Source organism: Zootoca vivipara, chromosome 1 (genome assembly GCF_965207765.1).
Source record: "Zootoca vivipara chromosome 1, rZooViv2.hap1.1, whole genome shotgun sequence".
In the NCBI taxonomy this organism is placed as follows: Eukaryota; Metazoa; Chordata; class Lepidosauria; order Squamata; family Lacertidae; genus Zootoca; species Zootoca vivipara.
Genome location: NC_142582.1, coordinates 100,617,256 through 100,761,434, shown reverse-complemented (window position 1 = coordinate 100,761,434; position 144,179 = coordinate 100,617,256). Strand labels below are relative to the sequence as shown.

Genomic DNA, 144,179 nt, shown 5'->3' with positions numbered 1-144,179 from the left:
TAACCAGCCAATGGGATCAGGGTAGAAAGAAAGCGTATGTCTCATACTTGACGTCTACAGGAGCTGGCAGTTCCATAAAGGCACAAACTCATATCACAACAGCAAATCTGACAGGAAAGCTATTTGTAGATCCAGTTGTGACACCCTGGAAAGAATTTAGTAGTGCCAAAGTAGCTAAAGCTGCTAAAGCAGAAATTGTGTGCACGTTTAACCTGGGAGTAAGCCCCACTGAGCTGAATAGGATTTACTTCTGAGCATGCATGCATGCCTAGGATTGCACCATAAAGTTACAAGGAGTAGAGAGCAAGTCCCAGGGAACTAAGGAAGATGTAAAGGTAACGGTTAAGGTAAAGGGACCCCTGACCATTTGGCCCAGTCGTGACCGACTCTGGGGTTGTGGCGCTCATCTCGCATTATTGGCTGAGGGAGCCAGCGTACAGCTTCCAGGTCATGTGGCCAGCATGACAAAGCCGCTTCTGGCGAACAAGAGCAGCGCATGGAAATGCTGTTTACCTTCCCGCTTGGAGCGATACCTATTTATCTACTTGCACTTTGACGTGCTTTCGAACTGCTACCGTAGGTTGGCAGGAGCTGGGACCAAGCAACAGGAGCTCACCCCGTCACAGGGATTCGAACCGCCGACCATCTGATCAGCAAGCCCTAGGGCTCTGTGGTTTAACCCACAGCGCCACCTGCATCCCATTAAGTGCTTATGAGCAAATATGCTCAAGATTGCACTGCATGTAGATGCAGTAATAAATATTGATATTGAAATGATGCTTTCCCCAAATATCATATTTTAAATATACACATAATACAAACCTTCCATTTGACATTTTAATGATGATCATTTAATCATTACCTATATTGATGAAGATTTCTATGTCCATTTGCTTATTATTCAGGATGTGTAGAAAACTTGCCCAGGATAATTCCAATATTGAATGCACATGGTTGATTGTACACAGCAGTTCTTTGCTATGCAATCATCTGGATTGTTTTAGAAGAACTTTTGATGCATATGTTAAAGAATGTAAATGGTACATATCTCAATTTCAGCCATGTTGAAGTTTGCTATAGACTAGATTCTGCTTAAGAGTGCTCTCCCGTTTCCTGGAGCCTCAAACAGACACAATGCCACCTTATGGGTGTCTGTCATAGCAAATTATTGTCTCCACTGGAGGTGCCCACAGCCAACCAGTCAGTAAAAATAGACCCTGCTGCTTCCAAAATGCAAATTCAGAGTGGCAGGATTGGATTTGTCCTTAAGGCACATCCTTTGTAGATCTATGCAACCTGACAGAAAATGAACATCATAGAAAATATATGTAATGCTGGAGAATAAAAATATGAAAAGGGAAGGGAAGAGGGGAGAAAATTAAATATTCCAGAATAAAGGATCTATTATTTTAAGAAAGGCCTCTTAACAATTAGAGAACTGTGACTTTTAAGTAGGTTGGCGCTGAAAGAGCTCTATCCCATGCTGAGCAATGAATCTATCCTTTAAAAATGGGTTGCTAAATGTGACTGCCCAGGGAGCACTGACTTCGATATTTTCAACAAAAAAGAGAGAACAGCATTGCACATGACTAAATTGCTGGATATTCTCATAGAACATTTTCATTGCATTGAAGGCGGCAAATGATAGAATGAAAAATGTCCATTTGACCTAGAAATAAACAGCAGATTCCGTCACTAACCAAGCTGTTTCTCGTGTCCTGCTGTTAACGTCAAAAAAACGCCTCTCTGATATATGTACTGTATGCTCTGGCGTCTACACTCAACTGTAAACCTACAGCCATCTTCCATGTGATTGCTGACAAAGAATGGCTGGCACAAGCCAGATGCAATTCCATTTCTGGATGAGGAAACAGCATGCAATGCTTCTCAACTTTGTGGATTCATTTCACAATGCCTCACAATGCAATAACTAGTTGCTGAGGATGTCGGCAGTGAAAGACTACAATTCTGCCTCAGGCGTGAAAGAAGTTGTATTCCGTATACTACATAGCAGCATATAGTGACTACTTATCTAGAATTCATTTGCACTGCAGAAAGCTCTAATCTTACACCTGGCTATCCTCTTCCTCTTTCTGCATATGCCTCTCTCCCCGCCCATCCTGGTTTCTTCTCTCAAGAGTAAAAACACACAGCAGAAATGTCCTCCTCATGCAACCCAGCTTATGTCAGAGGGGCTCTGCCTCTGACTCCTGGCTCAGGCTGTGTACACAACAATATCTTTACAGCACATTCAGAGCACATGCTTTCCCTCTAAGAATTCTGGGCGCAGCTCACAGAGTTACAATTTGCAGCAACCCTTAACAAACTACAAGGTACCAGTAATTATATCTAAATTTGTATTTATATGCCTCAATTAGCATATGCAAAAGTTTAAGCAAATTGTGTTCGCTTTTTTTTTTGACAGGACATGGTAAGTGGCCTCTCCAGAGTTGATGCAACAAATAAAAGTGGAAATGAGGTGAAGTAGAACGAGGTGCATGGCAGCAGGGAAGGAGCATTGCGTGGGGTCAACAAACTCCTACAGATCCTGAGGTGCATCTACTAGGCAGAAGACAACAACATGTGGGCAGGAGACTGGATCTCTGGTTGGTTTTCTTAAGAGTTCATAATACCAAAGCAAACCCCCTCTCTAATTTGGATGGGGGCTGCAGCTTGCAATGTTGGGTGACGGAATTAACCTTTACTCTGTTCTGGCTTCTTGGTGCTGCTATTTGCCCTGTGGGGAAAGATATACTGTACAGGGTACCTATAGCACAACACAACAGCTTTTCTGCGCGCTGCTGTGGTTCACCAGAAGCAGCTTAGTCATGCTGGCCACATGACCCAGAAGCTGTCTGCGGACAAAACACCAGCTCCCTCGGCTAGTAAAGCGAGATGAGCGCCGCAACCCCAGTCGTCCGCAACTGGACCCAACTGTCAGGGGTACCTTTACATTTACAACACAAACTGAAAATCTTAATCCACACCCCTCCCCCAAGAAGATATTAGGTGTGAAGATATCCCACTGTCAGGGCCAGCCTAAGCTATTTTGTTGCCCAAGGCAAAGGTCAACATGGTGCCTTCCCCCATTTCATTTTCCAAAGCTGAATGGACCATTGGCAATGGAGCATTCTGCACCACACCTGAAGGCTAGCTTGGGGAGCACTGGATAAGGTGAATGGTTTACAAAGCTCCAGCAACTGGCTACCATTGTTCGTTGCCCTCCAGCACTTGCTGCCTGAGGTGGCCACCTCTCTCTGCCTAATAGGAGGGCCGGTCTTCACCACTATCTCATCTAGCAGCCCCCAACCCTGGCAGCACACAGATAAATATTTCGGCAACTTGACTGCTTCATCAGCCATCAGTTCTGTCCCTTGTGCATGAGGCAAATCATCCACCTTTTCTTTAAAGTGACTCATTAACTTAATTCGACCCATAACATGCTTTAAGAATTAAAAGAAGATGTTATGTGAAGCAAAGACAAATACAAATACAGTACAGTCATACCTTGGTTTTTGAACAGCTTAGTTCTCGAACATTTTGGCTCCCGAACGCTGAAAACCTGGAAGTGACTGTTCAGGTTTGCGAACTATTTTTGGAAGCCGAACGTTCGACGGGGCTTCCAGTTGGCTGCAGCCAATCAGAAGCCGCGCTTTGGTTTCCGAATGTTTTGGAAGTCGGACGGACTTCCAGAATGGATTCTGTTCGACTTCCAAGGTATGACTGTAGTTGATATGTTTAAGGAGCAGAGTGTAAATATTCAGAAAAGTGTGTATTCCAGCCATCAGAAAATAAACATTTACCCTAGCTTTCATAGCATTCAATGAAACCGAGAGTCAGACAGCCTGAAACACCAAGTGATACCGAAAACAGATTTCAAATGCTGTGGTCAGTTTTAATTTTGTCTTCACCATGGAGACTGAAAGTATTTGTCACAATGCCTTGTTGCACGTAATGCAGCCACCATCTACAGAAACAGACAAAACTATACAAGTAAATTGGTATTACAGCAATAGTCTTTTAACACCCAGGCAGACGAAAAGACCAGGAACAATTTCTGCTAGCAGTGAAGTGGAAAAAGCTAAAAAGCATTTCGATGACAGAAGCTAAAATGGTTTGATTTAATAGCAAGTAACATAAAGATGTGACAGAAACATTCGATCAGCAGTTGGCATTATAGGTGCATGACAGCCTCGAGTGGTGGGAGAAATAATCAAGGGGGCAAATGGAAGTGCTTTAAAAAATGAGAAATCTCAGAATTCCACTTAGCAGGTAACTTGAGTGAAGTTTAGTTTGTCATGTCTTACTCCTGGCCAAAAGCAAGGCAAGATCTGTTCTAGTAGAAACAGTAATGCTTCGAAACAAGACACAGGCATGCAGATAAGACTTTCAAGTGTTCACAGCACTTAGTGCAAGGAATGTGACCCTCCAGATATTTTTGGACTACAAAGCTTCACATTTTTATGAAGCCACTGGGAGTGGTCATTTGAGAATTTGGAGCACAGCATTATTATTATTATTATTATTATTATTATTATTATTATTATTTATTACCCCTCCCATCTGGCTGGGTTTCCCCAGTCACTCTGGGCGGCTCCCACCAGAATAATAATAATAATAATAATATAAAACATCAAACATTTAAAACTTCCCTAAATGGGGCTGCCTTCAGGTGTCTTCTAAAAGTCAGATAGTTGTTTATTTCCTTGACAGCTGGTGGGAGGGCATTCCACAGGGCGGGCGCCACTACCGAGAAGGCCCTCTGCCTGGTTCCCTGTAGCTTTGTTTCTCGCAGTGAGGGAACCGCCAGAAAGCCCTCGGCGCTGGACCACAGTGGAGCTGAACAATGGGGGTGGAGATGCTCCTTCAGGGCCGATGCCATTTAGAGCTCTAAAGGTCAGCACCAACACTTTGAATTGTGCTCGGAAATGTACCAGGAGCCAAGGTAGGTCTTTCAGGACCGGTGTTATATGGTCTCAGTGGCCGCCCCCAGTCACAAGTCCAGCTGTCACATTCTGGATTAGTTGCAGTTTCCAGGTCACCATCAAAGGTAGCCCCACATAGAGCGTGTTGCAGTAGTCCAAGCAGGAGATAACTAGAGCATGCACCACTCTGGTGAGACAGTCTGCAGGCCGATAGGCTCTCAGCCTGCGTACCAGATGGAGCTGGTAGACAGCTGCCCTGGACACAGAATTGGCCTGTGCCTCCATGGACAGCTGTGAGTCCAGGATGCACACCTGGTCCTTTAGGGGCACAGTTACCCCATTCAGGACCATCAATATGCCAATTACATACAGCTCTATTTCTCCACAGCATCTGAATCAGAAGTGGCTGTACAGGCTCTAGAACAGTGTTCTGGCAGCTGTGGTGGCCTAGATAAGGATCAGGGATGACAGGAGTTGTATCCCAGCAGCATCCTGAGGACCACACATTCCTCCATCACTGATTTGGTAGGTTTAAAGGTAAGGTTCATCACAGAAGATACAGGCAAAAGAGATGTACCTTTCCAGAAGATATCAAATGCAGACTTGGGGCTGGGCCCATAAACCTCCATCATTCTGCCCGGACACTGAGATCCAGCACCGAGGGCCTTCTGGCGGTTCCCTCATTGCGAGAAGCCAAGTTGCAGGGAACTAGGCAGAGGGCCTTCTTGGTGGTGCCTGCCCTGTGGAACGCCCTCCCAACACATGTCAAAGAGGAAAACAACTACCAGACTTTTAGAAGACATCTGAAGGCAGCCCTATTCAGGGAGGCTTTTAATGTTTAATAGATTACTGTGTTTTATTTTTCTGTTGGAGGCCGCCCAGAGTGGCTGGGGAGGCCCAGCCAGATGGGCGGGGTATAAATAAATAATAATAATTATTATTCTAAAAGCTACTAAACCAGCAGCATTTAATGGTGCTTAAGTAGCATTACTTACTGCTTAGTGATGTCAGACTCTTTTGGATAACTTCTTGAGACCCCACTTGCTAGACACAAATTAGTAATGGTCAAAATGGAACCAAGAGCATGGCTATTCTTCCAAAATAAATTCATAATCAACTAAAAAAAAGTGGTGGGTCATTTAAAAAATTGCAATTTAAGATAACCTGACAAGTAATTTTTAAATGTTGGCGTCTCCAAGAAACATTTCAGAAATTTATATTTAAACCGGAGGATCATGTTGCCATGTTAGCCGTGAACAGTAGATGCAATGCTTCACAATGTAACAGCCTAAGCCTGGTAGTCTTACGTGGACGAGAAATGATTGATATACCGTACAATGAAATAATGAGAATAACTATAATTTAGACCACAATAAATATTGCCATATTTTTGTGACATTTTGTTCATTGTGTGATAAAAGTATTGCTTAACAGTGGATTTGGGAGTTTTCTTCTTATGAAAAAAACATTGCTATCTTTGCCTTTTATGTAATAAATTAAAACCAGTAAATAATTTAGTTTCCCACATAGAATACGTTTTAATCCTTTGCCCTGCTCTTCCTACAATGTTTTCTACAGTGTCTACTCCATCACAATTTTTTGTGCAACAAACAATGCCTCAGAAGGAATGCAGAACTCAGTCAACTCACTCCTGCCTTCGAAGGCAGCTTCTCCCCCCCACCCCTCGCCGCAATGTTGGAGACCCTATCTGGATAGCATGCAGTTGCAGGGGGCAAAGCACTTTAGAAACAGATTAGGAGGGGTCCACACCTGCAGTTTGCAGTTCAAAAAAAGAAGTCCCATTGAAATATGATTTTTGATACAATTACCCAAATTAAATGTGTCTCCTCTGTATATCTGATACAGTCAACATGAACCTAAGGATGATTCTATGATTCTGTTCTAGCCAAGACAGAACAAACTCTAGGGCAGGCATCCCCAAACTGCGGCCCTCCAGATGTTTTGGGCTACAACTCCCATGATCCCTAGCTAACAGGACCAGTGGTCAGGGATGATGGGAATTGTAGTCCAAAACATCTGGAGGGCCGACGTTTGGGGATGCCTGCTCTAGGGAATGAGAAGTAGGACCAGAATAAAAGCTAGTTGGTTCAATTCTACCCGTGCCTCCCACTACCAACAGCGCCCTTCTCAGGCACAGTACCCTGGCTGTGGAATGACCTCCCCAGTGTCGCTAAAATTCAGTGTCCACCCACCTCTCGTGCTCCATTCTACAAAACTGCTTTGGCACCCCCTGCAGTGTGGCGCCCAGGGCGACTGCAGAGGTCACACTAACCTAAAACCGCCTCTGCTTTCTCCTTGCGACTCACTGCATCATCTGGTTCCACCAACGTACATTTCTAACTGAGCACTAAAATGCAGGCTTTCAAGTAGCTCAGTTCCATATCGTTACTAGTAGATGGTCTTTATTTGTGCTCCACTTGGCACAAATTACCAGCCGCATAATGTATCATGCATTTAACTACACATTGGTTTGACCTACCTGACACTGATTTCAAGCCTCTGAAAACAATCATTTGCTAAGAGAATGCAAAAAAACCCACTTTATATTGCAAAAAATGTGAGTTAACTATAGCATTTGAACTAAAAACAAATTAAAGCAGAAAAGTCTTCATGCTAAGAAGGAACATTTTGGTTCAGTAAAAATCAGCTAAAAAGAAACTCAGTATGGGACTCTTATCTGACACCACTGAACTCACCTAAGAATTATTATTTATTGAATTTATATACTGCCCTATACCTGTCTCAGGGCAGTTCACAGAATAAAATCAAGATATAAAAGCAAAAATACATAATAAAAATAAAAACAACAACCCAATGCCCCCCCCAAAAAAAACACATTTTAAAAGAGCATAGGATGTAAACCAGATCAAACAAAGGCCTGGTTAAAAAGGAATGGTTTTTTCTGGTGCCTAAAGGTGTATAATGAAGGCGTCAGGTGAACCTCCCTGGGGAGAGCATTCCACAAGTGGGGAGCCACTGCAGAGAAGGCCCGTTCTCGTGTTACCACCGGACCTCTTGCGGAGGAGGCACACGAAGGAGGACCTCAGAAGATGATTTCAGGGTCCAGGTAGGTTCATATGGAAAGAGGCGGTCCTTGAGGTATTGCAGTCCTATTGCGTCGTGGGCTCCTGCAGTGAATTGGTAAATAATGTGAAAGCCCAATTCAAATCAGAGCTCAGCCATGAAGTTGGTTGCTTTAGGCAAGCCGCACACTCAGTATTCTGCAGTATGGGAATAATACTACTGTTCTAACTTACAGGGTTTTTTTTAGGACCCTATTATAATGATGGTAAATATCATTGTCATTAGCTGATAGATATTACAAAGGACATTTGAGAATACTTCACCTTCACAAAAAATAGTTCTGAGCTCACCACAGAACAGTATTACGCAAATAGCTTTTGAGGGTATGCTATGTCATTTAAGTTTCATAAACCTATTAGAAGCCATCTTGGCATTATGCTGTACATATAAATTGAACATCAACAATAATGGCACTTAAAATGAGGCAGGCATATATTCAGCGCTGGTACAGTTAATGCAGGCATGGCTAAGGCACTTGCCAGTCGTAGATAATAATGCTGCAACAGAACTGGGCATTATTAAAGGAACAGAGCATTTAGGCTACATTCTGCTTTCTGTACCTATCTGTATTTGTAATGTGTCATCTGGTGAATACATTGTACGCAGCCCTCTACATTGTGCACAGTCAGCATGAGCTGCACACAAATATTGGTGAAATACAGAGACAGACATGGGGGGGATCTAACTTTAAAGGTGGCACAAAAAGCTCTAGATGCGGCTGTCTTAAATTTGTTGGGGTTAATTCCTTCCTGGGGGCAATCTTGTCTCCAAATTATATGCAATTATGCAAGTGGATCCAGGTCCAAATCACATTGGGTCCAAACTGATCCAAACCAAATCAGAGCTGGATCTATATTGCGGAGTCGGTCCCCAAATCAGATCTGGGAAGGGCCTTACACAGGCCAAATCTGAATTGTTCCATGCCTATTGTTCTACTGACTCTTTGCCTTTGTTTTAACAGTTACACTTGCTTGCACATGAGACCATATTTTGCTTTTTCTACATCCTTTATCCTAGAAGACTGACAGGACACCAAAACGGCATTTGAAAAATACAGTACTTCAAAGATGCTGGTGCTGCTCTGTGGAATAAGATTAGGGGAATCCCTGGCTTTGAGCCTGACTGTAATTGTTCGTAGCAAGGATTAAGCCAGACCTCTTGCCTTTTGACTGTTTCCCTGTTAGAATGAACATATGGTGTGTGAGATTTTCTTGTCTGTGACCCATCTGCCACTGACTTGCCTAATTGCAGGGCTTGCCTTTATCACCTACAGAAACTCCCCAGGGTTCTGGAGCATACACAGGCAGAAATATTTGCTTTTCAAACAGAGGTCGTTCACTGGGGCTAATTTAACGCTCTTGAAATTAGTGCTATGCTGAAAATGTATTCTCTATTTTTTTTAATCCCCCAGTCTTCATCAGTTAAGATAGAAAAGAAATTGGATCTTAAAATTATTAAATGGGAGAGAGAGACTGTTCTCATTGGTGAGGTGCAGGGTTTCTGATGTGTTTACTTTACTTTTGAGCTGGTTGATGGTGCTGACCTTTTTTTCGTTGTACAATGATCTCACCAGTGGTCAAATTTTTTTTAAAAAAATCCTTCCTGTCATAGGTATGAGCTTTCGTGTGCATGCACACTTCTTTGTTCATACACACGAAAGCTCATACCTATGACAAACTTAGTTGGTCTCTAAGGTGCTACTGGAAGGATTTTTTTATTTTGTTTTCACTGCGTCAGACCAACACAGCTACCTACCTGTAACTCACCAGTGGTGACACTCTGCAGCTTCCCTAGGTGCCCACATGTCAATCAAAGCCCAGAGAAAGACATCATGAGATAACTCCTCCCACTGGGCTTTCTTCAGATCAGGAAGTGCAGTCAGCTGTGGAGGCTGCAGAGTGCTAGATAATTGTTTACTGGAAGGAAAACCACATACAGTGATACCTCGGGTTACAAGCACCTCAGGTTACAAACACTTTGGGTTACAGACTCCACTAACCCGGAAGTAGTACCTCGGGTTAAGAACTTCGCCCCAGGATGAGAACAGAAATCGTGTGCCAGTGGCCCGGCAGCAGCGGGAGGCCCCATTAGCTAAAGTGGTACCTCAGGTTAAGAATGGTTTTAGGTTAAGAACGGACCTCTAGAAGAATTAAGTTTGTATCCCGAGATACCACTGTACAGCATGCTTGGCCACCTCGGAGCAAGAAGGTAAACTTGAAAATGTGTCTAACGTTCTAAAGAAAATTCTGAGGTACCCTGAGAGTAAGGCAGCAAAATGGGAGCCTCTTTTACAAAGAAATGGATGAGATAGCTTCAAAATAACCTGATTTACACCTTTTGGACACAAAAGAATGATTCTCTGAGTGTTTTCTTTCATTCTTTTTTTGATTCATCAGGTTTGTCCATATTGATAATTTAAAGATGAAACATTTTCCATTTTCTCCCTTTGTGTGCTGAAAGGTCTTCCACAATTTTTAATAAGATTAAATACAGCCCATAAATCTGAACCCTGTTTTACATGTTTGAATCCTGTGATTCTGTTTTATTGTTTTGTACATACTTTAATGCATTTACGTATTGCTGTTTTATCAACTCCCATGATCCCTAGCTAACAGGACCAGTGGCCGGGGAACATGGGAATTGTAGTCCAAAACATCTGGAGGGCCGAAGTTTGGGGATGCCTGTTTTAGACTGTGCGTTCTTGTTTTAATGTTTTATATATATATATATATATATATATATATATATATATATATATATATTCTTGGACTATACACTGCTTAGAGATTTATAAAATATTAAGTGGTTTATGAATGCTGTTAATTAATTGAGAAGAAAGGACAAATTTGGCTTACAGTAAGTAATCAGTTGTAATTCATTTCTGTGACAACCATGAATTTATAATTTCTATAGAGTTTCATAAGACAATACTGTATGTTTTCACTTCTAAATATATGCCCTATAAACATGCATGTACTGTAATGTAATGCATGTATGTAAACAAGTTATGTACAGGCAATGATCGATTTACACATGTCCGATTGAAACACGACCGTGCGCATCACAGCCACCTGGAAGTACTGTGGGGGCGCAATGGGGCGAAGTGGGCTTATGTGCACTCCACCAACATATGCAGGGGTCAGGAACATACAGGCATTGTCTGTACATCTGTGGGTTTTTAAAAATTGTTTGATGATAATTGTTTTAAATCGTTACAATGTATGTGTATCGCTTAGGGATTCTTTGTTAAGCAGCCTATCCATTCTTATTAATTACAGAAACCAAAGCATCTCCTTACAAATAAAAGCCTGTTTATTGGCTGTTCCTATATGCAGCTTGTCCCATTATCATCCCTCCAAAAACGTTTTAGCAGAGGGGTGAAATTCATTTCTAAAGACAGGTGGTCAAGTAGGTGGTAAAGGTACCCCTGACCATTAGGTCCAGTCGCGGACGACTCTGGGGTTGCGCACTCATCTCGTTCTATAGGCCAAGGGAGCCGGCGTTTGTCTGCAGGCAGCTTCCGGGTCATGTGGCCAGCATGACTAAGCTGCTTCTGGCAAACAATAGCAGTGCAAGGAAACGCCGTTTACCTTCCCACTGGAGCAGTACCTGTTTATTTACTTGCACTTTGACGTGCATTCGAACTGCTAGGTGGGCAGGAGCAGGGACCGAACAACGGGAGCTCACCCTGTCACGGGGATTCGAACTGCCGACCATACCAAAGAACTTTGCGTATGGCTTAACTGAACATGAATGATGTTTGCATCAACAATGGCACTTGGTTGACTGCTCCTGCTTAATCAGTGTCATTGCTCGGGTGGGGTGGTTCATTTATTTCCACTTGTACAAATTGTAAGCCAGACAGCAAATAGTATACAGATGAAAGCAACAAACTATATATAAAATTCATTCTTTGGCCTCTGAAGAACATGCTGTACTATTTCCTGGAGGCAAGTGAATTTTATATCACACATTAAATTGCCCTTTTTGTATACTAGCATTTCATTATCACAAAGCAGGTATACACATTGGGCATTATCTCCCAAGCATTGCTGCTTTGCTATTTCCATTCTTTTCAATGGGATTGAAAGCAGGTCATTTGGAAGCAGAACTTGATGGATTGCCTCCATTATGCTTAACCCCCCCCCCACAAATAATAATAAAAATACTAAAATCATGAACCCTTTTACTGCTTTTTCATTCTCTTTCACTGCAGTCAAATGTCCTCACACAAGAGCCCTCAGGGTAAGGAAGAGAACCATAACAATATATTTTATCTCCAACATGTGTAAGTGGCACAATGACCTGCAGTAAGCTGTGCTTGCAAAGGGACAATAATCTTTTATTTCATATTCTCTGAATAGGACTGGATTCCAAGGATATATTTTGCAAATGACTGACACCAGAGGATTCAAAATGTACTATGATTATTATGCATTGCAAGAACAAAGACTATGCAGGGGTACCATTGCAAATTGCAAGCGTCCTAGCAAGGTTTAAAGGTCTGTGTTTTGGATGTAATTAAAATTATAGTGCAATATAGATAAGCATTGCTTATTTCAGTGTGTGTGTGTGTGACACACATATCATAATAATATAGCCATATTACCAACCCGCTTCAAAAGTCATTTACCCCTTTTTAAGTAAATGGTTCTGTTCCTTTTGTATGCGTACCCAGTACCTAAGCCTAGTTTATTGTTTATAACAACCGGCACTCAATTTGCCCAGACATTTTGTACACCACATAGATATATATTTTTATATGAGTTTATGGTATAAAAAATGAATCAAATTAAAATAAAATAATGGCATTCCTAAGCACTAGTAACTTTGCTTCAAAAATATTTCGTTCAAAACCACAACTCTGGAATTATCTTACTCATTTTACCCTTAAGCAACCAGGTTGCAATGAAATGGAAAGCTTTCTGTGCATTCTTTAATTTACTGAATGGAGTACAGAAAGGAGTATGAAAGAAAGGACCTATTCTTAGTTTAAGTTGTCTCTATACTAATGCACAGAGTGTGGGAAACAAGCAGGATGAATTTGAGCTCTTAATACAGGGTGGCAAATATGATCTAACATGTATTACTTATCCTGAATGGAATGTAGAATCTGAGGGTTATAATATATTCAAAAGGAATAGATCAAACAGGAGAGGAGGAGTAGCAGTATAATATGTAAAGGATATGCACACTTGTGAATAGATCCATGACTTGCAGCATGGCACATTGAGTGTATATGGGTAAAAATTGTAGGAGAGGGAAACAACAGTGACCCTTACTTTAGGTGTCTGCTGTAGACCTCCAAGCCAGACTAAACACTTGAATGATGCCTTCCTAGAGCAGATTACCAAACATTCAAAAAGGAGAAATATAGTAATCATGAGAGACTTCAGCTACCCCAATACATGTTGGAACTCCAGTTCTGACAAGAATGTAAGGTCCAACAAATTCCTCAATTACCTGATTGACAATTTCATTTCCCATAAGATGAAATAAGTAACAAGGGGACCATTTATCCTGGACCTGGTCCTCACCAATAGGCAGGAACTGATTGATGAAGTGGAAGTACTAGCAATAATGATAATGTCATCTCGGTTTTTATTATACAGAGGGAAAGCTGAGTGTAGTTGGTTCTTATTTCAAAGAGCCTAAGGACCTACTGAGTGAGATCCTATGGTCAGAAAAGGGAGTCCAAAATGGATGGGGGTTTCTTATAGCAGAAATATTGAAGGCCCAGATGCAGACAATTTCAACAACAGAAAATGGGAGGCATCTAAAGAAACCGGTATAGCTGCATAAGGAGATTACATATGAGCTGACATTTAAGAAGGGCTTGTACAAGAAATTGAAGAAATGGAAAATAGTGAAATAATTGTATACAGGAGTGCCCAGCAATTGCAGGGAGAAGGTCAGGCATATCAAAGCTCAGAATGATTTCAGGCTTACAAGATAGATTAAAAATTATTTTTGTTTCTTTGGCTATGTTTGAAGCAAGAGAAAGAACAAGCAAGAAGTTGATCCACTGCATGAAGATGAAGAAATGCTAAACCAATAACCCTTCCCTCCCACAAACCCTATTCCGCATTGGCTCAGTTGCTAGAGCATGAGACTCTTAATCTCAGGGTTGAGGGTTCAATCCCTACATTGGACAAAAAGATTTGACTAGATATGCCAAAAATTTGGCAAATAAAATTAATTGAATTCATGAATTTGGAAAGAATGACGGCTGCAATCAGGAATACTTCTAAACAAAAATCTAAATTGGAATGGGGGGTAGTGGAGGAGTATTTTAAGAAAAAGGATATAAAAACAGAGTTGATGATCTGTCTAAATTAAGCTGTAATGGGAAAATTTGTAAAAAGGATGGGAAAATGGAAAGTAAAAATAAAATAATAAGGGATTGGAAAAATTCAATCAGAGATGTAACGTAATGGTTAGGAACGCAAACTAAAGAGAATTAAGAAGTCAAGTGATGTGTGGTGATTGGGAAGTTAATCTTTTATTTTTCTTTTAACAAATATTTGTTTAAATGATGTACTTTTTTTCCTTTGTATTGTATTTTAATGACTTAAATGAAGGTTATTTTTAAAACAAAAAGAGAGAGATTTGACTAGATGACCCTTGTGGTCCCTTCCAACTCTACGATTCAATGATAAACCTCTTGTTTTTATGTTATTAGCAGCAGCTAAAATCTCCATTGCTAATCAATGGAAATCCAGCTTCCCCCCACCCCTGGATTATTGGTTTGGGCCACCAACCAAAGCTGATGGAAGGTACTCCAGGCCACTTGAGCCTCAAATGACAGCAAAAGATCGAGAAGTCCCCCCAAGTACACCTTCTTCTTTGGAGGGCGTGTAACCCCATCAAGAGGTGGCAACCTCCCTTCCATCCAATCTAAGGATCCACCCACCAACAATGCCTCAGTCTTATCTGGATTGATTCAAACCTCTCTCTAATGTAACAGAGAAGGCTTACTGAAGGGCGGGGGGGGGAGAAACAGATAATTTTTTATTCAATTTGGTTGCTTTCTCTATCATTTGTTAATGCTGAATCAAATAGACACCAACCCCCCGTAGTCCAAATAAACAAGTGCAGAGGTTATGTCATTCAAAGCTGGTACTACCGGTATATGGTAAACTACTGTACATTGCATCTACCTTTCAAGTAGCATTGCATGAACAGTTCCTTTTTCCTCTTTATTTGTGGCTGTTGTTTAGTGTCAATGTAGCTTCGTGGGTGTATGATACATGTACCATCCATTTATTAAGAAACAATAGTCTTTTAAAGAAAGCAAACTGCTAATGTAGCAGGTTTTCAGGAGTTGCTGTGTGTGTTTGTTTATTTTACAATGCCATAATTTAAACTTTTTTGCACTTTTCAAAGGGTGAAACTTGCTGTATATATTTTTGCGTTTTATTTTTAAGTCATTTGCTTTCCTGTTCTCTCTGTCACATATGCATTAAAATTGGCACTTAATAGCACTTTACATCTGTTCCTATGCTGATGTTGATACTGATGATTCTCGGACTCTCATTTTATAGCCATCTGGCACAAATGAGACCCACTCAGTCAAATCTTCTGACTATTGATGTAATAGCACTAGAAATTGAGAGCCTCTTGAGAACAAGACTAGTATAGGGCATGGACAGGCAGACTTGAGTCTTTTGGGATCTACTTTGTCTTGTTTATCAGAATACTGAGACTCGCCAAAGAGCGTCTGTAGCAAAAGACATACATTTAGAATAATCTGGAGCCCATGAATTTGATTATCTGCCCACATAAACACACACACCCCTCCACACACACTTCATTTTAGAAGTATAATTAAGGAAGATGTTTTGTTGTTGTCATTGTTAAACAACTAGAGAATCAGAAATCCTTGCTGATCTACTTCAAATCAACCAGTGATCTGACAGTAGATCTGGATCTCACTCCAGTCTAGGGTGCCTGTCTAGACATGATGCTAAACTTGAATCCAATTGTTAGGATGGACAAGGTGTACATTTACATCCTCACCACTAGAACTAGTTTAGAAGACAGGAACATGTGAGGTATTCAATAGTGTATGTGTTCATTTGCATCTTTGCAAATAAGCAGCATTTGCAGCTTCAACTCCTGGACTGGAGAAGTTCCCAGAATAAAACTTGGACCACGCTCTGTTTCAGCTTTCAGACAATGTATGCAATCTCATCCCATTCAAAGCTTTACAAGGTAATGGACCAGACAAAAGTAGGAACAAAGTAGATGTTAAGGATCCAAGTGTGACCACTGAATGTTTCAGGAGTAGAGATAGTCACCCAAGGGTTTTCTAGAGAATTCTATAGATCAGATGAGCAAAACAGAAATACAGAACAACTCAAGGAAAGGGAAGAAGTTTAAGTGATGAAATTTAATGTACAATTAATGCGCTTAAATCCTTCTAGAATTAATGGGAGTACATAGGAGCCAACTCCTAGGGGCCAAGGTCCCTTCAGGCCCCCCAATAAAATATTAGACGGGGCCGCCCGCCCCCACCCAAAGTTGATGGGCATCACCATTCAAATGGGGTATGTGTGTCATGGCATGTGATCAATTGTCCGGGGCCCACCCCACTTATTTAACCCTCCCCCACCAATATTTTATTCAAGTTGGCACCCCTGTGGGAGTATGTTACCTGTGTGGTTTCTAGACTGTGCCCAGATGCACTTGCGAAATGCAGTTACAAGCAATGGTCTTTGCAATGTCCATTTGTATTGCTAATGCTTCACTTTGGGATGGGCAAATTTGTCAATTTCAGTTCTCCAAGTTTCATATTTTTCAAACCTTAAATTCATTTCTCCACATTTCTGCAACAATTCTATGATTGCGCCTTTTAAATATCCTCATGAAAAGCATTTTCCTTTAACTTCTCCCAATGAACATTTTTGTATACAGCTTTTTACTAATGTGCATATTTTTGCAAGCAATTCTCTGGAATTTCCTCCCCACAATGGTGCACCTGGCATCTTCACTATATAGCTTTTGGCAAATGCTGAAGATGCATCTCTTTACCCTGGGCTTTGACACCTGAGATGTGCATCTTCAGGGCCCAGCCTATTCCTGTGCTTGTAATTTCTTTTAATTGTATTAAATTGTGAATTTTAAATTGTTGTGACCTGCTGGTGAAGGACAAGTAATAAATTTAATACTAATAAAAATAGTAATAGTAATAATAATAATAATAATAATAATAATAATAATAATAGCTCACTGAGCTCCAAATTAATAACCAAGGAGGGAAAATTTCAAGATGTTCAGATTGTGATATTTTTTAATTTGCAGTGTAAAACAAGCTACTATGGATGAAGAGTAAATGTAAGAAATTAGCATGAATCACTTCCAGGTAAAGAGTCGAGAATCAGGTTACAGGAAGTCTGGGCTAGTGCTCTAGGCTAAAAGCTCCTTCAGGCAAATGTTAACATTGTCATTAGAATTAGATACTACAGAATCCCTCTTTTTAAAGACTGTGAACTCCCACTAAGCTCCTGGGAGGTGAGAAAACTACTCAGCAGCTGTTTCTAAAATGAGGACAATGGTTTTATGGGTGAAGCATTATACTGTTCTCCAAGAAGCATAGAATCATAGAGTTGGAAGAGACCACAAGGGCCATCCAGTCCAACCCGCTGCCAAGCAGGAAACACCATCAAAGCATTCTTGACATATGCCTGTCAAGCCTCTGCTTAAAGACCTCCAAAGAAGGAGACTCCACCACACTCCTTGGTAGCAAATTCCACTGTCAAACAGCTCTTACTGTCAGGAAGTTCTTCCTAATGTTTAGGTGGAATCTTCTTTCTTGAAGTTTGAATCCATTGCTCCGTGTCCGCTTCTCTGGAGCAGCAGAAAACAACCTTTCTCCCTCCTCTATACGGTATGACATCCTTTTATATATTTGAACATGGCTATCATATCACCCCTTAACCTTCTCTTCTCCAGGCTAAACATACCCAGCTCTCTAAGCCATTCCTCATAAGGCATCATTTCCAAGCCTTTGACCATATAGCCTTTCTGTCCTTTTGAACACAGGCCAAGTAGAATGGGTGGAGGCCTATTGAAGCAAGAGCTTGAAATGAAACCATTGCAACTGCAGACGGATCAAAAGAAATATGCTGCAAGTTGAAGGAGCAACTTCCACACAGGCTCTGCACTAATGCTGCTGTTCCAGCTGTGCTGCATTCTTTTGAGCCCAGCCCAGCGCCTTCAGCTACCAAAGACAGAGAGTTGAAGAAATTTCTAGTGGATTGACTACATAGCTGAGGCATCTGCTTCTGCATGTTTTAAATGTCTCAACTGCAGCCCAGCCAAAGGAGGAAACTACTAGGTGCACTAGTCAGATACGAGATATGCATGATCAGGGCAGCGGATGTATGAGGTCCGCTCCACCTTTTCTTCAGCAACCTAAGCCATATGACCCTACTTCAACTGCATATCTACCTAGTGTTTCTTTTAAGGCAAAATGCTATGGGTATCTTTATGGGAAAGGACTGTAGCTCAGTGGCAGAGCATTTGCTCTGCATAAAGAAAGCCCCAGGTTTAATCCTTGGCATCTCCAGGCAAGAATGGGAAAGAAGCCTGCTGAAACCCTGCCGAGCCTGTTACAGTCACTGTAGACAGTATTAAGCTGGATGGACCCAGAGTCCGACTTTGTATAAGGCAGCTTCCTGTGTTCCTAATTTGAGCCAAACATTGGGCCAGGGGTCAAAATGAACAATATAAATTCTCAATTTTCCCAAAGGTGTGCAATTGTGAGTGTGGAGGAATAGTTATGTTTTGTCTGGATTTTTCTAGAATAAGAGGTATTGTAACTCACCATGAACACCTCCCTTGTTCTCTTATAATGCCAATGGCGCCCACCTGAGGGGTGCCGGAACTGAGTTCCAGTGAGTTCTAGCTGGAAAAAAGCCCCATTTATCCTCAAACGTTCAGTGTGTGTAACAACATGTATGTTTCCCATTATCCTGCTGGGGGAGGATTTACAAGGAGGCCACGCCACACCCACTCTCATGTCAAAGAAATGCTTACATATTTTGCACAATAACTTTCTGTGCAGGGGAGCTATAGACTTGCTTAAGGAAGGAAGGAAGGAAGGAAGGAAGGAAGGAAGGAAGGAAGGAAAGAGGAAGCAAGCTCAGTGTCTTAGGCACCTGTCCAGGGAAATCAGGAAAACCCTTCATAGGCATCGTGGCACCCATGGGTGCCAGGTTGGCAACCCCTGGGTCTACAGGGATTCCAAAACTTTAATTTTCAGTTTTCTGAAAGCATGAGAAAACACTGCAATACTATATGAAAAATCACCATGATAGCCATGATGGAGAAACACAGTGTGATATTAGCAAGATTTGGGGCGTGTACATTTTACTTTTATTAAACATGTAATTACCATATTGCTGTTTTGTTCTCTCCCCCAGTCCTGTATTTAGAATTAAAGCACATCACAATTGGGAAAATAGGGAAGGGAGAAAGAGGAAGAGTTTTGTCTGAAAAACATACCATATCTATGCAAAACAGACAGTGTTTGTAACCATCTTGTCTAAGAGACAAGATCCAGACATTGTCTGCCGGGTAGCTTGTTCTAACTTACGAGCTCATTCTTGGACCTTTGAATGATAAAGGGCTGAGTCAGCTTTGCTAAGATTGAAACTGTCCAGGAAAGAGAAGTATTTCATCATTACATGAAAGAGGAACAAGGAAAGTACTTTGGGATTCTCTCCCAGAAGTTGATTAGCCAGACTAAGCCACAGCTGCTGCTAATGTGTCTCTGTGTGTGCATATGCACATGTATGAATGAGAACAGAGGAAAACACAGTAGGTGACAACTTTTGGAACAGAGAAAAGGCTGGAATCAGCTGGCACTGAGGCTGTAACCTTAGGAGGAGCGCATAAATTTTTAGATGATCTGCTGCCTGGTGAAGAAGTACCCGTTTGCTCCCATTATGGTCTAGAGTGGTACCTCGGTTTACGAACTTAATCCGTTCCGGAAGTCCATTTTTAAACTGAAACCGTTCTTGAACAGAGGCGTGCTATCCCTAATGAGGCCTCCCGCCGTCGGTGCCCTTTCACTGTTCTGATTCCATTCTTAGACTGAGGTAAAGTTTGCAAACTGCGACACTATTTCTGGTTTTGCGGAGTTCGTAAACCGAATCATTCGTAAACAGGACTGTTTGTAGACCAAGGTACCACTGCACTTGTAAATTTGTAAAGAACACAAACATTACAAAGCATCACCTGCCATCCAGAGAAAACTGAATACCAGAACTACCACTGCTCAGAGGCTGTGTGGGTGTGGCCCTGTAACTATGACAGACCCTCTAAGTGTCCCTATTTTCCAGTTTAGAGAAGCCACCAGTTTCTGATTTGATCCCAAAATGTCCCCCTTTCCCTTAAAATGTCCCTGTTTTCATTGGATAAATTTTGGAGGGTATGGAGTTATCCGACCCCTGAGCTGTCTTAATTCAATCCTGTATAGGGAAGTTTTTAAAAAATGCTTTATGTATTATTATGTTTTTATATATGCTGGAGGCTGCCCAGAGTGGCTGGGGCAACCCAGTAAGATGTGTGGGGTATAAATAGTAAAATTATCCTTGTGCAATAGGACGTCTTTATTTTCATCAGAGAAATGTTGGAGGGTATGCTATGATTTTGGAATCGGCATATTGTTTCTTTGAAGAACCAAGATGGAGAAGATACTCCTGCTGAAATCACAGCATTACAGAAGACCTTTGGAGGAGATCTACAAGCAAGCCACAAAAGTCTATTGATGACTTGAGACTATTCAGGGAAGTTTGGAGGTGAAAACAAGGAAGAGGTGAAAACATCATATGGTTGGAAGTTACAAGGATTGGAAGCTAGAATGCAGGTTGACTTCCAGCCACTGGAAGTGGTTTCCACATGATGGAAGCCCGAAAGCCCTGGGAGCAAAACTGACAGTGGAGTTACGAGGGCTTACAAGCATGTACTTCCAATCTCCTTTCATGCATTCTCACTTTTATTGCTTATTTGCTTTTGTTTTGATTTTATTGATTGTTGGGATCCTGAGTTTGCTGCTGTTGGCAAGGCCGTCTTCTGAGTAGAATTCTGCTCCTGTGATGCTGCTGGTGGTGGAAGAAAATAGGTAACTTTCATCCAAATCTGTTTTGGAGATTGACCCTCCGAAGCAGCAGGAGAGGTGCAGGGGGAGGGGGAGAATTATCTGCCTCTTCTGCCAGGAGCAGCCTGTCCATAAATGGGACTGCAAAATGTTTTAAGTATATTAATCTCATCTGGCAGATTATAGTCCCATATAATGAACTGTAGTAGGCCTTAAATTAGCAGTTTGGATCCAAACACAAGTCAGCATAGGCCAGGCATCGCCAAACTTCGGCCCTCCAGATGTTTTGGACTACAATTCCCATCTTCCCTGACCACTGGTCCTGTTAGCTAGGGATCATGGGAGTTGTAGGCCAAAACATCTGGAGGGCCGCAGTTTGGGGGTGCCTGGCATAGGCCATAAATCAATGCAGGAGTGGGGGGAAAGGAAGAGGCTTTCCACAACTTTCAGCAGATTGAAAGTAGTTAGGGGGTCATACAATGCAAGCCAGGAGATCCTATGAAAGACACACTTCACCATGAGTTGACTGCCCAGTTCAGATGCCCTCTCAATGCTTGGAAGGGAGTACAGGATTGTATGCTGTGTTCCCACCACTGACATCAACATGCCCATCTAGCCCTGGCCTCCTCTGCATGCTGGCTGGGGTTGATGACGTTAAACAGCATCTACAGCAGCCATAGGCAACCTTGGCTCTCCAGATGTTTTGGAACTACAACTCCCATGATCCCTGACCACTGGCCCTGTTAGCTAGGGATCGTGGAAGTTGTAGTTCCAAAACATCTGGAGAGCCAAGGTTGCCTAAGCCTGATCTACAGGGTAGCACAGGCATCCCCAAACTTCGGCACTCCAGATGTTTTGGACTACAATTCCCATCTTCCCCGACCAGTGGTCCTGTTAGTTAGGGATCATGGGAGTTGTAGGCCAAAATCTCTGAAGGGCCGCAGTTTGGGGATGCCTGGGGTAGCAGGTTCCACCTTTAGTTTGGAGCAAACCAAACTTTGAAAACTACAAACCACAGTTTGCTACAAACTAAAAGCAGAAGCTTACGATTTCCTCCATGTACATGAAAGAAAAAGAAGTTGAAGAGCAACATGTGAACTGAACTGTTGCTAGTTCTCATAACTGTATTTATTTAAACCTGACTTGGATGATACAGAGGAATATAGTATGCTTTGCTGTTATGGCTAAACTAAGATACTGTAAAGGCATCGGACATCCCTAAGGAACAATGTATCTTTAAGGGAAACAGTAAATAGATGTTATGTAAAGAATGCTAATGGAATGAGCTAGAAAATTCCAGTTCTGCTATATATCCTTGCATCTTTTTTTGTAATTGTAATTTTCATTACTGAAGGCCTACAAAACTTGACTAGCTAAATGACGCCCATCAAAATATATGGCTGCTTACGTAAAACACCTGCTTTTTGCCAACACTCTGGAAATGCAAAAAACTGGGAGGATAGTCATGTCCCAGGCAGGACAAAATGCATGGTCAATAGGCTGTGTTTGTTCTGGTGAGTCATATGCTTGCAGATTTCCATTTAATAGAAAATAGTTTCTAGCTGGACATGCCCAGTCTAGAGAAGATGATAGTTCTCTGGACCGGTAATCCAAGAAATAAATTCCTAGTAAACAAGTTTTTTTAAAGTTAACAGAGGAAGCTGCAAGTTGGCCTCTTACAGGTATTTCAGAGCATCACTGTGTTGCTTTCATGCTGATAGCTGCCAGATGAAGAGATTAAAGCATTTAGGCAATTTTCTCCTTTCCTTTTAATTAATTGGTTAAAAAAATGATTAAAATAAAACAGTGCTATATCTTAATACAGGTGATATGATGATGATTTTTAAAGAAGATAATTCTCTTATAATTCTTTTTTTGGGCAGAGAAGACACATACAATCTTCTATATATTTAGTCAACAGATGTGCATCACATAGTTCCATCAGGATAGAATAGCTTCTCCCAGCTCAGAGGAAATTCCAATTAAAACCCACACTTTTAGCTTGTGATTAATACTAATTGTGATGATTAGTCCTTTTGGATCTGCTAACATATGTTAACTAAATACCTACAAAGACAGGCTCCCATTTCTAGAAATTAGCACATCTTTCATCTTGAGCTTATCTGAATTCTTCTTATTTGGCCATAGGACTCATAACATTTATTTTAATTAAAATTACTGATAACGTTCTTTGCAAAGCAAAGTTTGAATAGCCACAAAAGCAACTCATTCTATAATATTTTTATGCTACACCTCAAGCTTTACTACTGACCACCTGAGTCTTTCCATGTGTAAAAGAAATTGCGTAAGATCAAATACAGCTGTATGAAGAAGAAAAGTGCTACCGTCAGGACCAGTAAATGATAGGAAAGGACAGGATATCATTGAGATCATTGTGTAAGACTGCTTGATGGATGCCAGGCTAATTGCTCCAAATAAGAGCCAGTTATTGTTCAGACCCTGTCATTATGCCCCACCCCAACAGCAGGCAGTATCATGTTATTTCTAGAAACTTTCTGCAGAAAGTGGTCAGCAATCAGTTTAAATAAAAACAAATGTTTGTTTTAAAATAGACAGGGAAATTAAAATACCTGGCTCAATACTGGGTATGATGTCTTGAAGTTATTTTAACGGTGGGTATTGTCAATGGGAAGCAACGCCAAGAGAAAGATAATGCTTGGAAAATGTGTAGTGAAGACGGTTGGCCATTTTATCACAGTCTTCTATAAAGTTTCTAGTGAATTGAGTCAAATAACTAAGTGTAGTGGCATTAGGTAGCAATAAGGTCCTTCATGCAAACATGCAACTCTACTTTGAGTCTATCAAAGTAGGGATACAGGAAGCTAGGTCCAACTAGTTCAGTATTCTCTACACTGACTTGTGTGCTCCTTGTTTACAGAAACCCTTTCCTGCCTTGCCTAGAGATGCCAGAGATTGCATCTGGGATCTTCTGAATGCAAAGTGCATGCCCTACCACTGACCTATGACCCCTGTCCATTTGGCTACAAGGTACAGTACTTCACAATGGATGCACTCTGGTACTCTCACACTCTATCTCTGCTATGGGGACCAAATTTATATTTCTGGAAAATGCAGCTTGCGGGGATTTTGTGGGGATGTTCTGTTTCTGACCATCCCCATCTAGTCTTACTTTGCTTAGTAGAATTCCAGTACTAAGTACCGGTAGCATGCACTGGGCATCCTAGTTAATCGTTCCATCTTGCCTGAAATGATTCTCAGTCTTTTAACCAAAAAGCTTCATAAAACTGGATGTACCCAGGCTTGCTTTTCTCTAGACAATGTCTGCTACTTGCATGTGTCATGTTTTTCCTCTGTCCCAGAGATGCACATCCACTGCTGCCAAATGCTGTGGGACCCAGACAACAAGAGTGCTTCTTCTGAGCAGGTGCATCTGTTCTAGGAGCCAAATCTCAAATAATAACTTATTTGCCTGGGGTACATAACCCAGTCAGTAGCCAGACATTCACTGTCTTGCTAACTCATGCCTTTTTTGCATAGCTGGTGATCACCCGGTAGACTCCAGAGACTTCCTTTCTTAGGACAGTACAATGTCCCTTTTAAACTGTCACAGTAAATAAAGCACTCCCTGATGTCGTTTTCCTGGTTTAAAAGGACAGATGTATACTTAGACCATGCCATAAAATGCTTGGAGGTTACAGTGCAGGCTACCCAATTAAGATCAAAAAGCTCCATTACAGATAATGCCAGATGAGGCCTTTGTGCTTATGACGATTATGAAAAACAATTAGCTCTTTCCTGCGTTTTCTCGCTTAAGCTTTATATTAGTGTCCTCTTGCACTTTCGGCTGTTTGATCAAACAACAAAACTACCAGCAATGTCTATTCTTTAAAAAAATAAATAAGAACTATAATAAGCAAAGCAGAAATGGAGACCACTCCCTAATTCATAGTGGACATATTGGTCAGCTAAACCAACACGTGTCTGGTATTTTCTTTACTTTTAACAGCAATAGATAAAACAATGACTCATCTAAACATTGGGAGACAATGAATTGCTGTATCTCACCCACCCAGGTCCTATTGAAAGCTAAATGAAGCCCATGTTTTGGCTACCAGGAAGGGGGGGGATGATTACGAAGCAAAAACATTTAGACGCCATCAATAAGGACTCGAAACCACCCTGATACCACCCTGATGTTAAACACACAACTGACATTCAAAGAGATTTTTTTTAACCCTTGGTTAAGAGCCAATTAATACAACCATAGTGTATACTTACTGTATTTAGGTAAGACCAGCAGTACCAAGTGGGGACCTGGCTTTGCTGGCTACTCCTTTACTGCAATTGCAGTGGAAGACTTGCTTTCTTTCCTCTAAGGAGTATACCCAAGATTCACTAAATATTCCCTTCTACAGGTTCACAACAACATTCTTAGATGGGGGGAGGGACCCCCCCCCCATTCTCCTCCACGGATGGGGAGTTTTCATGCCTTATAGTTTATAAGCCATTAAAAAATAGCAGCAGAAAATCCCATTTAAAGCCAGCGCAGTGCCAAGTGCTTATTCAGCACTGGTTAGCATTTTTTTTAACCTCCTCTCCTCCTATCAAAGCCCACCGGAGGTAAATAATGATTCTGCAAAATGCCAAAAGATTTCCAAAGATTAAGAATATACCGGTAGATGCTCATTTCTCATTTACAGGCATTTTCTCATTTTTGAATCCACAATATAGGAATAAGCTATCGCTTCCTTATACAAAACCTATTGGAAAAGGTGCACCACAAATTTAGGTGTGCAATTTACATATATTGTGGGCCACTTCCGGAAAGCAGCAAGGCCAGTTACTAATATTTTGGGCTCCGTGAGGCTCTTGTAGGCCTTTGTCTAAGCCTTTCTGCCTGAAAAATTATATTTAGACATGCAGCATCTTTCTTCCAAACCCATCCTCAGGAGGCAAAACTGAGACACTCTAAAAATAGGAGAGCCTCACACAGATATGGCAAGCGGCAGACACAAATAAGAATAGGCGGATGTTTAACACTCACCATCTCCTGCTCACACCATCCTCTTTTGATGTTTACAGCACAATCTGTAGGATGCAATACTAGGAGGTGCCTTGTTTGACCTGCTGCATGATGCTGTGACATCAGTTCAGATGATGCAGCTCATTATGGGAAAGGCTGCTGTTGCCATGGCAACCGAGATGTGATAGGAATCCTTACTGCATTTCCAGGGGAGCCCAAGACAATACTGAAGGTTTTTAAAGAGACAGTAATAAGAAAAAGGAAATGCAAGGGAGTATTGGGAAAGTGCAGTGTCACTATTATTATTTTTAACCTAAGTATCGTAACAATATATTTTTTATTCGGGGAAAATATTGCCTGAGCATTTCTCTCTCTGTGACAGTCGCAAGCTATGTACATGCATACATATTCAACAGATTTTTTTATATATAAAAATGTTTTCAATTGCATTAATTGCATTTATGATCTATACAAACTAATCCACCACATTATTTTTTTATGGAGGAAAACATAAAATCCACATATTAATTCAGCATGGCTTATGAAAATCATCTTCTAAACATCACACCGTGCATAAGTTGTGGAAGCCAATTTGTGGAACACTTTTTACAGTGTTGAAGGCCCTTAACATGAACCAAGGTCTTTTAAATCCTGCCCTACCAAAATTAGTTCCTAAACTTTGATGCTTCTTAGAAATTCTATTTGCCAGTGTCTGCTTGGCAGAGTGTGTTTGTGTGGAAACTGCAACATACATTTGCCAGCTATTCTGTGCCAGCAATTTTGTGAAGCTCTTTTAAAAATGGGGGCAGGGGGAGGGAGAAGAAAGCTGCCCCCCCCCTACAAGATGAGAGCTTTCTAGCCAGTCAAGGGATAAAAACAAAAAAAAATGCCCCATCATTTCTCAGCTGTGAGCTAACCTGCAATATCATCTGCATGCTGAGTAGCCTGCCTTTCATCTGTCTACCAGACAGACACATAAATGAAGATTCAAGGGAGGCTGCAAGCAATCTGTGTGCCTTCTGGGCCACAGTGCCACAGGCCAAGCAGGAGTACAGTAAACAGACCTTCCTTTTTAATTGTTGTGGTTCGTGATTGGTGGGGGGGTCGAGAGAGACCCATTACTTTCAGCACCTGGAGTCTATCTTCCATCTGAACATAGAGGGGAATGCAACTCATGCTGGCTGTGTTAGGCACAATTAAAATACAGCAGTGTGACAATTCACACTTAAACAAAGATGACACATTTCTGGCTTTTTGCCAGCGCTACTTAGATTAGAGAGGTTTTTGGCAAAAGTGCTTTTCCCATGCATGAAAACCCCCTTTCAACACAACAGAAAAGCTCTGGATTTTGTAGGCTTCATAGGCATATGCCCAAGAGAAAACAAAAGGTCTAGAGAGCCTCTGAGACTGAAGGATGCCACATAAGTTAATGCACCAATGTCTACAACCCTTGAGCACTTGTACTCCTGCATACTAAATTTGTGTGTGTGTCTGTGTGTCCTCAATTTGCAACTAAAATGCAAATTTTCCAGCATAAGCTTGAAAGAGTAACTTCACTGGGATTTTCATTACTTGTGAAGTAATGGGGGTATAAGATTAGGATACATTTAGTAGTCAGGACACATTTAAGAGCACTATCAAGGTTTAAGAGAAACTGTTGGGAGCAGATAAGATCTTGACAGAATCAGGCTGGACACCTCTGGTGCTGTTTTATGGCCAAAAGCAATGTTGTAGCCAAACTCCTTACAGATTGACGGTGTGGGTGTTGGTTTGTGGCTATATCTTCCTTTAAAGGTTATAGCCAAAGAACTCAAACAACGTAAGAACAATTTTCATTTACACAGAAGGATTCTTCTCTACTTTAAATGAACTATGAACTATATTTTGTGTATAAAATATTGCGTAAAAGTCAGGAACAAAAGAAAATTATTTATGTATTTTCATTTATATCCCACCTTTCCTCCACAGAGCTCAAGGTAGTGTACATCATTCTCATTTAATGCTCAAAACAACCCCAGGAGGTAGGTTAAGCCGAGAGTGCCCTGAATCCCTGGTCTACCTGGCAGCAAGTCGGTATGCCAAGCCCCCAGTCCAGGATCAATCCATGTATCCAATTCAAAAGTCCAAAATTCAAAGTTCAGGGTCCAAAATTCAAAGTGAAGCACAGTCCCACAGATATCTTGGAACATCCAAACAGAGGTCTTTCAACATGGGCAGTTGACCATATCAGTACATCAGCCCTGCTGCCCTTTTGCCTGCTGATTGCAGCATCTGGCCTTAATGAGGCAAGTGACCCTCACCTGATCCAAGCCTACTGCAACTGAGGAATCACATACCCCCCCCCTCAGAACTAGCGAGCCCCACCTGGCCAACCAATGAACTGGGCTGTGAGCCCTTGCCTGCCTCAGCCTCCTGGAGTGCCCTGCCCACTGCTCCCTATGCCTCAGAGCCTGCCATGTTTGTGGCTCTGCTGATAGATCCTGCTGCTCCAGTTCCTGTGCACTGACACACACACACACCCCATCTCCTTGCCATCCTCCTTCACCCCTCGAGTACTTCCAACACCAACCTCTCTTTCCTTGCCCCGGTATGTTCCATTCCTGGCTATACCCCTTGTGGGGATCTCTTCCTCCTCTTTCCCCTCCCGAAAGTCCTGCCAGTTCATGAGAGTTAACAATAGTACAGTCATACCTTGGTTTAAATACGCTTCGGATTGAGTACTTTCAGTTTAAGTACTCCATGGACCCGTCTGGAACGGATTAATCCACTTTCCATTACAGTGGTACCTCGGTTTATGAACACAATTGGTTCCGGAAGTCCATTCATAAACTGAAGCGTTCATAAACTGAAGCAAACTTTCCCATTGAAAGTAATGGAAAGTGGATTAATCCGTTCCAGACGGTCCACGGAGTAACCGTTCATAAACTGAAGCGAACTTTCCCATTGAAAGTAATGGAAAGTGGATTAATCCGTTCCAGACGGGTCCGCGAAGTACTTAAACTGAAGCGTTCATAAACTGAAACATGGGTGTAATTGGTTCCGGAAGTCTGTTCATAAACTGAAGCGTTCATAAACTGAAGCGAACTTTCCCATTAAAAGTAATGGAAAGTGAATTAATCCGTTCCAGATGGGTCCGCGGTGTTCATAAACCGAAAATTCATAAACCGAGGTGTTCATAAACCGAGGTTCCACTGTACTTTCAATGGGGAAGTTCGCTTCAGGTTAAGTACAGACTTCCGGAACCAATTGTGTACTTAAACCGAGGTACCACTGTAGTAAGAACCATCAACAAGTACAGTTTCATTGTACTCTGCCATGAACTAATATCAAAGTGTAGAACCACCTGTTTCTAATGTAGCAGACTTGCCATCAGGACATACCCTGGTGATGTATGTTTAATGACTGCCTTAATCCCAACAATAGCATTGTGATGTGTATCATATGCAGGGTGTCCCTACAGTGAAGGGATTATCCCACATCACCACTTCATGCTAGCTTTCCTGAACAGTGGGACATTGACAAAGACCTTCTCTGAATGCAACACTAAGCTATGGTTTAGCGCACACACTATGAATGCTACTATGGTTTATGTCATGATCTGTATCAAATGCTTTGGCAGAGTTTAGTTTCACCTTTAAAGGATCCTCACTTAGCACTTAGCACAATCAGACCAGAGATCATGGCTGCAAACTATGGTTAGTTTCATAACAAGCCAATTTCTAACCATGGGTTATGAAGCTGGCTTGTTAAACTAGCCATTGAGTGTTGCAAACTAGGATCCCTGGTTTTAATGCAACACTAGGCTGGGATACTTTGAAAATGAAACTAAACTTGAGCTTCCGGTTTCGCTCGTGGGGGAAGATGGCTGACCCTGTTCCACCTCTCCGACCTTCATGGGGAATTTGGCGGCTCCCCACCCACCCCGGGTTTTGACGGGGGGGCCGCTGGCCCGCGGATGCCCCCCAATCCACCCCGACTCTTTGAGGGGTGGGGGGGGCCTGGGCCGAGCACCCATGGGGGCTGGAACTCCCGGAGGCCACCCTGTGTGAGCGAGATCTCCATGATTAAAGAGGATAATTGGAATTAAATTCATGGAAATGCTTCAAAAGAAGGGGGAGAAGATACTGCCAAGGAATTTTCAGCTGCTGAGCGAGAGGAGTTGAGGGAGTATTTCATCAAGAAGAAAGATTGATTGGGACGGAACGAAAAGGGAAGTGAATTTTTATATATATACTTTAAGAGGTACTTACCACCTTCCCGGACGGACTGCCCTGGTATTTGGAACAAATGAGAAATGGAAACGACCTGTGTGATTATCGGACTTTATATAATTAGAGGATTGCTATTTAGTATGTTTTTAGAAGCTGTTTGCGTAAAGCTGTTGGAGGAAAAAACCTCCCCAATCGGGTATGTTGTTGGAGTGTGCCTGGAGCTGTCGGGTGGATTTACGAGGTGTGATGCACATTGAATTTGAACAGCGGTCTGAAGCAAAGTGCAGCTAAAGGGCAAGGAGAGCCATAAATCTATTAAGAGACTGTGCATAATTTGAACCGGCTGTGCCTTGCCTGATAAAGCTGTAATTTTGCGATAGATGGACAGTTTAAGAAGTTTGAGAAGAAGGTGGAAAACGATCTGAGTCATGCAAGATGGCGCTTTTCTGCGCTGGACGGCCGACGCAGCAGGAGAGGCACTCCAGATAAAGAGAGATTTATGGGGAGGTCGGACTGGATAAAATTCACACAGGAGAATGAATATGTGTTAAATCTCATTTTATGCTTATCTCACCAGCTGTGGCAAAATTGAAAGAAAGAAAACATCTAGAGGGGTTGTTGGAAAAGATCGGGATTATTGTGGACTTTGAGTGACTGTTGGAAAAGATCGGGACTATTATGGACTGCAAGTTTGAAGATTTGGACATCAGAATAAAGACGGCAGTGCAGACGTTTATCTAGAATCCCCAGATTTTGAAGCATGGGAAGCCAAAAAAAATTATGATTCGGCATAACATTTGGTTCAATTGATATGTATTTGTATAATTTGAAATAATGGAAATAATTGATGTGATATAATTGTGTTTTAATTGGAAAAATTAATAAATAGATTTGCCTGTTGTCTTTGTCCATGGAGTTTTCTTGGCAGGGATACTGGAGTGGCTTGCCAGTTCCTTCTCCAGGTGGATCACGTTTAGTCAAAACTCTCCACTATGACCTGTCCATCTTGGGTGGCCCTGCATGGCATAGCTCATAGCTTCTCTGAGTTATTCAAGCCCCTTCGCCACGACAAGGCATTGATCCATGAAGGGGCACTAGGAGAAGGGGACGACAGAGGACGAGATGGTTGGACAGTGTTCTTGAAGCTACGAACATGAGTTTGACCAAGCTGCAGGAGGCAGTGCAAGACAGGAGTGCCTGGCGTGCTATGGTCCATGGGGTCACGAAGAGTCGGACATGACTAAATGACTAAACAACAACAACAACAATAAATAGATTTTTAAAAAGAAAAAAAGAAAAAGAAAATGAAACTAAACTTATCCCAGCAATGCATGAGAAGAGGGGGGAAGGAGAGGTGTGAAAGCTCAACACCTTGCTCAGACTCATTCTAGCTCATCTGTATAGCACTAAATCACAATTTAGTGTTACATGGGAGTGTTACCATTGTTTGGCCTTTCCTCATGTCCAAACTCAACAAGTCGATGGAAGATTGTTTCTAAATAGCTAAATGCCACCACTGAGGGGGGTCTTAACTCAGATTGGGGCCCTAGTGCTGGAGTAAGGTCCAATTCCTTTCCCCAATGCCATGTCCCCAATATGTGGGCACATTTGGAATTTAGGTAAAATGCTATGGATGCCTGTCACAAAATGGCTGCCATGGGGCTATGGTATAACACAAAATGGCTGCTGTGAGGGTGTGACACGACACAACATGGCTGCTTTGGGGGATCTTGCATAAGACACCACAGATGGCACTCTTTCCATCAGTGGGGAAAAGAACAGCTACATTATCCCCTGTTGCAGTTGTTAATAATAATAATAATAAATCATTCCCTGCCCATCAGGCTGGGTCTCCCCAGCCATTGTGGGCAGCTCCAAACAGAATATTAAAAACACGACAAAACATCAAACATTAAAAACTTCCCTTAACAGGGCTGCCTTCAGATGTTCCCTAAAAGTCAGATAGTTGTTTATTTCTTTGACGTCCCAGTCACCAGCCTAGCTGCCGCATTCTGGATTAGTTGTAGTTTCTGGGTCATCTTCAAAGGTGGCCCCACGTAGAGCGTATTGCAGTAGTCCAAGCTACTGTTCAGAACAGAAGCAAGGCTTGGTATCTAATCCTGGCATCCACTGAAATGTGAACATGTTTGAGGAGATCTGTTCAAAGTGGAGCATGCTGAGCCAGTGCAAACTTGAATTGAACAGAAACAGCAAACACTCTCTTACCAACTGTGGATTTTTGAGGGGATATTACTTTTGCAGGTACTGTACCATAGTAGGTACAATACTGGCAAGCAGTACTTTTGCAGACACCAGTGGCAGAACAAAGACTTGGTCTTGGCTGGCTGCAACCTCCATCCCAAAAATTGGAGATCTAGATAACACAAACTGAATGCCTTTTGACACAAGGCAACACTGATCCCTGTAAAATTCTGAAAAACATCTGAAACAGAGAAAGATAGCCTCACTGACAAAATGATATTTGACCTACTGTTTTGTAATGTATCTGCTTATCCTTTTTTGTATAATGTTCCTTGCATAAATAAGGGTGTGTGTTCTGCAAAAACGAAAATAAGAAGAAGGGCATTCTGCTCCTCACTCCTGCTTACATTATGCAGACACAGGTTGGATGTAAAATAAAGAGACATGGAAGCAAGGGAAGTTGGAGCGGGCAGAGAATGCTAGCCCAATAACTTGCTGAAAGCTCACAATATTTATCAAGGGAAAGGAACTTGGAGCCTTCCAGATGTGGGATTCCCACTCCCATCAGCCCCAGCCAACAAGGCCAGTGGGTGGAGAGGATGGAAGTTTTAATCCATCAACATCTGGAGGGTGTCAGGTTCCCCATTCCTGCTCTATATGCACAGCATTGCAATAGCAGCAGCACATGCACACAGAGAGAGTATCAAATGTCCAGTAGCTTATCCATTATACGAAGCAGGACTCTGCTGACAATGTCTTCCTTGAGGCCCAGTTATTGGGAGAGAACTGAGGATGTATCCCAACCCAGAGTGCGTGCTTTTAGCAGCTCCACTGTGTAGTCAATTTCTGTCCAAAGTGCCTGCACATCCAGACGGAACGATGCACAGTTGCTGGTGCTGTGGAATTCATTCAAGATGCTCAATAAGCAGCTGAATCAGCATCAGCATCCACAGCCGCAGACAATGGCAAGAAGGGTGAGAGGAATAAGTCACAACTCAAGAATCCTTCAGGGATTGCCGTTGAGCAAACAGTGTTGATCCTTCTTACAGATCAGCCACTTGTCTCAAAGATTAATTGACTCAGCAGACCATGCAAACTGTTTATTAAACTATTCAAATGAGGCCCTTCGAGTAACACTGGCAACTGTGCCATATGCTTAAACACAAAAGAGAAAAAGACATGAACATTGAATTACTACGCAGCACCTAACTGTTGGGGTGCAGTTTATATTTTGGAAAGCTGTTTGCCTGCTTGCTATGCATTTGAACACCTATTAAGATATGATAACCAAATTTGTCATGATGCTTCCTGAGATCAAGGAGCAGGTTTTCATCTATGTTTGGATACAATTGAGTGGCATCTTTAATTAAGATGGCAGACTGAACCTTTGAAATCGGTACTGATTTTAACCCTTGATCTCAGAACTGCACTGATTTTTTGTGTGTTTTTAGAGTCCCCAAGCAATGCTGGATACAAGGCTGTGGTTAATAGCAAGTATTAAAACTACTTCTTAGTTAAAATGTAGAGATCACCTTTTTAAAAAAAAATCTGCAAAGTGATTTATCATACAACAAAGTGTACACAATGTGATGTACAGTACAATTTTAAAAACCCATTAAAAATCAACAAGTTAACAATATTTCAGATTTCAAAACAAAATCATATACAATCTCCACTAACGGGGAGCAACACAGAGAAGTTGAAAAAGACACAGCCAGGCTGAACCGATAGAAAAAATATCAAAAGCTTCATGGGACATAAATATTTTGATAGGTCACCTAGAACTACCGTATACAGTGAAGCAGCTGCATGTGACTCCTGGAGGGAATTTCCAAAATCAGGGGCCACTACTGAGAAGGACGAGTTTTGAGAACTCAGAAACTGGACCTCCTGAAAAAAAGTAACCAACAACAAAAAGTATGCAAGGCAAATCCAGTCCTTATGGGGCCTTTAATGCATTATTCACATTGGCTTTTAAAGTATTCAAGCATTTTATCAGAAAGCTTTCGAAAGCATATTCAATGCCCCCTGCTAGACTGCCATAAAAAATTACTAGGCAAGATGATATATTTCGTTACATACATTCACCATTATAACAACGATAATGATTAGAAGTAGAGGCACTTTACATATCTGTCCGATAAAATTATTTATACGTTTCGACTTTTCTCTCTCTTTCTCTCTACAAATGCCAGCTGGCCAATAGCATCCTTGGTTCTTGCAAGCAGCAACAGCCAACTGCACACTCAGCCCTTTCTAAGGGTGAAGATTTGCTGACATTTGCATGTACAATCAATGTGTTCCTTCTCGGTGACAGTACAATTCCGTGGCTTTAACAGCTGCCACCAACATGGGGCAGCTGAGTATTTGGAAGTCACCCTCAACTGGTCCCCCAAATCACCAAAATAAATAATGGTTAGAATAAGGAGGTGGTATTTTACATATATGGCAAATTAAATCTTGAAGAATGTGGCAAAAGGAGAACAGGGTGAAATATGTCTCACATGCAGCAGCAGCCAAATGAGAGACACCTCAATAAATCCATTATCCATATAAATCTAATGCCATCAGAGAAAACCAGGAGTGTAAAAGTAACAAAACATTATCTGATGATAATAGGTGGTTTCCTAGACCAGAGGGATGTGGTTCAACCTGTTCTGAAAAGGGTCACACTCCCCATAAATGGAAAGGTGCCTGTCTTGGGGGTACTTCTGCATCTGTTGCTATTGTTCAAACCACAAGTGGCCTTGGTAGCATAGAGTGCCTTCCAGAAGCTTTGGTTGGTAGCATAGTTGCAATTCAATCTGGACAGAGATCACCTAATTTCTGTTGCCTGTGCTCTGGTTACCTCTAAGTCAGTTTACTGCAATGTGTCATCCATGGGGTTGCCTTTGAAGATGGTTCAGATTCTTCACCTAGTGCAGGTAGTCAAGAATTTAGTGACCAGATAAGGTAATCTGAGCATATAACACCAATTTTGGCACATATATCCTGCCTACAAATTAGTTTTTAAACTCAATTCATAGTGCTGGTCTTGACCATTAAAGCCTTATGCTAAGGTTGTCATATTTCAAAAAGTGAAAATCCGGACACACGAAAGTTGTTGCTGTTTGCTGCTCTTGAGCTATTTTGAGCTATTTTTAAAGGAAAATTGGCAAAAATGACAACATGGCTTGCCATATATCCGCATTTTCCCAGACAATGTCTGCCTAGACACTGCTTCCAACTATAGTATTCCGGGTATGTCCGGGAAATTTTGGACATATGGCAACCCTACTTCTGCAGCTGCAAACTCTAGTAGCTTATGGACCACCTCTCACCATGACAACCCACCTGGACACTGCTTTCATCATTAGGGACCCTTCTCCATGTGCCCCCACTGAGGGAAGTGTAGGGGATAGGAACATGAAAACAGGCCTTCTCAGTGCTGGCTCCCCATTTACGGAATCCTCTCTCTAGAGAAACACACCTCCTACTGCCATGATCATCTGCTTTTAGGTGCCAGTCTAATTCAGGCCTTTGGCTACTAATCTGGAGAGTAGTGAGATAAGGGTGAGGGGTGTTGAGCCTGTTTTAGTGCACATCTTTTAGTAGGGTTAGCAGGATTGCCATTTAATAAATATTTTTGCATGAACATGTTTAGGCCCCGTGCTTTATGACAGTTTTATACAGGGTTTTAAAATGTATTTTATGGTTTATGTTGCTTGGGGACGTTCTTCCCTGAGTGAAAAGTGACGCATAAATATTCTAAATAAGTCTGATCAAGTAAAAAACCACAAACATATCAAACAGTTTTGGAAAGACGATGCAAAAAACATGCCATTTGGTTCCTAGAAAATAAGGACCATGATGCAACTGAGAAAGGAGGCCTTGTATTGCGCTACTCAATTCTCCTCCTGATTGCAAATGAGTGGGAAATGGCATCCTCTCGTTGGTTACTGCTGAAGGGGGCTGAGACTGGCTGATAACACCCCAGAATAGTATAAAGGGGTTTTACGCATTATAGGAGGAGGAGAACTTGACACAATAATACCATTTTCAGTAGCAATTACGTTCCCAATCCTAAGATGCTCCTTAGCTTTTATCTCTTTTATCTATGCCTATACACTACTCTTTTCTTTACTACTAGACGGAAAAAGCAGCAAAGGGCACTCCATTCCCTGAAGATACGTTGTGCATCCATCTAGAAGAGCACAGAGATGTTAACAACAGGCCACTTAAATATCCTTTTCCTGTAGATCTTGCTTGTTCTCTAGCACTACTCCCTTATAAGGAAAACAACTAGACAAAACATGAAAAGAGAAACACTTATTGTATTGCAGGCATTAGATTTGTTGCAACAACTTTCAAGATTCGTCTGGGTATATAACAAGTTTTATTTAAAAACAACAACCAGACCCCACATCCCCAGGTCATATCCTGCACTCCTTTTACAATAAACATTATTTACGCAGTGGCACTGAACTCAATTTTGCTCATCAGGTAGCTTTATGATAACTATTGAACGAAATCCAGTGATTTTTACCTGGAAGACAGATCCCTATTACTTACTCCCACACAAGTCCCTGGACCTATGTGTCTGCAATGTGGCCAGTTTCTTACCCATGGACACTTCTCTCATTTCTGAAATTTCCATCCAATTGCCCACAAAACTCTAGGGAAGATTAAATAATTCCTTTATAACTGACTCTAAAATGGTAATGACTACCTTTTCAGGAAAACCAGTGCATCCAACCTTGTGAATTTTGGCAAGATTCATGCTTTGGAAGCATGCTCTTACCTGCAAATCCATCCAATTCTGCCAAAAATATTTCTTTTAAATAAACAAATGAATATTTGTAAGGTGACCAGCACAAAAGCCCCTGTGCCTGCTTGCCTATGATTTTGCTGAATGTATCTTCTAGGCCACAAGGCCCACAAATTTCACCCACTTCTGCCAAAAGGGAAAAAAATTAAGCTATTTTTAAATTTTCAAATGAGGGGGGGGGGACACAATGGAATAAAGTACATTTTGAAGTCCAAGTCAAATCGGGTTACCTCCAGATTGGTCTGAGTAAATTCAGATTGAAGGACTGAAATGGAATCAGGACCAAATTTTATGGTAGACGCACATAATATTTGTATCATCCAAAATTGAGTGACAGGAAAGAACAAAGTGCTGGGTTCAACAAGAAGTCTGATTGTAAGTGGGAACTAAGGCTGCTATCAAAGACTGCTTTCCATCAGTACAGGCTTCCCCAACCTGGTGCCCTCCAAATGTTTGAGACAACAACTCCAGCCAGCTCCAGTCAGCATGGAAAGCACTCATTTGCAATAGGGAGAAATAGGATTCAACACCAGCAGAACTAGATTCGCCTCTTTTCAGCACTTCTCAGGGGCTGTTTTTTCCACATCTTCTTCAGAGCCCTGGTTGCCTAAAATGCCCGAGCAGAGGAACTGCAAGGAGATAAGCTGTAGCTACAGGGGGAGAGTCTGCAATACTTACCTGTGAATCCCTTTTGCTCCTTAGACAACCACTCCCCACTTTCTATGCCTACTTTGGTTCAGACATGCGCATACAATTACATTAGATTTTCATTACAGTTGACATTGACAAAGCACAGATGACTTTGCAGGCTCCATTGAAAAGACACTGTGAGGAGGGGACTCAACTCACAGAGAATCTCATTTGCGTTATATACATTGTAGTTGTTCTCTTCCACTGAAAGGAGGGAAAACAGCTATGCTAGAGGGGGGAAGTTCCTTATTTTTTTGATCAAAAGCATTCTGTGCTTTGCAAGAATTCCAGTGTGCATATGGAACAAGCTGTTAGAAAGGAATGTTGACTATGTATTTGCAGCGAGGGAGGGAGGTTCACTGGATCAACAGGAATAGCAGCAGCTCATGCTATCATTCGTTACATTTCCTGCTAATTTTTAGGAGTTAAGTGACACTTCTCCACAAGGTGGCAGAAAGACCACATGGTCAGCAAATGATCGTTGTTGCAGCCAGCCAGTCTTTACAGAAAGTGTCTGTAAAGAAATTATCTGTGCTGTGAAACTTTTGAAGCCATTTTCCATTGCAAAATTAATGGAATGTAAGGATGAACCGAGGAAAAGAATTCCAATAAAATGCAATAAAACAAGAGTTTAAAGGAGTTGCAAGGTCTTGGAATGTCCTCTTCATCTACATAGACTTTGCTGTCTTATGAGTAGTGCACACACTTTATATTACATACAGGTAGGTAGTCGTGTTGGTCTGACGTAGTTGTAATAAGCAAAAATCTGCTCTTATTCCCTTATTGGGTTCTCCATCGGTCGGAGAATATAACAGAGGCCAACCAGAGAATTTTGAGAAACAAAGCCTTTATTTTTGCTGTTGCAACAGGGTCCTTCCCCTCACGCAGGAGAACAAGGAAGGAACCCAGAACAAAAGAGAACCTCACTTTTATCAGTTTTCCCATCACCAAGAAACACCCCCAAAATACATCATTCCTACATCACAGCTACGTCAATACCTCACAAAAAGGGAGGGTTCAAGGTAGAAATCTAAGCACCTTTGACACCTCTCCTAGTCCGCCTCTCACCCCTCCCAGGTGTGAATTCCTAAACACATAGAGAAATTAACAGTCTCCTAAAAGTTGATCACTATCTTTTGTTCGGAGGAGTCTTCCATTCTGAATGAGATGGCTAGTAGCAGGGGCGTACCCAGGATCAAAACTGGGGGGGCAAGGGGGGCCCAAGGCATGGGAGGGGAAGGGCCAAGGCACGGGAGGGGAGGGGCCACAAAGTGGGGATGTGGGCGGGGCCACGGAGCCCAGGTGAAACTGACTCCGGTCTAATGACACCAAAAGGGGGGAAATCCAGGGAAATAGTTGGCCACCCCTGCTATAAAGAGTCTGCATGTAGCTTCACTGGAAGCAATGGTATGTTGGCATTGGCAACAGATATTTTTTATGTTGTTATGTATTACGGTTTTTAGTTTCTTTGCTGTCTCACCAAGAGAAAAACCTGGGTGGTCGCTTTTTATCTTTGGGCGATGCTCAGAACAAAACAGGAAGAAAGCAGATGGTGGACTTTTGGGGGAATTGGAGTCCTTTTACTTCTTCTTCTCCCCTTTAGGAGGAATATAACTTTCCATCTCCCTCTCATAACGAACTTTGTCACTGTTTGCCATGTCTTCAAACTTGTCTTTTTGTTTTGCTGACATTGTCCGCCATTCAGACAATTGGGTTGCGTTTCACAGGGCAGAAGAGTCTGGACCTTGGTGTATTCGGCTTGCTAGGCTTATAGGAACCCGGACGTATGAAAGGGGTCGTTCTCGCTGTGGGCAGGATTCCTGCATTGCCGGGGGGTTGGACTAGATGACCTTGGGGGTCCCTTTCAGGCCAGCTCTACAGGACTTCTGTGAGGGGTTCAAGTGAAAGGAGTGGCTGTAGATAGTTTCTGTGCTTCAGATTGCTATCCTATACAGGCTTACCTAGGCATAGATTGATTTCTTAAGATGGGTGTGTGAAAATTATTATGGACAAAGTATAATTATGTAGTGCCTGTATTGTAGGCTCAGCTTATAAATATGTGTAAATAAGCAATACATCCTAAAGACACCACTGTCTCCACTGTGGAAATATGAACCCTGGGGAAGTGCCTGGGCTCCTGGAATCTCACTGTTGTGGATATTGGGGTGGCATGGAACAATATTAAAACTTGCAGTTTGCCCCCCCATTCCCTCAATACCTTTCATAGAATCATAGAATCACAGTACTCCAGGTGAGGTCTGACCAGAGCAGAATACAGTGGTACTATTACTTCCCTTGATCTAGATGCTATACTCCTATTGATGCAGCCCAGAATGGGATAAGGCAAAAGACGGGATAAGGCAAAAGCAGGCAAACTTTAATTTATTTCTGTACAGCAGGCTTTGCTAAGCTGATTCCCCTCCATGTGCTTTGAACTACAATTCCCATCTGCCTCTGGCAGCGTAGTTGTGGTCCAAAGCACGTGGAAGGTGCCAGGCTGGCGAAGGATGCTGTTCATTCATAATATGAGTGCCCATGTGCGTATGGGATATGCCTTGTCCTTGCTCTTGCGTAACCACAGCTGGTCCTCAGCAGGCTCATTGAGAATGTCCCTTTTTATAGCTGCTTGTCCTGACCTTTCTCTGATCCGCCTTATTATTTCCCTGGATTTTACCCCTTTGGGTGTCATTAGACCAGAGTCAGTTTCACCTGGGCTCCGTGGCCCTGCCCACATCCCCACTTGCTACTGGAAGGATTTTTTAAATTTTGTTTTGACTATGTTTTAAATTTTAAGTTTATATATATTGTTCATAAACAAGTACATGAATGTACAGGCATATGTCTGAAGCAGCACAGGAAGACAGGCCTGACTGACACCATTTTGATTCTCTCTGACCAGAATCACACACATTTCCACATGACTATCAACTTGGGAGCCATAATCTTGTAAGCCGGAGGCTCTGCCAACTGGACATTTCCCCATCAATGGTGCCAGACTACTAGGCTAGGGCGTACCCAGCACGGGGCAGGGGGGCAGCTGCCCCTCCCTAGAAGCAAAACAAGGACGCAGCGAGGGAGAGGGGGGGAGAGAGCGCAACACCCTCCTGCTGGAGCTCGCCAGGGCTGCCTCCCCACAGCCTTCACTCGTTCAGCTCATTCTGCTGCTGCTCTTCCTAGAGCAAACACGGAGGGGGGAATGGAGAACCAGAATTGGAAGAGCTGGGGTGTGGATTAAGAAACACCACACCCACTCTCATGTTCCCCTAAGGGATCGCGGTGGGTGGGAGGGAGGGGGGGAGAGAGAGAGAATGTGAGGCTGCTGAAGGATTGAAGAGAAGAGCGTTGCTTTTTTGCCCCACCCCCGCCTATCCCATTTCTCTCCCAAGCCCCCTTTTCCTTCTCTCTCTCTCTCTCTCTCTCAGAGAGGAGGCTGGACAGGGCGAGCCTTCCAAAGCTCCTGTGCCGGTATTTAAGATACAATTTGTTTCCTTGTTTCAGGTAGCAAATGGTCGGCACCACATCTTTTACTCTTGTCCTTGGGGAGGGGGGATCTTTATCAGTTTAATGAAACCTCCAGCAATAATGAGGTTTTGCATAAGGAGGCTTGGAAGGCACGGAATGCAATGGCGTTATATCTTCCCCAATTGTCCTCCCTCCTTTGTGTCTTTTATCATACAAGCTGTTTGGGCAGCCACTGTGCGATGTGCTCTTAAAAGATGTGTGTTAGAAAGGGTGGATGTCTCCGTTTTCTCTTTCAGCCTTAAAGGGCCAGCACCCCTTCATTGCTATAAAGCAGGCATGTCCAACAGGTAGGTCATGATCTACTAATAGATCACTGTACGTCTGTGGTAGATCACTGGCTCCCCCCAAAGAAGCTCAGCAACTTTGGCTTCCCCAAAAAAAGCTCTACATCTTTGCCCTGAAGCCCCCCAAAACATGGATGGCTTTCCTTCCTAAAAAAAAAGCTCAACAACCTCGACCCGAAACCCCCCCCCAAAGGGGGTAGATCACTGCCAGTTTTTAACTCTGTGAGTAGATCGCAGTCTCTTGGAACACACAATTTTTTGCAGGTGATTTTGAAGTCCTACATAAAATTAAGCATTCGTTACATAGTTAGACAACAGACCCATCTGGCCCAGCATAGCCAGTTGGTGCCCTCTACGCACTTTTGTGGAATGCCCTCTTTGGTAAGGTGTCTCTCTCTTATTATTAAAGTTCAGGAGGAAACTAAACACATCCTTGTTTACTGGGGCATTTGGTAGCTGAAAGATACCTGGCACCCTTGAAATAATTAATCATGAGGTCATACAGGGTTTCAAATATTTTTTTTACGTTTAATTTGTATTGCTTTAACTTCTTGGTGTTTGCTACCCTGAGTTCCTTTGATAGGAAAGGCAGGATACAAATATAATAGAGAATAAAGAATAAAATATTTATTTCATAGAAATACTATGTCATTTTTTTATTTAAAAAAAAAACCCAAACATGGAACATGGGTCTAAACCCATTGCAGGAATCTTTTGTCCAACATGAGGCTCGAACCCACAACCCTGAGATAAGTCTCATGATCTATCCACTAAGATACACACACACACACCACACACCACCACACACCCACACACCGAGAGAGAGAGGGGGGGGGAACTATTAGAGGAAATAATAATAACAACTATAATCCATTCCGGACGTCCGTTCATAAACCAAAGCAGGTTGTAACCCAAGGCGCGCTTTCGCCAATGGGGCCTCCAAAAAATATTTGTTCGTAATCCAAAAAAGGGGGGGGGTTGTAATCTAAAAAAAGTTCACAAACCAGGACATGCGCTTCTGAGTTTGAAATGTTTGTAATCCAAAATGTATGCAAACCAGACTTTCGCAAACCAAGGTACCACTGTAATTTGCATAAGCATGGAGGCAAAGAAACATTTTCAGCAAAGGTCAGTCAGTTCGAAGAGCATTCCGCAGGGCCGGGCCAATGACACTACAGTAAAGGCTTGGTTTCGTGTCGTTGCCAAATAAGCCTCACCAGCTCAACGGACAACCAGAAGAAGACCCTGCAGATTATCTCAGTGATCAAGGTGGGCTATAAGGGTTCAGGCAGTCCCTAAACTTCCCTAGACCTAATTACTTCTGAGCTTTGTAAATTAATTCAGGGACCTTGAACCTGGCTTGGTAGGTTGGACCACAATTCCCATCAGCCCCAACCAACATGACCAACGATGGGGGATGATGGGAGTTGGACTCCATCAATGTCTAGATGGCACCTGAATTGGATACCCCTGATCTAGCCCATTATCATCTTTACTTTTATGTTACCTTGATTGGCAGCAGCTCTCCAATGCTGTCCTTCCAATCTCTGATACCTGACACTTTTATATTTTACCCCCTGAAGATGCCTGGGACTGAACCCAGCCCCTTCTGCATGCAGAAGGCTTTTCACTCAAGCTTTAAAGAATCCTCTATAATCCATGGAAGTCTCTCTGCGAGCACATTATCTTCAACTGAATGCATTTTAAAATGCACAATGGGAAATATTCTGGAAGGGGTATTATAGCTAATTGGCATAAGTGCATCAGAAAGATTGACTCCAGCAAAGATAAAAATGTGCTCACTCTGCTGAAGTGCGAAAGAACCCTCAAGGCTTGTTTCGTCATTTTCCATATCAGTGTTAGCTTAAATAATTCACCCACTCTCAGCAAAGGAAATTAATATTTGTGCTGTCTCCGCCTCTCATGCCAAGGCAAGCTGTCATTTAGAATCATACCTACTCAGGATAACACTCTGGTTCATCATTGTCAAGAATCTCAGAGACTTGATCTTTTCTGAGCTATTTGATCATCAAGGCTATGTCCCAGAGTAACCCTTCCACTCTGCTTGGAACTCAGTGGAAGAAGGGAAGCTAATTCTCTCTCTCTCTTTCTCAGGTATATTACTGTTGCCCAGCAACTTCCTAACAAATGGAATGTGTGTGTGTGTGTGTTGTTAAAGGCAATACCTAAAGGGAAATCCTTGAAATACTGGCATTTATTCTCATGTTCCAGATGAAGAAAATCAACCGCATGTTTTTGCAAGGAAACATACAGGCTTTTGAAAGCAAGCCCTTCTCATATGAAGGTGCTTTTTCAAGGCTGAACCTGTACTATACGTGAAATGAAGAGGGCTGCTGCACTTAAGGCCTGTTTGCAGTCTTCCGGTATTCACAGCAAGAATAAAGTGCTGAACTAGATGAGCATTTGCCAGGGCTCTTCTTGTGTTTAAGATTTAGTGGTATTCTGGACTGTGGGAGCAATGGTCTACATCAAGGTGGTCCTACACCCCCACACCCCTCAAGGCTTTGTTGTTGTTGCAGCCCTCATGCTGCCTTCCCAAAGTCACGTAAGTGATGAGCTGGGCTTTGGGAAGGCAGTGTAGGCTCTGACAGGGTCCTAGAGTCCTCCCACCTCCCTCCCAAAGCCTAGTTAGCACTTTTCCAGCTTTAGGAAGAAGATAGGGGGTATCTAGGACCCTGGGGCTGCAAGGAGGAGGTGGAATTAGTTGAACAACACCTTAGTTCCTGGGAAAGTCCACTGGTGCCATTTGCAGAACATCCAATCTAGATCCCACTTTTTGCCAGTAACTTCTACTTTCAATTCGCAGCTCATTTTTGCCCTCAACCTCTGACCTCTGTGGGAAATGTATTCCAGGCACTCTCGAGCCAAATAGGTGAAGCATATAATATCCTGGGGAGACATTACTTAACACAAAATGCACAGAGGTATTTTTTTTAGGCTTCAATCACTTATTCTGCCATTCACATGTGAAAAACACATTATTTCCTTATTTAGCTGCATATGATAACAAACGAACAGCTAAGCCATAGCTGCCAAGTCTTCCGTTTTCCCCCAGAAATCCCTGTTTTTCCAGCTGTTCCTAGCTGAAAAAACGAATTTTTTTTGTTTTTTCCCGGTTTATTCTGGCGCGGCGGCCATTTTGGAACTGGGTGGAGAATTCTCAGAAGCGACTTTTGATGCTGCTCTGCCCAGTTCCAAAATGGCGGCAGCGCTACTTCCGGTCTGCTATTTCCGGCCCGGTCCCTTATTTCTCTGACAGCAACTTGGCAGGTATGAGCTAAGCACACAAGAATCATCGCAACAGAGGCTGGTTTCTAATCTATGATGTCATTAAATCTTCAGTAAATCCTGCTGGGTGCTGAGCACACATAATGAATCTGCAGCAAGGGAGGAAGATTAGGAAAAGGAGGAAAGAAGTGGTTATTTTTAGCTAAAGAAACCCTTTGTCTTCCAGCATTAAAAGGTGCCAGATTAGCACCTGACAGCAGCAAGCCTGTGCACTGCTGTCTCTGTTTTTTATTCCTGGTACACATCTCTTAACAGAGAGAAAGAGAGATGGAGAAGTATTGAAGACTTCCAGTTTCATTGTCAAACAAACAATGCCTAATTCAATAATACTTTTCCTTTAATCAAAACGTTCCCCTTCTTCTTCTTTTACATATTTCCGTCCCTACCCAGAAATGTTCAGCTGGTGTAGCAGTTTAAGGCCGTAAAATTATGGAGTCTCTGATTGAAATATCACCTCTGCTGCCACCTCTCATCCCAAAAAGGCCCACCATAGACTTCTCTCCTCAATTGCAGTGTTGGGATAGTACTGGCTTCCCTTACAGGATTGTTATAAAAGTATTGAGACAGTGTATATCAAAGTTTCAAACACGTATCAACATTTTCATTATTTGTAGCACAGCTCAGCAGTCCTCTGAAGTAGTGGAATAGTTGTAACAAGGCAAGTATATCTTGAATAAATATCCAGGACCGGCTCTAGGTAGAGTCCCGGTGGCATTCTGAAATAAAAGAAACAAAAACAAGAAACTAGGAATTATTTGATTTGAATACTTGCACAATTTTATCACATTGATACAGACCCAGAATACATTTATTCTACTGAAGTTTTTAGTATCGCTGCAGACCCGTGGATTAGAAATCTTCAGGTAGCGATGTTTGATTAATTTGTAACTTCAGACACCAGCTGAATCTCACAGGCACATTGAAATATAGCTTTCCCGACTGATTTTGCAGTTTGCAGCTTTGTTTTCAGTTAAAAACAACAACAACCAACATCTATTTTTATAAATACATTTAGAAACATACGTTGAGAGAAAAACAATTAAAATAAACATTTAAAATGTATTAAAATGTGAATTTCCATGCCAACTTAACAAAGGATTTGCAGATTAATATAGAATGAATAATAGTGTGAAAGTGACATGAAGTGAAAATAGATGGTTGTGTGAATCCCTATGTTCAGATACTGTTAGAGAGAGACCCCAGTGCCAAACTAAAACCATTTTTAGGCCGGGGGGGGGGAGTAATCAGCCATTAAAAGAAAAAGACAGGGTGCATGCATATGCACCAGAATGGCCACTCTCCAGCCCACTCTCCTCTGCCACGTATCCATGTTAAATCCCAAAGGAAGAAGAAATGCAATGGTATTATTATTATTATTATTATTATTATTATTATTATTATTATTATTATTTATACCCCACCCATCAGATGTCTTCTAAGTGTCAGATACATATGTACATTGGCTCCCAGTACGTTTCCAAGCACAGTTCAAAGTGTTGGTGCTGACCTTTAAAGCCCTAAACGGCCTTGGCCCAGTATACCTAAAGGAGCATCTCCACCCCCATCGTTCTGGCCGGACACTGAGGTCCAGCTCCGAGGGCCTTCTTGCGGTTCCCTCATTGCGAGAAGCCAAGTTGCAGGGAACCAGGCAGAGGGCCTTCTCGGTGGTGGCGCCTGCCCTGTGGAACGCCCTCCCATCAGATGTCAAAAAGGAAAACAGCTACCAGATTTTTAGAAGACATCTGAAGGCAGCCCTGTTTAGGGAGGCTTTTAATGTTTAAGAAATTAGTGTATTTTAATGTTTCTGTTGGAAGCCGCCCAGAGTGGCTGGGGAAACCCAGCCAGATGGGCGGGGTATAAATAAATTATTATGATTATGATTATGATTATGATTATGATTATTATTATCTTTGACATTTGATGGGACAGTGTTCCACAGGGCAGGCACCACTACCGATAAGGCCGGTTCCCTGTAACCTCACTTCCCACAGTGAGGGAACCGCCAGAAGACCCTCGGCGCTGGACCTCAGTGTCTGGGTTGAATGATGGGGGTGGAGATGCTCCTTCAGGTATACTGGACCGAGGCAGTTTAGGGCTTTAAAGAGCACCAACACTTTGAATTGTGCTCGGAAATGTACTGGGAGCCCATGTAGGTATTTCAAGACTGGTGTTATGTGGTCTCGGCGGCTGCTCCCAGTCACCAGTCTAGCTGCCGCATTCTGGATTAGCCCCACGTAGAGCATATTGCAGTAGTCGAAGTGGGAGATAACTAGAGCATGCACCAGTCTGGCAAGACAGTCTGCAGGCACGTAGGGTCTCAGTCAGCATACCAGATGGAGCTGGTAGACAGCTGCCTGGACACAAAATTGACCTGTGCCTCCATGGACAGCTATGCATCCAAAATGACTCCCAGGCTGCGCACCTGGTTCTTCAGGGGCACAGTTACCCCATTCAGGACCAGGGAATCCTCCCCACCTACCTGCTCCCTTTCCCCCAAAACAATACTTCTGTGTTGTCAGGATTCAACCTCAATCCATTAGCTGCCATCCAACCTTCAACCGCCTCCACTGGTTCCGATTTGAAAGAGAGGTAGAACTGGGTATCATCTACATACCCAGCCCATACCCCCTCATGATCTCTCCCAGCGGCTTAATGTAGATGTTGAATAGCATGGGGGAGAGGACGGAACCCTGAGGCACCCCACAAGTGAGAGCCCAGGGGTCTGAACACTCATCCCCCAACACCACTTTCTGGACATGGCCCAGGAGGAAGGAGCCGAACCACTGTATGACAGTGCCCCCAGCTCCCAACCCCTCTAGACGGTCCAGAAGGATTTTATGGTCAATGGTATCAAAGGCCGCTGGGAGATCCAGCAGAACTAGGAAACAGGAAACTAGGATACTAGGAGAAATGCAATGGAAAACAGCTTTATTTAATTTGGGTGTGGAAGCTTAGTTAATAGTGTATTAGAAATATACAATAGCATCTCTATTTTCATGTGATGTTTTAGAAGGTATGTTGTTGTTGTTTAGTCGTGTCCGACTCTTCGTGACCCCATGGACCATAGCACGCCAGGCACTTCTGTCTTGCACTGCCTCCCGCAGTTTGGTCAAACTCATGTTCGTAGCTTCGAGAACACTGTCCAGCCATCTTGTCCTCTGTCGTCCCCTTCTCCTAGTGCCCTCAATCTTTCCCAACATCAGGGTCTTTTCCAAGGATTCTTCTCTTCTCATGAGGTGGCCAAAGTATTGGAGCCTCAGCTTCACGATCTGTCCTTCCAGGGAGCACTCAGGGCTGATTTCCTTCAGAATGGATAGGTTTGATCTTCTTGCAGTCCATGGGACTCTCAAGAGTCTCCTCCAGCACCATAATTCAAAAGCATCAATTCTTCGGCGATCAGCCTTCTTTATGGTCCAGCTCTCACTTCCATACATCACTACTGGGAAAACCATAGCTTTAACTATACGGACCTTTGTCGGCAAGGTTTTAGAAGGTATATTTATGTGATTAACCACATGCCCAATGGCTATCAGGAGGACAGCATGTGTGCCTTGCAAACCCAGTCCATTTGAACCTAAATGCAGCCTATAAAGTTTAGATTCCACAAGAAGATGAATTTACCATAGGCATGCCACAAGGAATTATAAACTTTCCCCCTCAGTTCTGGTGCACCCCTAGCAGTGACCAGTGAAGGAATGATCACTGGGAGGAGCATAGAGAGAAGAAACGCCATGGTGTTTCTGCAGTGGCACAATACGGCGCCCAGCTGCAATGAAACATGCCTGAAACAGACAGACCCCAACCAATGGAAGCATCCCTGTCAACATTTTATCTACAGTACATTGCCATCTTTGCAAGGAAATGAGGTAAAGGTTTCAAATGTCACTGTTTTTCCTTTGCTGTCATAAAAAACTCACTGTTTGCTCTCTCTCACAAATATTTAAGAACATCAAGAATGTGCTGGTCAGACTCAGAGACATCACATCCACACCATAAATTTAAAGCACATAGCTTTCCCCAAGGAGGAGTTTTTAAGGGTTCTGGGAATTGTAACTGTAGGGTAAACTACAGTTCCCAAGATCCTTTGAGGGAATTCATGTGCCTTAATTGTAAAGACTGGGGTGTCCTTAAGCTATTCGGTTTTATTCACATATATACAACCTGAACATAGGATGGAGAGGCTCACAGCATTAGCAGCTTAAAGACCAACTAAGTTTTTATTTTGGTATGAGCTTTCGTGTGCATGCATACTTCTTCAGATTTTTTTTCTATTTTGCTTCGACTCAGACCAACACGGCTACCTACCTGTAACTAGCATTAGCAGCTTCATAGATCTTGCTTCCCCTTTAAGTTTCCAGACAATCCTCCAAAGTCCACCATAAGCTCAGAACAGAGCAAAACATGTCTCTGTGTATCTAGCTTTTCCGTTCATACCAACACAAAATCTCTGCCTATTGTTCTTCTGCCTAATATCACAAAGCCACCAGCCAGGTGAGAAGACGAAATGCATAACTCCTTTGCTGGAGAGCACAATCACTTAGCTCATTAATTGAGATGCTGAGATACACTTAAGTAGCCAGCTAAGACCATTGTATTATAAAGAAACTTTTTTTGATCACTTCAGCAACTTCCTTTACTAGTTTCTAACCCTTAGCAGATACAGGATCACAGGCCTGGAAGGGATCCAACAGTTCCATCCAAACTGACCCCCCCCCCCAAACTCATGACGCTGCAATGACCAACCAGATGCCTATGAGAAGCCCACTGCCTTTGATCCTGTAGGTTGTATATAGCCATCATAACCGGCAGAAGCCATGGATGGCCTTATATTTGATTAGAAATAGTTTCTGAACTGCAGGATTGCCATCTGGGGGTGAGGAAGAGGTCAACTAAATTCCAGAAGAAATTGTGGGCTAGTTATTTTGGTAGTACACATGAAATCTGCCTGACCTCATCTATTATCTCATTAGCTGTTGTGGTCTGAAATGCTAAATGGAATAGATAAATAAGAAAAATCTATTCAACAGAATTGCAATAATGCACTGGCTAAAAAAAGAGAAAGAAAAAAGTTAATTGCTTGTTAACTAACCTTATGGGACAGTATGCATTTGCTGACCTTTAGAAGAGTAGCTAAATATACCATACAAAAGAGGCTTGGACAACATCCTGTCAAGAAGAAGGATCTCTGAAATCCACTAATACCTTGAACTTTAGCCATCTGTTAATGAGATACAGACCTGATCTGTTTAGTTAACGAAGACAGCAAACTCAAACACTTCTAAAAATACAAACCAAGTATTGCAAATCGCTTTGATCAAATGCTTTCTAAGCATTACACTGCTCACTGCTACTGAGGCATGGTTTTCTTTGGCCAAGGAGGATACGGACATAAGAACTTAATTAGCAGGCACAGACTAAACAGCAGACATACTAGTCTACCTAAACTGAGATACACCCAAGAATCATAGAACTGGATAGAGCACCCAGAACTTTTGTTTGATGGGGGGAGGTCTATCCACTTGATGCTTCAGGCAAGGCAGGCCTTTGATGTGAAATCCTGAAATGTATTGGAGAATACATTGCGGCAGTGGTTTTCAACCAGTGTGCTGTGGCACCCTGGGGTGCCTTGAATGATGGTCAGGGGTGCCGTGGGCAACACTAGCTGCTGTCTGCCTTTCCTTTCCTCCTGCCTCTGATGCCCTCACACTTCTCTGCCTCCCGAAGTCTTGCACAGCTGTTTATTGTAGCAGCCCTGGCTATAAGCTCCACAGGCAAATGGTGCCTCTGGGAGGAACCTCTCTTGGGGTGGTGGTGGAGCAGCAGCAGGAGAGGAGGAGGCTGGGGAGACACTCCACAAGAGGCGGGTGTTCAAAAAAGAGAGAGGCTGCCAGCTCTTCAGACCAGAGGTGACATAACTGGGCTCCTGAATCCCACAGGGGTGCCACAGAAAGAATGTGCTTGGTCAAGCGAGCCATAGACTCAAAAAGATTGAAAACCTCTGTATTGGGGGCTTGAGAAATCTTGCATTCTGTAGGGTTGAAGGCATCTCTGCTGAGCACCAAATTTGGGGCAAATTGGCAGAAAGCTTAGCTTCTCCTCTGAAGCTTTGTGCAAACCAAAACTCAGTCCTCACTTCAAGAACCATCTCAGAAATCTGGGGAAACACCCTTGTTCCTTCACCACTGGCACTTAATGCCACAAAAATGTAATTATATTAATCCAACTTATTTCCCTCTCTCCTGATGAACTTGGTGAGGCAAGTGGAATGAAATTCTGCAAAACCCATTATCAATGAGGCCAGTGTCACATATGCAAGAGTGTGGCCTGACCACAAAACTGGTAAGGGCCAGTTTAGGAGGAGGCCTAATGAAAAACAACTCCAGGTAAGGAGCAAGGAGGGCTTTGTATGCACAGCCAAAAAGTAGGTTGAGTAAGTGTTTTTAAGGACTGTGGTTGGATGAAGAGATTGTGATGTGCTGGGGTGGCTGCCTAGAGGATGAAGCAGGTATATTTCCTATATAGGGTGTATATTAATGGATATGCTCTCACAGACCCTTTTGGACTCTTTCCAGTAAGGCGTTGCTGAATAAAAATCTGACTAATTGGGAATTTGGTGTGAGCCTCCATACTGAACCCTAAAGGGGAATTTTCTCTCACATGTGAAAAGCCCTCCTATTTGTTCTACTACAGCACAGAGCAACTTATTTGATTATAGAGCCAGTGTGGTGTAGTGGTTAAGAGCGGTAGACTCGTAATCTGGGGAACCGAGTTCTCCACTCCTTCACATGCAGCTGCTGGGTGACCTTGGGCTAGTCACACTTCTCTGAAGTCTCTCAGCCCCACTCACCTCACAGAGTGTTTGTTGTAGGGGAGAAAGGGAAAGGAGAATGTTAGCCGCTTTGAGACTCCTTAGGGTAGTGATAAAGCAGGATATCAAATCTAAACTCTTCTTTTTCTTATGCTGTCACGGTAGTTAACTAATAAACCAAATCCATTAACTTGACATAGGAACTGGTGTGATACAAGATCCCAAGAATTGGAAGGGACCCAGGGTACCATCCAGAATGACCTCTCAAAAAACTCATAAATAAACATTAAATAAATGAATGAACAGGTGCAGGAAATGGGCAGCCAAAGCACTGGAAAAGCCTCCAGGTAATTTCGCCACTTTGGCATATAGAAAAACCAAAGTTATTTCCACAATGAGATCGGCCACTACAAAAATGTGCCAAAACATATACATTTTGTACTGTAACAACATGATGTCAAATTGACCAGAAACACCAGCCAAATGCTGGTTCGAAGTACATTATTTCCTTATTATGAGTGTTCTATGCATATTGCAGGGAGGGGAACACGAAACTGGATTAAATCAACGCACTTTTCCAGGCTTCCAGCTCCTTTCAGAAATTACGGTAGGGATGTTTGGATTCCTACAAAAGAAATTGTAATTTTCTTTCTCAGGCAGATAGAAAAGGGAAATCCATTACATATTCTCAGTTTGCCATTTGGTTCGTCGCCAGCAAGCCTGTGAAAAAGCCCTGTCTATTGGCACACAAATTAAACCTTCCATAGCTTTCAAGCCCTTTAAAAATGAAAGGCAAAAAGAGACAAGCCCTTAGCAGAGGGAGGATTAAGCAAACAGAAAATCAGTGTCTGAAATAGCGCCCCAGTCATGATTTGGGTGGGGTAGTTTGTGGAGTAAAGTCTTTGATAGTGACATTTGTTGTTGTTGTTTTAAAAACTACTGGCACATGCTTAGCAGCAGGGTTTCCAAAGAAAACACACCCACACAAATATCTTCTTGCTGCAGGAAAACAGAATGAAAGGAATCCATGCAAACATAAGGGAGAAAGATGACATACAAAAGTTTAAATAATGATGCCTATTCAGCTTGGCCCCTTCATGGATCAATGCCTTGTCGTGGCGAAGGGGCTTGAATAACTCAGAGAAGCTATGAGCTATGCCATGCAGGGCCACCCAAGATGGACAGGTCATAGTGGAGAGTTTTGACTAAACGTGATCCACCTGGAGAAGGAACTGGCAAGCCACTCCAGTATCCCTGCCAAGAAAACTCCATGGACAAAGACAACAGGCATATAAAAGTTATGACGCTGGAAGATGAGCCCCTCAGGTCGGAAGGCGTCCAACATGCTACTGAGGAAGAGCGGAGGACAAGTACAAGTAGATTCATAGCTGATGAAGCGGCTGGGCCAAAGCCGAAAGGACGCTCAGTTGCGGATATGCCTGGAAGCGAAAGGAAAGTCCGATGCTGTAAAGAAAAATATTGCATAGGAACCTGGAATGTAAGAACCATGAATAGAGGTAAGCTGGATGTGGTCAAAAATGAGATGACAAGAATAAATATCGACATCCTGGGCATCAGTGAAATAAAATGGAAGGGAATGGGTGAATTCAGTTCGGGTGACTATCATATCTACTACTGTGGGCAAGAATCCTGTAGAAGAAATGGAGTGGCCCTCATAGTCAACAAAAGAGTGGCAAAAGCTGTAATGGGATGCAATCTCAAAAATGACAGAATGATCTCGATACGAATCCAAGGCAGACCTTTTAACATCACAGTAATCCAAGTTTATGCACCAACTACCGGTGCTGAAGAAAGTGAAATTGACCAATTCTATGAAGACCTACAACACCTTCTAGAAATGACACCAAAGAAGGATGTTCTTCTCATTACAGGGGATTGGAATGCTAAAGTAGGGAATCAAGAGATAAAAGGAACAACTGGCAAGTTTGGCCTTGGAGTTCAAAATGAAGCAGGGCAAAGGCTAATAGAGTTCTGTCAAGAGAACAAGCTGGTCATCACAAACACTCTCTTCCAACAACACAAGAGACGACTCTACACATGGATATCACCAAATGGGCAGCATCGAAATCAGATTGATTATATTCTCTGCAGCCAAAGATGGAGAAGCTCTATACAGTCAGCAAAAACAAGACCTGGAGCTGACTGTAACTCAGATCATCAGCTTCTTATAGCAAAATTCCAGCTTAAACTGAAGAAAGTAGGAAAAACCACTGGGCCAGTAAGATACAATCTGAATCAAATCCCTTATGAATACACAGTGGAAGTAAGGAACAGGTTTAAGGATTTAGATTTGGTGGACAGAGTGCCTGAAGAACTATGGATGGAGGCTCGTAACATTATACAGGAGGCAGCAACGAAAACCATCCCAAGGAAAAGGAAATGCAAGAAGGCAAAATGGCTGTCCAACGAGGCCTTACGAATAGCGGAGGAGAGGAGGCAAGCAAAATGCAAGGGAGATAGGGGAAGATATAGGAAACTGAATGCAGATTTCCAAAAAACAGCAAGGAGAGATAAGAGGGTCTTCTTAAATGAGCAATGCAAAGAAATAGAGGAAAACAATAGAATGGGGAAAACCAGAGATCTGTTCAAGAAAATTGGAGATATGAAAGGAACATTTCGTACAAAGATTACCATAATCAAGGACAAAAGTGGTAAGGACCTAACAGAAGCAGAAGACATCAAGAAGAGGTGGCAAGAATACACAGAGGAATTATACCAGAAAGATATGGAGGTCTTGTACACCCCAGGTAGTGTGGTTGCTGACCTTGAGCCAGACATCTTGGAGAGTGAAGTCAAATGGGCCTTAGAAAGCACTGCTAATAACAAAGCCAGTGGAAGTGATGATATTCCAGCTGAACTATTTAAAATTTTAAAAGATGATGCTGTTAAGGTGCTACACCCAATATGCCAGCAAGTTTGGAAAACTCAGCAATGGCCAGAGGATTGGAGAAGATCAGTCTACATCCCAATTCCAAAGAAGGGCAGTGCCAAAGAATGCTCCAACTACCGCACTATTGCGCTCATTTCACACGCTAGCAAGGTTATGCTTAAAATTCTACAAGGCAGGCTTAGGCAGTATGTGGACCGAGAACTCCCAGAAGTGCAAGCTGGATTTCGAAAGGGCAGAGGAACCAGAGACCAAATAGCAAACATGCGCTGGATTATGGAGAAAGCTAGAGAGTTCCAGAAAAACGTCTACTTCTGCTTCATTGACTATGCAAAAGCCTTTGACTGTGTCGACCACAGCAAACTATGGCAAGTTCTTAAAGAAATGGGAGTGCCTGATCACCTCATCTGTCTCCTGAGAAATCTCTATGTGGGACAAGAAGCTACAGTTAGAACTGGATATGGAACAACTGATTGGTTCAAAATTGGGAAAGGAGTACGACAAGGTTGTATATTGTCTCCCTGCTTATTTAACTTATATGCAGAATTCATCATGCGAAAGGCTGGACTAGATGAATCCCAAGCAGGAATTAAGATTGCCGGAAGAAATATCAACAACCTCAGATATGCAGATGACACAACCTTGATGGCAGAAAGTGAGGAGGAATTAAAGAACCTTTTAATGAGGGTGAAAGAGGAGAGCACAAAATATGGTCTGAAGCTCAACATCAAAAAAACCAAGATCATGGCCACCGGTCCCATCACCTCCTGGCAAATAGAAGGGGAAGAAATGGAGGCAGTGAGAGATTTTACTTTCTTGGGCTCCTTAATCACTGCAGATGGTGACAGCAGTCACGAAATTAAAAGACGCCTGCTTCTTGGGAGAAAAGCAATGACAAACCTAGACAGCATCTTAAAAAGCAGAGACATCACCTTGCCGACAAAGGTCCGTATAGTTAAAGCTATGGTTTTCCCAGTAGTGATGTATGGAAGTGAGAGCTGGACCATAAAGAAGGCTGATCGCCGAAGAATTGATGCTTTTGAATTATGGTGCTGGAGGAGACTCTTGAGAGTCCCATGGACTGCTAGAAGATCAAACCTATCAATTCTTAAGGAAATCAGCCCTGAGTGCTCCCTGGAAGGACAGATCGTGAAGCTGAGGCTCCAATACTTTGGCCACCTCATGAGAAGAGAAGAATCCTTGGAAAAGACTCTGATGTTGGGAAAGATTGAGGGCACTAGGAGAAGGGGACGACAGAGGACGAGATGGTTGGACAGTGTTCTCGAAGCTACGAACATGAGTTTGACCAAACTACGGGAGGCAGTGCAAGACAGGAGTGCCTGGCGTGCTCTGGTCCATGGGGTCACGAAGAGTCGGACACGACTAAACGACTAAACAACAACAACAATTCAGCTTGGACCGTAACTGTTCTCTGTTAACTGAAGCAAAAGCTACTTTTAAGTCTATGAACAGCGGGGTTTTCCTAATACTGTTTAACATAGAAACCAGGAGATGGATGTAGAGAAGGACTCCCTTTTTACAACATGGCTAAACTGGCTTTCTCCACTCTTCGCCACGCTATAGAGTCCCTGCACACACACCCAAACCTGCTCCTGTTAAAATGAAACTGGTTTTGGAGCATGAGTGTAGCCAGGGGGGTGCAGCTGCCCCCCCCCAATCAAGGAAATACTGTATTTTTCCATGTATAAGACGCCCCCTATTTTGGGGGACTCAAATTTAAGAAAATAGGGGGAGAGTTGTTAAGCTTTTGGGGGGAGGATTGCCCAGTTGTTGAGTTTTTTGGGGGGGAATTGCCCGGGGTTGTTGAGCTTTAGGGGTTAATGCCAAAAATCAGACTGACAACCGGTCGTGTATCCAAAGCACACAGCTGCCGGCAATCGCACTCCCAATTGACACAGCAGCAGCCAATCCAAAGCAGCCCTTGCAGAAGCCACCAATCACCCACCAAATAACTGCTGACAAGCTCCTACTCGCGGCTGCAACCAATCACCAGTTCCTCCCATGTATAAGACGACCCCCGGTACAATAATAATAATAAAAAACCCTCGTCTTATACACGGAAAAGTACGGTAAATAAAAACACTTAACTAACAGACCAACTGCATTGCAGATAACTTGGTTCCGCCCTCCTAACATAAAGTCTGACCCCCTAAAATAAATCCTGACTACACCTATGTTTCGGAGCATGCTTACTTAAAGGTACAACAGAACATTTTCCTGGGAGTAAGTCCTATTGGACAAAATAAAAAAAATTCCTTCAGTAGCACCTTAAAGACCAACTAAGTTTTTATTTTGGTATGAGCTTTCGTGTGCATGCACACTTCTTCAGATACACTGAAACAGAAGCAGTCAGACCCTTATGTATATTCAGAGGGTGGGGGGTGGGGGTGATGGGAATGGGTGATGAGCTGATAGGAGTGGTAAACCTGTTGATGACTGTTAACAACTGTTAATGACTGCAATTGGTCTTGCCGGGGGGGGGGGGGGAGCAAGTGCTGAGGTGCTAAGGAAGGCTTGATCATGTATAATGAGATAAGAATCCTATGTCTTTGTTCATTCCAGGTGGCTCCATGGTTTTAAGCTTGCTAATGAGTTGCAATTCAGCAACTTCTCTTTCCAGTCTGTTTCTGAAATTTTTCTGTAATAAAACAGCTGCTTTGAGATCTTGTATAACTAGTCCTATTGGGCAGTAAGACAAACCTCTGATAGGATTGCACTGCACCTCATGCTTTTGCATATGCTGTTTATGAACAGAGGACACATTCTCAGTTAGCTCGAAGATCATTTTAAGTTATTCTTAGTGCTCCAAACGTAAACTTTAAAAAATTTCGAAAAATGTTTCCAGAGTGGTTTGATAGTCAATCTCTCTGACCAGGGAGCTCTGGGAATTGTAGTTTGTAAGTGGAACAGGTGACTCCCAACAACTATAGTTCCCATAATTCTTTAGGGGAAGTTATGACTGTTTAAAGTGGTGTGATATTGCTTTAAATACATAGTGCAGATGGGGCCTAAGACACCACTGACTTTAAACAATAATTTTGTTTGCACGAAAGTGACTCTCTGTCTTCACTGGACTTGATTTGCCATTGAGATGTTCTGGTATCTGCAGGATAAGGACTAATACTTCCAAATCTCCTAGAAATGCTAAATAGCATAATTTATTGAACAATCTGAAAGTCAATGAGAAAACATATGAAAAAGCCCAGCAGGCCTTTCATGTATAGACACACTGTCTGTGATAGTTATGATATAAATGGAAACGAAAGCCAGAATAGATTTAAGTCACTGTTTTTCATCAGCAATCGAATCCTCTTAAACACCTGATTTTAGTTACTTTTCCAATAAAAGTTACACTTCTGTTAGTTGATAAAACTGGCCAGCCCTAATGTTATTGCTGACTAGCTTTTTGGCTTTCACAAATTTATTTTAAAATGATTCTCTGCTGTTATTAAGGATTCCATCACGTTATGGGATTTTGCTACTTTAAGTAAGATTACTATGGGTTCAACAAAGCAGGCAGAATCTGAATAGATTTGAACAAAAATGGGCTGGGTTTAAGGATTTTTAGCACAACCTTTTCTCCTCTGGAACTCTCCACAACCCCCAAAATTTGCTCCAGAAGGTCCCCCAACATTTCAGAGCTTTGGGGGCAGCTACGGGGGGAAGGAAGAAAGAGGAAGCTCTGTTCCCAATTGCTGCTGCTGTGCGGGGTGGGGTGTGTGTGACAAAATGTCGGGTGGCACTCACCGCGGGGCCTGCAGTGCACCTACGCCACGCACCTCTCCTGGCTCCACACTGGCCAAATGGTGTACCCACTGCCCCCCCCAACTGTAGGGCAGCTGAGTTGGAGGAGGCAGGCAGATGCCAGAGGCCTTGCGGTGCACCCCGTCCCTACGTGCGGCTCGGCCCGCCCTCACCCCGCCCCTATAGGCAGCTCACCCCGCTTCTGGGCTCACTGCCCCAGACGTCCGAGCGGCTTCGTCCACCACTGCTGCTGTGGGTGCTGGAAGGAAGACCTGTTCCCTGTTGAAAGGCCCAATTCCATCTGGGCTAGAGGGCAGGGCCCACACTCACCCTGAACAGCTAAAAGGCTCCTGGGAGGCCACCGGGATGTTGCTGGAACAACTCTTGGGTTGGGGCAACTGGCTAAAATGTTTTACAGTGCTTTAAATGGTCATAATTTTGGTTCCTCTGGTTTTGTTTTTGTTGGTTTGGGCTTGGCAAAATGTTTAGTTGGGGTTGGCGATTATCTTAAGTTGGGCATAACTGTAAACTGGTTGTTGTTGTTGTTGGTTTCTATTGATTTAGTGGTTTGGTTGTTACACACACACAGAGACACACACACACACACACACACACACACATGACCAGATGTCCATTGCACAAGGGGGCTGCCACAACTGGATATCACCCAATCTCTTGGCTTTTATCTACTCAACAAATGCATTGTTACGCATTTGTGGATTGCCTTAGAAATGCTCAAATCTCGAGACATCCATATTGGTATCACACACCCACACCCACAAAAAAATTAAGATAAAATGAACTTCATCAGGGTTGGCATATTTCAAAAAGTGAAAATCCAGACACAAAAGCTTGGGGGGGGTTGTTGTTGTTGTTTGCAAAATCTTGGAATAAATCGAAGTTTTTGAAGCTATTTTTAAGGGAAATCGCCAAAAACAACCCTAATTTTAGTTAGTTCTATCTGCTCAATTTATAACTTAACCTTTATGTGGCTTGGCTGCAATACACAGTCCATTTTCTACCCAAAGAACCATGAATACTCTTCACACATTTGCTCGAAGGCAACTATTAAAGACCATCTGTTCAAGGCAACCTCAAAGCAGCAGTTTCTGGAACAGTGGTTGACCATAACAGTAAGAAGTGCTAACAGGGTAGAAAGTTCAAATCGCATTGCAAATGCTTTTAATTTTATCTAATTTGCATTTTATTGGTTGGTACGCCCTAGAGCCGCTGAATCCTAGTCATTTTCCAAGCAGTGCAGGTTATCTGTGGCCTAGCTGTCAGCTTAAGTTTTCACATCAGAATAATAATACAGTACAGTACTTAAAACTTGGCATCAAGGGCTGATATAGCTAGGCACTTGTCAATGCTCCGCATCCCAATGGAGGTGGTGGGTCACTGACAAGAGCCTCCTGGACCTGCTCCTCTTCTTCACAATTGCAGCCTGCTTGCTTGCCTGTCGCTTGCATTGGCCCCGAGTGAATGAACAAATGAACACCAGTGGTGGTAAGGTGGGGTGCTACTACCTGTTTGTTCATAGAGCGTATCTGAGAAACAAGCAGGAAGTACAATCATGAGATAGTGGAGCAGGAGCAGCTACCAACAATGGCATGGAAGGAAGAGAATCTGTGGTATAACCAGCCTCTTATAACAAACATTGCTTAAGTCTAAATGCACGAAAGGGTTAAGACCATAGAGTATGTTCTCCTGCCAGTCTTAGCTCTCCTGTCAGTCACTCCTCCTCACCATGTGAACTCCTACGAGTAAAGAATTTTGAGTTGGTTTTTCCAAGCTCAGGCTGTGTGGCTTACAAACCATGTTTGTGTTTCTATACAAATAATTTAGAAACTTTCCCCACTTTGGAACATAAGTTTTACTCCCTGTGTTTTCTGACTGCTGGATGGAAAAGCACATGAACCTGACCTTTGAAGAGTTTGTAAGTAAACTGCTTTTAACTTATCAAACATGTGGTCTTTTCCTGTGCTAAGGGAAGAGGAGAACTTTGGAAGTAACTTAGAAAGGGATATTTTAAAGCTCTAGCAGCCTATATTTCCATGCTTTACTTAGCTGCACATCATGCAATTCTAAATCTCTACCGGGGTTCTCTCACCAAAGAGTACTTGCCCCAAACCTGGATCTTGACATCCAGGATTTTTCATTTTTATACCTACCGTAGTTTTCCTTTAACCAGAAGGGGAAAAAAACAACAGAATCCCTGAAGCCATTGAGTATGGCATGCTAAAGACTCCTTCAAATCCTGGTGTTGGGGCTGCCCACAAGTTAACTTCTAAGGCATGACCCCCCCCCCAATGTTGTTGGGACTCCAGCCCCCCTCAGCCCAGGCCAGTGGCCAAAGGTGAACATGTACCCACAGGGCACTTCCATTGTGTCTGTGGGATCTTGTTCCCCCACCCCAAAAATATAGGCTTGAAAGAAACCTTTTGTTGTAGGCAATAGGGAAAAATAACTCAGAGAGTCCTGGACTGCTGTAAAAACATGGGTAAGGCAATCAGAAACACCGACAAACAAAACAATATGTTTCTGCAATGGTTTGTATTTGTTTCATTTTCAGTCTCTGTAAAGCAGACGTCCAGTAATCTCCCCTTTGACATTGCTATCATGATCCTACTTATCCCCTCATTAGACTCAGTTACTCACCATCTGCTTGTGCTCGAAAAATCATGAAGCAGGCATAAACTCCATTCTAATGTGCAAAGCAAGGTGGCACCCGTAGCTATGCGCACGGGCCAAGAAGCTATCTGGCTGCAACCCTGATATCAATTGTGGTAGAGAAACGCACAGCTGGTGCCTCAAACTTGTTAAAAGAAGACAAATAACCCCTCCATGTTTTTACTGGAGCTTATTATAAAGGCAAGACACACAGAGCATATTTGCTCCGAAATGCAAAAAGAAGTCAGTAAAAGTGCCTGTTACAAACCCAATGGGCTAAGAATACGAGAGAAATATATTGGGCATGGTTATTGAATGGCACTCTCTTTTGTGTACTCTTTATGTGCATATTAAGAAAATTTAATTAAAAGTATACTCAGAAGAGTTGTGCTGAAACTTCTCAGAAGCTGCTTCTTTCAGAAAATTTGAGGGATTTTTTCCACCTGGCCTCCCTAGGGTAAATAATATTCTCTGACTTTATTATTTCTGTGCCACTGACCATTCCCAGAATGACACTGGCAGAGCAATCCAAACCCTCCTTATTGGGAGGGGCAAGTGGAAGTATCCCTTTGACCAGATCTCCCATTTCAGCTGCCCTCCCACCAGTTGCTACCATTTGAGTGGCAATGCCCATCAACTGGGGGAAGGAGCACAGGCCCCTCAAATATTTTATTGGGCGGTTGAAGACCCCCTCAGTCCCTAGATGTTGGCTCCTCTAGTTAGAACAGCGCTCTCAGCTGGTATCCAAGGGTCAGCAATGAGGGTAGTTGTAGTCTGGAGGTCATCAGGTTTGCTGGTGCTGGTGTAGAAGCACGGCTGAGAAATGGGCAGGCCTTTGCTCTCAAGTATTTTAACAGACAAGTGTCAAATATCAGGAATACTAATTATTCACACTTGAGAAACCAGTGTATTTTGACCGAGCTGTTCAATCTGAGAACAAGCAAGAATCAGTTTACAGTAACATTTTTGAAATACCACAGCTTCTGCCAGGAATCTAGGGCTGGCTTGGAAGCAGCCACAGCCAGTCTAGGACGGAGGAATCAGTGGTAATAATTCCCATGTGACATTTTAGGCAGGGGTGTGACTTGCTGAAACATTCTCCATTCTTGGGCTATTTAAACAGTAAAAGTGGTGTAAATGCATTTTTTTTGCATTCCTGACCTGAGCTTTTTAAGAGCTAACACTCTCCCTTTCTGTCAGAGAAAAGTGGGGTTATAGACTAAACACATACACCTTAATTGATGGATTGGACGACTAAAGAGTAATGGTGCTTGCCTCAAAACCTTCCATTAAGAGTTCGCTGAAGTTTAAAATCTTATCACAGTTTATAAATTTAACAGCATCACTAAAATACTTCTTGGGTCCAAAATGCTGCAGAATATATATCACAGATTCCTGACCCTTCAGCCAGAAAAGGGGGGGGAACCCTATCATAAGCACATTATTAAAAACTGAGATGTGATCTCACCATCCCCTACATTAAAAGACCCCATATGTAGGAGGTAATTCAGTGTGTGCTCTAGGAAATTTTTGAGGGATGAGTCCTGCCCAAAATTCCTTTGGCATCACTTCTCTGGACTGCCTGCATTTCAGAGGGTTAGACTGGAAGAAGGCAGAAAACCTCAGACTTGGTGGCTGAATCCATTCCTCCAGCTCTCTCTATCTGGCCCTGGCCACATTTCTCTCCCTGGCCATGTTCTTCATTGGCCCTGCTTCATATCCCATGTGCTTTTGCCCGGCTGGAATGTGAACTTCAATTCAGATAATGCAGGGCTGCCATATGTACGGGGATTGACGTCCAGGGAGAATTTCCAAAAGGTGGCGTTTTAGGGTAGCACAAGTGTTGCAGCTGCATGGGGCGCCATGCTGCAGGGAACACCACAACAATGCTGTAAATTGGAGTACAAAAGGCAAGAGTGCCAAATTTTAGCACTGCGCAGGGCGCCGCTGAAAGTTGAGAGCCAAAAGTCCACCACTGGACCCACCAACCACTGGCCTGTGGTACTTGAAAGTTTCCCCAAAACCCCAGTGGGCTAGACAATGTTCCCACTCCTCTGCTAGTTGTCTTCACCCCCTCCAACACTAATTCTATTAATTTATTTTTCAGCCACGCAGTTCCACAACCTACTGTGCGATGAAGTATAGACCCAGAACAATTTCACTCACCTCTGTTTGACTGCATTAATTAGGCCTTAACTGTGCATTTAGCGGAGGTTCACGGATAGGATTCCCCCCATCAGCTTCAGAAAATCCATTTTACCACAGCGAGCTTCTCAACCCTAACTGCAAGTGAGGTCTTGGGGAGATGGAGGAAATCATAGTTTTGAAATACTGAAGCACAAAGCAAATGTGCTGAAGCTAGAACTGTAGCCCTAACCATTTCCATAACATTTATTTTGATGGTCTGCTATACATTGCCCATATGCAGTACTGAAAGCCTTTGCTTAAAAATGGGAACATTTTCAAGAATTCAGCACCACCAGTGGTTTTGGGCCGTGTTGCATTACATTAATATCAGTCTTAGCTATGTAGAATCACATAAGGAATATATGAACTCCAAGAAATGCCCAACAAATGAAGTTCTGATTCAAGTATCTCCAGCATCTGGAGTCATTAATGTGTTACTGCAGTGTGTCTTGACATATTAAGCCTATATGTCATTTCTCATGCATTTTTGTTGGGACGAAATGTGGAAGAATGCAAATGTTTGCCTTGAACCCACCGTTTAATACCAGGGTATAATTGTCGCAATCCTGCACCAACTGTTCTTTAAAGGCCGTTTTGTGACAAGGACAGTTGGCTCATGTTCCCATTCCAGAGAAATTCAATGTAATATAAAATGCCAGCAATATTTTTGGTCCACCTAACCTTTATGCTCCTTACCACACTAAAATGGAAGCTAGAAATATCGCAAACCTAGCACTTCCCTTGAAATTCTAGTGATGCTACAGAAATGAAACTTTACTGAACAGGATACGTATTCACTATAAAGAACATATGCAAGAACTGAACATTTGGGAAGAAATGACATGAGTTTCCGTCCATTGAATATACGCCTGTCATGGACAGGACAAAGTCATAGTGGAAATAAAACTAGACTGGTAGGTAGTCTGTTCATTATTTCTTCTTTGTGGTAGGAGGCAGGGAGAAAAGTATTGGAGCAGCATGATGCCATTTCCAATAGCCACACCCACACACTGCAGGTGAATGGAAGCACCATACAGAAACAGGTCTACTATGGCTTGCGCCATTTCCAGACAGCTTCTATTTTGGGGTGGGATTCAGTCACATACTGGCCAATTCTGTTTGCACAATTCAAGCTGATTTGGAGCTCTCACGCAACAAGCCCGTTTCTCCCAAAAGATCAGGCTTTTTGCAAGAAGGAAAGTGATGGTAAAATGCAAAGTGAGATATCACTTGCTTTGACGCAACATAACCCTGCAAAGAAATTAGAGTGGATGCTGATTAAATAGCCAACATCACCTAATTACCCTACTGACAAATTGGGCTGGATGCTCAGTAAGCAGGTCATCTGAAATGTGGGATGTACTCAGAAGCCCATCGTATTTGAAGTCACAGAAATTCTCACAGGACCAGACTGGCTAGTAAATTTGGGCTAATGTGAGAGGATTTTCAACATGGCTCATCTTTCTCACTTGAGCAACGTGAATTTTTGAAACAAAAATACCCTAAAATATTAAAAACTTGTCATGACTGTTTTAAGACACTCTGGTTAAATGATTCTGAAAGATAAGCAGGTTCCAGTTAAAAATAACAGAACACTGTTAAGTCTCATACTATATTGTACCTAAGTATTAACCCCCCTATGGCACAGGGCTGGGTGAAAGAACAAAGCTTGCTAAAAAACCACCTCAGACTTGTCAGTAGTGAGATTTTAGCTCTATTAGCTGCTACACTGCACTACACCATCTGTCACTATTTAGAAAACAATATATATTCTGTGGTGATTTCTTCATCTGGTTGACTCATCACACTCAGAGTATTCAAAATTAAAATTGAAACTATCCAGAAAACCACAAAGGCAACAAACTTGCAACTCATGAAAAAGCAGCAATGCAACAAACTGAAAAAAGCAAACCAACTGCAAATGAATCAAAATCACAAAGCATCAAACAGCACTGACCCTAACCCTAATTCTAATCCTTACCCTAACACTAACCCAATCCTAAAATTAAACCTAACCCTAACCCTGAAATGGTCTCATTAGTAAAAAAACAACAACAACCTATGTTAAACTGCTGTTTTAGGGGTTGTTCTTAAAAGTCTATAACGGATTAATCCATTTTGCATTACTTTCTTTTTTTAATAATAATTTTTATTGGTTTTATATAATCAAAACAACACAAAATAAGCATAATAAACAACTTCCAGCCGTCTTCCCTCCCTCCCCCCCCAAGTCCACTTCTGCCAACAGTGGGTCTCGAGAGCGTTGAGAGCCGAAGGCGATCCATTTTCAGGCTGAGTTTGTCCTCCCCCCTCCCCCCCTGCCACCAGGAGACCCGGGGATAGGAGGAGTATTGAGGTTTGGATTTTCCCCAGCTTTCCTCCAACATAAACACGCAAACAAACAAACAATTAAAAATTTAGAAATCTAAATTCTTTGACATTGTAATTCTGACTTCCTCAGATCTCTTCTTCCTGGTTTTCTTAAATTCTTACTAAAATTATGGTGGATTACATACTCTTGCTTCAAAATCTTTTCCTAAATTATTAACATTATCCTCCTCCCTCTTTTTGCCGCCCCCAAGCCCCCCTCCTGCCACGAGAGTCACCCGTGGGGTGCGACTTTCCAAGGGAGATCCATTTTCGGTGATTGGGTTTCCTTCCACCCCCTCCCCCCTCCCAAAGCCCCCCTGCCACTGGAGGCCTCGGGACAACAGGCAGGAGGGTAGGTAGCTGTCTGCCCAGCCACCTATCTCAACATCAAAATAATTACAATTAAATCTCACATTTTCCATTCCCTAGCCCTTCCTCCCACTCCCTAAAGGAAATCAATTTTTATTCTTTTACACACTCTCCTTCCCCTCCCCCGGAATCCCTCCCCCACTTGAATCAGCATTTCCATTTTCACGCCAAGATTTCAGAAACCGTTATTCAACCATCCTAGCTAACTCTTAACTATTTTTCTCATCCCACACCAACTCTTTCCCATTTCAAAATCCAGGCCTCTGCCCACCCCTCCCTCTGCCTTTCACACCCCTCTAATTCACATTTTCCAGTTTTAATCTCTCCAGCCTCCCCCTTTCTTCTACGTTCATTTCTATTTCCAGTTGTTCATCCTTGTCATCTTCTTCTTCCTCTTCATCTCTTTGTTGTGCATCGTCCAGTTCATATTTTTCATAATCACTCCCGCCGTACATGTTATCCTCAATCTCTTGTTCCTGGATCTCAGTCTCAGGTTCATAAGTGTCTTCTATATCTTGATTGTGAGCCACAATGTCCAAGCATATTGAGCTAAGATGATGCACTCCTTTGTGGAGATCTATCAGTTTTTGCAAAGAGTTCAGCACAGCTTCCTGGAAGGCTTGGGAATAAGTTGTTGACATTTTTTCTCCTAACCACAAGCAGACAGGAGATTAGGAAACAAAGGACCCTGGAAAATCCCTTCCTCTTGAACGGTGGCCTCCATCTTGGCTGACCATTTTCATCAAGTTTAGCTTTTCATAAATCCACTTTGTTAAAACTTAAAGTTCTCACCATAAGATTTATATCTCTCACCAAATTTCAAAGAATTTTTTCCTTTGCTTTTTGACAGCTGTCACCACGCTTCTCGTTTCTCCCCTTAATCTCTTTGCTGAGCCTCGTAGGTTGCCGGCTCTGGGGGTCGAGAAGGGGTACACAAAGTCTTTCTTTTCCTTTAGGTTACAGAAACAGTCATTTTGTTACGACTTAGGATTATTTAATACACCTCTTGGTCTGCCATTAGGAAGAGATCGACTTCCGTTTTTTGAAATCTCTTCCTGCTTTCCAATCGATCTTTTAAAGTCCCGAATTAGATATTTTACTTACTTTAGTCCAATCGTTATTTATCTTTGGAAAAATCCGCCGCTTACCGGCAGAAGACTCGGAGCTTCGCTTCTGTGGAGGTGGCGATGTTTCCCAAAATGGCTCCCGCGACTCCACTCCACTGAGCTCTCGGAGACTCTACTGTGTCTCCGGGCAGCGGAGGAATCGCCAAAAATGGAGCTCTGCTGGGGCTAGCCCCCGGGACGCTCTTCCCGGGGTTCTTTTGGGGAATCCGCGCGCCCCGCGGATTCCCCCCCCCCGCGATGCCAGGGACCTCGGAGCTCGAGGTCCCTGCATCCTCTATACCGGCGCGATGAACCGGAAGTCCCATTTTGCATTACTTTCTATGGGAAAGCGCGCCTTGGTTTTGGAACACTTTGGTTTTAGAACGGACTTCCAGAACGGATTAAGTTTGAGAACCAAGGTACTACAGTACTGAGATTTATACCACACCCTTCAATCAATTCCCAGGGCATCTTACAAGGAATCAAAAATTACAATTAAATTTCACACACACACACACACAAAACCTAGCAGAATTTTAAAACAGCAGCATAAAAGCAAACAAAGGTAGACGCATGGAAGAATCAAGTCTTCTCTTGGTAAGTTAAGGCTAAAATGGCATTCCAAGCACCTAAGGGGACATGAGGGAATGAACATATGGGGTGGGACTTCCCCTGAAGACACTCAAAGCAGCATAGATGGTGTTCCCTACCTTATTCTCACAATAAACCTGTAAGGTAGTTGAGGCAGAGTACAACTAGTGATCCCCGTGGAGGATTTGAACCTTGGTCTCCATTGTCTGTCCAAGACTCTAAACTATTACAGTGGTACCTTGGGTTAAGAACTTAATTCGTTCCGGAGGTCCGTTCTTAACCTGAAACCATTCTTAACCTGAGGTACCACTTTAGCTAATGGGGCCGCCTGCTGCCGCTGTGCCGCCGCCACACAATTTCTGTTCTCATCCTGAAGCAAAGTTCTTAACCCAAGGTACCATTTCTGGGCTAGCGGAGTCTGTAACCTGAAGCGTCTGTAACCTGAGGTACCACTGTACTTATCTAAAGCATTACTTGCAAGTTCAATGTGTGTGAAGATTCAGATCAACAAAATCCTGAGTGCACTGACATTCTAGCCACTATCAACACTTTTTCATTAAGAAAAAGGGTTTGAGAATTATATCATATCCTAGTACAGTGGTACCTCTACTTACGCATAACTCTACTTACGAATGGAGCTCCGTCCGCCATCTTGGATGCGGTTTAGATAGGATTTTTTCTACTTACGAATTTTTTCTCCCAATGCATTCCTATGGGATTCGACTTACAATTTTTTTCTACTTAAATTTGTAAGTAGAGGTACCACTGTAGTTCAGCCAATGTCTATGAGTTTTTTAGATTGGAAAGTAGCAGCCAATCTTTTTTTCAGCAACGGCTGCTCGCACATTTGTGTGAACATCTGTACACATAAATGTTCTGTACACATCAGATGCAAGCATTGAGTGCACCCTCCTCCGATAGCATGTCATGTTCTTTAGTCTTTGGAACACCCAAGATGACCCAATGTAAGGTTGGACGGTAGGGAGTACTCAGTAATTGTTCCTATCCCTTTTTGTGCTTAAACAGAGGAAATATAGATAGTACTTTTGATGAAGTGGAATTCAGGGCGTACATTTCTTCAGTACTGTACATGCTGTAGTGAGCTTTCGCAACTTTATGAAGAATGGTTTTTTCATGTTTTTATGAGACCAGATAGGGGTTCCAACGAATAGCTCTTAACTATCAACAAGAAAACTACCATGAGGTAATTTAGTCCACATGCATTTTCCAGTTGCTTGGGTCTGCACCCACTGTTGGCAACTACCAGGAAGTTGCAGACAAACCTGAGTGCCCTGGGTCCAACCAAAGCAATAATTCATTCCTTCTGTCCATTCAGATGAGTGAACTTTTGATATTACATAATATGAGTGAGGGTACCAAACACGAAAGTAATAACCCAGCGAAAGTCATAACTAGGAAACTTGAGACTGATTTTCCTACTCAAAAAGACAAAGAGGGTAGGTCAGATTTGAAGGGACAGCCCTCCCCATTCCAGCCAATGTCAATTTGCAGCTTTCCAATTCCGGAGAAGGAAAAGCTGCCAAAGACAAGTGCATTTCTGCCATGAAAATTTGGGGGAAATAGCATGAGTTAGGCTAACACAGAATGCCAGAGAAAAATAAATAAATAGTGGCTAAACATGCAGAACCTCATAAGCCCATGAGCTCTAACTACAAATGTTAAAAAATGACATTTTTGCTTTATGTATCTATCAATGAAGCCACTACTTGCTTTGTGTATAAAAATTTCAATTATAAAAGTGAAATTATCTTCAAAGGTCTGCTGATTTTTGTATCACGGTTATTTCACGAATTAAAATTAAATGAGTGGAAATAATTTCTTTTTGGTGGACGCCTCACATATTGCAGCCTTAACAGAAAACAAATCTTCAGCAATGTGAAGTTTCAGTAGAAGTGTAAGAAACACAATCTAAAGTTTACATGAACAGAAATCCTATCCTAGTTAACAAGAATGGCAAATTTAAGGGATTTGTGTCATGTTTTTTCAACAAGTTATCAGGGTTGCATATACCCAAATAAATCATATTTAGCCTGTAACCTATTGGGTTGGATCCAGACTTACATGGAGCAAAAACAGGTGTTTCTGTGGGTCAAATGCAATTTTCTGGCTCTTCTGCAGGGACCTTGTATCTGCTAAAAGCATGCTATGGAGGGTTGGGGAACACTCAATAAAGTATGCGAGAGGGTGCTGGTAGCAGCTATAAGGAAGTGATTTCACAAATAGCAGCCCCTTTCCTCCAGTGGCAGGAAGATCCACTAGATCTCAAATGCTTTTATTTGTGGAACGGCAAGTCTGGATACACCCACTGTGTTCTCCTCTTCATTAACGTACGTATAATATACTGTAAATCTTGCTCATCTATATTAAAAAGTAGATATTCCTTTCTCCCCAAATTGTCATACTACATTTAAATAAAGTAGCCTAAAACTGTATTGGAAATGCTTTACAATTTGTTAAAAGTGAATTTCAAAAATACCCATTGCAGAATTTCACCATTGTTTGCCCTTCAGAAGTTGAATATGGAACTAAACATTATACACAGTAGGCATCTTAATGTTTTATTCATTGCATTCTGCATACAGATAAGCTTCACCGATATTTAATTCACTGTAGCATTCTGTAGGTGATGTGACAAGATTACATGAATTATAAAGAACTTTAAAAGTATATATATAGTCAGCTGATATAGCATCACAGTTACTGTAAAAAAAAATCACCATGGAAGCTAAGGCCTAATTTTTAAAGTTCTCCAATTAGTTCATTTCTTTACCATTTTAAAGAGAGATTAGAAACTAAACTCCAGTACAGTACCTCAAAAATAAACAAGTCAATGGTAGTTTCTAGCAACCAGTATTCAAGTAATGCAGAAAACATACAATGAGAAAAATTGTTGCTCTTCATTAAAGTTGTATACTTATTTACACTATGTTAAAATCCTTAAAGTTGAGTGTAATGTAAAAATAATCTGAAAACATCATTTAATATAAAATACCACTTATAATGTATTGTGTGAGACTAAACATACTCATAAAATGTTCAAATATGCATTAGACACACAACAGCATGAAGCTAAGCACAGCTATTTAGAAATAAGTCCCACCAACTTCAATGGGCCTTACTCCCTAGTAACTAAGCTCAGGATCATAGACTAAGGCTATAATCCATGTCACTGATTCTCAATGGAATTTGCTCAAGCACAACTGTGCCAAGGACTGTAGCCTAAACTGTTTATTTCAGAAACACACAGAAAATAACAAAGGTCAGTATGAAGCATGAGGAAATCAAACTGACAACTGTTGAGCACTGTTCACATTACTGTAACTGACCAAATTCACAATATCAACAAATTTTCTAGGACCTGAAACATGGGGGCACAGGGGGCGAAGAGTAAGCTATAAAGGATTGCTTCACTAGCCAAAATGAGCAAGCCAAACTGCGGGATGAGTAATCATTCTGTGTAGGTCAGCTGTTTATAACATCTATGACATGCATAGAATTCTCACAGAGTATGAGGGGCACTTGGCCTCCAAAGACCATGTGTGTCTGATTTGCCTCCTGTTTTCACTTAACAACCAAATGTTTTAAGCGGGTATGTGTGTATGAAAAGCTGCTAAAGCAAAAACGACAGGCAAAAGAAAAGTGGGTTGCTGAAAGCCTTCTGAGTGGCATCCTTAGCACTTTAATTTCAATGTAAAGATCACAGAAGGAAGAGCAAGTAGGTGACACGTGCAAGTATTTTCTGAAGTGTTAACAAAGCTTGCAACCTAAGGGCACCATTGAGTTTTACGTAGCAGCAGGGAGTGCTAAAGTTGCCTTCAGATTATGGGATATGCAGATACAGACATACTTGTGCATTGTTGTGTGCCCTGTGCATTGCTGTAAGGCTACCTTCTCCACCCCAATGCCCTGCAGGTATTTTGGACTACAGCTCCCACCATCCCTCATCGTGCTGGATGGGGCTAGTGGAAACTGGAACCCAAAACATCCTGGCAGGCACAAGGTTGCGAAAGGCTGCTTTGATGTGACAGCCATGACGGTGGATCATATTCTAGGCCAACTAAAGAGCAGCATTCTAACTGGTTATAGGATAAGCAGAAGTTCCTAACAAAAATAGGTTGTTTCAAATAGTTGTCTATAACGACTTGAAAACAAGTTCTGCAAACCTATCTGATAGGTAATAAAATAGTATAAGAACACGGTGAACTAAATTACACTAGCTTACAAAAAATGGAATTCTAAGTGGAAAAACAAATCTCAACTCTCATTCTGTTAGACAAATTCTTTAAATGGATATGAATGAAAAATGTAAGCCTACTTGAAATAGAAATAAGCTTTCTCTGTACAGTTTGATGCTTTTGTTTAAACCATCTATAGTAGAAAAATAAATTCTTTAGCAACCTAGAAACAGTTTATAAAACTCTTGAAGTTTAATTATTTTTTCTTAACATGCCTATGTTAAACTGATAGCTATAAATAAAAGCTATTTAGACAACAGATGTAATGTAAAACAAGTTAATGCTACTATGTTTATAGGACAAAATTTTATTCTTGTATTTATATCCTGTGTGCTTTGAATTTGAATAGAGGGTTTTTGTGGTGGTTGTTTAAAAAAGATAGTTGCAAGAATATAACACAAATATCAAGATAATTTATAATATACAAATACTTAACAGCAGCCTGTTTAAGGAGTCTTAGCTAGAATGATAAGCCAAGTCAAAATTGGAAGTACAATACCTAGGACATAACAATTGAAAAAGGCAATTTTTATTTTTGAGAAATGGAGCAAAACTCTTAAGAAACTTAATTCTTAAAATGAAAATGCAGACCAATTCTTAAGAAGCTTGAAATTCAAAACTGTTCTACTTGCTATATTAGATAGCAAACTGAATGAAAATTACAATAGTGTCTATAAGGTTTTCCCATCTACTCAAGATATCTCAGCAGCTGAAGAAATCAAGGGTTGTTGATTTTTTGAGCAAGAAAGAAACTCAAAAAAATATTTTTAGGATCTGCAATAATTTGTTGCATGACAAGTAGCCTTCTATCACATTTACTGAACACCAAAGATTAACCAAGGATGTTTAAATTAAGCAGCATTCTTTTACAGCAAAACTTGTACCAATGTAAAAGAAAAATAATTTTAAAATGGTGCAAAAACAGTAATTTTGAATTTTAGTACAACAGATCACAGAAAGAAAACCACATGAATACAAGTATCATTTTATGTACATATTAAGATGCTTCAGTACCCAAAGTATTTATTGCTATATATTAGCAATGCTTTTTATACCTTTAAAGGGCCACAGAAAAATATATATAGTGTATATGTTAAATTTAAGTCCTAAATCGTTTGGTTTAGCAAGTTTACACTACAACAAAATTTTCATTTATGTATGAAAAGTTATATAGCCTTATATGAAAATGGCAAACTATTTTCTATATACTAGATGAATTCCCAGTGGGAAAAATTAAAATTTCTAAAATATATTAGATTAAGTTTACAAGACCATCAATGATCTTTGAAACATGCAGCTGTTTACAGAATTAACAGTATTACAAAATAAGGGAAAAGTAGGTAATAGCAACATTTTTGCACAATGGTTAAACTCACTTTTACAATAAGCATGTCCTTGGTATTGTGCTGTAAGAAAAAATAATTTTATCAACCCCTCAAACAAAAATGTTCACAGGTTTCAGAAATGGAAGGTACAAGAATGTGGTATTTATAACAGTACAGCTTATGTTCTTTCTGAAACAAATTGTACTGTAGCATAAGTAGTTTGGAATTTACAAATAAGATACAACTCTATTTTAGCTGTCCACAGCAAAGGGTTAAATGGGAATGAAACTGCCAGGGAAAAAGGACATTAAATAACAAAAACAGCCCTAAAGCAGGCTGTAAGCATTGAATGTTCCATAAATGATTTATTTAATCATTACATTTCTATAGAAAAGTTTTATTCACAATATATTGTGACAAACCGTCACAGGAATGATAGTGATTGCAATAAATGTTCATGCAACAGCAGCTTTGCACTTTAGTTATTTCTGGTTTTGTTTTTTTAAATTAAACCGCTCCAGTCATGCTAATCAGATAATTTTGACCTGCAGTGTTTAAGAAACAAGGAGTATAGTATGACTACAACAGAAAGGTCTGAGTTGAATCCAGATGTTGTCATAAGTACTATCGTTGCTTTTGTATCTTGAAACATGCATGTCTAGTTTTCCTTTTCTATCCAGTGCCAAGCTGCCTACAATCATCTTCTTTTTGATATCAGTTGTTATATTTAAATAATCCCAAGAGGATCTGCTTGCAACTGTGGTTGTATCAACTGAGGTTGTAGAGGTGGCGGTAACTGTAGTGGTATGATAGGATCCACCATCTGCACTGGGTTGGAAGGTGGAGGCTGGTGTGCCAAAGTGTCAGAGGTTTCTAAAATTTCTCCACTATAGAAGAAAAACTGGCACTGTTGAATGAATGTCTCTATTACGGATTGAAGGATCTTGGTGGTTGATAGAAACTCTCTGTTTTCAAAATCAGGTCTCATTAATGTTGGCCAGAAACAGATAGATAAGTTATCTGCCGTCATAAGATTGGTTCTGCTTTGTTGACTAACCCTACAACAAGAATAAAAATGTTGAAAGCATTAATCACTCATAAATCAAAGTTAAGAAGATAAAAATAAGTGCATTTAAAAATATTCCACACAATTGCCTTAAAACATCCAGCAGCAGCAGCAACTTTTAGATATAGGATCTGGTTAAACATTACATCCAGAATGCAGGATGAAAGAGAACTAGTCTTGGACTTGTGTCTACCCACACCCATTCTCCCCAAGTGCACATTACTACCACATACAGTTTTACACAAGAACTCCATGGATCTGCTTTGTATCTGCTTTGTATCTATTAACATCTACCCAGAAAGAATGGGCTGGTGTTAATAAAACATGGAAATGTTTTTACCATGCATGCAAGTTTACACATCTAAACCCATAGCTCACAAATAGAAGTACACATCCACATACATCCATACAGAACACTAGTCACTAACAATGTGTTACAGGAGTACTGCAGACAAGGCTTTCTTGTGGCGTTATCAGTTTTCAAACCAATGTCGCATGTGGACATGGGTGTCATTGACGTAGACACAATCACAGAACAGCAGTTTAAACAGGGGGAAATGGCATAAATAACTATTCCTTATAGATATCAACAAACAGTGCAATCCTCTGCATGTATATTCAAAAGTAAGGTATTCACAACAAGGTATATGTGTAAAGGACTGCATCTTAAATTCTATTAGCAATCATTTAAATGGAAAATTTGAAAAACTAATACCTGTTCAGATGAGTTATTACATATCTGAAGACATCGTAGTTCACTGGATGGAATTTCTTCACAATTTCTTTTAATTCATAGAGCCTCTCTGTTTTATCAAGGATTTCTGTAGAAGAAAGGATTTTTTTGCCAAATATTGAAAAAGGCTTTGAATGTGAACAGTATTAACAACACTGTGAAGTCAACAATGGCCCTCTGCTGATCAAGCATTCTATGCTGTCAGTTTCTCACCCTCCTTCCTCAGACAGTGGTACCTTGGTCTAAGAACAGCCCTGTTTACGAACAATTCAGGATACAAGCGCCGCAAAACCGGAAGTAGTGTTCCGTTTAGCGAACATTACCTTAGTCTACGAACAGAAGCCGAATGGTGGAAGGCCACCAGTGGTGGGAGGCCTCATTAGCGAAAGCGCGCCTCAGTTTAAGAATGGCTTTGGTTTAAGAACAGACTTCCGGAACGGATTAAGTCCGTAAACCGAGGTACCATTGTATAGGCTAGTTTTGAGAGAGAAAGAGGGGCAGCAAGAAATGTTGTTTCAATTTGAAAAAGGTCAAAAATAGAGTCCCTCTCTCAGCTACTTCTAAAAACACAGCAAAGCAGTGTACACCATACAGAAGATACAATGAAATCAAAATATCAATAAAACATTTTAAAAATGCTTAAGTACTGGTTGCTGTAAAAGAAATTCACTTTTCAAAGGCAAACACTGCTTTTAGATACTGGTAATTCCTTTAAAAAAGGCAGGAATGATTCGTGTTCAATCTGTACTAGCAGGGAGTTTGACAGTAAAGGGCTTGCCACATTATAGGTCCTTAAAAGTATTTTGGGCCCAAGTTGTTTGGGGTTTTGTGTATTAACACAAGAACTTTGAACCCGGCCCAGTAGCAAATTGGCAACCAGGGGCAGCTTCTGTAATAGATACAAGGATAGTCCCACATAAAGAGCACTACAGTAGTCAATTTTGAGATTACAAATGCATGAATGAACATGTATTAAATGCTTTTATTCATTTACAGGAAGGCAATACTGAAGCCAGAAAATATTGTTACAGCATATATATTTTAGAGAACAAGCATATAGACAAGCAGGTGGATTTTCAAATGCAGGTAGCAACCGGGGTTCTTGCCTAGGGATTGGTGGGGCTGAGAAATAAGATGCTTGATTGGTACTCCAAATAATGTTGATAGGTTTTTGTGGGTACATCCAGGCAAGGGGGCAGGCAAGTTTCATAAAGTTTGAAACTATGTGTTACAGAATTTTAGAACATTTATTCACAGTGGAAAGTTCCACAAATGTGATTCTTATTCATGGATTAATGTATTAATTTCTTCAGATGATAAAAACTACAAAGCCTATTAGAAATCTCTCTAATTACTACACTCACTATTATAAAATGGCTGCATAAGTTATCTTTACAAATAAATTACAGGGAATTGTAAAATTCAGCTTTCTGGAAGAGCTGCTAGTGATGTTCTTAAATGCTTTAGTAGGTTGTGTTTTACTAACTCTTATTTTCAGTAAAATTCCTGTAAATGAAATCAGCAGTAAGTTATTCAGGAAGTTGCTTCCTCATGTACAGTAATTCTACATTTAGCTATAAAATGGCAAAGATCTGTGCTTTTAAACAGCAGGCATGGTTTTTTGCATGGGTGACAGAAGTTTTCACCAATCTTTGCTTTTCATAGAAGACAGCTGGGAATGCTACATGCTTATGGTTTTCTGAAGCGCAACCACTATGTTTTTATATAGCCGTAATAGAGAGACAAGGGACCCAGGTGGCGCTGTGGGTTAAACCACTGAGCCTAGGGCTTGCTGATCAGAAGTCAGCGGTTCGAATCCCTGTGAGGGGGCGAGCTCCCGTTGCTCGGTCCCAGCTCCTGCCAACCTAGCAGTTTGAAAGCATGTTAAAATGCAAGTAGATAAATAGGAACCGCTACAGCGGGAACCGCTACATGCTGGCCACATGACCTGGAAGCTATACGCCGGCTCCCTCGGCCAATAATGCGAGATGAGCGCACAACCCCAGAGTCAGTCACGACTGGACCTAATGGTTAGGGGTCCCTTTACCTTTTAATAGAGAGACAGCCATCACCAATAAATTTTACTTCAATATTTATCACTATAAACAGATTTTTCTATTTATTGGAATTTTCCAAAGATATTCAGAAACAAAATATATTCCAGAAGACTGGGAGTGGGTTCCAATCACTAACACTCCTGATAATGGACAGATAATTTTTACCAATTTGTGTTTCCCTCATGAGCTACTTGCACCCACAGAAGTAAAAAAAATCTGCTCTGCAGTGTGGTGGGGGCCTTTGGAACAACATGGGAGGTGGCTTGGAAGACTGCCAAGTGAATAGAAATCAGCAAAAATAAATCCCTGACTTCTATGAGCAGATCCCTCTACTGCATTGCTACTTCTTTAGCAAACAGCATGTTCAGAGACAACAAACAGGTTATCACAGTTATCTGAAGCAGCATAACACATTATTCTTAGAAAGTGATCAGCATAAAATCTTACATTTATTTCAATTATTTACATTTTCCCATACTTGGATTTAATGTTTTAACCAGTAATCTACAAAACACATGCCACGAAAGAAAAAAGAGAATTGCTTACTTGATGCTTCAACTAATTCTGGATGTAGTGAATAAGGAATTAAAGGATCTGGTAGATCTGCAAAGAAAGCTTTCAGAGCTCCTGCCACAGCATTTACTGTCACATCCATAGATTCCAGACTGATGTTATGATCTGTAAAACAACACAAAACAGTATTTTATTAATGAGAGCCATAACTACACATTTCTAAAAATGACGTGCTGAAATATAAATACAAATCAGCCACTGACCATTCAATTTAAATTACCCTGGAATAATGGGCTATTGTAGACTTGTCTGCCATAAGCACTAATCATAATTATCAATATTATAAATCATCTGTTCAGATGCTATGAAAATGACAGACTGCCCTGGGTTTTATACACTCACATACCAACCATAAGCGGCATTACAGTATTTCTCCAAAAATAAGACACTGCCTTATCTTTATTTTTCCTCAAAAAACACACACACAGTGGCTTATTTTCAGGGGATGTCTTTTTTTAAAATTAAGTATCACTATGGCTTATTTTTGGCGTATGGCTTATTTTCGGAGTATTGCATATTTTCGGGGTATGGCTTATTTTCGGAGAAACACGGTATCAGAATTTATCCCCCTTTCAGACTTAGGAATAGGGAATATATTCTTACACCATGCTATCAGCAGCCAAGATTATTCCCACAAGAGAACTGTACAGACTAAGGCTGAAATCCAACATTGTGCAAGCAGACATCTGCTTATGCGATGATACTTTGCATATAGATTGCTGTTCCACAACCCTACTGGATCTAATTTTGCGGGGAGGGGGCATGGGAGGGAGGCAGAGAGGAACACTAACTCCCATCATTTTGCTGAGGCATGTGTTAGGATTTTAGCTGTCCTTTGCTGCTTCAACAAGGATTGGTGTGTTTGGTATAAATCACATGAGAGTCTGAGAGTGTGAGAACGGAAGAAAGCATGGACACCACTGGATATTAGCCTAATTTATTTCCAAAGTTACACACTCTATTTATTTATTTATTGTGCAAGTAAACTCTAATCTGGTACTTGAGAAGAAAAACCTTGTGTTAAGAGAAAGGTGGCAATGGATTTATCACATCATCAAACTTCACACTTAAAACTGGTGAAGGAGGAGGAACCCACATATTCCAAAGTTATAGGATAACTTTTAAATAAATAATAAAGTATACAAGACTAAAGCACTGCCTTCTCTCCAATTCAAACCTTCTCCTTCTCCAAATATAAAAAGTGTATTTGTGCTAAGTTGCAAAAAATAATAATCACTTTTTCAAAATGTGACACTGTTACTAATTTTTTGATACCAGAACTGTTGCATCAGCAAAGTAAAATGTTTAGGATAACACATATTTGGTGGAGAGTTAAACCACAAACCTGTGCATCATTAGTAGAAGTGCAAGGTTTTGAGACAACATTAAAGAATTATCATTTTTTTGTAAAATGGAAAATCTGGAATAAATTACTGATTTACTCATCAAATCAGGAGTCCACAAATTAAATGTCCCTGACAGCCAACTATGATTTGCATTAACTAAAAACTGTGCCCCACTCCATATTCAAGGGTGGAAGTTTTGACTGAAACACTTAAATAAAGTTCAAAACAAATCTAATGTCATGCTAAGTTTTGTAGGCACTCAGAAGCAGAAAGTCTTCCTAATCTTCTGAGCTCAGTAACAGAGAACAATGGTTTGAATGCAGAAGGTTCCATGCCCAATTTCTAGCATTTTGAGGGAGGCCTTGGAAAAACTCCTGTCTGAAAGTTTGGAAATCTCATTTCCATAGAATGAATCTATTTCACTGTTAGAACCAAATTGACAGTTGTTACAGTAAAATTATGCTTTACTGCCTGTACAGCTCAGTTACAGATCAACCACTCTTTTTTTGGGGGGGGGGGCAAGTAGGAAACGGAAGGAGTGGGGGTTTATTTAGATGCTGCTGTTTTTGATAAATTATTGTGACTTTCAAATTGAATTGGCTTATTTTACTGTAATCAACTTTGCTGTAATCAACTTGTAGAAAAGCAGGCTACAGATATAAACAGTAAATGAACAAATTATACAATTACCACACTGTTTACCACTGCATGTTATCTATACATTAACACGCAAATCGTAATTTGTACTTCATATAACTATATAAATGCACACTCTCCAGCTTCTATGATTATTTGTTTGGAATGCAAAAATTAGATTGCAGGGTTTTAAACAGTGTATACAAATCCAAGAGGAGACAATCAAATACACCAAAAATTATTTGTGATGTGCATCATGTTTTCCCTTACCTTGATCAAATTGCTTCTGAATGTTGTCTTGATCAGTTTTATTCCCACTAACACGATAGAGACCTTCAGTACATAGACCTTTGAGGGTGGAAAGCAAATGTCACATAGTTATATTTTGCTAACAAAAAGTTATTATTTCAGCATAAGTAAAATTCGTATTAAAATATTTAACTCTATCACAAACCTGAACATGGGTTCAACAAGTAGCCTGCCAAATGCTTTAATAGACTGCCTCTGCTATAGAGCAGCATTTCTATTCTGATACAGAGGAGGGGTCCATTTGGCTATTATGCCAGATGCAGATGAGAGATAGAACACTCCATTCCTCTTAGAGCACTCTACTCACGTGCCTGCATGAAACTCCATGTTCATATTTGCATGCAATTCCTTGTTGCCTACAGCTAACAGGCTAGGGTTTAAATACAAGATTTGCACCATTGATTTCTTCAGTTAATATGGTTTGGTTTCTTGTTTATTTGCAATCCTAAGAATGCTTTAAGGAAAGCAACCCTCAGCTTCAATTCAGTGGGGATTACTTCAAAGTAAACAATGGTTGTAAAAATAGTAAGCTAATTCTAATTCATACTGCGATTAATCATCAGACTCTTTTAAAAATAAAACATGCTATACTACTTGCTCTCACAGTTTTATATTTTAATCACCATTTAAAAAGAAAATGCATAAATAATTTACAGTATTAACGACTGTTATGAATAAGCCCTCGTGTCAATGTATGTGATTTGAATTCCCATAATCCCTCTTCACTTCTTCAATCCCACCCACACCCTCACTCATATAAACCTAGTCAAAGGTTTGATATTAGAAAAAATAATTGTCAGCATTTACTGGAATCTACAAAATCTTTTTTAGCAAAAACTTAACTAATACTGACAGGTGCTGGCATTGTAATGCCCCACAGGCAACACTCTTGTCACATGATTTGGTCTTCTCCTAAAGCCACAGTCTTTTGGTCAGAGGTCAGCAGCCACTTAAATATGGCTTTTGATACCTCCTTGCAATTTACAGGTGTTAATGTTCTATTGAATCATGTGTACCAGTCCTTTGGATCCTGACAAACAGACAATTTAGCTGGCTTGTAAGGGCACTCATGGTGACTAAATGTCTAATGCAGGGGTTCCCAACAAAATTTTCTCGAGGACCCCTAATCGAGCCGCTATTGTGACAAGGACCCCCATTAATTCCTAATCCTAAAATTAAAAAGTGAGAGCCAAATTAAGAGTCTTTTTATATTTTATATTTATACGTTTTTTACAGTTACAACAGAGTACTCCATCAGTATACAGTTAGTTTTAATTTTCAGTTATTAATGAGATGAACCACTTTTTAACTAACGGTCCATTTTTAACTACGCGAACTGTAGCTTCCGTGGAAAACAACGCTTTGTTTACAAACACTACTGTTTTGCAAAGAGGCAGCGCGCGCCAGGGAGGAGGGAGGGGAATGGAGAAGACAGAGTACCTGCGCAGTAGCGCACAAATGAAGCCGACGCGCGCAAAGCATCTTGGGGAGGTGAACGTTAGTAGAATGCGCGCGCTGCCTCTTTGCAAAACAGTAGTGTTTGTAAAGCGCCACCTAACGGCATACAGCAGAACTACTGCCTCTATCTAATTCTAGTTTTGCGCTAGACTCTGCTCATGCAGGAAGCGGCCAAAACAAAAAATCTGTTATCATACGAAATATATTTAATATATTTTTTAGCATCTTGTGGACCCCTTTGGCATAGCTCGCGGACCCCTGGGGGTCCGCGGACCACCTGTTGGGAACCACTGGTCTAATGCTTCAATACTGGAAGAAGTCACAGATAGTGTCTATGAGAAAGTGACCCTCCATAAACATAAGAAAGATGAGAAATTCTCTGATATCTGGATACTTTATACATATTGATTTTTCTGAAATGTCAGAGCACCATGTTGGTCTGGACTACCAACTTTTCTGCCCCATACTTCACATTCTCTCCCTTGTACACAAATAACATGTTGTATTGGTTTATAATGATTTTGTTTGTCTTGTTTAACTGTATTTGGTTATGTTTCATTTTGAAAAATTCAATAAAGTATTAATTAAAAGAACTACTCAAATAATAAGCCACCTCACTTTACAAATGCTCCAAACTCAACACATATCATATGCACTGAATCACAGAAGGAAATACAAGCTTCAGGGGGAAGAAAAGCTGTCAAAAACTGGACACAGGATAGATAAAAGATGCTTTTTTTAAAAAGACGTTTTAAAAATAATTACTAGGTGAAATATTCCAGATATAAAAATATTTGCCAGATAGTTAACCTCTAATTTGAGTCAAAGTATTATACTGTAAAATTGTAGAGTTGGAAGGAATACCAAGGGTCATCTAGTCTAACCCCTGAGAGTTGAGGGAACTCCTAGCATTGGAAGGAGAAGGGGGCATTCCATTGAACAAGAGTAAATCCTTCCACAAATGGAATGCATTACTTGATATACCATCCTTAGAAAACGTCAGAATTGGTAGGTATTTAAATGTTAACTATTACTGCAAGTGTAATAATATAAATGTTAGCTTTCATGCATTCTGAATGTTCTTAAAATTACTGACTCTACTTTAAAAAAAACCACGAGATAAAGGTTGCTGTTAAAACACTGCTGTGTAAGATAGTAAAGAAAGGTAAAGGGACCCCTGACCATTAGGTCGTCGTGGATGACTCTAGGGTTGCGGCGCTCATCTCGCTTTACTGGCAGAGGGAGCTGGCATACAGCTTCCACGTCATGTGGCCAGCATGACAGAGCCACTTCTGGCAAGCCAGAGCTGTGCACGGAAACGCCATTTACCTTCCCAGTGTAGCGGTACCTATTTATCTACTTGCACTTTGATGTGCTTTCGAACTGCTAGGTTGGCAGGAGCTCACCCTGTCGTGGGGATTCGAACCTTCTGATCGGCAAGCCCTAGGCTCTGTGGTTTAACCCACAGCGTCACCCGTGTCCCTTCTACATAAGATAGTATATGCTCTAAAAAAGCACCTGGGTCAATTGACGACTACAGCTTAATCCCAAATGAAAACTAATCCTACAGAACACTGTTAGAATCATTGTGTTACTTTTTGCTCAGGCCTTAGAAGCCAACTGAGTCCTGGGCTGTACATTCAACAAGTATACAATCTTTGCTCCTGTACACAGAAATAGTTGAGCTGCCCGCTCATTCAGTTATTCAAACATAACATTTAACAAGTGCACAAGGCAGCATACTCAGGTTTGCTGCCAGCTAAAGGAAACTATTTCAACAACACTTATTAAACGAGTCATTGAAGCAATTCCCTTTTACTGGCAACAAGGCAAGACATGCTGGGTCTGCTTTACTTCCTAAAACAGTTTCCCACCAAGGTTTACAATCAATGGAATGAGCTGTGACTGAAAGAGGAATGTTAAGTTTGTTCATTTTGGCCTCTGTTATTCTTAGAGAAGGTATTGTTTAATTTGATGTAGACATTCACATCACAACTCCATACATGTTTACTCACTAGTAAGTCCTAGTGAGTTCAATGAGACTTACTTCTAGGTAGGTCTGTATACAGGTATCCATAAATGTATTGAATGTTTATATATGAAATAAATGGGGGTTGGGAGGGATCAAAATCTAAGCCACTTAAAAGATTTCAGCTGAACTTTTTCGAACCTGCAGCACCTGCTTTAGTCTTGAAGGCATTGTACAGTACTGATATAATTTAATAAGCATGGTTGCACTCTTCTTATAACAAAAGGGGAATCCTGTTTGTGCAATGGGGCTTCCCACCCCTCCTCCAACTTTAGCATACTGCCCCCCCAAGCTTTTCTTGAGTTTGGGGGAATACTCAGGAAAGATCTGGGCTGCAGCACCATGGGTGGGGAAAGCTGCTGCTTCCTGAAGTGGGGCTAAATTACATTATTTTTTCATTACATTAAATTACTGCATGCAGGGGAGTATCAAAAAGTTCATCAGTAACATCTCTTTATTTCACAATATTTAGCTTTTATACAGCACTTTAGAACCAAGGTAAGCAGAAGATAGAAATCACACTAATCCTATAGATCCCAATTCAAATTTCATTGTAATCTTGCATGCTTACATTTGCATTAACATGTTTTAAAAGTTATTTTTCTGTATGTTAGATTTCAGTTTTTTCAGCAAACCTAAGTCTGTGGTTGAGGCCAACTGAGCCAAGTCAGGGAAATGTAGTCAGGTAAGGAGAGGAGACCACAAGAAAACAGAGAAAAGACCATCAGCAGCATGTACAGGAGTAGAAGAAATCTGCTCTCCTCCCAATTCCATATTCCAGGAGTCATAAGAACATTAGAAGAGCCTGCTGCATGAGGCCCATGACCCATCCAGTTTAACATCCTGCTCTCACAGTGGCCAACCAGATAACTGCCACTGGCATTCAGAAGCACACTGCCACCAACAGTGGAGGCAAAAAGTATCTATCAGATTTAGTCAAGGTTAGTTTTCATGAATTTGTCTTATGCTCTTTTAAAGTCATCCACATTGGTGACCATCACTGACCCCAGTAGAGGTAATGTCCATAGTTTGACTATGTATTACATTTATTATTCTCTATCCACTTTCCCTATGCCATGCATAATTTTACACACTGCTGCTCCAACCAAACCCTTGATCATTTTGGTTGGCCTTTTCTGAAGCTTTTCCAAATGTACAATATCCAGTTTGTGATGAGGCAGCTAGAACTGTACACAGTATTCCAAACAGTCACACAGTAGGTTTGCATAACAGCATTGTTATACTGGCAGTTTTATTTTCAATTCCTTTCCTATGATTCCTAGTGTGGAATTTGCCATTTTTTACATCTGCTGCACACTGGGTGAACATCTTCATAAAGTTATCTACTCCAACCCCAAGGTCCTGTCCAGAGTCAATATGATTTCAGATCCCATGAGCATATATGTGAAATTAAGGGGTTGTGGGTTTTTTAGTTCAGATATGTATCACTTTACACTTGTTTATAATGAATTGCATTTCCCATTTTACCACCAATTCCCTGAGTTTGGAGCTCTCCACGATCTTTATTTTTGTTTTAGTGACCCTAAAATTGTTTTAGTGACAATTCAGTAGCATCAGCAAACTTGGCTACCACACTGCTTACTCCAACTCTACAATATTTATGACTAAATTAAAAAGCACTGATCCTTCAAGGGTTTGCTTTGGTATATATGTGAAAGTATATAGTCCTCGGGGATGCGGGTGGCACTGTGGGTTAAACCACAGAGCCTAGGGCTTGCTGATCAGAAGGTTGGTGGTTCAAATCCCCATGACGGGGTGAGCTCCCATTGCTCAGTCCCAGCTCCTGCCAACCTAGCAGTTCGAAGCATGTCAAAGTTCAAAAAGATACAGTGGTGCCTCGCTTAACAAACAATTTTTCACAGACAAAATTTTCGCTTAAAGGAAGGATTTTTCTAGCGGAGGTTGCCTCGCTAGACAAATTCATTTTACGAAAAATTCATCTAGCGAATCACGGTTTCCCATAGGAATGCATTGAAATTCAATTAATGTGTTCCTATGGGCAAAAAAAAATATCAAAAAAATTCAATGCATTCCTATGGGATTCGCTAGACAAATTTTTCGTTATAAGAATAGACCCGTGGAACGAATTAAATTCGTCTAGCGAGGCACCACTGTAAATAGGAGCTGCTCCGGCAGGAAGGTAAACGGCGTTTCCGTGCACTGCTCTGGTTCACCAGAAGCTGCTTAGTCATTCTGGCCACATGACCCGGAAGCTGTACGCCGGCTCCCTCTGCCAGTACTGCGAGATGAGCGCCGCAACCCCAGAGTTGTCCGTGACTGGGCCTAATGGTCAGGAATCCCTTTACCTTTACACAGTCCTCAGCACACACTTGTTATTTTTGTTACCACATAGTATAAAATGATGAGAAGCTAACAAGACTTTTATAGTTAGCTACCAAGAAATAGTAAAATGCTATTGATGCTCAACTTGTGTCCTACCTGTGTCTTCAATGAAATCCACACACTTCTCAACAAAGAGTGGTATAGGTTTTTCAGGTGTAACCAGATCCTGCAGGGGCATTCCAAAGTAATTACTTTCCCAATTTCTACGAGTTGGTGGATTAAATGTCTTGGTTTTCTTTTTTTGCTACAACAAAACAACAGCATTCTTAGCCAAGTATTTCACTAATTAAAGTAAAAATTTAATAATATCTACATAAAATCATACTTGTAACAAAGGAATCTTAGTAACAGAATTAATTTTGAATATATTAATTTATAATGTATTCAATAAAAAGAGCAAACAAGCTTTTCAACATTGTTAAAATCTTTCTGCACTCAAATTCATACAAGATGATGAAAAGCTAAGCAACATATGGGAGGCTATCTTTGATTGTGCTGTTTTATGAAATTGCTTTTTTTAAGTTCCTTTGTAATATATGGAATATTACTTAGGTATATATATATGAAAAGCATGGTAATTTTCTATATTATGGTAAGTAATGTAAGTATTTTTTTAATAACAATAAAACAATAAAGGGTAAATGAAATGTCCAAGAGTAGGCAGAAATGCCCCCACCCCTAGCTGCAGACACCTCATGACTGACTTATCTAAGTTGCTGGGCAACCTAGCAGGTAACACTGGGTAGAAAAGGGCTCAATCTCAGATTACAGCATTCATTGTTGAACAGCACAGGAGAATCTGTGGGAAACGTGGAAAAGACTATAGGAACAATCCTGTGAAAATGTGGAACACTTTGTGAAGAGCTCATTTGAAAGAAGCTGGACAACTTCCAAGACTTCTGGACTCAGAGAACTCTTGCAGGATTCTGTTGGCAACTGGACTTTGCACTTGCTACATGGACTTTGTTTCACTAAGGACTTTGTAAACTGGAACCATCTCTGGGCTCAGAGAGTGAGGACATCTTGTATGAGGTCTGATAGCTCCATTCAGAAGGGAAATACTTTAAACTGGTGAAGATTAACTATGGTTCCACCTTTTTTCTTTGCCACACTGTACAAAATAAAGTGCCCTCAAACAAATTAACAAAATGACGAGAGAATATTAAACTGTTTATAGTTAACCACAATGATAGCTATTTTAGAGAAAAAAACTATTTACAAAATTTCCTGCGTTCTCTATAATACAGTAAAGCAAGCTTTCCTTTAGAAATATTTGCACAAACATTTTTCCATTTTTGTGATTATTTTTTTAAAAGCTTCACTCTTTGAAATGATCAAACCTACTCATTTTGTTAATGTTGTAAGAAAGGGCATCACTCAATGTTACTGTTTGGTATAGGAACTGAAGGAGAACCATTTTGTTGTACTCATGTAGAAAGATCTGAGGCTCATAGATGTTGATGAGCCTATTGGTAGCTGCTGGGAGATTATCTCACATAGCTCAGAATGGCATTGCAGCAGGGACCACTAAACTCATATTTGACCTTTTTTGCATTTTGCTACACTGTGTGTCAAAAAGATTTGCATAAACAATTTATTAAAGTACTGTACAAGGCAGAAGTCAGGAAAGTTATTAATGATATGCCCGGATTTCCTCCTAATTTTTACTCATTCAAATAACCTCCTCAGTAAATCATTTGCAAACCAACTGCCCTCTCCCTTTCCAGCCCTGGGAGGAGCGCGGGGAGCATTTGCGTGACACACTACATCTGAGTGTTTGCCTGCACTATATAGACTTTTAGAATTATTACTCTAAACAATATTTGATCTTTTTAAAACTGCTTTTCCATGCACAGGAAATATTAGAAAAACCAGAACTAATCCCCACAAAAGTCCTTCGGGGCCAATATTTTTTTCAAAACTAACCATACAAGCTATTAAAACATGTAGAAAGCTAGCAAAACGTTTTATCTGCAATGCACACTTTTATTCAGTAAAGTTCTTCAACTGCTTGTGTCAAATAATTATCTGAAGAGACAGCTAAATAGTGTCATAGGCAGGTTTTGATGCAGGGGCTCCTCCCTGCACAGTACTCTTTTCATACAACACTCTTTCCAAAAGTGCAATCACAGAAGTTTCACAAGTTGATTGCCCAAAGATTGCACAACAACCTACTATGGCCAATGAAAATATACATCTATATAACAACACTGTATCCTGGTGATGTATAAGACTCACAGCTGGCCACTGCCAGGACAACACAACACTGGACTAGATCTGATCTAACACAGCACAAGACCATAAAGGAATATCTGATAATTTCCAAATAACTGTATTACAATTTAAAGGAACAATTTCTCCTCCCACCCTTTAAACATTCAACATACAAAGTTCACAAAACAGTTATTTCAAATGTTGACCTCAATGACATCTGAAACACTACATATTTATTATCTTTACAATGGTCAGTAATAAAACACTGAATATGCTAAACCTGCTGTGCACTGAATACATGCCGCTTTCTAATTAAAAAGCAAATCAAAAACCTGAGCCCAACAACAGCAGTGCATTCAGCATTAAGAGAAAGCAGAATTATTCCTACATGCTGCAATAGTTTTTCTACCTTACCAATAGGAGTAACATTATCCTAGTCACTAAAATATGCCATTCTGAATAGCCTTCTATATAAATTTGTCAAATCTAACCAGAAATATAGCTGACATTCCTGGAAAGATTCTGCAATATGAAACAAAGGCATTGGGTCGTAACCAACACTGCATGAGCTGAAAAGATCTCTCCCCCCCCCTATACCTCTGAAAAGCTTCTTCGGGCATCATGGGGATCTACCAAACAAAGCACTCTGAATCATCCAAGGAAGAGAAGGGAAATCACCCCAAATCAGACTGAGGAATCTTGTGTTCCTTTGATGCAAGATCCCTCCATCCAATTTTCCTTGGGGCCTTTTCCCAGCCAGACAATGCAATCAACATTTGATAAGGCCAACTTGCACAACTCCAAAAACAACTTAATGCATCGTTAAAATAAAAGAGTAAGTTTAAAAAATGTCTTACTTTTTTGTCTTCTTTTACTTTCTGAGTTTTCTTCTTCAACTTTTTGTCATCTAACTCTTGATCTGATGTAATAGCAGGGTTATCAATGCCTCCTTTCCAGGTTTCCACTGGGGACAGAAGGGGATCTTCTTCACTGCCACGATGTCTTCCTTTTCTTTTAGTTTTAGACGTTGTAAAAGCTTCATCATCACTTGCATCTGAATGTGCTCTCCTATAATAAGATTTGGCTTTGATGAACAGTGTTTTAGATTTGTATTTGTATTTTGAAGGTCTTCTTTCGCTATGGGTCTTTGACATTCTGTCAGGAAATCCATTTTCTTCATCTCCTTGGGCATTATTTATAGTAAATGAGTTTCGAATTTTAATCATGCGATTCTGACTATCATCTGGAATTGCGTAGATATCATCAGTAACACCTCTGTGCTTGAAAATGGTGTCTATAGGTTCTGCATAATTATCAGACTGATCTAGATCATCAGATGGTGCCAGAGTTGTTCTAGTTTTTCTTGGTTTGCCAATACCTGCCTCAATAGTTTTTAACAGGTTTGGATCTAGTTTTTTCACATTGGGCTTGAGCGCAACTGGTTTTGGCTTTATTGGAGGAGGCACTTTATGGTTGCGTTCATGATCGTGACAGTTAAGTGGTGTGCTATGAATAGGGTATTCATTACCTTCCAAATCGAATCGATCTTTTGGGATAAGCTGTACATCATCCCCCATAGGGCTGTAAGGAGGTGGGGCTTCAGTATCATCTTCTGAATCTGGATAGTAATTGTACGTAAGAGCACCTCCTCTGGGAGAATGCAGGAAAACGTCCTCACTTGTATGTGTTGCTTCTCTTGTACTATCAGACATATAAGAATTTTCAATCATGTTTTTCTTCTCTAAAACATCACTGAAGAACAATGTGAAAACCTCAGTCTGACGATGATATTGAGATAAAGAATACAGAGCTGTAAATTTAGCTGTAATCTCAGTAGCTATATGTTCACCTTCAGTCATTAATTCTTTGATAGCCTCAATCTCAAAAAAGTCTGCCTGACTATCAGTAACAGCCACCAATTGGACAGGAATAGTATCTTGTACTTCTGAAAGAAATGCTCGAAGCATTCCCATAGATGCCTTCCGTTTAGCGGAGTAAACTAGTATATACCCATGAACAAGTTCATCTTTTCTTACACCGATTGAAGAATGATATGATAATATTGTTATCTGTATTCGCCTCCGTTTTTCACCTATAATTTTATCCAGCATGAGGGAATTATTCTGGCCAGCCTGAGCAGCACTACAAGAATGAGAGTCAAGAAAGGGTGAAAGAATAAGATCTACACTGAATGGATCTCCACACATGGCACACATGACAATTCTCAAATCAGCTTCCGAAAGGTCTTTAATTGTAGGAACAGGACTCACAACATCAAAATTGTGTTTAACTGCTTCCAGAACTCCCCGCAAAGCTTGTTTTATTTGAGCCTCATTAAATTTACGTGGGTAAGTACCAGCAGGCACATCTATAAAAGGACACTGCAACTTGTTTGCCAATTGCTGTCCTTGGTGTCTCAGAATCGGCAAGTGCTTGCTAGCACTGTCTCTTTGATTAGCCAGTATTAATGTAAATGGAAGACTGGCCATATATTTGTCTCTTCTTATCTGAGATGCTTCGGTCCTGATTTTAGCAATCGACTCTCCAATAAAAGTGAGTGATTCAATTGAATTAAACACACAGAAACATCCATGTGGTTTGAAGGCAGAAGTCCATAAGTGACTTAGAAGATAAGGTGATTTTGCATCAACTGGCCTAAGATCAAGTTCATATATCTTTCCATCTAAGGCATACTCGTCATCCGTTGATTGAGTCCGAATCTCATTTGCCAGCTCTTGCGCCAGACCATCTTTACCCAAAATGAAAATATTAACTTTATCAATATTGGCACTATCGTGATATAAATTTAAGCGGCCATGGTCCAATTGCAAGAGACTTCTGGCAAGCAGCTGTTCTACTTTAATGTCCATACAGTTTTGGCCACTGAGACAGGTTTCTTTAGTGGGATGATACACAAACCCTATGTGTTTTAATAGAAGAGATTCTCTATCAGGTGCAAGTTTCTGTAAAGCTTTGTATCTAGGCTCTTCACTCAGAACTGCGTGAATTTCACTCATTTTATCAGAACTAGGTGTTGCATTCAAATCCAGGTCATAAAACAGTTCTGAATGCTCAAAAAGCATTTCCTGAAATTCCTCTTTGGCTTTTTCAACAATTTCCCGTTGATGTCTACTATATACTTCTCTACTATCTGCCTCTGTAATATATTTAAAAGCTTCATCCTCCATTACAAAACACATAACTTCTTCCCAGGGTTGCCCAGGAGAAATGAACTGTATTTTTTCAAGTGTTTTTTTGAACTTCTCCTTCATTTCAACTCTCCTTTTTTCTGATATTAGATGCTGCACGTGGTTTTGATAGACTTTTTCCGCTTCTAGCGTGCTCAAAAGGTCAAATGGAATTCTCCTGTCATTCACTTTATCTATGTGATCAGTTTCATCCCAGGGTGTTTTCTCCAGCACCACAAAACATAGTTGGAAATCTGCCCTTTTTTCCATTAATTTCAAAGCTTCAGACCAGCTCAAATGCTCAATCTCTTCAAGATTTGACAGAAGTGTGTTAAAAGCTCTTGGTAATGTATTAATGTATTCATCTCTTCTTTTTCTTATATGCTCTTGCTTAAGCTGCTCTATGTGTTTTGAAAATGTATTTTTGGCCTTTTTTGTTCCCTCTAAATTAATGTATTCTTCATAATCTGGGTGATTTTTCAGTTTATTACTAACAGTTTTCCAAGTGGCATGATAGTCTCTCACAGTCTGAACAAGTTTCTCAAATTTATCCGTTGAAGTCACAACAAGTTGCCTCTGTGTTTTATAGGCATCCAGATAGGGAATTATTTTAGGCTTACCCCGGGTTTTATCCATCATTTGTACCAGTGCAGTAAAACACGTCTCTACGTTGACATTGAATCTTGCTGATGTTTCTACTACCAGAAGGTTCTTCTTATTTGAAGCAAATGCCTGAACCTCTCGTAAATAGTGTTCCACACATTCATCACATTTAGTTGCTGCTATTATTACAGGCTTTTTAGATTTTGATAGCTGAACATAGAGGTTATTCACAAATTTAAGTTGGTCATCAAACTTCCTATTGCATCCTTGACTTACATCAATGCATAATAAAAATCCATCAATGTTCAACTTTCCTTCAGGCATTTGCTTTTGCTCAAAGTCTTGCTCCAATCCAAGCTGATCTGTGCAAATATACATAAGTTTCTCTGCTGACTGCAATTTGGTTGCAGCTGCACGCTTTATATATGGTTGTAAGTTCGTACTCCGATGAGGCAGAAAAGTCTGATCATCAATGAACTCAGTCTGTTCAATAACATGAATCTTGCAATCTATTCCATCCTCTCCACATTGTATTACGTCACCCCAGTACAAAAAGTGATCATTATTAACAACTCGTCCACCAAAGTCAATTGTGCTAAGCACAGAGGTATGTTCGGGGTAATATTCATCTGCTTCTGAACGCACAAATCTATTGCACAAACACGATTTCCCAACTCCACAGTTCCCCTTATCCTTTTCAGTCCCCGAAAGTCCAATCACACTAATAGCATAGGAAGGGGGACGAGGCTCTTTGTTCTTTGCCATCATAGTGTTCTTCTCATCCTTCTGTAGTTACCAACACAACCAGCTGTAGTGTTCATTCTTAAAAGTGCTTCTACGCACTAAAAAATTATCTCCAATTTTTAAAGGTATTTTCAGTTCTTCTTGGATTCTCATGCTTGCAATAAACTTATATGTTCAAATGAAGTGGTCCATATTTCTGAAAGGGAAAGAAGAAACACTCTGTCAATTACTGTTACCTATAGGTCTGCTTTCAATGTTTCAATAAATTCAAACACACACACCTGATGCTTTTAAGTAAGTAAAGGTAAAGGGCCCCCTGACCATTAGGTCCAGTCGTGACCGACTCTGGGGTTGCGGCGCTCATCTCGTGCTATTGGCCGAGAGAGCCGGCGTACAGCTTCCAGGTCATGTGGCCAGCATGACGAAGCTGCTTCTGGCGAACCAGAGCAGTGCACGGAAACGCCGTTTACCTTCCCGCTTGGAGTGGTACCTATTTATCTACTTGCACTTTGACGTGCTTTCGAACTGCTAGGTTGGCAGGAGCTGGGACCGAGCAATGGGAGCTCACCCCGTCGCAGAGATTCAAACCGCTGACCTTCTGATCAGCAAGCCCTAGGCTCCGTGGTTTAAGCCACAGCGCCACCTGCGTCCCACTTTAAGTTAGAATAAAAAAATGCGTACAACTGTATGTAGTTCACATGTCCACAGTTAAATGCACCTTACATGCATTTAGTGCTCTTATTTTAAGCACATTTACATGAAAAATGTGTTCCATAAATAACAGATTATTAAAAGGGTCAGATGTTTATGGAATGAAGAGGCTAATATTGATAATGATATCCACTACCTCAGTGTGTATATTCATCTAAGTGGTAATTGTTTCCACATACTGGCCACAAACCACAACCTGTGTTTACATAGGGCCCTCTTGTCAACAATGGAAAATGTTCTCTCCATTTCCAGAATGAAATCTAGGGAGCTCTGCTGTTCCTTGAACTGCTTCTCCCAACTATATTTAAGGTGATATTCAGATTGTCAGCCTTTTCTCCATAAATTCAGAAGATATTACAATTTTCTGTAAATAGAACTTCTCGATAAATGTTTCCTCTTTCCTGCTCCTCTACCTTTAAAAGAAAAGTCAACTAATATACAATGTATAGAATAGTTAATATATAGGATTATCTGAATTAGCAATAAATACTTTCCATATCACTGAAAATAATTACAAGGAAGTATTTATAACAGCACAGAGCAGAAATTTTTAAAACTATTGTACTGTAGACCACTGTTCTAGTTTGCTTGCTCTTACTAATCATAGAACCTACGTAATGGCACTTAAGTAGACGACTATTCCAAGCTTCTTCCTAATTAAAATCCAGGCTCCTCTGCATTCTGATGCAGCTGTACTGCACTCTAAATGCAAAAGAATGAACACAAAGGGGGTGAAATTATTCTAAGCAGAGGTAAGGTACTGTTAGTGGCAGAGAAAAGGGACAAATCTGAGAAGTTTTAGCATTCAAAACATTACTAATCAATGTAAAGGTAAAGGTAAAGGGACCCCTGACCATTAGGTCCAGTCGTGACCAACTCTGGGGTTGCATCGCTCATCTTGCTCTATTGGCCGAGGGAGCCGGCGTACAGCTTCCAGGTCGTGTGGCCAGCATGACAAAGCCACTTCTGGCGAACCAGAGCAGTGCACAGAAACGGCGTTTACCTTCCCGCTGTATTACCTATTTATCTACTTGCACTTTGACATGCTTTCGAACTGCTAGGTGGGCAGGAGTTGGGTATTCATAGAATCATAGAGTTGGAAGAGACCACAAGGGCCATCCAATCCAACCCCCTGCCAAGCAGGAAACACCATCAAAGCATTCTTGACATATGCCTGTCAAGCCTCTGCTTAAAGACCTCCAAAGAAGGAGACTCCACCACACTCCTTGGCAGCAAATTCCACTGTCGAACAGGGTGGATAAAAATCAATGATTTTTTAAAAAAAAAATCGGATTTTTTTTTTATTTAAATTGGATTTTTTAAAATAAAATGCTTTTTGAGGAAAATATATTACCATCCAAAGGTTATTCCATCATGAAATAAAGATTAGTTTTTTAATTATGTAGAATAAGGTTGTATATGTTTAAATTTTGGGGTAAATAAATTCCATTAATCCATTCACAATGACATGCTCTTCCAGAGGTTTTTGTAAGATTATTGGGCAGTTTCTCTGCCTACAAGATATTATCACAGATGCTTGGCTTACTTTTGCAGTTCTCAAAACTGAATTTGACTCAACAGAGATCACATGCCTCTTCTTCACAGCAAAAATGTTATAACATGAACAGAGTTGAGAAAAAGACCTTAATCCTATTGTTCTACAAACCTATGAATACAGAAACAACCCCTTCAGTGCTAAGTTTCAAGAAGTTCAGTGAATAGAATAGAAACAATATTTTTCTGATTGTTTGTAGTGGACAGTATTTAAGTTTTTCATGTGTAGGCTGGGCTGACAGTCTAAATTTCTTAAAATATATATATATTGTTTTTGTTTAGCCAAATTAGTTAACAAGCATGGATGTTTGTTTAAGCAAATAACATATGCTGTAATGTTATCGTTTCAGTTGAATAAATCTATTTAAATTGTTATTATTAAGGTAATGATTATTTTTCTCCTTCCTAAGTACAACAGTAAAGTTGTCCAAATATGAATGATTAACCTATTAAACTGGGGATAAAAAAACTAATATGAAAAGTTGTTATTCTAAAAATCTTCATCTATTTGCATATTAAAGTTATACCAGCAAGAATTAAGTCTTTATGTAGAAAACTATGATTTAAATCAAGCCTTACTGACTAGTGATTTAAATCGTGACTTAAATCAGTTTGATTTAAATCAGATCTACCCTGCTGTCGAACAGCTCTTACTGTCAGGAAGTTCTTCCTAATGTTTAGGTGGAATCTTCTTTCTTGTAGTTTGAATCCATTGCTCCGTGTCCACTTCCCTGGAGCCACAGAAAACAACCTTTCTCCCTCCTCTAGAACCACCGACCTTCTGATCGGCAAGCCCAAGGCTCTGTGGTCCCTGCCCGCGTCCCTACTATTCAATGTAGATTCCTATAATACAGCCATAGCATTGAAGGATGAATGAGAGACTGAAGGACAGCGACTGCTCCACAAGGCAGCTGCAAAGAGAGCCACTCTTCAACTTTTACTGACCCTGCTGAGGGCCAACTAGCTCATGATTTTATTATAATGCACCAGAGATAAGAGAATGAATGAACAACCAAGCACTGCTTATGTGGGTCCAATGGACCCCAGTTCCCATGATCAAGATTCCATCTACACGACACTCCAACTGGAGTGAGGAATGGGAGGCACACCTTGCATATTCTTCTTTTCCCCTAGAGTCCTCTATCTCCTGAAAATCTGCTCTGGGAGGTTTGGAGACCCTCCAGAAATGTGTGAGGGGTGGTGCCAGTGTGTCGAGGCGGGGGAGGGCTACTGGTCCCTTCCATTTGCAAAGGCCAAGCCTGAATCCAACCCTCTATGCTTAGCAGCTTTGAGCTACCTTAGAAGTAGGAAAGCAGGACAGAAATGTTGGAAATAGAATCTTCATGTGTGACTTTTAAATTATTTAAAAAATGCTGAGTATCCACATACAATAGGATCCAGAAAAGTACACGCAGAGCTCTTCCAACCCTTTCCCTGCTGTAGACTCCCATGTTTCACAGGCATCTGAATTTAAGAATCAGTGGACCCTCTGGACAGAACATGAGAGGCTGCAGTGGAAGGAAGGGAATCAGCAGAATTCAAGAGTCCCCTTGTAAAGTAGAAATACATTTCTGATCACACATGGTACCTCAGGGTCCAACCCAAGGAGTTTTTTGTTTTTTTAAAAAAATTAATTTAGTACATGTGTTAATTACTAATAGTGGACATAAGCAAAGATAAGCCATAAGATTGAAACACCAAATTGGGGTTTTAATTTGGTAACCTGACTCCAGTAATATACCTATGCATATATGCCACAAACAAAAACTTAGAGCAAGTCTCTAATTGACTGAGAGCATATACCCATCAAAACCAATGTCCTAAATTGTAAATACTGTATTATGCCTGCAATACCATAAAGCTAGAGTCAAGAATTCAATATGTATCTCGAGTTTTCTTTAATTTCAATATGTATCTCGAGTTTTCTTTAATTTAAATTCCCACTGCCAAGGCAGGAAAATATTGCTCAGTTTAAAAACCAGTTTGCCTTGGTGGCTGCATAAACCACTGCACAGAAAACATACACTAATGAATACTTAGTGCTCATCTGCACAAACGTGTAACTTCTTTTGATTGGGGCCTTTATCTGACCCACATTTTAGTTCATTCCCTCCTCTCCTAAAATACACTGAGTCACTGGCATAATAATAGTTTACAATCAACACTATCCTTTGTATTAATGAAATACATGGTTAATTTTAATCTAGTGCCTCAGCAGTTGTCTACTGGGGTATTCAAATGATTTTTTTTCCTTCTGAAACAAATATTTGGAGAACAATTACTGTTCTGCTTGAATTTACATTTGAAATAATTTTTTCTAGAGAAACTTGCTTGATGTTGTGTTTTCATGGTTCAGAGACTAATTGCCATATTTGTAGTGAGGAAGGACAGATGTAGTCTCCTGCATGACAGATGGCCTGGTGACCATGGAGGGCTGTTTTGTCTTCCTCTGTAGAATGGAGTGTTTTTACTGAAACATATTTCTCAGCCTCTAGCAAGGCATAATTTACTCATTCCTGCTTTCCTGTTGTGGCACACAATCTGGATTATGTTGGTTAATCTGCTCAGAATATCTGAAAGCATTCCAGTCTGGCACAGTTGTGATATGCAGTTTTCTTTTTAACCCTCTGACCTTGAAAGCTTAAGGGATGCTCCATATATACCACCCCAAACTTGGTAACATAAAAATGCAAATGTCCTTTAACTACCACACATGATTTGCTCCTTTAGCAAGCATCCTCTTTGGCCAGTCTAGTGTGACGCAGCTGCTACTCACTTTCAATTCTCAATTTGTTTGGGCCTTGCCCCCTAGACACAGGTTGTGGGAAGAGCCCAGAGGCACTGGGCATAAAGAAGAAGCAGTAGTTGTAGCTGCCTCACATCCAGTACTGTAAAGAAGCAAGCTGGGACACACAACCACCACACATTTCCTTATTATTAATCAGAAGAACCGACACTCAAGTAGTCAGTGGCAGCTGTCTAACATAGTGTTCTATTTACAGCACAGGGTACAACTAAATCTGCAACTCATGTCCTTATTTTTTATATCTCAAGGACAAGGCCCAGAAGAACTGAGAATAAGGAAGTGAGTGCCAGCTGAATCTGCCTCACCATTACTGCTAGGCTCCTGAGGAAGTACCAGGTAGTTAGAGATGGCTGCCCTTGCTACTTGCCAACACCAGTCCCCTGTGCTGTTTGCCAATGCTATTGGTCACCACCCATCACGATTCTGCCTAACCAAGATCCAGGGGAGACTTTCTTGGAGGAAGAGACATGGAACTCCATGGAGAAATACAGCCCTAGCTAAAAGGACCAGTGGTCAGGGATGATGGGAGTTGTAGTCCCAAAACATCTGGAGGGCTGAATTTGCCTATGCCTGGACTAGGATGAGCCCCAAATAGTCATAAGAGAGCCCCAAATTTCAAGTACTATGGACATCTCTCCTGACTACATCCAAATCCTGCCTTTGATTCTCCACCACGAGCTGAAAAGCAAAGTCAGAAGTGGACCCAATGGGAGGTCCAGAAAGGAGGGAAAGTGTCATATTAGTGCCACATTAGCTCTTTGGAGAAAAGATGGTATATACATGTATGTATGTATGTATGTATGTATGTATGTATGTATGTATAAATAACTATAATCATCTCCATCTCTCCTACATTCTTCCTAGTATAATAAGTTCTGAGCAAGCTCCATCTCCCCCTCTTGTTCTACTCCAGCACCAGGTGCTGGTCACAGACATCACACCATTGGTGCCCATCTACTCCAATAGTGAGGGGAATGTTCTAGAGACCCTACTAGGGAACCTTGCCCAAGACACTATCAAACCAGGTGCTGAATATCAACCATAAAAATGGGGCTGGTGAAGGAGTGGGTCTCCTCTCATAGGCTACTGAGTTTCTAACCTTCAAAATGTTTTTCTAGCCTGTTTTTTACTCATAAGAAGGATTTGGCAAACACGTAAGAAAACCACAAGTTTAAGGACTGGGGCGGTGGTGGCATATCACCCAGCAAAGAATAGTCTGATATCTTGGTTTGACTAAGTACAGTTAAAATAAACAGTAATTTCATACATAACAGGAAACTTTAGATGAAATCAATTCTGAATAAAAGCTGAAGTTTTTGCCCTCTTTCTCTTATGCTGAGAGAGAAGGAATGTGACTCCAAGACTCACCATGGCTCATTTGTGATAATTTAAAACATGATGTAGATGCTTGGCTGGTTTAGATTTCAATTTATTTTATAACATTTTGGGGTTTTTTGCTGCAGCAAAAAAAACTCAAACAATGTGGCTTTCACCAGTGCAGACAATGAGACTACTTGTGACCACAAGAGGGCACTTTTGCAAAAACCAAAAAACACCAAAGCATATCCTTCAGGAGGCACTATTACAGCATGTAAAGGCAGCTTTGGGGACAAGAAAGACAGGCATATAATCAACATGTCAAGCAGCACACTGGTACCTGAAAATGTGTTGGAGACTATTCTCTTGTGAGATATAGGTACAGAAATAGAAAGAAGTTATGAAGGAGTTCATATTCCAGCATGAGTAATCAGTAGAATGATGTTTGAAGAAAGCAGAGATCTAGGTGAGGCAAAAAGAGGGCAAGTCAGTAGTTAAGCTCCAAGACTGGGCATCTTGAGTGAGTAATATGCAACAGGGATACAAAACAAAAAGTATGTAGTCTAAACCATAAATCAATCACTTTTAAAACAGGTAACAATTCTGCTTTTTCTGAATGAAAAGCAACCATCATTTGAATCAACACCCATTACTGTTTCCTACCAACTGTTATGCCTGCTCCTGACTGATATTTGCCACCAAATGTGCTATTTACTCTCAACAGCACCTTCAGGGGCAAAAGTCAGTTGGGAAGAAGGCGATTTCAGCAGAAATCCATCACAGGGGCCCTGTTCCAGATCAGGATTATGGCACTGGTATGCTCCAGTATTAGACACGGCTTTTTAAGTGTGATTAGCATAAATTTTGGCCCTGTGATATAAGACCAGGGCAACAGAAATTAGAATGGTCACTCAGGCAGGACTGGCCAGATATGGCATGATCTAATAATGTGGGTTATTCTAGTTTTGTTTTTTATTCTATCCAGTTTGCAGTGGTTTCTTCTGGTACCCCAAAAGGCAACTCTTATATTCTTGTGTGGGGAAATGGAAAGGAATCATTTACCAAGTTCGCCAACTTGGTATTCTACAATATTTTATTAGTATATCATGTTAAATGGCAAAAAGCATTGTTTATGCAATGTTAGGTCTACTAGTTTTTTAAAAAAAAATCAAAAGCTCTTAGTTACATGTACATAAAATCATGCAAGAAGACTAATACTTTCTATTCTATTCTATTATCTTCTTGGCTGCAATGTCACACATTTAAACAATCCTCAAATGTTTGCTGGTCTTTGGTCTAAACCTGTTGGGCTGGGGGACGACTGACAAAACTTCCCTGGAAGTTCATTCCATAACCTGATCACCATAACTCAAAAGGTCTTGTCCATAGTAGCTTCCCACCTACTCTCTAGCATGGGTGGCACCCAGAACAAGACCTTGGATGAAGATATGAGCATTCAGGAAGATTCAACACCAGTCCTGACTTACATACAGAAACCAACTGGAAATGACGTTTGAGCACTTCTCTTATGTTCCCAAAACAGCAGGTAGCAGTTATTTTGGATAAAATTTAATTTTTGAATACGTTTCAACAACCCCAACCCAAAGTACATTGCAATAATCAAAACATTATCAAGACATGAGTGACAATGGCAAATCTGTAACCTTCCAGAAGAGAATGCAGCTAACATACCATTGGAAGTTAGTGAAAAGCCAGTTCTGGTCATGTATATCAACTATGCATCCTAGAACAGAGCTTGATCTAGGAGTATTCCTAGATATTTAACTGATTGTTAAAAGCGAGTGTTTATCTAATCCAGAAAAGGACATGAACTCCAGAGTCAACAGACCTCCCACATCAACATTATATCCAACTTCTCTGGACTGAGTTTCAGTTTATTCACCCACATCCAGTTCAATAGTGCCCTCAGACATCAGATTAGAACAATTACTCCACCTGGACTAGGTGAAAAGGTGTTATCCAAATACCAGTTATTAATGTCACTAGCTTTTAAACCCATAGTGTATCCAATGTTATGCGAGCAGAAGGGCAAGGTCATGAAACTGATCTTTCCCCGCCTCTTCTTCCCCCTGTAACCCCTGATCTGCCTCATCTGTAAATTTGGGAGGGGGCTACCAAACATTGTGGGCTGTTTTATAGGATTGCAGTGGGAGGCAGAATCATCTGATACCTGAAACCTAGTGAAAGCGGTGCAAGATTCGTCCACATGATTTAGGGCAGGATTGTCCCTCACCATATCATATCCCAAGGTGGGTTGAGTTTGCAGCTCTGCATTTATACAGTTAAAAGTTTCTCTGGTAGCCCTCTTTTTAACTATACATTTTGGAGAAACAGCTTGTGGATGAAAGGCTTGATTATCAATTGTTTCACCAACATTTTGTTGTCCATGCTATTGTATTTGGATCAACCTGGAATGTAACTTAGCTAGTTTGGTGAGAATGTCACTTTGCTCGTTAACAGAGATGTTACACTAGAATTTGTCGTCTTGGTTGCCAATGGAGTTTTATGGAAGCCACTTGTTAAATTTAAATAATTCCCAACTCTTGACATTCAAGGTCTCTAAAATAAGTCTCAGTTGTTAATACTGTGTATTAAGCATATAGGATGAGCATATGAGCACAATCATAGTTAGCAAGGTAGCAGCATCCACTGAGCACAGGCCAAAGGCTTTCCAAAGGCAAGTTTCCTTAGGAGCCTTTACTGATTGAATCCTCCTGAAAAAATGTTACTGAGTCCTCCTCCAAGATGACCTGCAGAATCTAAAGAAATTAATTGTCATAGATAATTCAGTCACTAATTATAAATTCCCTCCTTACCTTATGATATACTGCAAGTTGATGAGAGTTGCAACAATTATCTGAATATGATAGCTGCTGCAAAATTTGTTTTCTAATCAAACTCTAGCCATATTTCAAACTGACCATATAAAACTTAGGGCAACATCACCTTCACAAGAAAAGAAGTGTGATATATGAATATTAACTGCCCAGTTCCTTGGGGAGGTCAGAACCCCCAGAACTGCATGCAAGGGGAGGAGAGCAGGATCATTCCATCTACCAAGCTGTGATGTTGCTTGCACAGGCAGAACGACTGGAAGAGTGTGACACTGAATTCCACCCATAAATGTGAATTTATGCAAAGACCCCCATGAGCAAGAGAAAAACTTGTACATTAAAGCTGCACTCACACAACCAAAGCCCTGCTACCTGCCCCTTTGCTGCAGCTTTTCTCCTCACACAAGCTGCAAAACAGACCAGGAGGCCAGAGTTAACCAGAGCTTCCTGTTACATGAGTAGCAGGAATTATGGTTAATGGCTTCCAAAGAAGATTTATAAGCCAACTTTCTTGGTTTGTTTCACCAGTTGCACAAGGGGAGGAGCAAAGCAGCAGTGAGGGGCCAGTATTTAAGTGGCCCTACGGCAACCATGCTAGAAAGAAGCCAAGAATATAAATTGTTGAAATGATTGCATACTTCACTAACAATCTTTATCCTATGTGTTACTTACTGAGTAAAATAGGGAATAATTTCTTAGAATTTATCAATCAGGGTAACATTAATTGTTCACCAACACTGATTTTTTTTTAAAAAAAAATTAGATGCCACTAAATAAATCCTAGGTATAAGTTAGCAACCAGGTACAAAGACTCAGTTATACAGCTATTGCAAATATGATGCTTAATGAAGGCTAAGCAACTGGGAGGAAACTGCAGAAATGCATGATGTTTCACTTATCCTACTCTTCTGAAGAACATTTTTTCCCTACCAAGCTTAACCACAGTTAATCATTATGTATATCAGCAGCAATGTTAGCTGTGAAGACAACTAACCAGATTCCTTCTTAACCCAAGATGTAGATCTACATACTAAGACATTACTGTATGTTTTACTCAAACAGACTACAAATACTGACCGATCCATGTTAACTTTTTCAGGCATTAACATGATCAATAGGATAGTTCTGGTGTCATAAAATGCAGTTTGGGAAACAGGCATTTTGCATATATAAATATGCTGATGATTTTTGCATTGTATTAAATTTTTTGCTTTGTATTAAATAAAGTTTTATTGGCATAAGAGGAAGAATATGAATAGCTAGCCCCAGATTAAATCAGTCTCATTGAAATCAATGGTGTTTAAGTTTGTTATAACTAACTTGTCCCATTGATTTTAATAAAACTAAAACATGACTAACTTCCTCTGAATCAAACACTAAAATATTTAACCAGATAGCTTAATCAGAAGCTACTGTTTTATTCTAAGATGAATGACCCATATTTGAGCTGCTGGGTATTTCAAACATTCAGTTTTCAAATGAAACAACAACCATGTTCAAGCACGCAAACTCTGTATCAATAGACAAGGGCACACATGCAAGTCCCATCTCTAACAAACCCAACTGCATCAACTCTTAATGCTTAATTCTCTGCAGAGAAGCTGAATGAATTCTTTGCAACAGTCCTCACAGCAGAAGATGGAGGACAGATCTCTGTGCCTCAACTAACTTTTTATAGGAATGGAATCTGAAGAACTGAGGCCAAGGGTGGTGACAATATACATGTTCCTGGCCTTAATGTTAAATTACAAACTTACAAATCACCATGTCTGAATGGCATTCACCTTAAAGAACTCAAATGTGAAGCTGCTGATCTTCTAATGAAAGTATGTAACTTGTCCCCAAAATCAGCCTCCACACCAAAGGACTGAAGAGTGTATAATTTAACTCTTTTTTAAAAGAGGATGCAGAAAATTACAATCCAGGTATCTTAACATCTGTTCCAAGAAAAAAAATATGTAAAGCATAATTATAGTTACCAGGCATATCAAAGAACAAGTCATGCTAACGCAGAACTAGCATGGCTTCTGCAAGGAAAAGCTCTGCATCGGTTTTTAGAGTTCTATAGACAGAAGTGAGCCCATTGATACTGTGTACTTAAGACTTTCAAAAAGCTTTTGATAAAGCACCTCACCAAAGACTCCTAATAGAGGTGTTTAAGATTATGCGTGGTTCTAATACTAGAACCTGGGGCCATCCTATGAAACTGAATGTTGAAACATTCAAGACAGACCTAAGAAAATACTTCTTCACAGAAGCACTAGGGATTCACTCCAATGAGATTAAGTGATGGCCACCAATGTTGGCAGTTTTAAAAGATTAGACCAATTCATGGAGAACAGAGCTATCAATGATGACCATGGTCTACCTCCACGGTCAGAAGTGTTCCTTTGAATACTAATTGCTGGAAACTGAAAAATAGGGAGAGTGCTCTCTTGCTTGCAGACTTCCCATAGGGATCTGGTTGGCCACTATCAGAACAATATGCTGGGTTAGATGTGTCTTTGGTCTGATCCAACAGGGCTCTGTCTTAATCAAAATCTCCCGACATCAAAATATAGTTGTCAGGATTCTCTTGAAAGAAAGAATGCAATTTTTTAAAAGTTGTGGATATAGCCATAAAATCATCTAGGGCTTTTGCTTTTGATTCCCAGTTCCCTGTTTGAGTAGCTTGGGATTACAGTCTCCCCATCACCCCTGGTCGCAAAAACAAAAAAAAAACCCTTGATGGAAGCTGGTGTTCTTGGCTTCGCTGCATGCTGGGTCATGTAGTTTCGTTCCTCCTGTTTGCACAGCAATGAAGCATTCCCCCAGTGTTACATTGTGAATCCTTGCTCGTGACACCTATGGACAACACCATAACCCCACCAGCAATACAGCTGTGGCATTATACATATATTTTGTTTGTGCAAATTCAACTCAACAGCAGGACATCTGTTGTTCCTGCAAGAGTGGCAAGGAACCCTGTTGTTTTCCTTACTCCTCCGCCCCTCTACTAGGATCCCACCCACCCACCCAAAGGTCCATTCCAGCCTTTTTCTTCTCATCTCCAGGAAAGCTCTTTCCTCCAGCTGGAGAGGAGCTCTCTAGGCTCATACATGGAGGAGTGGGGGGGGGGAGGCAGCAGAGAGACTAACGAATGATATGACCCAGTGGGAACCCAGACCACCCATTGGCACTTCAAAAAGTGATGATGCCTCACAGCCAGAACAGGGAAAGGTGGGGAGTTAGTCACACAAATAAATCACCTGGTGAAAGATTTGACTGTAACACATTCCATTTCCTTAGTAATCAGCTGTGGCTGCCTTCCACTGTGCAAGCCCCCATCCCATCCCACCCCTAGAACTTGTGCTGGTTAAGAAGGTGACAGGGTGACAGAGCCAAACAGGCCCACTACAGAGCATACTGTGTTTGGGTCAAAAGCTGTAGAGCAGGTGACTTAACTTGCGACCCTTCTCTGTTTCTATTTGGTGTCCTACTATCACTGAGAGTTGGTAGGGGAATAGGAAGCAGGGAGAGGAAAGGTGCTGCGGGATGCAGACTCCCACCAAGATTTCTGATATGAGAAGCCCAAGGCTTACAGGTGTGACGGGCCTAAGTCAGAGAAGGGGAACCTGTCACCCTCCAGACATTGCTGGACTTCAGCTTTGATCAGTCCTGACCTTTGGTCATGTTGGCTTGGGTTGATCGGAGTCCTGCAGCATCTGAAAGGTGACAGGTTCCTAATCCCTGGTCTAAGCAGTATGTACACATTGAACATAATTGCCATCAAGCATAATAAAATGTCTATCATTAACAAATACATTCATGGGCCTTTGACCTAATCAAGTAGGGCTCTTCGTATTATCTTCCCTGTGTGGAGGTCTGTGGGCTTTTATTCACATTTGTTTAAATGCAAGAAGAATATCTGACACTATGAGGGAGCCTGGTAAAGCTCCTTATTCATGCAAGGCATTTAAGCAAGCCTAAAAAAAAAATCCTCACATATCTTGCCCATTTAACATGGAGGAAGAGCACCATGGGCAGCTGGAACACTGGGAGCAGGGTTTACATGCCCTTGCTCTCATACAGCATTCACCTATTGAGACAAATGTCTGAACACACCTAGTGTACAGACACAGTTTTTTACAGCAAGTACATGCAGAACACAGTCTGGGTTAACTAATGATGCAGAACACAGCCAGAGTTAACGAACTGCAGCAACTGTTGCAATTCATGAGCACATACTGTCATAGCACGGGTTGCGTCTGCTGCGGGTTGCATACTTTCAGGATATGAATGCGGCAGACCTGGAAGTGTTTACTTCCAGGTTACGCCACACATGCATGCGCAGAAGCGCTCTATTGGCGCTTTGCACGTGCACGGAAACGCCGCTCTGGATACGTACTTTTTGGGGTGAGAATGGCACCCTGGAACGGATCAAGTATTTATCCAGAGGTACCACAGTATATGACTAAATATGTTTGTACACAGTAATGTTGGGATCCAAAATGTCATTCCCAGGTCCATCAGTGCTAACCACTAGTGGTAATCTGCTGGCTGCTCATCCATTCTCTGAATACACTGCACAAGGTGAGACAGCCCCTTACTCTTTTCATAACTTTCCCCTGCAATGAAGGTAACTTGAAAGGAGAAGGATCCCATTTTGTGTATGGCATGAGAACCCAGCCTACCCTACTCCATGTGTTTTTGCAGACAGAGAGAATTTAGGAGGGGGTAGGTGCTGTGCTTAAACCACAGAGCCTAGGACTTGCTGATCAGAAGGTCGGCGGTTTGAATCCCTGTGACGGGGTGAGCTCCTGTTTCTTGGTCCCAGCTCCTGCCAATCTAGCAGTTCGAAAGCACATCAAAGCGCAAGTAGATAAATAGGTACCGCTCCAAGCGGGAAGGTAAACGGCGTTTCTGTGTGCTGCTCTGGTTCGCCAGAAATGGCTTTGTCATGCTGGCCACATGACCTGGAAGCTGTACGCCGGCTCCCTCGGCCAATACTGCAAGATGAGTGTCGCAACCCCAGAGTCGGTCACGACTGGACCTAATGGTCAGGGGTCCCTTTACCTTTACCTAGTCTCATCTTTCACTTCTCATCAGGCTTTGTATTTAAAAAACAACTCAAAGAAAATCCTCTGTTTGAGTTGCTCTTGCTGCTTCCAACCTTCCACCCAAGCCTAGCATGAATAATCATATCCTTCTTCACACTAAATATTGATGAAAGTTGGAAGTAGCAAGGAGAAAGTCTAACAACATGCTGGGAAGTAAAATCCTGGCAAGTCTACAATGCAGAATGCCCCAGAAAGACAAAATACTCAAGCTCACACATTGACTTGTGTGACCTCAACAGGTTACAGATTTCATTACTCAGTTTCTAAGCTTCAAAATATTTGTACAGCAGATTCACAGTGGAAAAGACTCAATCCTTTCCCAACTACTGATTCCATATCTAATGCAGGGAAACCAGGTCACTTAATCATGTGTGAGCCACACATGATTAATAGTGTTGTGCAAATATTATGGGAGCTTTCTTGCTTTTTTAAAAGTTTGAATCAACTCTTAAAATAAGGAGACCATATGTTTAAAGATGCTGAGAATTAGTATAGTTTTGAATGTTTTGCTTATAAGTAAAAAAAAATAAAAATCAACAAATGAATTATTGGGATTAAAAGTAACTTTTCAAAATAAATATTATCAGTTTCAATGACTATATATTGCCAATGTTAGTGTTTGAGCATATTGTCCTATAAAATATTCCATACAACACACTGTCAAAGTCCTTCCAACAAAATAAGTACAGTGGTACCTCATGTTGTGAACGGGATCCATTCCAGCGGCCTGTTCACAACATGAAAAGGCCGCAACATGAATTGCTTCATCTGCGCACATGTGTGACGCAATGTGGTGCTTCTGCGCATGTGCAAAGTGCGATTTAGTGCTTCTGCGCATCCGCGCAGGTCACAGATGCACCGAATCCGGAAGTAACCCGTTCCAGGACTTCCGGGTTCGGCACATCCGTAACCTGAAAAGACACAACATGAAGCGGACATATCCTGAGGTATGACTGTACTCCCTGCAGGAGAAATTTGTTGTATCATTTGATTTACTGTGGATATGTATACATTGTTGTCAAATATACAAAGAATCCAAGTAGTTATTTCCTTTTCCTTTCATAAAGTTAGGGTTGAAAGTAATTAAGGCAACCAGCTAAGTTATAAATATTAAACACCTCATATTACGAACACCAGCTAACTTAAATAATGCGCCAGCTCACTTGATAACATTAAAAAAAAATTGGTAAGCCTGACTATTTCAAACCTATCTTCTAATGAAACAGATATTAGAAGTGAACATGAACAGCAATGTTCCAAGATGTTTCATAAACCCATGACAAACTTTACTTATATCAGTGTTCCATAAAGTATACAGACCTCTTATAATACTATCAGAGAAGCAATGCAACAAATCCTTAGTAAATACACCAGAACAACTATATAAGAACTTTTTGATGAAGCTGTGTGTGTGTGTGTGTGTGTGTACATGTAAATGTATATATAAAACATGCACATGCTTAGAAAGTGAAATCTTATTACATTCCTTAAGATCATCATCTGTTAAAAAGTTGCACTAGACTATTAGCACTAGACTATAAATAAAGAACTCATCTAGAAATAACAATACTGTACAGTACTGAATCTTCAATACAGGTCTTTCGCTAAACTGTTCTGAAGCTAGTGGTTTATGGACTACAGAGTATATTATTACTGATTAAAATAGGCTCAGTGGGAGGAAAGATGTGATGAGTTATAAACAGAAAACAGAAACAAAAGAATTCAATAAAATTCCACAACCTGGAGATTGAATAAATTCTTGAAACACATTTAAGATGCTGAATGATGGTATTTGCACTACTCTACTAGAACTCGCAGAAGGAAAATCTTGTACAAAGGAAAATGCGTAAATGGTCTTAGCATTTGCAAACCAATCCACAAATGAAGGCTGAATACCTGGATTAAGTTTTAAATCATACTTATATATGTATGTATATGTAAAATCAACTATTTCCTCTAAAAATGTGAAATCTAATGTTGCACAAGTGGATCACTCATGCAGCAGCCTCTCCCCAACAGCCCCCCTGTCTTCAATCTGCTCCTCAATTCTGGAAGCGGATTTGATAGTGAGCAGAGGGCTGTAGGAGGAAGGGGAGGAATAGGTCCTCTTGCACAAGCGGAAGTCCATTCTGCTGGTGAATGAACACGATTAATTATCACTCATAATAACCATTTACTTAGCTCATTACATGCCAAATAGCTAATGATTTTTAACATTAAGTTAGAATTAACTAGTGAAGCTTAGAATTAACTAGTGTTTACTCCAAATTTGGGGCATATGACATGACAGAGTAGCATTTTAAGAGTTGAAGGCTACAAACCTATGCATACTTGCCTGAAAGTAAGTCCCATTGAATTTAGTGTGACTTCTGAGTAAACATTACAGGACTGCATTCAATCCCAAGCATTCTTACTTAAGATTTTTTAAACTCATTGGGACTTTGTACAAATCATGCTTAGGCTTGCACTATAACTGATGTATCATGGCACTAACTTTCACAGGCAATAGTCTTTATACGGTACTCACAACTAACTTTACCAATTAAAAACTTGTGGACTGAAATCATTAATATTCTGAAACAAATATATACTACATAAAAGAAAATAAATACATATACTTGATTGTAAAAAAATACATAGTTGTCCATGCCAGAGAGATTCTATTATGAACTCTCCATTCATTTTTAAATGGTGATCACAAATATGAATTCCATAATTCCTTTCAATGAAAACTGTCTAAACAGGCAGCTAAAATGAATGTGCAATTGATCCACAAATGTTTGGATCAATTGTACTGCCTTATTTATTGTGCAGTATAGACTTAAGAAATCTCTGCCAATTGCAGTATCTAAGCAAGAGGGAAAATACACTAATTATCTCCAAAAGCCTAAACTTAACATGCACACCCACCCACTGGCCTATTTTAGTCTGGATTTAAAACATTTCCCACCTACTTTTCAGGCAAATCTGCGGCACTGGAGTTGCTGAAAACCCTCATGCACAAAAGGCCATATGGGAAGGTTTCCACACTTTCCCTTTCTTTTCACCCTCCCACTGAAGTTATTGTGCATCTTTCCCACTTCGAACTGTCACTCCCAGACTCCCATCTAGAGCTTTTCCTTGACAAGAGGAAATCCGGGGTGGTTTTTTTTTTCTTTTTTCTTTACAGAGGCAAGAAAAAACACTTAAGAATTGCAACCAGCAACACACACAGCCCCCGCCTCCTACTGCCGTTTCCAAAAGTCCTCCTATCCACCCGATGGAGTTGGGAAGGGTTGGAGGGGGAAGAGGAGCAGGCCACTCGCGCCTGAGAGGAAAGTTTGCTATGGCGAGATTGCGGGGGGGGGGGGGAGAGAGAGAGAGAGGACCAGAAAGAAGAGAAACGGAGGGTGGGGTGCGGGAGAGAAAGGCAAGAACAGAAGACCTGCGGTTATTTATTTATTTTAAAAAGCAGAAAGAATGGAAGGGGGGGGTCAGGCAGAGAAAGAAAGGAGGAGGTAGGTTGCCCCTTTCCTAGCCGTCTCATCTCCTCCTCCTCCCTCGCTGGGGGAGCCGTGACCAGCTGGCAGCAGCCGCCGCCGCCACCACCACCACCAGAGCCTAGTAGAGCAGGCTCCGACCCTCCCCGCCGGCTCAGGCCTTCATCACCTGTCTGGGACCAAAGCAAGCAAGGGAGGCGTCCGACCATTCCCCCTCCCCCTCTCCCTCCGCGGGGTGTGTAGGTATGGAGCAGACTCGGACGAGGGAGGAAGGAAGGAAGGAAGCAAGCAAGCGAGGAAGGAGGAAAGAAAAGGCAGCTCCGGTCTTCCCAGTTCTCTCACTCACTCACTCAGCAGTTCCTGCTCCTGCTGCTGGCGGCGGCCCCAGCCCTCCTCGGAACTGGCGGCAGCCTCCACCTTTCCGCGGCTGCAGCAGCAGCAACCGCCCCGACTCCCGAGCGCCAGCGCTGCTGCTGCTGGCGGCGGCGGTGCGGCAGCTGATGGGGCTGGGTGTAGTTGGGGGGGAGGGGGGGTTGGAAAGGAGGAGCGGTTTCTTCCTCCTCACCTCAGTCTCCGGCTCTCCAGCGGCACCATTCCCGGGACTCTCGCTCAGCGCCGGCGGCTCGTCGTCGTCCCCTTTTCGGACCCGCAGCTCCCTCAGAATAACTCCCGGCGGCCTGGCCCCATCTCTCCTCCTCCTCCTCTTTCTTCCTCCCCCTCCCCGGTGATCTCGGCTTAGTAATGGCGGCGGCCGAGCCTCCCCGGCACTGGCTTCGCCGACGGAGCCGCTCGCCCGTTCGCTCCCTCGCGCATACGCTCCGCCGCCGCCCCCCCTCCTTCCCTCGCTCCCTTGTTTCCCCCGCCCCCACCTCTAACTTTACCTCAGCAGCTTTTCCCTGCCTTTTCCCTCCCTCCCCCCTCCTCCCAGTTCTCGCCCCGCTGCCGCGGCTCAGCGCGCGCGCCCCCGAGGCCTTACCCGGGCTTTGCGCGTGCGCGGCAGAAGGACCTTGAGTAGAGAGACGTTTCCGTTCCTTCCACGGGGCGGACGTCGCGAGGCTCCTCCGGTGAAGCCCTGCCCACGCGCCGCCGCCGCCGCCGCCGCCATGCGCGCGACACAGCAGCTTCTCGGGCGCGAGCCTGGCCGGGTTGTATGTGTGTGTTTTCCTTCTTCCCTTTCCCCTCTGCTGGCCGAAAGCGCCGTCAGGAGGAGGAGGAGGAGAGAAGGAGGGAGAGAGGAGGCGGTCCATAGTCCCCACCTCAGCCCCTGGGATTTTTAAAGGAGTGTGTGGAAGTGAAGAAGGAACATTTTTGGGACATGCACACACGCCCCGCGCGCGGTTTACGCCCGTAGCCGTGGTCCTTGGGAAACCTGCGGTGGCATCCGCGACTCTTTTTAAGGGAAGGAGTGGGCGATCGCACGGCCTGCGAAACGTGCCCGCGACTGAAGAGAGAAAAATCCAAGTGGGCAGTTAACTAAAACTCCATACTTGAAACTCCAGTTGCTCCGAATTAATACCTTTATTATTATTATTATTATTATTATTATTATTATTATTATTATTATTATTATAGCCATCCACCCAAGGGTTCAGGACAGACACTGCAACAAGAGACTTAAACAAGGCTAGTCGATATACTAGCCAAAATGGAAAGGGGAGTTGAACCTTCCCATCTGAGCCAAGCTCGAGAAAGGTTAGCGACTTTGGGCAAAGTGCCCTCTGGCAGGTCCCCTCCTTTTGGGGGGTTTGGGGTGGTGGTGGCATATTTACCTGGCAGGAAGAGGAGGTGGAGTCAGCCATGGGCATAGCCAGGAATTTTTTTGGGAGGGGCTTTTGTTGGGGGGGGGATACCCTCAGTTAGCTATGTATTTTTAATTATTTTTCATGATTTGGGGAGGGGCAGCTGCTCACAAACTCCCAATTACCATAATTCTGGAGTCCAATGCCATGTCTAATACAAGTAACACCTACTTGGCCACTAATCTCCCACTGAGAGTATATGGTTCCTAGGCAGATATCAGTTTATTTGTAAATTTTCTTGCACATTGAATTCTTGGATTTCTCTGTTGATTTCTATGGCTTTCACTTCCTTTCTTGTGGCCATTTTAAAAAGGGGCGGGGCTTCTGTCTGCGAACCACAGTAACCTATCCAAACAATCTGAAGTATCTGAAGAAGTGTGCATGCACAGGAAAGCTCATACCAAGGACAAACTTAGTTGGTCTCTAAGGTGCTACTGGAAGGAATTTTTCTATCCAAACAATGAGAGAGTTCTCTGTTCCCATTTTATAATTGTGTTTCTTCCTCTTTCTTGTTCTTGATGTTCCCACCCCCACCACAGTTACTCTACATTTCATGCTCATTGAGCATGCATGCTCAGTCAGGGGGGAGGGGTTCTACCTTAGGGTTTTCCTGCTTGGGTTTTGTGTACTTCTGCAAACCTTGTCATTCCTCAGAGTCTGTCAATATCCCCTTGTGTTGGGATAGTATTGTTTTGGCTACATAAGCACGGACACTGTCCCCTGAAGATCAGAAACAGAATATTAAGTGGAAATACTGCATTCCATGGAGAGTGTTTCAGCCTAGCCTTCTCCTGACACACTAACTTCTCATGTGCAGATAATATTTAACATGACAGAATGTTCAGATATATTAAATGTACATTTATAAGCAACAGGTCTTCCTGCATGCCAGAGAGTGGCATGCAAAGTTCTCCTTCAACTAGATGGTTGGTGTTGTCAGCTTGTTTCCCAGGGAGAGATGGAAGAGAAATCCTTTAAAAAGTCCCTCCACCACCCGGCATTATTGGAACTACAATATAAGTGCATGGGATACTAGAGTCCTGTGTATACACATCTTAGTCCTGGATTCAAGGGAGTGGAGTTCATATGCATCAACCATGTATGAACAGAAAAACCAATCACAAAACACCTTCACTTGCAGATTTCTTTTGCTAAATCACTATTAGATTATTGAAATTAAACTCATCAATGGAAATATGTGTTGTTCTCTTTGCTGCCAGAGGCAAAATAGCACATGGCACACTGCCCCCCCCCAACCAGCAGCATACATACCATGCATTGAAAGTACATTTCCCCCCCCCCCACAAAGAATCCTGGGAACTGAAGTGTGTTAAGGGTGCTGGGAATTGTAGTTCTGTGAAGGGTAAGCAACAGTACCCAGCCCATAATTTTGGAAACTAGGGCAAAAAATACCAGAGGTATTTAAGTGGAGATGTTTCCTGATGTTACTGGCCCCCCTCCCCCCACCAGTAAAAATGCAGTAATAACAAATTAACAATTTGCTGACATTTCATGACATGCATAATTGCTGCCTCATTCTGCCTAATGGTAGGACCACCCTGTCCCTGAGAAAGATGTGACCATTCATGGTGAAATGTTTGCAACAGCAGTCATACTTAATGGGTTTATTTAATGTGCTTCAAAGATGGTGCAGAATAAATTTGAAAATCCCTATCCATCATTTGCAACACCAGTGTTATTCTATTGTGCTTCCCTCAGTTGCATGGGCTGTGTCCTTTTACCTGTTTGTTCTACTGCTTTTGATTTATGTATTTTGTATTTTCATAATATAAATATTTTCATTTTAATTGTAAGTTGCTGCAGGAAGAGTGTGCTCTTGAAGGTATGAGATACAAATCATCTAAACAATTAAATCCAGGGGTGCACCAGTGGGATAGGATAATTACAAGTATCTCTGGAATGGGTGCTACCTAGTCAGTGCCAGCGCTGCACATGATGGAGGTGTGGAAGCATAACTACCTGGGTACACAAGCTACTCAAGTGCAGTGGGCAAGGCCTTAGTTGCCGTGTACGAGACAGGCAAGGCTGGAAGGGAGAGGATGGAGCAATAGAATGCTAGTAGCATTTGCTCCCATGAAAGGATGTTTGCCAAAAATCCGAGTGGCAACTCCAGACACATGAAGCTAACATCAGGGAATATCACCACAGAAAAAACAGTGATCACAATCCAGACACCACCCCACAACATCAAAGTGTTATGTGCAATTATACTCTTCTCTGCAGTGGTTAGGGAAATCAATGCAATATTGATGGGATTGATCTACAATGTCACCTTGGCAATCTATGAGGGAAGGCCCCTGAACACCAAGGATAGAATACAATTTGAATGGCCAACACTGAACATATGAGAAAGTATTATAGGATCTTGACTAGACAGGTTGAAAGATGCAAAGGTCCAAGAATAATCTTAGTAGCACATATTTTAGATCAGGCATCCCCAAACTGCAGCCCTCCAGATGTTTTTGCCTACAACTCCCATGATCCCTAGCTAACAGGACCAGTGGTTGGGGAAGATGGGAACTGTAGTCCAGAACATCTGGAGGGCCAAAGTTTGGGGATGCCTGTTTTAGATGGACTTCCCAAATGAATAGTATGGGGATCCATGCTTTTTAACTTGCTTATTCACAATCTAGAGCTAAAGATGACTAGTGAGGTAGTGGTGAAGAACTCCATAAAGTTCTCTTAGTAAAGAACTCCATAAAGTTCTCTTAGTAAAGTGGTAAAGGAAAAAGGCTATGGATATAGAGGATAGCTAAATGTAGATGTCAACCCAGTGCAGGCATGTCAAACCTGCGGCCCTCCAGATGTTTTGGACTACAATTCCCATCTTCCCCAACCACTGGTTCTGCTAGCTAGGGATCATGGGAGTTGTAGGCCAAAACATCTGGAGGGCCGCAGGTTTGACATGCCTGACCCAGTGTGTGGCAGCTTTGAAAAAGTATAGTGCCGTGCTAGGGATCATTAGGAAAGGGATTGAAAATAAAACTGCCTATGGTAAGGTAAAGATAAAGGACCCTGGATGGTTAAGTCCAGTCAAAGGTAACTGGTGTGCTGTGCTCATCTCGCTTTTCAGGCCGATCTGGCGCTTGTCCACAGACAGCTTTCTGGGTCATGTGGCCAGCATGACTAAACCACTTCTGGCACAATGGGACACTGTGATAAGTGCTAGAGCACACGAAACACCGTTTACCTTCCTGCCGCAGCTGTACCTATTTATCTACTGTACTTGCACTGGTGTGCTTTCGAACTGCCAGGTTGGCAGAAGCTGGGACAGAGCAATGGGAGCTGACCCTGTCATGCGGATTCAATCCTCAGTGGTTTAGACCACAGCGCCACCCACATCCCCATAAAACTACCTATATCATAACACGTTATACAATCTATGGTGCAGCTGCATGTGGAATACTGTATGCAGTTCTGGTCTCACCTCACCTCAAAAAATATTGTAGAGTCGGAAAAGGTTCAGAAAAGGGCGACCTAAATGATCATGAGTCAGGAACAATTCCATTATAAGGAAAGGTTGTGGCATTTAGTTTAGAGGAACAAGTAAGATGATACAGGTGTACAAGATTCTACATGTTGTGAAAAAAAGTACATAGGGGCCCCTCTCATAATACTAGGAAAAGGCTACCAATAAAGCTGAATGTTGGCTGATTCAGTACGATACTTCATACAGCTTGGAATTTGTTCCCATAAGATATGATTGCCACCAACTTGGTTTTACAATGATAATAGACAAATTTGTAGAGGATAAGGCTATCCATGATTAGTGTCCATTGCCTTTCAGCAGCAGTATGCTTCTGAATAGCAGTAGCTGGCTATCATAAAAGGGGAGCGTGGTTACACTCCGGTCCTGCTTGGAGGTTTCTGGTTGGTCACTGCAAGAATAGAATACTGGACTAGACAGACCAGCAGAGCTCCTTTTAAAGGATCAGATTGTAAGGTGCTGAATTTTTTGAATAAAGTTATCTTTCTCCTATTTTGATCTAACACTGTTGGGGGCATAGGCCGAGAGAATACCTTTCACCATTTATAGCACAGGAAAATATGCAATATGCATCTTGCTTCATAACAGTGATTTACAAGAGAAGATCACTGCCATCATTTAATCACTGAATGATTTGCTTTTCCAATGTACTGCTTCACAATGATTTTGGCAACTGTGATAACAGAATGATGATCACTCTTTCTCCACCATTAATCTTTCTAGAGGAAGAGTCAATATTTGCTCAGACAAAACCCAGGGCTGTACCTTATTTAGGCACCAGTGGCATGGAGGCACACTTCAACACAGAAAATGAAGGGATGGAAAGCGTCTGAAAAAAGCAACTTCAGTTTTATGAAGGTTTCAGACAAAATGCTAAATGGTATGAAGAAAAGTTCACCTGTACTGCTGATTCTCAGGTATGGATTACGGTTGCAGCTCAAAACTGTATGACTGACTTCATGCTGGCATTCCGCCACTTATTAGAGGTCTCTGCTATCAAAGCCCAGAATATGAAGTAACAGAACCATTCAATTATTTTACCACTCTGTCTAGACTAGATTCTGCTGCCAGTCAGAGCTCTTGATGGAGTTCCTCGATTGTGTGCTATTGAGCTTCCACCAGATCTCTTGAGCAGAAGATTATTTTCTTTATTTATGTAGTGATATCTATGCACATGGCACTTGACTAAAAGCAACAAAAGCTCAACAGATCCCTCCCCCAGAAAGCTTACAAATGGAGGAAGGAAAGAAACAAACGGAGGCATGGATGGGTCGGCAGGGGAGGAATTACCTCAGTTACACATACTTTGGCTTAGTTACAATACGGAATCGGGGAATGATCCAAAGGCTTCCCAGAAAAGGCGCATGTCGAGGAAATAAGAGAGGTGATCACATGGAGATTTACAGCCCTACTCTCCAGATACAGCTGCATCTAAGCATATGCTAATAGTTCAAGGGGCATCCGAAACATTCTTTCCAACCACTTGGTGAAATCTGCTTCCAAATGCTGCCTCTGCATAAACGCAATTTGACTCACCCAGCCCCACTGAAGTAGCGCTCCATTCCTCGTGCTAAGCTCTTGGGAACATAAACAACTTCCTGTGGGCAGGCTGCCAAATATTATGACATATCCAGCCAATACGCGAAAGAAATAAATTGGAGAAGTTATTACACATTTGTCATTCATATTTTGTAAATTTTACAGGCACTAGAATGGCCCTTTACGATTGTGTAATACCCTCCCGCCCCCTAAGCCGGGCTTCTACAGACAATCCTTTTTCCCATAACACTACCATAGCTGTAGCTTTGATCTTACAGCAATAGTGTTAAAACTCTTCAGAGTGGTGGAGGGGAAGGAGATAGCCTTGCTATTGGGGGTATATGTGGGGAGAAACAGAAGTAAAGAAAGCCAACCTATGGAAATGGTGGGGCATTGCTGCGGGGGGGGGGGTAGCCTAGCTTGCAATAACAGCTTTCTTTCAAAGAACTATATGAAGAAGAAGAAAACCAGTTTAAAATCAAATTTAAAACTCCTCTTATAAACCAAAGATGCACAGGCATGGTGAGTGCATGTTGTGTCTCTTGTCAGTGATTGCATGGGCACTATCCAAAACATGCCTGCAGCCATGTACAGATAGCATTTTAACAGCAGCAGAAGCATTGGGCTGAGGAGAGAATTGCATCTAGGCCTGGTTCTAGGGGTAGTCCCTGTGGCGCGGGGCGCCAGGGCGCCGGGGCCGGCAGGGGGGCGCTGCGCGGCAGGGCGGGGGCACCGGAGCGATCTGCGCGCCAGGGCGCCCAACCTGCTTGAGACAGCCCTGATTGCATCCAATCTTAGCAATGCCAATTTGCTGTGTGAGGGCTAAGAACAGGAAAACAGAGGCACACCTGTGGGAAGGACTTTTCATTTCATGTAGCCTCATTACCCTGAAAAGGAATAGATGTGCAAGCCAGACATGGGTGTGGCAGTGACGATGCATTCATTTATCAATCAATTAAACTGGAGACCTTGCAGTAGTGTTAGCATAAGGAGCAACAGCCTTATAATCTGGGCACAGGAGGATCCTTGAGCACAGTGAAGTTGTACGTATGGAAGACATTTGCTCGCCCAACATTAGATCACTCATATATCAGCAGAGTCGTGCCTCTTTACCTGAACCTTGCAAAGGCCTCTTGCGGAGACCTGCAATTATTTGGATGCAAACTCATAAACACGGTATGTGAGGTGTATACTATAATTTTTATAGAGAGAGTAGTCTCAGGGGCAGAAAGCTTTGTAAATAAACCTTTCATTGGTTATTGAATCAATCAATGAGACACTATGGGAGCTGCTAGAGGGGAGATTAGATTTATCACACGAACACAAAAGGGGCTTGTGAGAGGCAGATGCCAGCAAAAAGTCCCGGAGACAGAGCATGAAGGAGGAGGCTGGCTGGTGCTGTGCCTGTCACCATTCATGCTCCTCCTTCCCTCACTGCTCTCAAGCCATTCTGCTTTGAAATGCATTGATCTGCTTGGGGCAGCACTGAGGGGAGAGGTTGGGGAGGAGATTATTTCTATGATGGCTTTTTGTAAAATAATTGGACGGTGCCAGAACACTTCAGCGCCAGATGCCTCAGGGATATTTGAGAGTATGGAAAACGGGGGGGGGGGGGAGAGAGGGAGAGAGAGAAAGCAGATTCCTGTTTATTTTAAGGCTACAATAGATTTCTCTTTCTAAAAGGGAAAGGTGTGAAACGTCTTGGCAGAAGTGGTGAAAAATATTTTGACACTAGTGAAGATGATTGCAAACAATATGAAGCAGCAACAAGTGTATCTAACATTAGTAAGCGCCCGTGGTGACAAAAATTCCTCAATTTGACACACACTTTGTGGATTAAAAATCTGCATAAACTTGAAGGAGGATCTTTAGAATTTACGAGAATTTGTTGGCAGCTGGAAGTTTGCCAGGCATAACAAGAATATACACACACACACAATATGTTAATATAAGTTTGATTCGAGTATTTGCCTGTGGGGTTTTTTTAAATAATAAAAAGTTACACAATCAGCTATTCAATGGGTTAAGGGTTGCACCTTTTATGTGAGGGATTTGTTTTGGAGCACTGAGGAAAACAACATGAGGTGGTTTTTTTTTTTTTTTGCTGATATTGAAGTGCTGCACTTGCAACAGGACTTTGTGGAATCTGCACCACTGAACTCAGCAGGACCTCTCAGTAAAATGCATATTTTTGGACTAGACAACATCAAAATTCCCTGGTGAGCAAACACACCATTTTCACTTATCTCTTTTCAATTGAAATTAAATCAATTTGACCATAACTCGAATGATTTCTCATGGTTCAGATTCTGCAATTTCGCATTTTGGAGCCAAGGAGAAGGCTACATGTCATGTTAGTTTCTATCATGCCACAGCAGCATCACAATCCTAGTTATGATCTTGTGCCCAACCAGTAGCAGAGTTAACGGTAGAACAAAAGCTATTGAAACCAAAGCTAATGTAGCATCTGGCAAACCTGGTGCCACCAATTAATCACAGCACTGCACACCAACAATACACGTAATTGCCACACACAGAAAGCACTGGCCTCAATGCACGGCAACAGCCGAGGAACCTCCTGCTATCATCGAACCAAGAATACACACTGACACAATACACAACCATGCAGCCAGAAAGGAGACCCAAATACCTTCCTACCAGCACAAACTGCCACAGATATGAGGCCTGCATGGAGAATTCAGAGGCAGAATCTCTGTATTGTGTTGTGTTGTGTTGTGTTGTTGTATTGTGTCTCCCAGGGACCAAGTCCCTATCCCCCCCACACACTTCTCTCCCTCAGTGGAATAGCACCACTTTAACATACAGTACAAGAGGTGCAAAGTTCAATCCACAGTAGCAGTCTCCCAGACAAAATGGGTTTATAACTGATGTGAACACATTTGGAAGTGGGGTATCTTCCAAATATAGTTTTATAGTTAAAGCTATGGTTTTCCCAGTAGTGATGTATGGAAGTGAGAGCTGGACCATAAAGAAGGCTGATCGCCGAAGAATTGATGCTTTTGAATTATGGTGCTGGAGGAGACTCTTGAGAGTCACATGGACTGCAAGAAGATCAAACCTATCCATTCTGAAGGAAATCAGCCCTGAGTGCTCACTGGAAGCTGAGGCTCCAATACTTTGGCCACCTCGTGAGAAGAGAAGACTCCCTGGAAAAGACCCTGATGCTGGGAAAGATGGAGGGCACAAGGAGAAGGGGACAACAGAGGACGAGATGGTTGTACAGTGTTCTCGAAGCTACCAACATGAGTCTGACCAAACTGCAGGAGGCAGTGGAAGACAGGAGTGCCTGGTGTGCTCTGGTCCATAGGGTCACGAAGAGTCGGACATGACTAAACGACTAAACAACAACAAATCTTCAACTTCTTTTATACCATTCAGCCACAGGCCCTTATGTTCATTAGGATAATTCCCAGTTTCCAGTCCACTTGATTTTGGCTCATCTTACCTACAGTAACCAGAAGGAAAGGGGGCATCAGAAATACATTGAATATTGGGAACTCCTCCCTTCCTGCTGGTCCTCCAGAGGAGAGGCCAATCTTATACTCCAATGCAGCCAACTTGGGTGGAGAAGGATGAGGGGAAATGTGTAGGACTCTTCAAGAGCTTGAACCCTAACATCCCTTGAGCCCTGCAGCTCCCATTCCTCCAAAAACCTGCAGGGAACCCTCCAGAGCAACATGAGGGCTGCAGGGGGAATTAGCAGAAATCTCCTCCACCTCCCACCAATGGAAGCGTCTATTGGGCTGTAGCCCATTCCGTGAACAGAAAAACTTCCATTCACAAAAGGGCAACTCGGGACTCAAGCCACCCATTTGGATGGAAATGTTAAAACAATGCCCTATCATTTGCAGGATTAACATGCTGTCATTGGAAGCAGAACCAGCCCCGTGTGCGCAAAGACTTTTAACTATGCTCCTCCCTTGCCACAACTCAAGTCTAGCCAATTTCCCCCTTGAGCTGGTGGAGTCTTGGCAGCTCAACAGTATTGCTATGCTGATCATTTCTTCCTCTTCAGCAGCGTGTTGTGTTTCAATGATGCATGGAGTTGTAGAAGTGGTCCTGTGTTTCACACGTGAGCATAACCTGAGGACAGGTTCTCTCTGTCTGCTAAGCTCCCACAGCACAATAATTTGGAAGGCGGCTCCACTACACTCAGTGGGACTGCTTTCCAACTAAATGTGTTTAGGATTGAGTTATTAAGCGTTTTAGGCACCATTACATCATTTCTTTATTTAAGAAGCTTGGAGGCCTTAGAAAATGCCTGGCCATAAGACCAAAAGCATGCTGCCCAGCATGGAGGCATCCCTATTCTTTTTAAGTGGAGAAGTGCTGGAGCTGGCCAGATGTTCAGCATTCTTTCTGTTCCTCCCTGATAGGTCATGGAAATGAGTAACTCTTCCCTGCCCCCCCGGGCCTCTCAGTTCCCCGGAAAAGAAAAGAAAAGGGTGAAATGTGCAAAATATTAGTTTTGTCTTTGATGAAATGCCTAGATTAAATCAGATAGTCTTTCCCCCAATCAGCACTTCTATAAAGCAAGTAAAGGGAACAGTCCCACTCATGTATAGCTTGTTCCATTTTCACTTTTCAGACTTCTGTTCATTTCTGCCACAGCAAATCTTTCTTCCTCAATTTGAGGCTGCTTCAAGTGTGGGAAGGGAGTTTCCACAGCCCAGACTCTGTCCCAGAAATTGCTGAAGTGCAGGCTGGTGTAATGACATGTACTTCACATCCTGCGTTTCAAGGGACGTAACGTTTTCAGACTTGCCTGGTAATTGATCAGAATGTGTTGGAATACATGCTGCGATCCTATGTGTATTTGCTTGGGGTTAAATCCCACTCCATTTAGCCAGATTCAATTTTCCCAAGCAATCATAGAATTCTGCTGTACAAAGAGAACATTCAGACCGCTTTCCCAACTTCTTCCCAATGGTCAGGCCAACATGCTACCACTGTTGCCCTCTCATTACTGTACATGGCAAGTAACATCCAAAAATGATGTAGCTGGAAACTTTCTGTGATGTTTAAACCATTGCACAGAGACTTTAGCTTTACATCAAGATGCAAAGTCCAGTTAAGTTTCTTCCTTTGTTAACATTATTTTGAAGCAAATTATTCTTTTGGTAATAATTTACAAAAAAAATTCCCAATGTGGATAAATTTCCCACTTTTATTTTAGTGATTAGTTCTATTTATGAAGCAATCCATCAATAGGTAAAAAGCACAATTTTGCCCTTAAATATTGACTGCATCAGCGCAGTTTAGAGTTAGGGAAGCATAACAGATTTTTATAAGCTATATCTGCATCCAAATGATGTACAACTGTGCTTCACACATTCCTTACAAAAGCTATCATCACCTTTTCTACTTCAATCCTTTGTTTCCTATTGTGCTGGAAGGGAAAGATGATTAGTTCAGAAATGAAATACATTATACAGTAAGAGAGAAGTCAGAACAACAAGGAACCTTTATTTTCTTTTAAGAAAAATATTTAGCAATGTTTCAGCATAGCGGGAAGTGCAAATTAGAACAACCTTGGAGTGATTTATTAGTAAATGCATTCCAAGATATAAATGAATCATGCATATCCTTCTCTGGAGCTCATGATGTCATTTTATTTTCATGTTGTTTTAAAGAGGAACTTCTTTGCATTCTGTTTTGTTTTGTTACGAAAGCACTCTTGCTGCACAGTAATAATTTATTTTTCAAATGGGCTGAATGGTCCTAAACCCCAGATCAACTGGATGGAGGAGATTAGAACTGAGTGCAAGTGTTCCTCCACCAAGAAAGAGTTCCACCAGTGAGAGGGTCATGTCTGCTGCAGAAGGCCCGGCTGCACCCACAGAAAGCTCTACGAGCATACAGTAGATCTATAGCTGAAAGTGTTCCTGCTGGTGGTAGTTAGCACTGAGCCCCCAAAATAGGACATTCTTGGGGCAAGGCTCAAGGGGAGGGGGGAGGCAACTGTGTAACATAAAAAAGAGGTTAGTCTGCCCTACTTCAGCTTCCTGCCCAGACCATTGCAGTTCAACAAGGTGTTGGTGTAGAGTTGCCAGACCCCTCAGGGTCGACTCCGGGTTTTGTCTGTCACCACTATTGCCACACCGCCAAGGTGGCAGGGGGAGGGCTTGAATCTCCAGATAGGCAAGAGCACCGTTTTTTAAAAGTTTAAAAAGTTTTAAAGTTTTAAGAAGACTGTGTGTGTAGCTTGCAATCTTCAGCTCATCAGAAGGCAGCTGCAAATTATTGCATGGACTCTCTGGGGTGTCTGCCCTCTTCCTCTCCTGCAATTAGCCTCCATCTCCAGGGCTCAGGGGTAGGAGAAAGACAAAGAAACTGGGCCAGGCTAAAGAGGAAGAGAGGGTTCTGACTATCCCTGCATGCCTGACTCATGTGTTAGACTTTGTGCTTTTTATTTGAGTGACATGCCTTCCTTAATGACATCACCAGGGCCTGCTCCCCGTGACATCACCACCCCATGACATCACCAGAGGCTGCCCCTAAGTCTCAGGTTTGGGCCCTGAAATCTCAGGGTCTAGGCTACTCCTGACCTGGCAACCCTATTTTGGGTGGAGGGGAATCAATTGTTGGTGTTTATTTCTGTTTTTGTAACAGGGCTGCAATATACTTTAGTCTCAACTCACTCTGTCACACACACAAGCTGGACGGGTGAACCTCCCCAACCCCACAAAAAAATAAAACCAGACACACACATTGGGACTGGGGATTCTATAAACATCTTGGAAATCTGCTAGAGCTCCCCTTCAAAACTTCTATTCCATTGCTTGCTTGGGGACACATTTCATACACATCCTCATTCTGCAGGAATGGGAATGGGGTTTGGTGTCATGCTTCTTCACATGATACATAAAGCCATTTAAGTAGGGCTGGGGAACCTTAGCCCCAAAGGCCAGGTGTGGCCCTTCAGGCCTCTGTCCAACCCCCAGAACGGTCTGGAGGCCACACCACTCACTAGTCCTGTTTCCTGAAGTGCTTTTAGTCTGGCATACGTCCTTGAATTGTGACAATACCTTTTTCTTGCTAGACGGATAGAGAGGTGTGCACATAAAAAATCACTGACTTTTGTTTGGCTGGAATGTTTGTAGAGGAGGCCAACTAAGTCACTCAGCCTTTCTCAAACCTGGCTCTCCAGATGTTGCTGGGCTGCAACTCCTGCCATCCCTAGCTACCAGGATCAGTGGTCAGGGATGATGGGAGTTGTAGTCCAACAACATCTGGGGAGCCAAGTTTGAGAAAGGGTGAACTCACCACATGATAACAATTAAACTGGTTTAAGTTTGTGCTGATTAGGTATTACGCCGAAAGCTCACACCATCTTGCATCATAGTGATGCCTTACTTAACTTTGACTGTTGAATAAAACAAGAGTTGTTCAAAATGTCTATTGTATAAAATATGTCAAACTCTGTCATAAAGGCATCATAGTAGGGTTTTGTGTGTGTGTGTGTGTGTACAGTGGTGGAAAATGTTCCAGAATTCCTGGCTTCACTCCAAAGAAAAGAGAAACAAAAAAACAAGCACAACAACTGTGCTAAACTAAAATGAGTCCGGGGAATGGTGTAGGGCAGTTAAACTAAAAACTAATAAAGCTAAGCTGTCTGTCTCAGAGACTCTTCTCACGTTATCTCCGTGGTGAAGGAGCAGCTGCTACATGTTCCTTCCGGCAGCCGGATGACATCAGAAGCCACAAGCCGCATGTCAAAAGTCTACACTGCAGCTCCTTCTCACCCATGTGATGTTTAGCCGCCGTAGGCAAAACATCCCAATACTGCCCATGCCCACACATCACCACCACCCCACATATCCGGATGTCCACCCTGCCTCCGCTATTGCACCCACGCTGCTGCCAGCCCCATCACCACAACTGCACTGCAAGGGTGCAGTGGTGAGGGCGCAGTGGCAGGGGTGAGGGCAACAGGGCAGTGTGGGTGGTGTGGGTGAAGACCCAGCAGGTCTGGCAGCAGCACAATGATTGTGGGGGTATTTGGAACTGCCACCTGAGGCAAATGGCTTCACCTTGCTTAATGCATGGGTCACCCTTGATGATGATGATCATGTGGGTGGAGAAGAACCATTTTGTGGACTCTGGGACCCCAAGGAATTTCTAACATTAGCTTCAAAGACATCGGCCGCACACACACTCCTGTTTACTTTACATCTATTGCACTCCCTCCCACTGGTTTTTGAATTGGCACTGCATTTTAATTGTACACCACTCTATTCTCGAAAGGGAATCCATACCACAATGTTGCATCTGAAGAAACACTCAGTGGAGAAGTTGGATTGTAAGTGGGAGAATTCTTGAAAGTTCTGGGTAAGCTGCTCAGAGTTCCCCAAAGAAGAGCAGGATACAAGTGCAATAAAGGACTCAGTAAGATAATCAATTACGAAAAATGATCGTTTTTCCTCGGAGATGATAATTTTCTAATTATTGGTGAATATTGTCAATAATATCCAGCCAGCATGATTAGATATGAAATTTCAGATGTTTCAGGTAATTCTTTAATTTGTTTGTTTTAGTTAGTCTGCCTCGTTCTGCATATAAATCATGTTTCTTTTCCAAGTTTTTCTTTACACTGGTATGTGATCATTACAAATTTGGCAACATGATAGCTCTGGAGGATTCCCACAAGATAATAATTATGTCATTGTAAAACCATTTCCTCAGATGTTCATTTTTATGTCAACATCCCTGTTTAATTGCAATGATTTTTTTTATTACAGTAACAGAAGTCCATGTGTGTGGTTTCTCTGCTTGATTACTTATTGTCTGCAGTTGCGGATTCTTTGAAATAAAACAACCGAGTGTCACATTAGTGGAGACTAATGGTTCACAAAGTGTAATGAACCTTTTCTTCCTTTTTGAAGTGTCACCTAACCTTAGAAGCCCTTGTGGAGAAATCAAGTAGCATTAACACCATTATAGTTAATATATGGGAACAAACCTCGGTGTTCTAATATGATAACACTTTTAAAAAGCTTTCGTGCAATTCACAAATGTCAATTAGGACCTAACTACATTCTTAGGGAGTAGTAAGCCTTCGCCCAATCACAAACCATTAGCATTATCCCATTTACTGTGTCTGCACAGAGTCTTGCACTAAATCTAAATCATCTCAAGATAGTGAATGAATCACCCCCCTCTTTTTCTTCAGGCTACCTTGGGCTGGTGTGAGAAGGGCCTGGATACTACCCAGAGTGGAGAGAACAATGCTGGCTACCAGTACTTCCATTAACTGAGCTGGTGGATGCTGGAGATTACGATAGACCTGGGCTCTCTTCGTAGTGCTCCTACATAATGTTGAAGCTATAGGGCAGGCATCCCCAAACTGCGGCCCTCCAGATGTTTTGGCCTTCCCTAGCTAACAGGACCAGTGGTCGGGAAAGATGAGAATTTTAGTCCAAAACATCTGGAGGGCCGCAGTTTGGGAATGCCTGCCATAGGGTATAGGAAATAGATTTCTCTACCTGACATTCGCCTTCATCTAACAATATGTCATCCTTGTGTAACAATATTTTTCAGGGCCTCATGCAAGGAACATGCCATAATACCCAACCTAAAAAATAGTCCTGAAGACATGTCACCTATTTCTCCACCAGCATGGATTGTGGAATAGCCAGGAGACTAAGGAGCTGTTGCTCAACAAGACAGACATAGAAACCATTTTACAACCATTTTCCTGAGGTCTGCCTGGGGCTCTGGAAAAAGGAAAGGCTAAGCCAGCCCTGATCCAAACAAGATTAGAGACATTTCTGCAGCCTACAAAAGTACTGAGTCAATGTGGTCAGACTCAGGCAATGTGGTCACATTTATTCCCCTACCCCTTCAGCTGCGACTCTGATGCTGCAGTCTCTTTTGGAAAAGCAGGAACTTGTTGCAGCAGTTGACTGCATTGTAGTTTGTTTTCAAGGAGCTTCAAAGCGGGGTGAGGGGGATTCTTAATATATTGTGGAAAAGGTAGCCCTTTCATGAAACGGAATGCTACGCCTTAAGGTTGCAACTGATCACTGCCTCCATTCAACACTTTAAAATTAGTGTCAGAATATAATATAAATGTGTCTAGCGTCTTCTAGTTAATGCTGTTGTAACATACATTTGGCAATGGTGAGTGCAGTTCTCCAGCACTCATTCCCTTACTGGCTATGTTCTTCCTATTCTATCCAAGGCAGTATGTCTTGCAATACCAGCTTCTGGGAATCACCAGGGGAGGCTATTAGGTTCATGTTCTGTTTCCATAGCCAATGGCTTGGCTACTGTGATTATTATTTAACATTACACAATACCAAACGATTACTAACAGTACAAGTCATGTAATCAGAGAGTGCTTGCATTCTGTGGACCGGTGCATAGCTTGCTATGCTCCTATTTTAGTGGTATTTTTGAAAGCCACAATTGGCCTTGCATTCAACCATCTCATTCCCATTGTCCCTTTCACTTTACCACAATCTTTGGTGTGAGTCAGGCAAGCAGAATTTGACCCCCTAGTTCTGAGGCTGACATGATGAATTTCCAGGAAAGAGATTATAGCGCACATTTCTTACACTATTCAATCCTGGCTGAGACATAGCCAGCAATTATGACATCCATCTCCCTGTACATTCATTCCCTTACCAGTACATCCCAAACAAACAGGCTTTTTGTTAACATTTGTTAGCAAACGAAGGCAGAAATGTGCACATGAAAGTAAACAGAGGCACAACATTTCACTGGTATTTAAAAGATCCTAAGCATAAGACAAACCTTATGCTACAACATGTATAAAACTGGGGTTCAGATGTGCCACTTTTTGTGTGAATCTCTCCTAACCCTACATCCCAAGGTTTGTTAATATGATGTTTTCCATAGTGGGTAGAAAAATAGCATTTTTTTAAAAGGAAAAAAAAAAAACCTGAGCTGCTAAAGCAGGATAATGCTAGCTCTGTCAGCCCAGAAAACAACAATTTATGTGAAACCAATGCATTTAGAACCTTTCACAGTAGATATATTCTGCCTGGAGAAGGCACACATTTTGAGCAGGATAGACAATATATTGAAGGACTGAACTCTCTTTTCTTATTGGATTTCTTGCAGTTCCTATATCTTACAGAATTCATCAACTTAAATTCGTTGATACACCTGTCCTCAGTATTCCAAGTGTAAAACATTGCTGTATTGCTAAAGCATAACTGAGTGTGTAAACCTTTCTATGCTAATCTTTGAAATTGTGCATTATCAATCCTGTAATGCTCCTAAATGAATGTATATATTAGTACTCAGCCAAATGTCTTTTGGAATTTTATTTTATTTTTGCTCTGAACGTAGCAGAGCAAAAGGTGGGAAGGCAAAGGGAAATGTGGGGGAGGGGAGAAAAGTCTCACATTCTTGGGATATGATGGACTTACTAGGAAAATGACAGGACCTGACACCATCTGCCTTGTGGGAAGGAAGATGAGAGTGAGTGAGGCAGGCAGGCAAAGAAAAGATCAGAGCCCATTCCACTTGTATTGTCCCATGTCCCCCCCCACTCCTGCAAACTTTACATTGCATATCATTTACATGCTTTGGTATTTTGAAATGGTAAGCTGCCTTTGGTGCCTTGACAGAAAGGTGGCATAATACATTAAATTGTAAGAGAAGAAGACTTTTTTTAATTTTAATTCACTTATTTCACTGCTCTACCACCCCACACAACAGCAGAACTGCAACAATAAGTGGCTGGAAGGCTGCTATTTCCCTCCACAATCCTTTCTTTGAAAACAACACACTGTCATAATGTGGCATCATTTCCAGAAGCATTTGTGGCGGGGAGAAGCTAGGAGAAGACTCTACTTTAGTAGAGCCAAAAGGGGGGGGAGCATTCTTGCTTGGGTCTAATTTTTATCTCCTCTTGGGGTGCTGATTGGATGGGGAAACCTCAACTATTGGTTCTGCCTACATAGAATGGGTAACATGGGTTCTGCCCGGACACTGAGGTCCAGCGCCAAGGGCCTTCTGCCAGTTCCCTCACTACGAGAAACCAAGTTACAGGGAACCAGGCAGAGGGCCTTCTTGGTAGTGGCACCCGCCCTGTGGAACACCCTCCCAGCAGATGTCAAAGAGAAAAACAACTACCAGACTTTTAGAAGACATCTGAAGGCAGCCCTGTTTAGGGAAGCTTTTAATGTTTGACGGACTATTGTATTTTGTTGGAAGCCACCCAGAGTGGCTGGGGAAAATTATAAATAAAATGTTGTTGTTGTTGTTGTTGTTAACAAAACAAGGTTGCCATGTGAGGTATCGTGACTGGAAAACAGCTCCCCTGTACATGTGAAAAGGGCAGTCAGAACTCTGCAGTCATTACTCGCTTGCCCCCAGGGTTTAAATTCATATACTGTACCTGATTTGAAAATGGCTCTACAACACCAACCATGTTGGTTTGCTCTGAAACCATTTTAGGCCAGGTCAACATCACTCATGGGCCGCAGAGAAAGGAAATAAATGAGACCAAGGAAAAGGAGCAGGGGGGGGGAGTGCAAAAGTGTAACTAGACAGTACACTGGAAGTACCGGTAAGATGACCTAGAGAGCAAGGAACTAAAGTAGGCCAAATATGAGATAGAACAATGAGGATTATAATATGCAGCGGTTTTGCCAAAAGAAGGCTGCCACCGCAGAAAGATAAATCTGCCCACACACCCTTTCTTTTTCAGGCCTATTTGCTTCTAGGCAGTATAGCTTCTTGCTTTTTTACTCTTGTTGCTTCTTAGTGACAAGGATTACCATAAAAACAGAAGCTCTTCCCTCTATAATCATCCTTTTCTAACTGACTGGTGCTTTCAACAGTGCTATAATCCAGTGGCTTTTTGTATCTGAGAAATATGATACAATATCATCATTCAGTAAGCATCACAGAGGAGGAGGCAGAAAAATATTCCAGAGTCTAATGCTGGAAGGGGAGGGTAACGCATAAATAGGTGGTTTTTTAAAAGAAAGAAAGAAAGAAACATCCGCGGCAAGATATAAAGGATGTCACCCCTCTCTCATTGGAAGCAAAGGAGGAAACCTCCTGCAGATTTAAGTGGAACCAGGCTTGAGGCTCACAGCCTCATCTATCTTTAATACAAATTTGTTCAACTGAGTTGACATCCATTTTATCATCTGCTCAATGGCGATTGGTTGTTTTTGAACCTCTGGTCAGATTAAGAAGTTTGACAGATGGCACTTTCAATTTAAATGGATTTATATGCCATTAAAAGAAATATTTGTGCTGGCTAAGAAGAATATTGACTGTGAAAGTAACGGTACTGTAGATCATCTCCACTGAGAATTTAGTCAGTATCCTTCCAATTAGTCCGTCAATACGATGCCCATATAAACATGATCTTTTATTTTTGACTCTATTGGTATCTAGGCTGTGCCTACAAAAGCAGCAGAGCTTTTTCAAAGCACTTGCTTCTGCAAAACAGCACTTTTTACAGTTAACGTACTGTGTTATACTCGACAAATAAGCATGTGCACAGTTGTACAGAAGCATATTCCTTTTGCGTGTTCAGACCCAGAAGCCTCCCCCCTAAATAAATTCACACGACTCAAATTTTGGTTTGGTTTTTGGCAGAATTTAGGCCACAACTTTATTGATTACAGAAAATGAGTGGTTGCATAGGCTCTGGTTTGACTAGCTCCCTGCACCCTTGCAGGTAGGGCTGACCCAGGGCACCAGCATAGGTCAGCCAAGGGTGAACACCTGGATAGGCAGAAAGCCGGGAACAAGCTATGTCCACCACCCAGATGTCCCCCTAGACTCAGGCATGGGCACAACCCTCTCACAGGATTGACCAAACCATTTGAGTCCCTGGATTCCTTTAACAGAATACCCTTCACATAGGGATGGCGAGAGCGTTCTCCCATCCCTATCACCTGAACCAGTGCCCATCCGCAACCTTACAAGTTGTGATGATTTAGTATGCGGCAGGCGAAACCCAAATGGCAACTGCCAATCAGCCAAGTGGGGAAAATTCCTGCCGTGCCCCTGTCCCAACGACACACGACAGCATAGCAAGGTCATGCGCAACAAGCCCTAAAAATAGGGAGAGGTGGGCGGGTGTTCCGAATGCACACACCGAAAGAGGAAGCTCTGGGTCACGTGCACAGGCATATATAGGTCCCTCGGTCCATTTGGACTGTGCCCCATTGGCCAGATTGAACCCAACATCGAAGGGACCTACCAATCGGGTGTTGTGGCTGACCAATCTTACCCACCCACAACACAGGGTGTCGGTTTCCAGGTCTCACCGCAACACGTGCCCTCTTTGAGGGAGGACCCAATTTACTCTTGCATGTATGCAAAATGACTCAGATTGCGCTGGATTTATTTATTTATTAAGGCCCCGTCTGTACTATCCTACAGGTATATGACTTGAAATGGTCATGGCTTTTCCCCTAATAAATTTGGGAAGTGTAGTTGTTAGGAGACCCCCTATTCCCCTCACAGAGCTACAGTTCTCAGAGTTCCCTGTGAAGAGGAATTGATCCTTAAACCACTCCAGGAACTGTAGCTCTGTAAGGGCAATAGGGGCCTCCATAACACTTCCCAGCATTCTTTGCAGGAAGCCACGACTGTTTTAAGTGGTATGGTCCATGTACAGTGGAACCTCGGTTTATGAACACCTCGGTTTACGAATTTTCGGTTTACAAATGCCGCGGACCCATCTGGACCGGATTAATTCACTTTCCATTACTTTCAATGGGAAAGTTCGCTTCAGTTTATGAATAGACTTCCGGAACCAATTACACTCATGCTTCGGGTTAAGTACGCTTCAGCTTGAGTACTCCGCGGACCTGTCTGGAACGGATTAATCCACTTTCCATTACTTTCAATGGGACAGTTCGCTTCAGTTTATGAACAGACTTCCGGAACCAATTGTGTTCATAAACTGAGGTACCACTGTATAGTGCAGAAAAGGCCTTATTGTTTTGGTTCTTTGCTCTCGCGATGCTGACAAGTAACAACTTTTAAGGCCTAGGACTGTCCCAAAAGTATGTCATAGTTCAAGTGGGAGAACAGGTGGCAAGATTGTGATGAGGGGGGAAACCGGTTAAAATGGGAAGTATAGCAAATCAGGTACAGTGCAGACATAAGATTATCTTCCTGCAAACCACCATTTGCACATTGATAACTACCGGTAGCCAGATTCTGAATGTGTGCTCCCCCCATTCCTCCTATCTACAGAAACAACAACTAATGCAAGCCATGGTTCCCTCACGAACCAGAGGTTATCATCATGGTTTTAAGTGGGTTTGAAAACCATACACAGGAAACGGTTTGCTTGAAACATTGTGTCAGGGCACATGTAATGAAAAACCACAGTTAGCATTAGAAAGGAAGGGAAATGAGAAATTGAACCAGAGAGTGGAGGAACAAGGGGGACTAACTGCTTTTGGGAGTACTCAATCAGAGTGCCCAAATGAACATGATCCCTGGTGAAAGCAGAGTTTGTTTCCATGCCTAATTTATTAAATCCAGCGCCTAACACATGCCCCACTTTTGAGAGGAATTATTGCAGTCCCATTATGAATTTAAGCCACGCTGTGGAGATTCTTCTTTTCCAACCCCAGCTTAAATTAAAGCACGACTGCAAAGCCACAATTGGAAGTGCACCCTAAGAGTATGCTCTTGATTCTTCCTTTGAAGTTTGAATCATTTGGCATAATATGATGGCAGCCTTGACCACTTGTCAAAAGTGGCCCATGGAGGATGGAGCAGATTTGGATCTGGCCTGCGAGCCAAATCCAGTTCAGTTCAGTATATTGTAGTATGTAACCAGTTTAAAGTCTGTTTTTAAAAGAAGAAAGGAATGATGCTAGAGATACAACTGGCAGTATCTGGTGGGACATGGTATACCCCACAACTGTCCCATTTTAAGAGGGACAGCCTGGAATTGCAGAAGCCAATCCTGTCTTGTTTACATCCCTGAATGTCCCCATGTCACACTCTCCAACATTCTCACCCCCAAATCAGGGTGCAGGAGGGGCACACCTCCCAGTCCAGCACTTGTCCGCAGGGTCACGTCAGAGCTCCAGACAGGAAGGTAAACCCCTCCTTTACCCTGATTGGGTGGGGGAGATGACAAAAAGGTTGGAGGGTGTGACATGGGGTCTGCTTGTTGCTGTCCTGACGACTTGCTGCTTTCTCAGTGGTCATTTTTAACTGTAATTAGATTTAGGACGGTGTTTAACGTTTTAACACCAGTCTTGTAAGACCTACGTTGGCTCCTAGTACGTTTCCGAGCACAATTCAAAGTGTTGGTGCTGACCTTTAAAGCCCTAAATGGCCTCAGCCCTGAAGGAGCGTCTCCACACTCATCGTTCTGCCCGGACACTGAGGTCCAGCGCCGAGGGCCTTCTGGTGGTTCCCTTGCTGTGAGAAGTGAGGTTACAGGGAACCAGGCAGAGGGCCTTCTCGGTAGTGGCACCCACCCTGTGGAATGCCCTCCCACTAGATGTCAAAGAGAAAAACAACTACCAGACTTTTAGAAGACATCTGACGGCAGCCCTGTTTAGGGAAGCTTTTAATGTTTAATAGATTATTGTATTTTAATATTCTGTTGGAAGCTGCCCAGATAAATAATAATAATAATAATAATAATAATAATAATAATAATAATCTGTTTTATGATGTTTTTGTTTTGTTTTAAATTGTGGGTCTGTTTGCCACCCTGGGGTTCTTTGGGAGGCAGGGTGGGATATGCATTCAATCTTAATTGGGGGCAGGGGAAACTGCCAGACCCTGGAATTCAGACCTGAGGTCTAGTTGTAACTGCATTGCTGAGCTGAAAGGGAATATCCAGGAATTAAACTGTTTTTTTCTTCTGAAGGACAGTTTATGTTTCCTCACTAAACTAGTTCCAGACAGTCCTAACCAGCAGATGGTTGGACAAGCTGGTTTGGCATATACTGTTATGCTGTTGTAGCTTGAATAAAATCAATTTTTAAAGAGTCCCTCTAGCTCAGTTAATCCGAATGAAGCAGAACATAACATAGGAATTGTCTTTTTCTAAGGAGGGTTAGAAATCTCTGCAAAAGAATTCTCAGGAGTCTCAAATAAAAGATTCCTAGGGGGAAGTAATATTAAACCTTTTTGAGTGTACTGTTGTTGTATCCCTTGAAACAAGTAATGAACACACTAATTACTTTCAGAAGATGTTTAAAGCTCTTAGAAGGAGGAAATTCAAGGTCTGGAAAGCAGCCACAAAGAATACCTATCTGAATGTTGTCTGTTCTTGGTGCATATTCTAACAATAATGGCACACACATTAGTTATGAATAATAATATAAATACCTGCACTCACAACTTCCTGTAAGGTAGTTAGGCAGTTGATATTTAAACATATATTCAGTTCCATATAGTTATTTGTCGTAATGTTTTCCACATAGAAACTCAGGCTTTAGTCAGAGAAACACCATCACCGTCTGTTTGCTTTCTAAAACTAGTTTTATACTTAATGGTTTGTATTGTGCAATCAATGTCTACAGTATTTCATTCTGTAAGAAAGCAATTCTGTACTGAACAGTTTTCCTAAACAAACACATAAATTTATTGCACTAAAAAGAAACTTCCAGTTGCTAAATGAAAGAGCAATCTACACAAGATCCTTATAAAAATAAAAGGAAATGTGGTGTTACACATTAGATGTGACTGGTTTTTGTACAGTCAAACCTCGGTTCCCAAACGCCTCAGTTATCATATGTTTTGGCTCCTGCATGCTGAAAACCCGGAAGTAAATGCTCCGGTTTCCGAACGTTTTTTGGAACCCGAACGTCTGACACAGCTTCCGCTTGAGTGAAAGAAGCTCTTGCAACCAATCAGAAGCTGCGCCTCGAACATTTCGGAAGTTGAACGGTCTTCCAGAACGGATTATGTTCAACAACCGAAATTTGACTGTATTTGTAAAAGGCTTCGGAGAAAAATTTGGCATGTTATGTATAAATTAATAAATAATAATCATACAAAACATTTCAGAAGTCCCTCATGCATATCAACATGCCAATGTTTTCCCAGCAGCTTTCCATGTAAAAGGTATACCTTCAGACCCAGATCTGAGTCATACCATACAGACAGGAAGAAAAATCCTCTGTCCTGTTCCGTAGGCTGGCTGCTATGGGGCTAATTCTGGTTTCCAAGTGTCATTCAAAACTCCAGTGCTTACTTTAAAAGCCCTGCATGGCTTGGGATGTGTGTACCTGAAAGAATGCTCGAACCCGTACAACTTGTCTGTGCACCAGTTTCATCTACAAAGGCTCTCCTCCAAGTTACCCTGCCGTCTTCCGTGAAGTGGGAAATGACTGGAAAGAGAGATTTCTCAGTTTGGCCTTGACTACAACAGCAGTCTCTTTCTGCCCTGACTCAGCTTCTCCATGACCTGTCAAAAAGGAGGCTCTAGCCCCTTCTGCCCTCCTCTTTTGGGGTCCCTGGCTGCAGACAGAATTCATGTTACTCCCTAGATGGGAGTTACTTCAGATGGGGAGTTTGTAAGAAGCAGGTCTGGAGTTCAGATTCTGGCATGTCTGTACAGAAAGGAGACTTTCAATTTCAATTCAATTCCTTACTGCAGAAAGGAGACTTGTCAGAAGGAGGGCACTACTGCTCGATCTTACTGCTCAGGTCTATAAGGGATTATCCACACTTTCATTTGACCCCCGTCGAACAGGATTCCTTGTACCTTTCCCGGAGCTGCAATCGAAGGGTAGTCCACTCTCACATTATCTCCTATCCCTCAAGGATCTGTCCGCCTGCCCCTGACTCCCTGCCATGGGAGGGCAGAGCTGAAGCTTTCATCTACAAAATAATTGCAGCAGCAGCAAAATGCAACAAGAATCAGCCGAAGCATGTCTCTATTCTCTTGGTGTCTGTAACTTTCCCCCAGAGGTTTGCTGGAATTTTATGCATGTTCTCCCAGACGCAAACGTCTCCCAAAGTCTCCTACTTCCTTCTGAAAGGGAGAGTAGACCCTTAAGGTTAACAAATGTGAAACTGCCTGCTAAAAGGAGGCAAAACCCTCTTAAAATAGTGTTTTAGAAGCATCCTTCAGCAGGGAGCTTTTGATAGCTTGTAATAGTTCAGAAACTATTCCAAAGGGCGGGGAGGTGGGGGGGGGAAGAGAACGATCTGCTTTTGAAACTAGAGATCTTAGTGACACACAGCTGAGGGGTACTTTTAATATTTCAGGTCCTTTACAACTGCTCCAGTTCTGGGAAAAAAAATATTTATTGAACACTCAAAGTTTTATAGGTAGTTTTAAAGCTAGGAAAAACAATTAGTGGTGAGGTTTATGCAGAGTAAAAAGCCACTGGGAATGAAATAGGGCGGGAAATGCCCAAATTTATGTTTATATCCTTCTAGGTGGCTGGGGGGGGGAAAAAAGCCTTTTCAAATGAATATAGACTGTTTATTCACTCTAAACAGAAATCTTAGGATTACTACCTGGGCAATAATTATTCCATCTAAGAGGTGAGTGTCAAGACTATAAATTTGTCATCACCTGCAGCCTTATATAATGGTCATAAGGAGTTCCAGATTGTGTCTGCTCTGGGTTACAATGCGGATTTGGAAGAAAGGAGTGGGACCTGCAACCAAATGTTGCAATGCATTCTCACCTCCTATTTGAATAGCTCCTGTTCAGGGCTACAGCCAGCTGGCCATGTATTTTGTTCCTCTCCCCATGGTTTTTCATTTGGTTTTTCCACATCCATGTTTCATGGCTAAGCATGCTCTTTTGGCTTTTGTTGTGGGGGGGGGAGGTACCCCTTTATGTTTTGAACACATTTTATTTCTACTGCAAACATGCTTATGCCTCTTGCTTCTCAATATCCTTTCCTGTTAGCAGCACTTACCACTCAAGTTCAGTATTAGAAGAAGTGCTTCTTACCTCTCATACTCTCTCGTTCTCTTACTTGCTCTCTGAAAACTGCTTTGATTGAGGGTTTCTTTTTCTTACAATCAAGTGGTATACCGGCGTACCTTGGAAGCCGAACAGAATCCATTCTGGAAGTCCGTTCGACTTCCAAAACTTTCAAAAACCAAATCACGGCTTCTGATTGGCTGCAGGAAGCTCCTGCAGCCAATCAGAAGCCGCAGAAGCCCCAACAGACATTCTGGTTCCAAAAGAACGTTCGCAAAACCGGAACAATCACTTCTGGGTTTGCGGCATTTTGGAGCCAAAACATCTGAGTTCCAGGGTGTTCAGGATCCAAGTTTTATTTATTTATGGAATAGCTGAACCCTGATTAATACATCTGTAACTTTTTAAATTACAGGTGGGACCCAGGTGGCGCTGTGGGTTAAACCACTGAGCCTAGGGCTTGCTGATCAGGAGGTCGGCGGTTCGAATCCCTGTGACGGGGTGAGCTCCTGTTGCTTGGTTCCAGCTCCTGCCAACCTAGCAGTTCGAAAGCATGTCAAAATGCAATAGGAACCGCTACAGCGGGAAGGTAAACGGCATTTCCATGTGCTGCTCTGGTTTGCCAGAAGCGGCTTTGTCATGCTGGCCACATGACCTGGAAGCTATACGCCGGCTCCCTCGGCCAATAATGCGAGATGAGCGCGCAACCCCAGAGTCGGTCACGACTGGACCTAATGGTCAGGGGTCCCTTTACCTTTAACTTTTTAAATGTTTATTCAACTAAAACATTAATACCCTACCATACTTCAAATATACAGGGAAACCAAAACAAGGCCTTGAATGCAAATCTTAATGGGTGGGTAGGTTCCTGTGGGAGAAAGCAGTTCTTCAGGTACTCTGTCTGCAGAGGGCTATAAAGGCTCAAGGCCCTTTCCAGCCTTCTCAACCACCTGCCTGTCTGCCTTTGGTTTCCTCGGAATCATTTTTCTGCTCACTCATGCCACTCCCTTCCCCTTGTGTTTTAGGTTGGTCCAACTGTGGCCCAGGCACAGAGGAACAGGCAGGGTATTGCAGTTCCCTAGCAACCGTCCTTTCTGCTGTGCTTTCTTCCTCGGTCTCCTGCGCTGCTGAGGCCGAAACACCACCATCAGTGTGAGGACAGCAGAGCAGGACAATTGTGGAGGAGCTGCACTGGCCTGTCCAGGCTGTTCCAGCAGGCAGCTATGCAAACTGCAGCATGGCAACACCCTTACAATTTTATTGTATAGTAAGACAAAAATTCCAACAAAATGCTGTCTAAAAGCAAAAAAGGAATGTCTCCCTCTCTCCCCCAACCCCCGCATCATAGATGCCCAACCTGAAGTATAAGTAAATGGCAGAAGTCATAGAATTGAATCACTGAGTTGGAAGGGACAATAAGGCTTATCTAGTCCAACCCTCTGCAATGCAGGAATGCTGTCCACAACTGTCCCTGGGTGGGTTCAAACCACCAACCTTCTGGTTAACAGCCAGACACACGGACCCATTGTACCACCTGGCAGTAGCATCAGAGGTTAACAGCTCTCCTGGGCAAAGCAGTTCTGGCTATGTGTACTGAGAGCCAAGCCTCATTTTCACAAGTTGTAAACCAGGGTAGGAAACCATTTTTTCCACTCCAAGGACTGTATTCCTTCTTAGCCGGTCTTCCAAAGGCAGCATGGATGTGGTCAGGCTAAAAGTAGGCATGGCCATTGCCCAGTCACATTTCACATGCATACATACCGCACACACTGCAGTAATTAGAAACAGGGGGGGGGAAGCATTTTAGCTTTCCCCCACAAGCCTAATTGCCCCAAGCCTAATATTCCTGGAAAGCGCAGCTAGCAAGGGGTTGACCTTTTTCACCCCAGCTGCACTCTCTCCGGGAAGATCACCCCACCTGGCAGCAATTAGTTTCCAAATAGGGGTGGGTTTTTTGCAAGCCTAAATTGTGGTATGGGTGGAGGGATGAGGCATGGACACTGGTCCAGATGAGAAAACCTAAGGGTAACTCCTGGCCCACAGTCGACTGTCTTTCATCATGACCTGTAGTCTGACATCAGGTTGCCAGTTGTCATTTAAGACACCCCCAAGGAAGAACTCCTTTCAAAAACACATGGGGGGGGGGCTTAATACAAACATTCTGTTTTGTGCACCTGGAAGTTTCTTCCCTTCCTTTCCCTGCAATTGGTACCTTCCTGTATGTCTTTCCTAGTTCCCACAAAGAGCAGGTGAGCAGGTAAAGTACTTCAGATTGCAGGTAGCTGCTAAGAAGATTGAATGCTCTGTTATCAAAACAAAACACACCACAAGACCACACAACAACACAACACAACACAACACAACCTTAGCCAAAACAACAACAGCTAGATGTCACGGACGAGGCTTCTGGATTGAAAGGCTAGTATGAGGGAGGCGGGGCAGGGGAGTTCAATTCAGTTTGTATTCAAAGCCAAGAAAGGTGTTCAGAAATGCATACAGTAGTGTAAAGCATGCATAAACATAAACATGCATATATGAATGAAAATAAAACACAAAAGGCATTATATAGGGCAAAACTATGTACAAAATTGTGAATAATAGGATCAATTCACACAAAAATGCTGATGAATTTTCATGGGGACTTAAAAAAAAACTTTTATCAAGATGTGGAGAACTGAAGTTACAATGGGAAAAATGAAAAACTGAGAGAAAGCAAAACTGATAGATTCATTCACCCCTAGCAAATATATACATACCGTATTTACTTCCCTCCATAGTGGAGCAGCATTCCATCAGGTGAGCTCACACTTGCCGTCTGAAATGGTGCAGCCCAGACACAGGCTCACCAGCTTATCTGCTATTATGAAAAACTAGTTTTTAGTTCAGAGGTCCATTCTGAAACCTCTGGTGACAGGGCCACTCGCAGCCAACCATGGGTGAGGCACTTAAAATATTCAGTACTCTCAGCCAAAGTCACCTCCCTTCATAGGAGTCAACTCCTAGGGGCTGAGGTCCCTTGGCCCTTCATAAAATATATGAGGGGCCACCCCTCCAAGTTAATGGGCATTCTTATTCAAATGGTGTGCAGGCACTGCGTCTTGTGATCAATTGTGCAGGGCGTGGCTCCCCCCACCGGTAATATAGCTCCTGTTATACCTGTTAAGTTGTAGCTATCCAAACACACTCACTTACACAAGAAAATTATTTACACAAAGCACAGCTAGGCCAGATGAGTGTGCTCCCATAAAAACCCTGAGCCCATTTGAGGGGCTATATTAGTTTGGGAAGCACTTATATCAACGACTTGTAGCGTAATTAGAGTTCAAATAATGTAAATGATACTAATTCACAAGGCTGAGTAAAGTTTAATGGGACTATTACTGTGGTTCAGAGCTCCACAATCGGGCTGTGAGTTTGTAGAATCATTTGCAGGAGAGCCAAGTAATTTACTGCTAGAGCTTGGGACAATTATGCTGTTCCATTGATGCTAGGGTGAATGGCACATTCACTGGTTTTCTCAATGCCCCTTCTCGAGGCTTCCATTTGCATAAAACTATTCATGAGCTTTTGTCTTAAATATACAAAAGGGCTCAAATCCTATCCCCACCCACTTCACCCCACCCCACCCCACCTCCCACCAAACCAAACACAAATAGCATTCAAAGAAAGCAAAGAATGCTTGCATTTTATCGGGAAGATTGAAAATGTGCAAAGGGTGATTGGTTACCAAATAAGTTTTTTTGGCATTTATTTTTCAATTTCCTTTAATAAATGATTAAATTAGCAGAAGTCCCAACAGTGGATATTCGCTTTTACCAGGCGCATTCCAATGACACAATTTATAGTAATTTTTGAATAGCGCCCTTGATCATTAGAACAGCAGTGAAACAAGCTAGGTCGGTGGGGTCACGAAGGAGCCAGATGGGGTTCTACCTGCAACATAATTATGTGAACAGCTGAAGGCATTTTGCAAGGTCCTAAAGCACCTCCAGTCACACGGCAGTCAAGGGAAGCAGGCTTTTAATTTTATTTTTAAGGTAGCGCATACAAATAGGTCCTTGCTTCTCAGTTTATAATGCTTCCAGCTACATCAGCAACTTTCACTCTAGTGACTTCCTTGACAGAATGGGAGCATTAGTCTAGCCACGCTGCAGAAAATTTGCCCTCCTGTTAGTCTTTATGTTGACATTTTGATAAACTCCAGCTCTGATAAGAAATAGCAAGATCTTTGGCAAACATTCACAAATTATAAAGAGAGAATGTGTATATGCATAGATATGGGACACGTAATGTATTCCTCCTGAGCGCCCCAAACGGGGTCTATTAAGCAGTTCCAACTAACCAACCTATCTTTCTGTCACTTAGAACACAAATGAAATGCAAACACATCACGGAGCTGAGAGCACCCAACTGAGTTCCCTCTTGTGGTTAGAAGGAGTTTGTTTGCTATTTAGTCTTTTAGTCGTGTCCGACTCTTCGTGACCCCATGGACCAGAGCACACCAGGCACTCCTGTCCTAGAAGGAGTTTAGGAACCCGATATAGAGGCCTAAAACCAACGACCCATCTAGTGAGCCACTGCATTGAAGCAACAGCTCACAGAGTCCAGTGTCAGGGTCTAGCACCTGGTGCCAGGGCCTTATCTTGCGAATGTCAGGAATCAGTGTCAAGCATAGGTCAGCAATAAAACATGGTGTCAGTGAATTTGACTCTTTGTTCAAAGCAACCAGCACAGGCCACTAATCCCAGCAACTCTTCCCTGAAGGTGTTGTTCCACTGAGGCAGTTGTGAGGACTGCCTCACTGTTGCCTAAGTCCCCTCCTCTCCAGGGTTTCTTCCAGGGCCGTCTTAAGCAGCCCTAGCGCCCTGGCGCGGCGGATCCTTCTGGTGCTACCCCACCCCGTTTCCCAGCGCGGCGGGCGGGCTCAGCGTGCACCGTGGCTGCCGGGTGCTGCTGCGTGGTGGGCGGGCAGGCGGGCGCAGCACGGCTGCCTGGCACTGCTGCGCAGCAGGCGGGCGGCTCAGCGTGCAGCACGGCTGCCGGGCGTGGCTGCACGGTGCCCCCCCCCCTGTCGGGAGGGTGCCCTGGTGCCCTGCGCCACCCAGCCTGGCCATAGGGCCGGCCCTGGTTTCTTCCAAGCTTTCATAGGCTGTGTCTGCGCACAACCAATCTCTGCTCTGCTCTTTTCATTTCTCTGCATGTTCTAAGAGACTGGGGCAGGGGGAACCAGCCATGGCAGCAGGAGAGGACTCCCTAGATTCTTCAGCAGCCTTCCTCAGCAGCTGCCTCTTGGCCCTTCTCCTCTGCCTCTGAGTCTTGACTGCTCTCTGCCCCAGTCTCTCCCTGCTCACTAAATCCTGTTACCTCTTCAGCTTCTGATACCTCCTCCTTCCTTTGATATTCTTAACAAATCAAAATATAATTAAAATCAACAATTAGATAAAAAAACCCAGAATATACAGATTCACCCATCCCTACCTATAGGTAACGGAAGCTTTCTGTGGGGATTATGACTGTGGAATGAAAAATTAAACTTCCCTTCCCAAAGGACGTTAGTGCCGCTGTAAAATCGCCCCCCTCCCCATATCAACTTAAAAACTACAGCACTAATAACACCACACACTCAATGTAATGTGTAGTTAGGCCCCCCAAAATGTTCTTTTTTCTTTTTGCTGTAGCTGCGAACGAACCACCACAATATCAATAGTAAACGAACACAGGGAGGGTAGGGAACTGTTGGACATTTTTACACGATCAAAACAACTCCTTGCAATGTTTTCTCATCAATGATACATACAGTACATATTTCAAAAGGAACACCACTATCTTCTATTATTCAATAAAGAACACCACACATCTTAACATCTTTCATCTCTCTTCCTGCCATCTTGGTTGTGTGGCTCTGCACACCTACTTTCAAGCTTTTTGCTCTTTTTTTTTTTAAAAAAAAATTTCAATCTCTTTCCCTATTGTAACATCTCCCTACAATGGAATGTTGAATAGCTTGCATTTTAATTCCTGTTACTATACATAAATTTTCAGTCTAAACTGTACTGTAGTGTTATTGGGGTGGGTGGGTTTGTCAGGCTGAGTCCCTTCCAATTATTGGGATCCTCTATCTGTGGGGGCAAAACGCTGTACAGGAAGCTTTCCAAACCAGTTCCTTTGTCTCTAGGTAATGGTTTTGGCTGACTAGTTAAGTGCCACACTTAGCATAACCAAAAGTTATTCTGAGCCACGGCACAAATAGGTGGGCCTTTCCCCTCCCCTCCCCTAGCTGCTAGGTAGGAGAACAAAAACCAGTATAGTGTGTGTGAGATGGATGCAGGCTGGAAGCTGGAGATATGCTTGATCCAAATCTATGACTAATGGAGAAGCAATATCTTTTGGGCTGCTAATGCTGTGAGCCCCTCATCAAGCTGTATATATGTGTAAAGAAAACCATATATCCTAGAGACACCGAAGTCTCCACTGACCTTCATTCCAAGGAAACCGAACCTGGGTAAGTGCCTGGAATCTCCCACTGTTCAGAGATTGGGGTGACACATAAAAGTATTTCTTGCATGAAAATTCAACATCTTGGAGCAATGTGCCCCAGCATGCAGCACCTAGAGAAAGCCTCTGTAGCCTCATCATCAATAAAGTGATGTGAGACAGGAAGGAGTCATAAAATTAAATATTGCTCTTTGCATATGTTTCTTGTTTGGACTGATGCTCTTACCTGTAAGCTCCTCTCTGCTGAGGCATCTTAAGAATTGCCACTGCCTGCCTTAATGCA

General features: G+C 42.0%; 2 protein-coding genes across 8 annotated transcripts in view; both read right to left on the bottom strand.

Annotated features, from left to right (window-relative positions):
* Nucleotides 1-26,294, bottom strand: part of AKAP6 (A-kinase anchoring protein 6) — a 257,193-nt gene extending 230,899 nt beyond the window's left edge. Inside the window, exon 1 of one of the 2 annotated variants that reach the window (XM_088671520.1) lies at nucleotides 26,162-26,294. The gene's annotated coding sequence lies outside the window, so the exon portion shown is untranslated. The remainder of the gene's footprint in view (nucleotides 1-26,161) is intronic. The other variant, XM_088671525.1, reaches the window with a different exon arrangement.
* Nucleotides 26,295-70,505: 44,211 nt separating this feature from the next.
* On the bottom strand, nucleotides 70,506-111,941 carry ARHGAP5 (Rho GTPase activating protein 5). 6 transcript variants are annotated; one of them, XM_035109792.3, is made up of 8 exons: nucleotides 111,638-111,848; nucleotides 99,569-99,690; nucleotides 89,163-93,036; nucleotides 86,188-86,335; nucleotides 80,202-80,279; nucleotides 77,923-78,054; nucleotides 75,302-75,407; nucleotides 70,506-74,578 (listed from the first exon to the last, which is right to left on the bottom strand). In XM_035109792.3, the coding sequence occupies exons 3-8, from the start codon at nucleotides 92,862-92,864 to the stop codon at nucleotides 74,248-74,250; spliced, it is 4,497 nt and encodes a 1,498-aa protein (XP_034965683.1). In that variant the 5' UTR covers nucleotides 92,865-93,036; nucleotides 99,569-99,690; nucleotides 111,638-111,848; the 3' UTR covers nucleotides 70,506-74,247. The 6 variants fall into 6 exon arrangements, with proteins under 6 accessions (XP_034965683.1, XP_034965665.1, XP_034965711.1 ...); XM_035109774.3 differs by having other exon boundaries at nucleotides 111,227-111,639; XM_035109820.3 differs by lacking the exon at nucleotides 99,569-99,690 and having other exon boundaries at nucleotides 111,638-111,941.
* Between the last annotated feature and the right edge of the window lie 32,238 nt (nucleotides 111,942-144,179).

Excerpts from the sequence above, each read along its gene's own strand:
- ARHGAP5 (XM_035109820.3), bottom strand. The coding sequence starts at position 92,864 with ATGATGGCAAAGAACAAAGAGCCTCGTCCCCCTTCCTATGCTATTAGT. Across the intron at positions 80,280-86,187 it reads GGATTTCATTGAAGACACAG|GTCTATGTACTGAAGGTCTC; the intron begins GTAGGACACAAG and ends CCACCCTCAAAG. Across the intron at positions 78,055-80,201 it reads TCAGAAGCAATTTGATCAAG|ATCATAACATCAGTCTGGAA; the intron begins GTAAGGGAAAAC and ends GTTGTTTTACAG.